The following is a 127588-nucleotide window of genomic DNA, read 5'->3' on the forward strand; positions in this document are numbered from 1 at the left end:
GGGTGTTAGCATAATTACAGTAATTAGCATGATTATAGGAGATTTGTGTAGCATAATTATAGCAATTATTATTCTTGTCCAAATTAGTTCATCTTCTCATGTATAAATAGATGTAATATTTCTATAAATGAGACACAGACAAATACACAATCCTTTCCTTCATTACTTATATTCTTTCTTCTAACAATATGTATAGCTATAAGTGATTCCAGAGGAAATTAGTTTATTTTTAGTCTCTCTCTCTGTATATATATATATATTGTTTGATTGAAATAGAAAGATTAAAATGATTTAATACTAAATTTTTATTATTAATATGTACAGCTAAATGTGGTTCTTCAAGATATTAAATAAATGGTAGCTTGATCAATAGTAAGTAGTAATGTTAGGACCATATAAGATGAATGAATGATAATTTCATTATGAGAGATATAAAATTCATATTTATATATTAAGTAATACAAATGCAAAATACTTGCAATCAAATTCAGAAAATTTATAGCTTTAGAATATAGATATGAGATCCAATCTTATATTTAAATAATAATGCAAGTTTACAGGTGCATTAATTAAAACTCAACTCAACTCAATTAAGCTTTTATCCCAAAAATTTGGGGTTGACTATATGGATTCGCTTTCCACTCAACAATTTTGGGTTAAATACTTAGAAATGTGGGTTCGTGTCCCATCAAGGTGCTGCACAACCAGATGTAAAAATTTCACACACTCTATGATATAGGTGCAGTAATTAAAAAAAAAAAAAAAAAAAAAACCTCCACCACTCCATAGTTTGCCAGCTCATCCTCTGCCACCAAAAAAATTGCATCAGAACTCAGACTCAACAATAATACTAGAAGCCGATGCGAATAATAAAATGATCTAGGAAAAATTATGATCGAAATATGTCAATGTGAAATAATAAAATTGTTTTACAGACATATTAAAATAAAGCCAAAGTACACATTGAAATAATAAAATTGTTTTACAGACATTTTTTTTTCTTTAAGAATTAGGAGATTGGAATAACAAGTTGAAAATAAAAAACAATTACCTATGAAAACCAAGCAAATGTTAAAATCCATAGTGACCATGATAAGGCACGAAGCGCGGTAGAAAGGTAGTTTTAGCAGAATCATCGTCCCATTCAACATCTTTCCACCATTGTTCCTCTACTTCAATCTCAACTTTGCCTCCATTTGCGCTGCTCGAGTTTAATGGCAGCTTCTTAAGCTGTCGGCATTTATATACTTCAATTTTTTGTAGAGAGGGAAAGGACAAGGCTTCGGGATGTATGCTTTTTAGTTTTGGTAATGTAGACAAGGTGAGAAATTAGAGTTTTACAAATGGGTTAAAATTTTCATCCCCAACTGGAACATCATCTAACTTTTCAACACTTATTATCTCTTCTATATACTGGTTAGTGGCCACATACAAACGCGTCAAATTTAGAGCTAGAATAATCCATGTCAGATCCCTCAATCTGAGGTTTCTCCCTAAATGCAATGTATGAAGGCTCTTAAAGCATGTCTCCCTTGAGATCACTGAGTTGCCTAGACCTCCACCTGCATCATCTGTGTAACACCCCCATTTGCATAGCCTGGTAGATTTCACTGTTCCGGTGACCGGTGTCGGTCCGGACAATTAAGGGGATTAGGACCACACTTAAGACAACTTAAGAAGCCATAAACACAAATAATTAGCAATGTTTAATTAGTTGACTATAAATAAGAAAAACATAACATAAGAAGTTATACGAGCCGAGAGTCACAGTGATGAGTGACCTCCTCGGGAATGACTGCGAAGTCATTTTAAACTCAAATTTCGAACCGTAAAAAGTGACGCTGCGGTCCTTAGGACCCTTATGAACACAGTGGAAAAGAGAAAATCACGAAAAAGAACTGTTAAGTCAATCAAATAATTAGGTCAGTGATCCGAAAGAAATATTGGATTATTTACAAACCTGGATTAAACGGCGAGGTGCAAATTGGTCAATTTACCCCGAGAGTCGACTCTGACCTAATCACAAATAAAATGGGAGAAAAAAAAATTTTGAAATCGAGAATTAAATTAAAGAATTAATAGAAAAAAAAAAAAAAGAGAAAAAGATATGAAAATGAAAAAAAGTCAAAAGTTATGACATCATGCATGATGTCATAACTAAATTAATAAATTGAATTAATTAATTTGGATTTAGGGGTCTTCCATAAGCAAAAAAACGTGTAAAGGAAAACAAAAGGAAAAAAATTAGGATTTTCTTCTTCTTCTTCCATCAAGTGCCGCCCCACCTTCCTCCATAAATTCTCCATGAAAGTTTTTCCCTTAAGCTTACACTAAGCTTAATTTCTCCTTACCCAACCTTAATAAACCTCATAAAAACTTCATTAGAGCTTGATATTGTAACTTGGGAAGAAGACTACAAGAAGAAAGAAGGGCTAAGAGAGAGGTTTGAAGCTTTAAGTTGAGGTTAGTATGTTAAACTCCTTATTCTTCCATTTAAATGCATGTGTGATAATTGAAATGAGCTTAGAAATTATGAAATGAAATAAAAACATGGGAGAAGGACCAAACTGAAATTCGGGCAGCTTGAGAAGAGTATGATTTACATGAATTTGATGCATTAGAATAAGTTTAAAAGCTTTGATTAGTTGAATGGTTAAGGTTAAGTGCACTAGTTGTGATTTAATGCATGAGATGGAAGAGCTAGGGTTTGAATGTTAGGGTTTTGAGGCAAAAATTTGGAGAAATGCATAAATGGCATGTTTGACCTATTGTGAAGTGAAATAATGGTCAATTATGACCAAATGGATTGTGTGGGAATGGTAGGAAATCAAACCAAATTCGTAGGTTAATGGTCATGCTGCTGGCAGCATGACCAAACCCACTTTGAAGGACCAAAACTCAAATTTTACAAGTCCAATTGATATGCCACCAATTGGAGATGAAAATAGACATAAAAGAGCACAATTTTCATTAAGGAACCATGGCCAAAAACTGACCAAAACTTGGTGAAACAATTGACCAAAGTGAATTGATTGCAGGCTGCCACTGCACTAAACTGACCAAATGAACAGTAACTGTTCATTTGGTCATAACTCGAGTTAGACAGGTCAGATTGACCTGAAATTTGGCCAGGGGTTAGAGGGCATATAGATCTAAAACTTTCATGAAGAACATCACCCCAAATTATACCATTAACCCATTCAAATTATTGAGCAAAGTTAGGTTACCAAACCTGCAACTCTGCGGAATTTTCAGTGAGCAGCAATGTTTGGATGGCTATAATTCCCTCTAGAAAACTCGGATTTAGGCGATTCTTGAACCGATGGAAACCTAAGACATAGTAGAACATTTCATATGAAGAAAGTTAGACCAAATTATGAACTTAACTTAATCAAATTACTGACCAAAGTTGGATCAAAAATCTGCCAGACCCAAAATACCAGTATGAACAGTGCACGTGAACAGTAAACTTATTTTGGCTATAACTTGAGCTACAAAACTCCGATTGAGGTGATCCAAAAATGAGAATACACTTAAGACAATAAGGAACATTTTCTATGAAGGAAGTTTTGTTAAATTCCAACAGTAGGTCGACCAATGGAATAGTGCAACTTCGGAGAACCAAAACCGAAAATTTGCAATTTTGCCAAAATGACCTAAGCTTTAAACAAATGACCAAAACCAACAAGTTTGGTGGCCAAAATGTGGTATGTGAGTGAAGTTGGAGTTCCCATACCTATTAAGCCTTAGAAAGTCAATAATTTGACTTGAATAGTGTAGTGAATAGTAACCCGAAACACAAAATTTTGAGAACGTCGAATTTAACACGTTAGAGCTAGGTAAATGTGAAGTTAAGTTTATTTTGGATTTATTTTAAGTTTTAGTACTGAAACATTGGAAAATTTCATGTTTCAGTGGAAAAGAATATCGACAGAATGAGGAACCGAGTCGAGGCTAAGGGACGACTCGTTTGAGGTTTGTGCACAACATATACTTTTATAATCATCTTTTGCATATCGTTTTGAATAATATGAAATATCGGATTATGGCATTCTTATGATGTTTGATCTAAATTGTTGAAAGTTATTATGTATATTTGAAAAGACAATGTTTAGCAAATTGTTAAGGTAAGTTTTGAAACCACAGTGTCATGACCACATATTTGAACACCTCACTAGCACGACTAGTGGGGGTAATTAGTTTTGAATTTTGATTCCTTCTCCGAGAAGTGTTGAGGTGTGCCAAGAAGAGGATGTGAATGGATATCCATATATTTGAGCTAGCTAGCCTTGTGATATGATTTCTCTTTAGCCTCTGGCTATTGAGATTCTATTTGTTTCGAATGGCGTGATCTAACTGTGGGTTTTATGAAATGTGTTTTGATACTTTGAAATGAACTTGGTTTACATGTAAAATCTCACAATGCATGATTGTATTTAATTTTCATGTTTAGCCAAATTTTTGAATGAATGTGCTTTAAGCTTTGCATAAAGATTATTTTAGTATATTGTGCACCACTGAGTCCTAGTACTCAGCGATAGCATTTATTGCTGTCGCAGATACAGAGACTAGAGGAGCAGATCGAGTCTTGAAGTGTGTGAAGTCATCACTTGAAGCCTTGGGTATAATTTATACCCTAATCAGAATACTTCTTTTGATGTATATATTGCACATAAATGTATGGACATGTAAAAATGGTTCTTGAGCAGCTTGTACACAAATTTGTATGAAGTTTGTAATAAAGTTTAGTTTATGTTTCTTTTGATATAAATTTGTAAGGTTGCGTATAAATTATTTTGTTTTTAATGAATATGAATGATATTGATTGACAGTATTTTGAGAACTATTGAACTTGTGAATTTTGAGAAATTGACTGAGTTTGATTGTGAAATCGAAGTAGTGGTTGAGAAAAACTTTTAGAAGTGCTTTTTACAGGTATTTGAAGAACGGTTTTCTCAAAATACAGAGGAAACTCTGTCAAAATTTTTATAGAATTTGCGGAAAACTAAAATGGACCAAAATATTAACTAGTTTTAATTTCAACTAAATGTTTTAAGTACTTACTAGAAAATGCTCACCACTTGTCAAAAAATAAGAAAATTGTTTTAAAATCCCTTGTAGGGTACTTAATGAGTTATCGGTAGGTGAAGTTCGGTAGTTCATTAGGTATTCTACGGGATCATGTTATGCCTTACAGAGGGGTAAGGTGTGACAATCTGTTTCTATCTCTTCCATTACAACATCGACACCCAACTTTTTTGAATTACTGCTACTAGCACCCAACACTTTTAAATCACTTCTAACACTAGCCATATCTATAACTTCTAGATTCTTCATATTTGTTAACCACCAAATGTTGAGAGACTGTGGATCCGGAAACAATTCAAGGCTTAGAGCTCGAGTACAGTTAAGTAATGTGTGGGTGTTGCCATAACTCTGGAGACCTGAGACACTTGTTATTAGGCTGGTCAATTTATTCAAGTGTTCTAAATATTTTAGCTCCTCTATTAGCATATTATCTTCCCTCAATATATTATCTTCCCCTTGTTGGACCTCAAAAATACCAACACTGTACATTTTCAAAACTTGCAATGATGATAAACTAGATATGACTCCCATTGGAATCTTCTGTAGATTCAAATTATACTCCAAGTTCAGATATTTTAGATTTACCAACATTTTCAACTCAACTGACAATTGTAATATCCACGTCCTTGACAGATTAAGATATTGCAATGAGTTCAATTTTGATATTCCCACCGGCAATTCCCTTATACCAGTGCGTGAGAGGTCCAAAACATTTAGTGTATCCATAAACTGAAAGAAACCATCACTGAACTCCCTCAAAAGACGATTATCTCCGAGAAATAAAGTTAAAAGATTGGGACATATGGGAACTTCATGGATTCTCTCAAAGGAGTTTGCCATCAGGGACATTCGTTTTGATCCTTCCCATTTTCCAACCTCTCTTACTTGAGTTAATTGGACACTCGCTTCCACAAAAAACTTGTCTTTTCGTGTTCATATTTACGTGCAATCCACAGAGCCATGTCACGAATCACATCGTGCATTTTCACATGTTCGCCTTTCTCTTCCAATAGACAGGCCCCAACAAGAGAACCGATTATAAAATATGCCTCATTTCGAGCACAAAAATTCTCATAAATCCAATAATGTACCAAGTCATCTTTCTCAATTTCGAAGTCTTCCGGAAACAAGGAACAATGCAAGAAACAAAATTTAACTTTATCACTAAGCAGACTATCATAACTAAACTTCAATCTTACAAATACCTCAACCTCCATATCATGAAATACCTCATCCTCCATGACCGGTAAGCTTGATGTAGAGCCTCTTAGTACCTCCAGAGCATGCTTCCATTCTTCCTTTGTATTTCTGCTAGCCATGGCTCTACCAATGGTAATGAGTGCAATTGGCAACCCTCTACACTCTTTAGCTACATCTTGAGCCAAAGGAACAATATCAAGATCAATATCCCCAACCTTCTTCTAAAACAATGCCCAAGCTTCTTCCCAATCCAAAGGTTTCACTTTTATCATCTTTTCAGCGTCCATTTGCCCGCCTACTCTGTAAGAGCGTGTTGTGAATACTATCTTGCATCTATTTTGTCTAGTAGGTAGAGGAACCCCAATTTCTTCGAGGTCAACTCGCTGCCATATGTCATCAAACAATAATACAAATTTCTTTCTGCTCAATACATGGAATACGTCATCCGCTTTCTCACGGAGGCTTTTTTTTTTCCCATTTCTCATCAAAAAAGCCAATTTTTTTCCAAATCTGCTCTTGAATCTTGTCAGGTTTGAAATCTTTAGAAACCACAGCCCAAATCACAACATCAAAATGATCAAATATAGTGGCAAATCTGTTGTTGATTTGAGTAAGGAGAGTAGTTTTACCGACTCCCCCTATACCGTATATGCCAACAATTCCCACCTTATCTCCCATGATGAAGCTCCATGCCTCGTCTAAGGTAGTTTCAGTGCCCACTGTTGGATTAACGTTTCTTACTACCGCTAGTTCTGGAAGTGTCCTCTCAACACTTCCTTAAAATCTCCTTTGGCTTTTAACGCAATCACATCTTCTAATTTTTTGGCGACCCTTCCCACGAACATGCACCAAAGGTTGTCAAGAAAGAAATGGTCGGATTTTTAGACAAAGCAACAAGGATCTTCTCATGTGATGGAAAGAAAATGAAGTATAGATTCATTGAAGCACCTATTGGAAACAGAGGCAATAAATTCCAATTTCAGCCACCATGAAACATGAAAAGAGTCCAGCTAAGGACTATAAATTAGCCCTCTTGGGAGGCACCCCAAGTTCTTTTATTTTGCTTTTGTTGATTTACTTTTATTTGCATTGCTTTTGTTTTTATCTTAAATCTCCCCAAATTCAAATTTTTGACATTGTTGAATCTTGTCCTTTGTAGATGTATTTCAATGGAGAAAGGCTGGTGAACTGATGGGGAGTGACCCTTAACTGATATTTTATCCTTCAATTCTCCCAAAATTGATTGATTTTTGCTGCATAACATGTGCAGGTTTGCTACCTGGTTTATGCAGAGAAAAAAAAAAAATAAATTCTGCAAAGAAAGGAGGGTGCATAGCGGATGACTTATGTTCTTGGTGAGGTTGGGTGTGTAACTTTTAAGTATTTGTGCTTTTAATGTTAATATGGTGGTAAGTGGGTCATCTTTATAGTTTTGAGCTTATTTGGGTTGTGGGATTCAAGGTGGACATATTGCATTTTCTTGGCATAACTTGGAGAGTTCATTTCTCATTTGTGGATAATGCAACTTTATGCAGATTTTATTAAGCTTTAATGTGTTAAATGTTGATTTGCAGAATTTGAGTCAAAATGGCATGGTTCACAAAGGCCTTTTATGCAGGATTCATTTTTACAAGCTTGTGTGATACAATTTTGATGGACTTTGTATATATTGATGTGTTTTTGGTGAAAATTTCTCATGGTTTATGCTTCATGGAATTATATTTCTTCATTCTAGGGTATTTTTCACACTTGCAAATCATTTTCAGTTGTTCTCTCAATCTTGTTGAATTGTGCATAAGTAACTACATAGCTTATGCAATCCTGCATAACCACAATTCCTGCCATTTTCATCTCTGTTGCAAACTGCATAAGGAGGTGCACAGCTTATGCAACTCTGCATAGCCACATTTTTGTCAAAATTCATATCTGTCAAAACTTGCATAAGTTAGTGCATGACTTATGCACTACTGCATGACTTCAAATACTGCATTTTCTCTATCCACAGAGACCTGCATAATGACAGTGAATAGCTTATGCACTTCCGCATGATCGAACTCCCCAAAAATCAAAACCTGCCGAGAGGTGCATAAGCAGAGTGCATAACTTATGCACAACTGCATGACCACAAATTCTGAATTTCAAAACCTGCCGAGAGGTGCATAAGCAAAGTGCATAGCTTATGCACTTCCGCATAACCACAAACTCTAAATTCCAAAACTTGCCGAGAGGTGCATAAGGACAGTGCATGACTTATGCACTTCCGCATGACCTATTTCTCTGAATTCCAAAACAAGCCGAAACTTGCATAAGTTAGTGCATAAGCTATGCACTCTTGCATAATCAGTTTTTCACACTTTTTATCACCCACCGAAACCTGCATAAGAGAGTGCATAAGTTATGCACACCCACTTTTCCCCTTATGCAGCCTTAACACATGTCCTGTTCAAATCAAAATTTGTTTTCGGCACCCATTTTCCCACCTCCACCTCCATCACCTCCTCCAAAACCATCACTTCGATAGCAAGCAGCTCCAACCAGTCCTTTAGCAGCATCTTTGGACAAGGGCAAAATAATAGAATTAGATTAGTTTACTTTTTTTGTTCAAACTTGTAGGAGTTTTTCTTTGTAGATATGTTGAAACAATTTTAGTTTGTTTTGAATTCTGTTTTTTTTTTGAAGTTTTATTGGATAGCTATTACATTAGTTTTTCATTGATTTTCATTTCCTTTACTGCCCTTTTGTGCATATTTGTCCATACTCTGTATATATTTGCATGCTTCTACTGGTGGTTGCACATTTTCCCTTGCTCATCATCATGCAGCAGCTTTTGAATATACTGCATAGGCTATGAATACCCTTATGCAAATATTTTGCATAGCCTGTGCAGTCCTCTATGACACTCATGCAGAACTGCATAGGCTGTGAATCCCCTCATGCAAATATTTTGCATAGCATGTGCAGTCCATATTGCCACCTATGCAGAACCCGCATAGCTTATACACCCTACTTATGCACTTGTTCTGGACAGCACTTTATTCTGTATAACCTGTGCAGCTTCTTATGCATCCCCATTAATTCTTGACTTCTCATCTGCTCCATACCAGGTAACTCTTTCTTTTTGCTCTTAAATCTCACAATTCCTGGTAATTCCTGTTTACTTTGAGTTTTTATAATACACTGCTTGAGACATTGAGGACAATGTCTAATTTTGAGTTTGGGGGTGCACATTTTGATTTTTTATTTCTACTTCATTTTTCACATTTTGAGTATAGGAGCATCTCATCCCATTCCATTTACATATATTGTAAATATTTTACATATACATCCTTACACACACACATCATAATACATTTACACACACATTATACATCACTTAGAAATTGTATACATTGCACACAAATAGACTTCCTCCATTTAGTTAATGCATTACTCATTTTTAGGAATCATGCATCATGCATTAAAAATCTTTTGCCAAATCCCTTGAGTATTGAAAAGCTACCTATGAGAGTGATTTGACTTACCTTTAGTTGGGTTTGTGGATTGAAAGTTTCCTAAGAGGTGCAAGGTTTTGAAGTGTTTATCTCTAGCCTATATCTTCTTAGCCAAAAAGCCACCCAACTAGTCCTTTAGAGATTGGAATGTTTAGGGGGAATTATTGGATATAAGGTTGTCAAATGATGTCTCACCAATCCTAGAACAAAAGTTCTAGACCTTTCAAGGCGAAATACCAGCTTGTACTTGAAAAGAGAGATGATTAGGCATTCTTTGATTTAAACCTTCTCATTTTAAACCTTTGGCCCTTTTCCTAATTAAAATTGACCCTTGCAAGCCCCTTTGAGCCTTTTTATCCCTAATTTTTCTTGAAATCCTTATTGTTACCTAGCCAATGAACCAAACACTCCAACCCTTTTCATGAGAATAATTATTTATAACATTAGGTACATAAAAAAATAATAAAAAAAAGAGAAAAAAATAAAAAATAAATAAAAAAAATACAATAAAAGGGAGAAGAAATGCTTGTCACCTTGTAAAAGTGCTAGTATATGTGCTTTTCACTATTGTCATTCAAAATGAAAAAAAAATCCACCCAAAGTATTAAAAGAAATGAGTTTGGGGGTGGCAATTTTAGGGACAATCTTCAAAAGGAAATGCAAGATACAAGTTTAAAGAATTAAAATGTCCCTCCATTTTTATGTGTTTTGTAAATTATGCTAGCACTTGACAATCCTCATTGTGTATTTCTCTCTCCCATATAAATATATATATAAAAAAAAGAAAAAAAGAAAAAAATAGTAATAAAATAAGAAGTGTACCTTATGTTTCAAAATTGAAAATATTCTCATGCTTTGAACCCTTTTTACCCATTTTTCTTCTTAGCCTCATTTTGAACCCCATAGCCCCATTACATCCCTAAAAAGACCTTTGATCTCTTGATAGTACTTGCTACATTAGTGGAGATAGGAGTAGGGAATTTGCCTATGGGATTGGAAAACTATTCATTCATTCATTCAATTTCATCATTCCATATAGAGACACTTTGACTATTGATTGTTCTAGAACTCCTTTTGAGCATGACTCTCTCTTTTGATTGGTTGGTTTGGGGATTTTGAATGATAATTGACTTGATGGCTAAGCGGTGAAAGCTTGGATAAGCATTAGATTCTTTGCATTTTGAAGGATGGGTATATGGATTGTTGGTATGGCTAAAGGTGTGTTAAGTTACTTTAATAGGTGATTTTCATAGCTCTTTGGATAAGGCACCCCTAAAGAATTTTGCATCACATTTTAAAGTTTGCTTGAGGACAAGCAAAAGCTTGAGTTTGGGGGTATTTGATGCATACATTTTGCATAATCATTTAGGTTTAATTTCATAGCCATTTTATTTGATTATTAGTCACTTTTAGTTAATTTTATTATTTATTTAGTTAGTTTTTCATATTTGTCAATCTTGGAATAATTTGTAAATTTTACTTTGTTTTGTAGGAAAAATGGTGTTTTTGAAGGATTAAAAAAGAAATTTTGCCATTGAGGAGTGATCTCTACAGCTAAAGATGCCAAAAACAAGTTTCAAAGTTGAAATATGCATTGGCCAAATTGCGCATAACTTGCCACATAAGCCATGCAGATCTGCATAAGGAGAAAAATCACTGTTCCAATACCTGCCGAATTGTGCATAAGGAGAGTGCATGGCTTATGCAGATTCACGACCCCTTATGCAATCTCACGGAATTGTGCATAACCTATGCACCTGGTCATGCAGTTTCGCATAAGTGAGCCAGAACCAGCCGAAAACTGCATAAGGGACTGCATGACTTATGCAGTCCACTTATGCAGTCCCACAAAGAGTTCATTAATGAGCTGGCAGAAGATTCCCTCAGAAAATTCCTCCTAAAACACACCATTTTAGGGCTCCATGTCAGAAAATTTCTATAAATAGCCTTATTTCCCATTTTAGAAGGGGAGAAAGGAGCAGAAAAGGAAAGGAAGAGGAAAGGCAGCAGCTGAAGGGTCACATTCACCTTCCACACCATTTCCAATCAGATTTGGAGATTTCTTTCTTACATTTTCCCTACATTTCTAGTGTTGAGCTTTTTGTTTCTTAGCTTAGATTAAAGCTTTATTTCCATTTAAACTTAGAATATCTTGTAAGCATTATGGGTAGTGAGTAGTTTATTTTGATTCCGGAGTAAGGGTTGTAATATTTGAGATATTTTGTGGATTTTGATTGGCTAATCCATATTTTGTGGTCTTAATGAGTTTTATTCATTTCTTGTGTGCTTAATGACATGCTTAGTGTAGGATCCCATTAAGTGATGTTCTTAATCCATGGTTGAGGCACCGAAAGGAGAAGGCCTTGTGATAGATAATCAAGAAATTGGACTTAATCAACTTAGATCTAGAAATAGACTAAGGATTAAGAGGATTCACATATTAATTAAAGAACCTAATGGGTCTTAATTAACTCTAACTCTACGAAAGTAGGATTAGATTGATTAAGACACTCTTTGTTTCGAAAGGGTATTCAAAGGATTTAAGAATTAATCTCCTTAAAACCTGTAAGTTCCGCAATATTGGATAACCAATTTAAAATCCCAAAATAGCTCGAATATTAAATCCCGAACTCCGGAATCGCCTTTTTATAATTGTTAATTTCAAATCAAATTTAATTGCTTGCCATTTTAAATTTTGCCATATTTCAACTTGCTTATTTCAAATTGAAGCAATTTTAGTTTAATTAATACATTGTTGGATAGATTATTAATTTTGCACATATAGATTTCATACTCAAATACCCATCAATTTATTTCTTTAATTTCAAAAATAGTTCAATTTAGTCAACTTTTATATTAAAAATTCAATCATTAACACAACTCCTCTTTGTAACGATATCTTTCCTATATTACTTGTACCACCCGTGCACTTGCGGTTTCATGTGTCCCAACCGCACGTGCACGGGTCGTTCAAGTAGTATAGAAAAAAATATCGTTCCACAGGAGTTGTGTTAATGATTGAATTTTTGATATAAAATAAAATATGTTAAAATTGTATTTTAATCAAATTAATAAAAGAAATTTAGGAATTTGAAGCATAAGGTATGAAAATGCAAAACTAAATTCAAACAATGACTAATTTAATAATTCGCAAAATAAAGAAATTGATAATAATGAAAATTAATAAAATGAGATTAAACTAAACACTCAAAAGTAAAATTCCAAGCAATAATTGATGAAAGACGATTCAAGATTTCAAGTGAAGAAGGTTAATTTCTCAAACCAGAGGCAAAGGTTATAATAAGCTTTTGATTATAGAAAAATAAAGAGCACAAATATACATGGAATATATGTATCTAAGGACCCATCCCTAAAATGATATGCAAAATTCAGACCAAACATAAAATGAGCTTATACTAAGCAAACTCAACTTTAATTTCAGGTAGAAGGCATTGACTGGGCACAAACTCGAAGAAAACATCTCAAAATAAAATCAAAGCAAAAAAGCTACGCATGCAGTAACAGAAAATGCGCAAGAATTGTAGTCCTGATACTTGAGTACCAAAATCACTCCATTTGGCTGTAACACATCCACCAATACAGCATCCAAAGCCAAATGCAGCATTTGCTCTCACAGCACCATTCCATAGTTTGCCAGCTCATCCCCTGCCAAAAAAAAAAATTGCATTAGAAATCACTGTCAACAATAATTTTGAAAGCCTTTAAGCGTTTGATGCAAGATATAATATGATCAAAATATGTCAATACGAAATAATACAAAGTTGAAAATGAAAACCAATTACCAAAGGGAGCGAGCATGCACAAAGCACGGTAGAAAGGTAGTTTTAGTAGAATCATCCTCCCATTCAACATCTTTCCACCATTGTTCCTCTGCTTTAATCTCAACTTTGCCTCCATTTGCGCTGCTCGAGTTTAATGGCAGCTTCTTAAGCTGTGGGCATTCATATACTTCGATTTTTTCTAGAGAGGGAAAGGACAAGGCTTTGGGATATATGCTTTTCAGTTGTGGTAAAGCAAGCAACCTGAGCACTTGGAGTTTAAAAAATGGGTTAAAATTTTCATCCCCAACTTGAACATCATCTAACTTTTCAACACTTATTATCTCTTCTATATGCTTGTTCACGTCCACAGTCAAACACGTCAAATTTGGAGCTAGAATAACCCATGTCAGATCCCTCAATCTGAGGCTTCCTCCTAAAGTCAATGTATGAAGGCTATTAAAGTATGTCTTCCTTGAGATCATTGAGTTGCCCAGACCTCCACCTGCATCATGTGCTTCTATCTCTTCCATTACAACATTAACACCCAACTCTTCTGAATTTCTTCCACCAATTATAACCATATCTTCTAGATTCTTCATATTTGCCAACCACCAAATGTTGAGAGATTGTTTACTTGGAAACAAATTAAGCCATAGAGCTCGAGTACAGTTGACTAATGTGTGGGTGTTGACATAACTCTGGAGATCTGAGACACTTCTTATTGTACTGCTCAATTCATTCAAGTGTTCCAAACATTGTAGCTCCTCTATTAGCTTGTTCTCTTCCCTCAATATATTATCTTCCAATTCTTCGACCCAAAGAAAACCAACGTTGTACATTTTCAAAACTTGCAATGATGATAAACTGGATATGACTCCCCTTGGAATCATATTTAGCTTGAAATTACACACCAAGTTCAGATATTTCAGATTTACCAACATTTTCAATTCAATTGGCAATTGACTTATCAACGTCCATGACAGATTAAGATATTGCAATGAGTTCAATTTTGATATTCCTACCGGCAATTTTTTGATATTAGTACTTAATAGGTCTAAAACGGTTAGTGTACCCATAAACTGAAAGAAACAATCACTGATCTCACTCAAATTACGATTATCGCTGAGAAATAAAGTCAAAAGATCAGGATATCTAGGAACTTCTTGGATTCTCTCGAAGGAGTTTGCCATCAAGGACATCCGCTTTGATACTTCCCATTTTCCAACCTCTGGTACTCGAGTTAATTGGGCACCCGCTTCCACAAAAAACTTATGTTTTTCTTTTTCATATTTACATGCTATCAACAGAGCCATATCACGAATCACATCATGCATTTTCACATGTCGGCCTTTCTCTTCCAATAAACATGCCCCAACAAGAGTGCCAATTATAGAATATGCCTCATTGCGAGCACAAAAATTCTCATAAATCCAATAATGTACTAAGTCATCTTTCTCAATTTCAAACTCTTCCGGAAATAAGGAACAATATAAGAAACAAAATTTAACTTTATCACTAAGCAAACCGTCATAACTAAACTTCAATCATACAAATACCTCAACCTCCATGTCTGGAATTACCTCATCCTCCATGCCTGGTAAGCTTGAGGCAGGGCTTCTAAGTACCTCAAGAGCATGCTCCCATTCTTCCTTTGTAATTTTACTGGCCATGGCTCTACCAATGGTAATGAGTGCGATTGGCAACCCACTACACTCTTTAGCAACATCTTGAGCCAGAGGAACAATATCAAAATCAATATCCCCAACCTTCTTCTGAAACAACGCCCAAGCTTCTTCCCAAGCCAAAGGTTCTACTTTTATCATCTTTTCAGCTTCCATTTGCCCGCCTACTCTGCAAGAGCGTGTTGTGAATACTATCTTGCATCTGTTTTGTCTAGTAGGTAGAGGAACCCCAATCTCTTCAAGGTCAACTCGCCGCCATATGTCATCTAATAATAATACAAATTTCTTTCTACTCAGTACACGAAATATGTCTTCCGCTTTCTCACGGAGGCTTTTCTTTTTCCATTTCTTATCCAAAAAGCCAATTCTTTTCCAAATCTGCTCTTGAATCTTCTCAGGTTTCAAATCTTTAGAAACCACAGCCGAAATCACAACATCAAAATTATTAGATATAGTGGCAAATCTGTTGTTGATTTTAGTAAGAAGAGTAGTTTTACCGACTCCCCCCATACCGTATATGCCAACAATTCTCACCGCATCTCCCGTGATGTAGCTCCATGCCTCGTCTAAGGTAGTTTCAGTGCCCAATGTTGGATTAACATTTCCTACAACCACTGGTTCTGGAAGTGTCCTCTCAACCACTTCCTTAAAATCTCCTTCACTCATCAAACCAACCACATGTTTGAGGCTTCTGGAAACGCTTTTCCCAAACATGTAGGTGGACTTACAGTTCTTGGAGCAACAGCCTGCGAGACACAATTTCTGTCTTTCTCGCGTAGCTCTGTTGAGGAGAGAATCAACTTCAGTAATGGTAGCGTCTACCCTTGAAAGCCATCCTCCAAATCGATCCAGCTGCACTGTTTGTGGAGTTTCCTCACTGTTGACCCACCGCATCACATCATTGCTCAGCTCTCTTAATTTATCTCTTGCAGTCTCAAGTTCTAGAAGATTGTCTTCAAGCTGACATACATAAAGAGCTTGTCCAGCAACGCAATCCCAGCAACGACCGGTCAAGGCATCACCGCATTGAATTGAAAAGACGTGACCCATAGCTTATGAAGAATTGGACAGAAGCGTAAAAAAATGAACAGAAGCTAAGTTATTACAAGAAATCTAAGGGATGAAAAATGAACTCTTTGTTTGAAAAAATGATAAGAAAGAAAGGGAGAGGAGAGAAATTGAGAGTGGAGAGAATGATGGAAATGAAATTACTTTTCTCTCTCTTGATTGAAAAGTGAAGAGAGAAAATAAAGTGAAGTGAAAAATGAGAGGCAAAAAGATGAAGAATAATGGTATTGATCCCTTTAAGTCTTTGCAGTTTGCATAATAATGGATTCTATGGCTTTTTGATAACGATGCATGAATCGTTTTATTCCTTGCTTCATTGTGGAGTCTATGGCTTTTGAGGAAAGATAGCGGCCTTAATAATGCTATTTTAAAAATGAAATAAAAATACTTTTTTATTAAATTATCATAAAGGGAATTTCTTTTCTTAATAATGTTAGTGGTCAATACACTAACGATAAATTAATTATCTTTTTAACCGAAGAACTAATTTATTGAACGGAATTGAAATTTAAAGACTCAATTATTAGCTAAATTTTAAACAAGAATTAATATATGAATTTTACCAAATCTTATAAACTTAGTTATAAATTATTCTAATTATTAATAGTGAAATATTTAGAGGTAAAAGAAGATTCCTTTCATACAAGGGCAATTTTGCCATTATAAAATAATTTTTTCAGACGATAAATTGGAAGGAAAGGATCAATTTGTTTAATAAAATTGAAATTCAAGAATTCAATCTTTACTTAAACTTTAAATAACAATTAATATGCGAGTTTTATTAAATTTTAAGGACTTAGATATAAATTAATAATTTATTCCAAGGAAGAAAGGAAATGAAATTACTTTTTTATCTCTCTTGTTTGGAGAGTAAAGAGAATAAAGTAAAGAAAAAAAAAAGAGAAAAAAGGAAATAACAATTTTTTTATTTTTTAAATTATTAGGTTGACTTTAACTTTTTTATAAAAAATTAATTATAAAACTAAAAATTATAAAGATAGATCAATTTTTTTTCTAAACTATACACGATTCGTATGAATCAAACCAAACTGATAAAGTCAGTCTTGATATTTCATTTTTACATTAAGTGAATTGAGTTCAATTTAAACTATTTTTATTTTTTTAATATTTTCAAATTTTTATAATGCAACTCTTATTAAACCTTTTATATATATATATATATATATATATATACTACCTCTTAAAATTCTAAATAAAATGATAAAAAACATCATACCAGTGGCCAGAGCAGCTAGTCACGAGTTTCTGCGGGAAATCAAGTGTGTATGTTGCCTCATACAACTCATTGGAGGACTTGCAAAGCGTATTCACTTTGACGTTGAAAAAATATATAAATATTTCTCTCTCATCCCGCAAAATATTTTCAGAGTATAACGGAGCCTGTTGGGGTTTCTGACCATTAACACTTTGGAAAAGATTACCTTTTTACATGACTGGAAATTTGTTTAACATCTATTTGACAGATTGCTTCTCAAAGTATGAGTTCAATGAACTGAGCAATTAAGTAGAAAATACCAAATAGGCAAATACAGATTAAAAACAGTAACTTCAAAAAACTATTGTGATTCATTTGCTGAAATTGAAATACACATTCAGCCAATTAAATAAATAAAAAAAAACTAAAAGGAAAATTTAAAAAATACGAATAAGCTGTTGTAACTTGATAAATCAAAAGATAAACAAAAATTATCTAGATTATACATTTCTTTCATGCCATTTATTCCTTACAACATCTTGACATCAATTAAGGAAAATATATTAGAGGAGAAAAAAGAGACTAAATCAGGTCAGCTGACAAGAAGCATACTATTAGCAGGTAACAAATTTCTTTGCACCATCAAATGCTCCCCATCTGAAATATCAATCGTACGACGTAGATTTGTCAATGTTGCTTCATCTTCCCAACGCAAAGGCCCCGAAGCATACAAATTCTCAACAATATGTAGATAATTCTGACCTGTAGAATTCTACTCCCAATCGCTCATCTAAAGAAAGTGGACATCCTTCAGTCGCATAATCCACTCTAGAAGATGATTCAGCATCACTACAGCAATCCTCTATATTGTTACTGTGTGGTGTAGAAAACCTAAAGGGAAAATTTTGATAATCATCGCCCATAGCACTACAACTACCAACAGAGGATCTACAACTATCAGTATGCACAGATATTGAGGACTCTACAAGAAAACTATCACTTCCCCTACTTTCATCCACTCTAGAAAACTCAGCTGTTGAAACATTAAAAGAAAAAAGAACATGATTTCTACCCAATGATGCATCGGGATAAACGTGATTTCTTGTTGAAACCATATGAGGCTTTTGAATTTCAATACTTTTATGCACACAGGGCAGTAATCATCTACAGCATATTGATTTATCCGTGTCTTTTACCCATAGGCATGCCACAAATCTCCAAACCCTGTTTCAAACGCCCAAGAGAGAAATGATAATTAGTATCAAACTGATACATAAACAAGAATCACCAATTTAACCATTGAGATGAATTGAATAAACAGAGAAAAATAAAGAGCTTACTAACCTTGTCTGCAGCATTTTTCAGTTCTTATGCTTGAAATTAGGTTTGTTCAGAATCTGAGTTTGATTTGAGTGAGTGAAGTGATCAGGAGGTTTTTGAGTCGAATTTAAGTCAAGCATTTACGACGATCGGTCGCTTATCTAGTGGTGTCTGTGGAGCACTTGAACTAATAAAACCGACTGTAAGAAGTAATCTACTCCTATTGGTGTTTAAGCTTAGATTTGTAATTAAAGTTTAGCCCACACACATATATATAATTGAAGTTATAAATTTATTTAGGACTTAATTTGTGATTTTAAATTTAATCCTAATGAATTTAGGATTTGTATTTAATTTCTAAAATATTTACTAATTAATTTAATCTTTTAAATAAAATGTAGAGTTATTACTTATACCACGTGAATAAAGTTGATTTATATAATAAAAAGAGATAGATGTAAAGATTCAAACTCGAAATTTTCATATTTTATATATTTATTATGATATAGAAAAATCAACTGAATTACACTTTCATTGGCAATACTTGTATTACTTTAATTTATTAATAAACATAATTGTGTATATAGTTTAATTCTAGCTCTTTTTATTGTAAAAAATTCACAATTAATCTACTAATTTCATCAGATATATTATGAATATTTATTAAATAAATTAGGTTTAATAATTTTATCATTATAGTAAAACAAAAAATAAGAAATATAATTAAGAAATTTAAATCTTAAGGCTATAGTATAAGAAATATATAAACTATTTATCTAAACCCCTTTGAGCTGTGGCCCCAGATGTTGAGTAATTCCACAGAAATTTTATACTGCGCAGTCGTTTGAAGGCTTATTTCCTAAGGACTGATCTGTCAACTCTTAATTTTGAGCACCTAAAACAAAATTTGAAGCTGTCTTATTTAACAATGTTTAATAAGGATTATTCTTAGATACACCAAAGGGTGCATTCAATAATTTATTAATTTAATTAATTAAAAATTAAGAAAATATGTTGTGTCATTATTTTAATGACACGTCAATTTTGAATAGGATTGTTTAATCGTGTATATAGTTTAATTCTAGTTCTTTTTATCGTATAAAATTCACAATTAATCTACTAATTGCATTAGATCTATTATGAATATTTATTAAATAAATTAGGTTTAATATTTTTATCATTAGAGTAAAATAAAAAAAAAGAAATATAATTAAGAAATTTAAATCTTAAAGCTATAGTGTAAGAAATATATAAACTATTTATTTTAACCCCCGATATGTCGAGTAATTCTATAGAAATCTAATAATACGCAGTCGTTTAAAAGCTTATTTCCTAACGACTAATCTGTCAACTCCTAATTTTGAGCACCTAAACCAAAATTTAAAGCCGTGTTATTTGACAATGTTTAAGAAGGATTATTCTTAGATACACCAAAGTGAACTCAATAATTTATTAATTCAACTAATTAAAAATTATAAAAATATGTTTTTGTAATGAAATTCGTAAGACTTATCATTATTTCAGTGACATGTCAATTTTGAATTAAATGGTTGTATAATAAGCAATCATTTAATAGACTAATCATTACATTGGTGTATATAAAATTTTGAATTTAGATTAATTTTTAAGCACTTCATAATTTTCAAAACAATTTTTCACTAATTTCATAGATCTCACACAACAGAAACTCTTAGCATTATGTCTTGTACTAAACTTTGAAGGTCAAAATGTGTCTAAACTGTGTTTTTTATTTCCGTTAAGCAAAATTATAGAGAGAGAAAATAAGCTTCAAAGTTAAAATTTTATTTTCAACATTTTTCTGAAATTTTATAGATTATTTTGAATATCTTTAATTTTTGGATTATTCTCTAATGAGTTATGAGTTACGTATTAATTTTTATGAATATTAAAATTAATTAGCATGATTTTAAATCTTTAATAATTAGCATAGTTTTAAATTTTTAATTTTATTTAAAAGTTTTATTGAAGTTTAGTATATTTAAAAATATACTCTCGGGTGCTTGAGTGGAGAAATATATAAATAGGAATTTATATATATATATATATATAGATTTGTTTTTCATTATTGTTAGTATTATTATTTGTGAAGAACTAATTTATATGAAAAATATATTATACTATTTTATATATTATTTTTGGACCATAATTGATTGAAATAGAAAGATTGAATACTAAATTTTTAATTATTAATAATATGTATATCTATATGTGATTGTTGAAGATATTAAAAAAGTGCTAGCATGATCAGTAGTAGTAAAGTTTATGGCTGTCTGATCATATAAAATGAATTATTGATAATTTTATCATTAACAGTCACAACAAATTAAACGCAGGATGAATTTACCTGAAATTTTATTGTTCTCTCCTACAAAAAGCAAATTCGAGCAAAACAAATCAACTCATGAAACACAAAACAAGTTCAAGATGAGACAGAAAGTTACAAAATTGAAGAAAACATCTCAAAAAGCTACACATGCAGTAATAGGAAATGCGCAAGAATTGCAGTCCTGATACTTGAGAATGCGCAATATCAACAAAATACTCCACCAGCACAGCTTCGAAAGCTAAATGCAGCATTTGGCCAACAACACCACTCCATAGTTTGCCAGCTCATCCTCTGCCGCCTAAAAAATTTCATCGGAAGTCAGACTCAACAATAAAACCGAAAGCCTTCAAGCATTTGATCCAGGAAATAATATGATCAAAATATGTCAATGCAAAATGCTAAAATTGTTTTGCAGACATGCTAAAATAAAGCCAGAGTATATATTAATATGCAAGGTGGCAAAATAAAGAACTGAATTGGGCTTTTTTTTGTCGGAAGAATTAGAAGGAGATTGAAATAACAAGTTGAAAATAAAAACCAATTACCTATGGAAACCAAGCAAATGTGAAAATCAATACCAACGGCGAGAAGGCACAAAGCACGGTAGAAAGGTAGTTTTAGTAGAATCATCCTCCCATTCAACATCTTTCCACCATCGTTCCTCTGCTTCAATCTTAACTTTGCCTCCATTTGCGCTGCTCGAGTTTAATGGCAGCTTCTTAAGCTGTGGGCATTCATATACATCGATTTGTTTTAGAGAGGGAAAGGACAAGGCTTTGGGATAAATGCGTTTCAATTCTGGTAAATTTTCCAAGTTGAGATATTCTAGTTTAAAAAATGGATTGAAATTTTCATCCCCAACTTGAACATCATCTAACTTTTCAGCACTTATTATCTCTTCTATATGATTGTTGTTGCCCACATGCAAGTCCGTCAAATTTGGAGCTAGAATAATCCATGTCAGATCCTTCAATCTGAGGCTTCCCATTAAATTCAATGTATTAAGGCTGTTAAAGCATGTCTCCCTTGAGATCATTGAGTTGCCTAGACCTCCACCTGCATCATCATGTGTTTCTATCTCTTCCATTACAACATCGACATCCAAATCTTCTGAATTCCCTCCACCAACTATAACTAAAACTTCTAGATTCTTCATATTTGTTAACCACCAAATGTTGAGAGATTGTGGACCTGGAAACAATTCAAGCCTTAGAGATCGAGTACAGTTGAGTAATGTGAGGGTGTTGATATAACTCTGGAGACCTGAGACACTTTTTATTGTGCTGCTTAATACATTCAAGTGTTCCAAACATTGTAGCTCCTCTATTATCTTATCTTCCCTCAATATATTATCTTCCCCTTCTTGGACCGCAAAAACACCAACGTCGACCATTTCCAAAACTTGCAATGATGATAAACTAGATATGACTCCCCTTGGAATCATATTTAGATCGAGGGCATCCTCCAAGTTCAGATATTTCAGATTTACCAACATTTTCAACTCAACTGGCAATTGCCTTATCAGCGTCCCTGACAGATTAAGATATTGCAATGAGTTCAATTTTGATATTCCCATCGGCAATTCCCTTATACAAGTGCCTGAGAGGTCCAGAACATTTAGCATATCCATAAATTGAAAGAAACCATCACCGATCTCCCTTAAAAGACGATTATCGCTGAGAAATAAAGTCAAGAGATCAGGACATCTAGGAACTTCATGGATTCTTTCAAAGGAGTTTGCCATCAGGGACATCCGTTTTGATCCTTCCCATGTTCCAACCTCTGATACTTGAGTTAATTGGGCACCCGCTTTCACAAAAAACTTGTGCTTTTCTTTTTCATATTTACATGCTATCCACAGAGCCATGTCACGAATCACATCATGCATTTTCACATGTTGGCCTTGCTCTTCCAATAAACATGCCCCAACAAGTGAACAGATTATAGAATATGACTCATTGCGATCACCAAAATTCTCACAAATCCAATAATTTACCAATCCACGTTTGTGAATTTCAAAGTCTTCCGGAAATAAGGAACAATATAAGAAACAAGATTTAACTTTATCACTACTCAGACTATCATAACTAAATTTCAATCGTACAAATACCTCAACCTCCATATCTTGAAATACCTCATCCTCCATGACTGGTAAGCTTGAGGCAGAACTTCTTAGTACCTTAAGAGCATGCTTCCATTCTTCCCTTGTAATTCTACTGGCCATGGCTCTACCAATGGTAATGAGAGCGATTGGCAATCCTCTACACTCTTTAGCAACATCTTGAGCCAGAGGAACAATATCAAGATCAATATCCCCAACCTTCTTCTGAAACAATGCCCAAGCTTCTTCCCAATCCAAAGGTTTCACTTTTATCATCTTTTCAGCTTCCATTTGCCTGCCTACTCTGTAAGAGCGTGTTGTGAATACTATCTTGCATCTGTTTTGTCTTGTAGGCAGAGGAACCCCAATTTCTTCAAGGTCAACTCGTTGCCATATGTCATCTAACAATAATACAAATTTCTTTCTACTCAATGCATGGAATATGTCATCTGCTTTCTCACGGAGGCTTTTCTTTTCCCATTTGTCATCCAAAAAGCCAATTTTTTTCCAAATCTGCTCTTGAATCTTCTCAAGTTTCAAATCTTTAGAAACCACAGCCCAAATCAAAACATCAAAATTATTAGATATAGTGGCAAATCTATTGTTGATTTGAGTAAGGAGAGTAGTTTTACCGACTCCCCCCATACCGTATATGCCAAAAATTCCCACCTGATCTCCCGTGATGAAGCTCCATGCCTCGTCTAAGGTACTTTCAGTGCCCACTGTTGGATTAACATTTCTTACTACCACTGGTTCTGGAAGTGTCCTCTCAACCACTTCCTTAAAATCTCCTTTGGCTTTTAACGCAATCACATCTTCTAATTTTTTGGCGACCCTTCCCACGAACATGTAATTGGAAATATCTCCAGCTAGCAATTTCTGAACTTGTTGTGGACCATCTCTTTCGAGCTCCTCTGCTTCGGTTATCATCGCTTCCGCCATCGAAAGCCACAATAGAACTTGTTGCAGCGCCTTCTTTTGTTGTCCTTCCTCTAAGTCAACCTTCCGCTTCACATCCTGCTTTGAAGCCCATAATTCTCGTCTTGCAGTCCTTAAAGCTTCGAGATTAGCTTGAAGTTGGACAGCAGGGGCACTGATAACCACTTCTTTGAATTCACCTTCGCTCATCAAACCAACCACATGTTTGAGGCTTCTGGAAACGCTTTTCCCAAACATGTAGGTGGACTTACAGTTCTTGGAGCAACAGCCTGCGAGACACAATTTCTGTCTTTCTCGCGTAGCTCTGTTGAGGAGAGAATTAACTTCAGTAATGGTAGCGTCTACCCTTGAAAGCCATCCTCCAACTCGATCCAGCTGCACTGTTTGTGGAGCTTCCTCACTGATGACCATCCGCATCACATCATTGCTCAGCTCTCTTAATTTATCTCTTGCAGTCTCAAGTTCTTGAAGATTGTCTTCAAGCTGACATACATAAAGAGCTTGTCCAGCAACGCAATCCCAGCAACGACCGATCAAGGCATCACCGCATTGAATTGAAAAGACGTTACCCATAGCTTATGAAGAATTTGACACAAGTTTAAAAGAATAAACGGAAGCTAAGTTATAGAGAGATGCAGGGGATGGAAAATGAACTCTTTGCATGAAAAAATGATTGGAAAGAAAGTGTGAGGAGAGAAAAGGAGAGTGGAGAGAATGATGGAAATGAAATTACTTTTCTCTCTTGTTGGAAAGTGAAGAGAGAATAAAAAATTGAGTTGGCAAAAAGGGAAATAAATTTTTTTTATTCATTTAATTTAATATGTTGTCTTTAATTTTTTTTTATGCGAAAATTAACTATAAAAATAAAATGATATATTAAAAAATTTTCACAATTTATGGGCCTCCCATCTAATTTTTCCGTCTCCCACCTAACATTTTTCACTTTAAGGAAACTATTTAGGAAGAAAGATTATTTTTTTATCAAATTTATCCAATATTTTTTAATTTTATTAATTTTAGCATAAATTATTAACCTGAGTCTAATTAAAATAATCATCCAAATATTTGCTTTTTTTTTGCATTTTAAGAAAAATTTTGTTCTTCTTCTTCCTCTCTCTATTTCTTTTTTTTTTTTCCTTTCTTTTGTTTGTTTAGATTTTATTTGGATTTTTACCAATTTCTGCAAGAAATTTGTACCTTCTTTTATCCATTCTCCTCTAGCCTCCTGCGGTATTTATACTTAGAAAGAAAAGAAAAATCAAATCATACAATGTTTAGACCGATTTATTTGGCATACAATCAAGTCCATTAGTTAGCAAATGGTCTAAGAAACTCAGTCACAAATTTGATTTATTTTGTTCTTTAAACTTTTATAAATATTGAGTGTATTAAGAGTGCTAAGAATCAATTTATTTAGAGTTCAGAATATGCTTGTGTTAGATTTCTAGTCTTATATTTTTTATTTTTGGTTGAATTGAATGAATTTCATTTTTTGATAAAATTAAAAAAAAAATTGTAGGAAAGAAAAGTTGCAAAACAGGGGTAATAAAATAATAATTAATTTTATAAATTTATTTAATTTAATGTCTACCATGTAATCTACCTACATGGCACTCAAAGTTTATATAATTGAATTAAAGGTATCATTTCATTACATATGATGAATTGAAACTCATGAATATCAAATTAAAAAGTTAATTTTAAATTGATCGCATGGAGTTGATAGCTGTGTACCTCTTTGAAATACTAACAGATAAAATCGGGGTAATGATTGCTCTTCCCATTCTCATCTCGTCGAAATCGGGCTTGGAATGAAAACTTTTTGTGCAGGGAGTGAGGCCGGACAGATATTCTGTGGGAATTTTCTTTTTTTTTTTTATTTTAATTTATCATTGAACAACAAAATTTATTTATTAAAAATTAAATTATAAGTTAGAAATACAAATCAGCAATATAATCTTAATAGTAAAATTTTAATGTTTAAGTACTTGAGTATATTAAAATAAAAAAATAAATTTTTAATAAAAAATAATAATATATTATAGTGTGCGTTGGTTTCAAAGATTCGGAATAGAAATATCTTATCTTGTCCCCCCTCGCTCTGCACAATATAAAAAATAAGATGAGATTACAAAAAATTAATGGAGTGTCAAGCGAGTTGGATTGAAATCAAAAGCATCCATAGTATGTATTATCTTAAAACCAATTCATATTGATGAATTGTCTTTATTTTTCAATTTGATTTTCGATTATGTTTAGTAAAATGTAATGTAATGCATTGTGATTAACTATTTAATGCATTAAAAGTTGTAACGTGCGGTAAAGTAATTGTCACTGTATTTCTATATTTAGTTATAAAATAAAAATATAAGCAGTGCAATATAATGATAATTTTAATTTTAATATTTAGTTTATGTATAATATTAATAATAAGTGATAACGATTACGGTAATTAGTAATTAAGTGGTAGTAATGTCTAAATCGTTGTTGTATTAGCAACAGTGGTGGTTAGATATTAGCAGTGCCAAGGTGAGGTAGTGATAGTGGTTAAATGGTGGTAGAGGTGGCAATAGCTAAGTAGTGATAACAATAATTAAGTGGTGATGATGGTGATAACGATGATAGTAACAGAATGGTAGTGGTGGTGCGACAAGGTAGGAATAGTGATAGTGGCAATGGTAGTGGTAGCAATGCTAACCAAGTGATGGTTATGTTCATAATAAATGAAAAAAAAATAATTATGATTATATCTATTTTTATATATAACGATGATTAGTTACTTTAAATATAATTGATTACATTTAGATAATTGATGTTCTGTTTCATAACATCAAATATTTTCGTGTTAATAAATGTAATTAAATATATAATATAATTGCAATATAAAGGCATCTAAGAATATATATATATAAAACTTGGTTTTGAAAACAAGTTAATTTAGCTGCGCATAGTTTCACTAGGGTTGCTTTATTATATACTAGTTATAACATATGGTTTGAGACTTCAAGCTCTCTATATAATACTCTAATTCTAATGTTACATCAAATTTTTTCATTTAACATTTTAGGTCTTAGGAGTATGTTAAGAGGTCTATTGATTTGAGTTTAGTTAATCTTTGTTAAGTTTTTTTTTATTATTTTAATAAATAAATAAATAATTAAAAAAATTAATTAATATATCACATAAATTAAGAACAGCTATCTGCCACCGACTCGGGGCCAATATTACGCATCCTCCACATGGCCATCCTTTTCTAAGGTCAATCATGCATCTCTTGAATTTATGCATGATCACTTTTAATTGTCACTTAATTTTTCTTTGAATAAGTAAAATTTTGAATTTATGATATGTTTTGAATAAAATTGTTATTTTATATATTAGTTATAAGAGAAAAAAAATAAAATTAGTGAATTTTATTGTTCGTCTATAATTTTTTGATTTATAGAGATTGGAGAGGAAAGAGAAGAACATGAGAATAATTATAATATTTAATATTATTGGTTAGATTTTATCTTTTTTTTTTAATAAAATTAGGCATTTTATTAGGCTTTGCATAGGCTTAAATTTGTTATGGAATTTGGGAAATTATGCCAAGCCAAATTTTATTGTCGATCAAGATCCGGTAGCTAGTTTGAGTTGGGATATCAATAATAAATTGCCAGTCTAACCAAACGTCAATGCACACTTCGTGGAGGGCATGGCTTTATTTTCGGATCACTCAGCTCATCCTCTGCCTCTAACTCACATAAAAAATTGGCACAATCATAAGAGTTCTTCAATCCAACAATGGCTTGTCGATGGAACATGTGGAGGTCATCTTTTCAAAAGGATAACAAACTTTATCGAACCAATTAGACTACAAAGGCAAGCGCATGCTCACAGAAAATGCAAAGAAGACAAGTTGCACGACAGAGAGAGTGTCTTTTACTGATTCCACTTACTTAGATATAATCTATAATTATATAAATTGTAGAAATCAATAATTGATCACATCCGCTTGATGTTGATAAATTTATTTCATCCAATACCTATTATGTGATCTACCTAACGTGGCATTCAAAACTCATTTCAATTTTTAATGGGTTAAATACTATTGAAGGTCAAGTACTGCAAATATGTGAGTCTTCTTAAGTTTTGCTTAAATCATCTTCCTCACTTTTAATTACTTTTTTTTTATATAAATAGAGTTTATTAATTTTTTCTTTAGTTTTTTTTTATTATCAGTCCTTAGATTAAAAAAAATTAATGTTGCTTTAACTTCTTATAAAAAAAAAAATTATAAGTCCAAAAGCAAAAAATAAGTCAATAAAGGAGGCAGCATGATTTTGTCCGGTGGTGCGACAGGTCGCGCTGCTAGTGAGTGACAAGGGTGACCCACCTGCAATGTCGATCCACATCCACTCCATCAAGAGCCTTTCTGAAGCGTTTGAAACAGTGTCTTCCGGTCCTTAACCAACTGGCTTCGTTCCACCCCTGGCGCTGCGCTCCTTTGAGCTCGGCCAGCGTTGTGGGCGAGCCTGTTGTGCTTCGCAAACTGCTCAAGCCGATCTCCCTAAGCTTGGCTTGGTGCTGAGTTTAATAGGTCGGAGAAAATGTTTGTTAAATTATAAATTAATTTATTTTAATTTAAATTTATATAAATTATTATATAATCTTACATATTAAAATAAATAATTAATTTAATATTATAATTTAATTATTTATATTTTTTTATTTTATATTTTTTCAATATCAAATTTCGACACCGTCTCCAACTCACATAAAAGATCAGCACAATCAAAAGTGTTCTTCAATCCAACAATGGCTCGTCGGTGGAACATGGGGAGTTGTCTTTTCAAAAGGATAATAAACCTAATCAATCCAATTGGAAGACAAAGCCACATCCACGTTGGCAGAAAATGCAGAGAAGACGAGTTGCATTATACAAACAATAATTGATATTGAATTGAGTTGATCATAATTACTATTGAATAATAATTGATTATTATATATATATATATATATATATATATATATATTGTGACACCCCTTACTCGTGTACAGTGTAGCCGAGCAAAATATGCTACACAGTGTGCCGGAGCACCAAATTATATTTTAATTCAATTTACCCTTTTTACTTATTTATTTACAATTTTGATTAATCTGAATTTTTTCACAAATTTTATAGAAAATCCGTCAGAGTGCTTGCTCTAAATTGGAAAAATAGTTCTTCTGAATCTGTTAAAAACACTTTCAATAAAATCATCAAATCATTTTCAGTCAACCACCAATATATTTTCAAAAATTTCTCAAATCACTTCAGTATCTCAAAATTCAATTCATTTCATATCACACTCAATTCAATGAGAAATGCTCACATTTATTACTGAACATAGTTCATAGATAATTACATCAAAAGCACAATTACATGAGTTTATAATATTCATTATAGAAGTTTACAAAATACCAAAATACCAAAAGTGGCCTAATGTCCTGCCTAATGTCCTACCAAATGCACTGCAAATGTGAGGTGACTTTGGACTCCATGTGCAGATCTGAAAGCTCACCCTGTATGAGGTCTGCTGGACTCTCTAGCTATGTCTCCAGTACTTGCACGTGGCAAAAACAACGCGCTAAGCAATTCTGCTTAGTAGTGACAATATAAAATAAAATAACTAAAATAAAGTAAATATGCAGAATGTATGTTTATATTTTTTGTAGACTTAATTTATGATATTTATTGTAGTATTATTCGATTAAAATTTGGTAAGATTTATTATCATTGCCCGAGTAACCCATACTAGTCGACTGGACTGGATAAACGGGTAAACTGGCACTAGGTACTAAGTATCTCAAACCATCATACCATCGGTCACATTGTGTCTCCTGGTGTGCAACAGAATAGCTAATAAGCTGTAATAATTATCAGGGGTAAAACCCGAATATAACAACTCAACCAACATAGCCAAAGGCTATTATGTCACAGAATAACACGTGAGGCCATAAAACACAAAATGGCATGAAGCCATATGCAGTACTGCTAACAGAACCCTATTGGCATGCCAACCTATTCTCTGAAATTCAAGTTTTGGTGTTATTATTCAATTCATTAGTCAACAAAATGTTTACTTTTACATGGACAATAGGTACATTGGGTTTAATACTCCCAACATACCACATTTGACATTCTAAAATTGTTAGTATTGGTTGCCAATACCATTTCTAAGCTTAATGTTAATTGTTCAAAATTGTCAGATTTCAAGCTTTGTGTTTACTGTTTCATTAGTTATTTTTGCAGTGGGATTTGACAAAATGGTCAACATAAAAATTGTTCCTTATTTTGTCTAGTTACATTTCCTTTTTTGAATCACTCTATTTGGAGTTTTGTAGCTCAAGTTATGGCCTAAAAACCACAACTGGCCGAATTAAAAATTTTCCAGATTTTCTGGACTGACCAAGTCTATAGTATTTTGAACAGTGACTACAGGTCACTTTTTGAATATGTTATGGTCATAATTTGGGTTAGGTTTCCCCATGAAAGTTTTAGGTCTATATCTCAGCTTGTTGCTGGTAAAATTTCAGGTCAATTGGACCTTTCTACACTGAGTTATGGCCAAATGACTAAATACTGTTCATTTGGTCATTTGCCCAGGCAGAATGCAGGTAACCCGGATTAGGGTAATCTTTAGGTCAACTTGGTTTAATTTTCTGGGCATGGTTTCTTCACCAAAGTTGTGCCATTATGTGTCTAGTTTCATGTCCAATTGGCCTTGCACCAATTGAACCTCTACAACTCCAGTTATTGCTGTTCAAACCTGCTGGACTTATGCCCAGTCTTGCAGGTCACCAAGGGCAGCCACACTAACCTCAATTCCCACTATACCAACCACTTCATTTCTTGTTTACACATAACCAAATGGTTAATAATTGACCATTAAAATTCATTTTCACCATTACAAGATCAAGGTCTCCATTTTATACCCAAACCCTAACCCTAACATCTCAAATCATGCATTTAACTTGCATTTCATCATTTCACTTAAAAGATTAATACTAAGGGCAGCCATACTACCATTTTAGCTCCATGAAAATCATCAAAACCTTACCACATCTAAGGCTGCTAAAAATATGGAATGGGCATACACATGGTATTTATTAAATTTCTTTGTAATTTTGCACTCAATCATACTCCTTCAACATGAATTTAAAGAGAAAATCAAGTTTAAGTCACTAACCTCTAATGGAGTCACCTTTCAAGCTAGTAAGAACTCTTCCACTTTACTTCTTTTTATTCCCAAAAGCTTCACTAAGATAAAAGAGTAAGGTTTTGTGTTGGGCACTTAGGGTTTAGTTGAAAGAAACTAAGGGAATTAAGCTTGATAACCATGAAAATGGAGGAGAGAGGTGAGGGATGAATTTCGGCCAAAAGAAGAAGAAGGTGGCTGCTAGCTTTTTCTAAAGTTTTGATTTCTTTTCTTTCCTTTTAATGTATTATAAGTGGTTTTATTACATTTGATTGGCCCATAAATTTTAAATGACCTCATGCTTACCTCATTAAATCAATATTATCTCTTTTCTCTTTTTTTTTTTTTTCTTTACTACACACTTTTAATTTCATTTTTAGCAATGTTTATTCATATTTGATATCATAAAATTTATGTACTTAATTGGACAAGTTGGTCAAAAATCATTTCTAAAGACGAAATGATCAAAATGTCCTCCGTTTGGCTTAACGAGCCAAAATTATGTGTACTGATTGATTAAAATTTCCTTGTGTTTTTTTAATATTTTATTATCATTGGAACCCCAATAATCCTTCTCGGAGGTCCCAAAAATTATTTCATGAAGTTTTCCCCGGGTCTAGGGTTGCTAATGGCCTTCACCGTCGCTTCCCCTTCGGGTTACTCATTCATGGGGTTTCGACTCGTTTAACCTTAGTGTATTTGGTTTTTAAAAATTTTTCCTTGATTTTTATGAGCATTATTTAGTTTCTTTATAACTCCTCACTCTAGTCTATTTATAATTTCAAATATTCTAGCTGCCCAGACTGACATTGGTCACCTGAACAGTAGACTGTACGGACTAGCTAAAGTGAGGATGTTATATATATATATATATATATATATATATATATATATGTTATTTTATTTTATTATTATTTGATATTTTTCTTTAATATTTTGGGTGTGTAAGAGATTTGAATATTCAATCAGTCAATTGAAATTGTCTCTTTTCTATTGAAAATAACTATTGTCTTTGAGGTTCCAGGTGAGTGGTAATTATAGTACATGGCACCGTTTTAATCCCTTTTAAAATTTCTTAGCATTAAGTTTGTTATTAAATGAAATTTTAAATCAATATTTTAACAATTATTTTATATGTAATTTTCAAGAGTTTTATTTTATTATTGAATTTTATTTCAATTTTGATTAAATAATTAATTTTCTCAACTATCTCTGCATTAGACCCATTAGGATTCCGGGAACAGGCCTTTAATGTATTTATATTGATTGATATTTGACTATAAAATTTATCGATGTGTTACACTGAATTGATTTGAGATTATTGACTCTCTGAAACTATTGAAATACACTATTAGAATTGCACTATCAGTTATTATTTGCTATCTGAAATTTTTATTGATTTTGATTGATTTGTACAAATTGATTTTCTGTTGTGAATTGGTAGCTGTGCCCAGTATCTGTTTCTGTTATCTAGCCCCGCCGTGTGGACTATCACGGTATTAGGTTGCATTGTCAAGTCATGCATCATTGCAGTTTAGGTTTGCATTAGTATCATATGCATTGATATCTGTGAAGGAGGAGAAAGGTATCTAATATCTAGTAGCGCGCTTACCATCTGGCCTTTGGAGATGTGGGGTATCATCACCCTAGTGCACCGTACCATAAAATTTTTATTGAATGAATTTCTTTTTTATATATGTTTTATGAAATTATTTTATTAATGATTTTGACAGCATGAGCATGATTTTATTGAATAAAAATTTTATTGTGAAATTAATCAAGCGTCTGCCTGTTCCTATTCCTATTCCGTTGTGTGCTATAATTATCATTCACTGAGCATTTAGCTCAAACAACGTTTTTTCTGTCTGTTATCTATTTCAGATCAGTAGAATTCTGCAGCTGATCCAAATATTCAGTCCATTTTCTGGAGCTGATCCAAAGGCATAGAGTAAAATTGTAAAAATTATAAGAAGTTAAAGATTTTTCCTAATTACAAAGATGAAGAGTAGAGGTATTGATCTTTGTAATTCTTATTGATCTCTTTAGTTCCTTGCATCATAATGGATTTCATGTCTTTTTGATAAATGATGCTTGAATCTCTTTATTCCTTGCTTCATTGTGGAGTCTAGGGGCTTGCGATTATGATTCAATTCAAGATATGTCTAAGAACAGAAATTAAAGTGAAATTTTGGTATAATTTTAGTTTGATTCTTTATTGTTTAGATTATGATTCGGTACGATTATATATTTTTCAGTTTAATACTATTCTTAATTCTTCAGTTTTGATTCAATTCTCGATTTTTAAAATAATTTTTTATAATATTTCTATAAAAAATCATACTTAATTTGTATTTTTAAAGTAGGTTGTTAGTACATAATATATCATATAAAATATCTTTTAGCTATTTATTAATTATGTAATCTTTAACTATAAGATATAAAATTGATATAATAATATAATTATAATTAAGAATTATTATATATATAACTAAAAATATTAAGAAAATATAGAGAAATGAAATATAATATTAGCTATATTTAATCCATAATTATACACATATATATATAATTATATTAAAAGCGTATCATATATCTAAAAAATTTATAAAAAAAACATATATATAAATTTAATTTTTTATTTAGTTATAATTTAATATAATTTTAGTTCAATTTTAATACAATTTCAATATAATTTTTAGTAAAAAATAAAATAAAATTAAAATATAAAATAAATTCAGTTTAATACAATAAAATTCCACAACCCTAATTATGCAAGTTTAAAAATGAAATAAAAATATTTCTTGAATTCGCTTACCATTAAATTAAACCAACCAAATGCGGGCCAATACAGAAAAAGTATGTTAATGACCACTTATCTTAATCAAATTATTATTATTATAGAGACTATTGCTTTAAACTTTCATTTTTTATTTGTTTATTTCACTAAACCAAACGTTCTTATACAATAAACAAAAAAAATCAATTTATCGTTATTCAATTATTAACTCTGAAAAAAGCTTTTATAATAGCAAAATTACCCTTCTATGGCAAGAAATTGTAGAAATTATAAAAAATCGTACCATTATAAAATTTTTTTAAGAGTTAACAATTAACTAATGATAAATTGATTTTCTTTAGTAAAAGGATTAATTTGTTTAACAAAAATAAAATTTAAAAATTTAATAATTACTCAAATCGTTAAATAGAGATTTTTTTTTTTGAAAAAAATCTTTCAAAAGAGATTAATCTGCAAATTTTATATTTTACTAAATTTTAAATATTTGGATATAAATTATCTGGAAATAACGGGAGAGGAGAGAAATGAGTGGTCAAGAGCATGATGGAAATGAAATTACTTTTTTCTCTCTCGTTTGGAAAGTGATGATTGATGAGAGAAAATAAAGTTAAAAAAGAGGGGCAGAAAAGGTAAATTATAATTTTTTATTTTTAAATTATAATGTTGGCTTTAACTTCTTATAAAAAAAAAAATTATACAAGTCCAAAAGCAAAAAATAAGTCAATAAAGGAAGGCAGCATGATTTTGTCCAAATCAACTTTTTGTTTAAATATTTGAATTTCAACTCTAAAAATCTTATAGTACACTAAAAGATAATTTTTTTAATTAAATTTTTAATTAGATTAGAAAAAAGATTAATTAATTAATTTTTTTAGAACATAAAAGATAAAACTTTCATTGAATTGAGATGAAATATAAATACGAGGTATATAATTTTTTATTATTTTAATTTTACATAAGAAAATTTAAGATAAATTAACGTAAAAAATAATTGTAATTATCTTAATTTAAAGGAATTGATTATATTGATATGGTATTTGAATTGGCCCATCGATAAAAAACATACTTCACTTATTGATAATCTAATATTGTTTGACTCCATAGTCTTTTCATGAATCCAATATGAAATTTATCAAATTTTAATATTCTCAAAATGAAAAATATGTACTATCATTGCACTATAATCAAAATAATAAAGTAAAACGCTTAATAATTCCATGATAAAAAAAAATTGGAACAAAGTCTTGCCAATACACAAATATCGAATCCTCATAGAAGGGCGGAAAATAAATTTTTCATGACAAAACTTATATCCATCAATAAAAATAAATTAAAAACAAAATAACTATATTTAAAAAAACACAGATACGAACGATTATTAAAAAAATATAAAATTAATATAAAAAAAAAAGTAACCACCAGTTAAAATACTCAGCAATGAGCAATTCAAAAAGCTCCAAAGAAAGTTATTCTTATGGTTACACTGGTATGTATAAAATTTGATTTTAGATTAATTTTTAAATACTTCAAAATTTTCAAAATAATATTTTATCAAAATCTCATGTAACGGAAACTCTTATCATTTAACGAAGTTTTCGAGGGCCATCTGTATGTGACCGAATTAGCTCTTAGCTACTAAAAATTAAAGTTTAATGAATTTTAAAATATAATATTATATTAGGCGTTTGATGCGGAGAAATATAGAAATAGGAATTTCTTTTTAATTGGTGAATTTTTATGGATTTTTTTTTTATTTGTGAAGAACTAGTTTATATTAAAAATGTGTTTTTAGAGGAAATTAGTTTATTTTGAGTCAAAAATATTCTTATTTATATATTATAATTGAACTATTATTGATTGAAATAGAAAGATGGAATTGAAATGATTCCATACTAAATTATTATTATTATTATTATTATTATTATTATTATTATTATTATTATAAATGCTAGCTTGATCAATAGTAAGCAGTAATGTTAGTGGTTGTATGATTATATAAAATAAATTATTGATAAATTTATTATTAGATATATAAAATTCATATTTACATATTAATTACAAATGAAAATTCTTTCATATATTACGTGATACAAACACAAAAAGTTTGCAATCAATTAAATTCAGAAAATTCATAGTTTTAAAATATAAATATAAGATCCAATCTTATATTTAAATAATAGCTAGACTTATCAGATTAGTGATTATTAATTTTAGAGTTTTAGATTGAGCTAAGGCTATCCCAGATTAAACAGTGCATCTAAAAAATATAATATAATATAATATAATATAATATAATATAATATAATCATGTGGATTTGTATGTAAATTTTCAAGATTTCAAGTGAAGAAGGTTAATTTCTCAAACCAGAGGCAAAGGTTATAATAAGCTTTTGATTATAGAAAAATAAAGAGCACAAATATACATGGAATATATGTATCTAAGGACCCATCCCTAAAATGATATGCAAAATTCAGACCAAACATAAAATGAGCTTATACTAAGCAAACTCAACTTTAATTTCAGGTAGAAGGCATTGACTGGGCACAAACTCGAAGAAAACATCTCAAAATAAAATCAAAGCAAAAAAGCTACGCATGCAGTAAACAGAAAATGCGCAAGAATTGCAGTCCTGATACTTGAGTACCAAAATCACTCCATTTGGCTGTAACACATCCACCAACACAGCATCCAAAGCCAAATGCAGCATTTGCTCTCACAGCACCATTCAATAGTTTGCCAGCTCATCCCCTGCCAAAAAAAAAAAAAATTGCATTAGAAATCACAGTCAACAATAATTTTGAAAGCCTTTAAGCGTTTGATCCAAGATATAATATGATCAAAATATGTCAATACGAAATAATACAAAGTTGAAAATGAAAACCAATTACCAAAGGGAGCGAGAATGCACAAAGCACGGTAGAAAGGTAGTTTTAGTAGAATCATCCTCCCATTCAACATCTTTCCACCATTGTTCCTCTGCTTTAATCTCAACTTTGCCTCCATTTGCGCTGCTCGAGTTTAATGCAGCTTCTTAAGCTGTGGGCATTCATTTACTTCGATTTTTTCTAGAGAGGGAAAGGACTAGCATTGGGATATATGCTTTTCAGTTGTGGTAAAAAAAGCAACCTGAGCTCTTGGAGTTTAAAAAATGGGGTTAAAATTTTCATCCCCAACTTGAACATCATCTAACTTTTCAACACTTATTATCTCTTCTATATGCTCGTTCACTTGCACATTCAAACACGTCAAATTTGGAGCTAGAATAACCCATGTCAGATCCCTCAATCTGAGGCTTCCCCCTAAAGTCAATGTGTGAAGGCTATTAAAGTATGTCTTCCTTGAGATCATTGAGTTGCCCAGACCTCCACCTGCATCATGTGCTTCTATCTCTTCCATTACAACATTAACACCCAACTCTTCTGAATTTCTTCCACCAATTATAACCATATCTTCTAGATTCTTCATATTTGCCAACCACCAAATGTTGAGAGATTGTTTACTTGGAAACAAATTAAGCCATAGAGCTCGAGTACAGTTGACTAATGTGTGGGTGTTGACATAACTCTGGAGATCTGAGACACTTCTTATTGTACTGCTCAATTCATTCAAGTGTTCCAAGCATTGTAGCTCCTCTATTAGCAAGTTCTCTTCCCTCAATATATTATCTTCCAATTTTTCGACCCAAATAAAACCAACATTGTACATTTTCAAAACTTGCAATGATGATAAACTGGATATGACTCCCCTTGGAATCATATTTAGCTCGAAATTACCCACCAAGTTCAGATATTTCAGATTTACCAACATTTTCAATTCAATTGGCAATTGACTTATCAACGTCCATGACAGATTAAGATATTGCAATGAGTTCAATTTTGATATTCCTACCGGCAATTTTTTGATATTAGTACTTGATAGGTCTAATACGGTTAGTGTACCCATAAACTGAAAGAAACCATCACTGATCTCACTCAAAATTACGATTATCGCTGAGAAATAAAGTCAAAAGATCAAGACATCTAAGAACTTCATGGATTCTCTCGAAGGAGTTTGCCATCAAGGACATCCGCTTTGATACTTCCCATTTTCCAATCTCTGGTACTCGAGTTAATTGGGCACCCGCTTCCACAAAAAACTTATGTTTTTCTTTTTCATATTTACATACTATCAACAGAGCCATATCACGAATCACATCATGCATTTTCACATGTTGGCCTTTCTCTTCCAATAAACATGCCCTAACAAGAGTGCCAATTATAGAACATGCCTCATTGCGAGCACAAAAATTCTCATAAATCCAATAATGTACCAAGTCATCTTTCTCAATTTCAAACTCTTCCGGAAATAAGGAACAATATAAGAAACAAAATTTAACTTTATCACTAGGCAAACCGTCATAACTAAACTTCAATCTTACAAATACCTCAACCTCCATGTCTTGAATTACCTCATCCTCCATGCCTGGTAAGCTTGAGGCAGGGCTTCTAAGTACCTCAAGAGCACGCTCCCATTCTTCCTTTGTAATTTTACTGGCCATGGCTCTACCAATGGTAATGAGTGCGATTGGCAACCCACTACACTCTTTAGCAACATCTTGAGCCAGAGGAACAATATCAAAATCAATATGCCCAACCTTCTCTTGAAACAACGCCCAAGCTTCTTCCCAAGCCAAAGGTTCTACTTTTATCATCTTTTCAGCTTTCATTTGCCGCCTACTCTGCAAGAGCGTGTTGTGAATACTATCTTGCATCTGTTTTGTCTAGTAGGTAGAGGAACCCCAATCTCTACAAGGTCAACTCGCCGCCATATGTCATCTAATAATAATACAAATTTCTTTCTACTCAGTACATGAAATATGTCTTCCGCTTTATCTCGGAGGCTTTTCTATTTCCATTTCTTATCCAAAAAGCCAATTCTTTTCCAAATCTGCTCTTGAATCTTCTCAGGTTTCAAATCTTTAGAAACCACAGCCGAAATCACAACATCAAAATTATTAGATATAGTGGCAAATCTGTTGTTGATTTTAGTAAGAAGAGTAGTTTTACCGACTCCCCCCATACCGTATATGCCAACAATTCTCACCTCATCTCCCGTGATGTAGCTCCATGCCTCGTCTAAGGTAGTTTCAGTGCCCAATGTTGGATTAACATTTCCTACTACCACTGGTTCTGGAAGTGTCCTCTCAACCACTTCCTTAAAATCTCCTTCGCTCATCAAACCAACCACATGTTTGAGGCTTCTGGAAACGCTTTTCCCAAACATGTAGGTGGCCTTACAGTTCTTGGAGCAACAGCCTGCGAGACACAATTTCTGTCTTTCTAGCGTAGCTCTGTTGAGGAGAGAATCAACTTCAGTAATGGTAGCGTCTACCCTTGAAAGCCATCCTCCAATTCGATCCAGCTGCACTGTTTGTGGAGTTTCCTCACTTTTGACCCTCCGCATCACATCATTGCTCAGCTCTCTTAATTTATCTCTTGCAGTCTCAAGTTCTTGAAGATTGTCTTCAAGCTGACATACATAAAGAGCTTGTCCAGCAACGCAATCCCAGCAACGACCGATCAAGGCATCACCGCATTGAATTGAAACGACGTTACCCATAGCTTATGAAGAATTGGACAGAAGCGTAAAAAAATGAACGGAAGCTAAGTTATTACAAGAAATCTAAGGGATGAAAAATGAACTCTTTGTTTGAAAAAATGATAAGAAAGAAAGGGAGAGGAGAGAAATTGAGAGTGGAGAGAATGATGGAAATGAAATTACTTTTCTCTCTCTCGATTGAAATGTGAAGAAAGAAAATAAAGTGAAGTGAAGTGAAAAATGAGAGGCAAAAAGATGAAGAATAATGGTATTGATCCCTTTAAGTCTTTGCAGTTTGCATAATAATGGATTCTATGGCTTTTTGATAACGATGCATGAATCGTTTTATTCCTTGCTTCATTGTGGAGTCCATGGCTTTTGAGGAAAGACAGTGGTCTCAATAATGCTAGTTTAAAAATGAAATAAAAATATTTTTTGATTAAATTATTATAAATGGTATTGCTTTAAAATTTCATTTTTAATTACTTTCTGACCTAATAATAAAAAGAGGGCCAATAATTTTTTTTTTCAGAGTCAATACACTAACGGCAAATTAATTATTTTTTTAACCCAAGAACTAATTTATTTAACGGAACTGAAATTTAAGGACTCAATTATTAGCTAAATTTTAAACAAGGATTAATATATGAATTTTACCAAATCTTATAAACTTAGTTATAAATTATTCTAATTATTAATAGTGAAATATTTAGAGGTAAAAGAAGATTTCTTTCATACAAGGGCAATTTTGCCATTATAAAATAGTTTTTTAAGACGATAAATTGGAAAGAAAGGATCAATTTGTTTAATAAAATTGAAATTCACGAATTCAATCTTTACTCAAACTTTAAATAACAGTTAATATGCGGGTTTTATTAAATTTTAAGGACTTAGACATAAATTAATAAATTATTCCAAGGAAGAAAGGGAGTGGAGAGAATTATAGGAAATGAAATTACTTTTTTTCTCTCTTGTTTGGAAAGTAAAGAGAATAAAGTAAAGGAAAAAAAAAGGAAAAAAAAAAGGAAATAATAATTTTTTTATTTATGTAAAGTATTATGTTGGCTTTAACTTTTTTTATAAAAGATTAATTATAAAACTAAAAATTATAAATGTAGATAAATTTCTTTTTTAAACTGTACATGATTCGTTTGGATCAAACTAAACCGATAAAATCTGTTTTGATGGTATTCAAATTAAAACAAACAAATTAAATTTCAAAATAGAATATGTTCCATTTTCACATTAAACAAGTTGAGTTTAATTTAAATGATTTTTATTTTTTTAATATTTTTAAATTTTTATAACTCAATTCTTATTAAATCTTGCGTTATATATATATATAATAGGTATTAAAATTCTAAATAAAATGATAAAAAATATCATACCAATGGCCAGAGCAGCTAGTCACGAGTTTATGTAGGAAATCAAGTGTGGATGTTGCCCCAAAGTCTAAACCCAGCATGAGGGCAACTCGATGAATCATCCATCATCTTGAGGCCTCTAGAAACAACCAAGCCTCCAATGTTGGCCATGATATGCGATGGACAACGTTGAAGCATCAGCATATTCATCACCTTAAACTCCATACTGCTAGACATTATACATTACAGGATATGAAAAAAGTTTGATGGAACATCTAATAGAATGATCGTGTCAAAAGCCAAAAAACAAGAAATGTGGCAACTCCTGGCAATTCAAGTTCTTGAATATAAAAGACAACAGATGCAATACAATTCACAAATGTTTAACCTCATACAACGCATTGGAGGACTTGCAAAGGGCATTCACTTTGACGTTGAAAAAATATATAAATATTTCTCTCTCATCCCGCAAAATATTTTCAGAGTATAACGGAGCCTGTTGGGGTTTCTGACCATTAACACTTTGGAAAAGATTACCTTTTTACATGACTGGAAATTTGTTTAACATCTATTTGACAGATTGCTTCTCAAAGTACAAGTTCAATAAACTGAGCAAGTAGAAAATACCAAATAGGCAAATACAGATTAAAAACAGTAACTTCAAAAAACTATTGTGATTCATTTGCTGAAATTGAAATACACATTCAGCCAATTAAATAAAAAAAAAACTAAAAAGAAAATTTTAAAAGTAGGAATAAGCTGTGTTAACTTGATAAATCAAAAGATAAACAAATAAAATCTAGATTATACATTTCTTTCATGCCATTCATTCCTTACAACATCTTGACATCAATTAAGGAAAATATATTAGAAGAGAAAAAAGAGACTAAATCAGGTCAGCTGACAAGAAGCATACTATTAGCAGGTAACAAATTTCTTTGCACCATCAAATGCTCCCCATCTGAAATATGAACCGTACGACGTAGATTTGTCAATGTTGCTTCATCTTCCCAACGCAAAGGCCCCGAAGCATACAAATTCTCAACAATATGTAGATAATTCTGACCTGTAGAATTCTACTCCCAATCGCTCATCTAAAGAAAGTGGACATCCTTCAGTCGCATAATCCACTCTAGAAGATGATTCAGCATCACTACAGCAATCCTCTATATTGTTACTGTGTGGTGTAGAAAACCTAAAGGGAAAATTTTGATAATCATCGCCCATAGCACTACAACTACCAACAGAGGATCTACAACTATCAGTATGCACAGATATTGAGGACTCTACAAGAAAACTATCACTTCCCCTACTTTCATCCACTCTAGAAAACTCAGCTGTTGAAACATTAAAAGAAAAAAGAACATGATTTCTACCCAATGATGCATCTGGATAAACAACTATATCTACCTTTTCAAGAGTTGGAGATGGATGCATTGAACAAATTCGATGATGGCTACCATCTTTTTCTATCAGTCCCTTCTTTTGAGCAGTTACTGGATGAGCTTCAAGGCCATACATGCCAAGTGGTGATCCTCTCTTCAATGTTCTTGTTGAAACCATATGAGGGGCAGTAATCATCTACAGCATATTGATTTATCCGTGTATTTGGCCGTCATTTACCCATAGGCATGCCACAAATCTCCAAACCCTGTTTCAAACGCCCAACAGATCAGAAATGATAATTAGTATCAAACTGATACATAAACAAGAATCACCAATTTAACCATTGAGATGAATTGAATAAACAGAGAAAAATAAAGAGCTTACTAACCTTGTCTGCAGCATTTTTCAGTTCTTGTGCTTGAAATTAGGTTTGTTCAGAATCTGAGTTTGATTTGAGTGAGTGAAGTGATCATGAGGTTTTTGAGTCGAATTTAAGTCAAGCATTTACGACGATCGGTCGCTTATCTAGTGGTTTCTGTGGAGCACTTGAACTAATAAAACCGACTATAAGAAGTTATAAATTATTTAGGACTTAATTTGTGATTTCAAATTTAATCCTAATGAATTTAGGATTTGTATTTCATTTCTAAAATATTTACAAATTAATTTAATCTTTTAAATAAAATGTAGAGTTACCCACATGAATAAAGTTGATTCATATAATAAAAAGAGATAAATGTAAAAATTCAAACTCAAAATTTTCCTATTTTATATATTTATTAAGATATAAAAAAACCAACTAAATTACACTTTCATTGGCAATACTTGTATTACTTTAATTTATTAATAAACATAATCGTGTATATAGTTTAATTCTAGCTCTTTTTATTGTAAAAAATTCACAATTAATCTACTAATTTCATTAGATCTATTATGAATATTTATTAAATAAATTAGGTTTAATATTTTTATCATTAGAGTAAAATAAAAAAAATAAGAAATATAATTAAGAAATTTAAATCTTAAAGTTATAGTGTAAGAAATATATAAACTATTTATTTTAAGTCTCGAGATGTCGAGTAATTCTATAGAAATCTAATAATACGCAGTCGTTTAAAAGCTTATTTCCTAACGACTAATCTGTCAACTCCTAATTTTGAGCACCTTAACCAAAATTTAAAGTTGTGTTATTTGACAATGTTTAAGAAGGATTATTCTTAGATACACCAAAGTGAACTCAGTAATTTATTAATTCAACTAATTAAAAATTATAAAAATATGTTTTTGTAATGAAATTCGTAAGACTTATCATTATTTCAGTGACATTTCTATTTTGAATTGAATGGTTGTATAATAAGCAATCATTTAATAGACTAATCATTTCCTATCATTACATTGGTGTATATAAAATTTTGAATTTAGATTAATTTTTAAACACTTCATAATTTTCAAAACAATTTTTCACTAATTTCATAGATCTCACACAACAGAAACTCTTAGCATTATGTCTTGTACTAAACTTTGAAGGTCAAAATGTGTCTAACCAACCACATGTTTGAGGCTTCTGGAAACGCTTTTCCCGAACATGTAGGTGGACTTACAGTTCTTGGAGCAACAGCCTGCGAGACACAATTTCTGTCTTTCTCGCGTAGCTCTGTTGAGGAGAGAATTAACTTCAGTAATGGTAGCGTCTACCCTTGAAAGCCATCCTCCAACTCGATCCAGCTGCACTGTTTGTGGAGTTTCCTCACTGATGACCATCCGCATCACATCATTGCTCAGCTCTCTTAATTTATCTCTTGCAGTCTCAAGTTCTTGAAGATTGTCTTCAAGCTGACATACATAAAGAGCTTGTCCAGCAACGCAATCCCAGCAACGACCGATCAAGGCATCACCGCATTGAATTGAAAAGACGTTACCCATAGCTTATGAAGAATTTGACACAAGTTTAAAAGAATAAACGGAAGCTAAGTTATAGAGAGATGCAGGGGATGGAAAATGAACTCTTTGCATGAAAAAATGATTGGAAAGAAAGTGTGAGGAGAGAAAAGGAGAGTGGAGAGAATGATGGAAATGAAATTACTTTTCTCTCTTGTTGGAAAGTGAAGAGAGAATAAAAAATTGAGTTGGCAAAAAGGGAAATAAATTTTTTTTATTCATTTAATTTAATATGTTGTCTTTAATTTTTTTATGCGAAAATTAACTATAAAAATAAAATGATATATTAAAAAATTTTCACAATTTATGGGCCTCCCATCTAATTTTTCCGTCTCCCACCTAACATTTTTCACTTTAAGGAAACTATTTAGGAAGAGGGATTATTTTTTTATCAAATTTATCCAATATTTTTTAATTTTATTAATTTTAGCATAAATTATTAACCTGAGTCTAATTACAATAATCATCCAAATATTTGCTTTTTTTTTTTTGCATTTTAAGAAAAAAAATTTTCTTCTTCTTCCTCTCTCTATTTCTTTTTTTTTTTTTCCTTTCTTTTGTTTGTTTAGATTTTATTTGGATTTTTACCAATTTCTGCAAGAAATTTGTACCTTCTTTTATCCATTCTCCTCTAGCCTCCTGCGGTATTTATACTTAGAAAGAAAAGAAAAATCAAATCATACAATGTTTAGACCGATTTATTTGGCATACAATCAAGTCCATTAGTTAGCAAATGGTCTAAGAAACTCAGTCACAAATTTGATTTATTTTGTTCTTTAAACTTTTATAAATATTGAGTGTATTAAGAGTGCTAAGAATCAATTTATTTAGAGTTCAGAATATGCTTGTGTTAGATTTCTAGTCTTATATTTTTTATTTTTGGTTGAATTGAATGAAGTTAATTTTTTGATAAAATTAAAAAAAAAAATTGTAGAAAAGAAAAGTTGTAAAACAGGGGTAATAAAATAATAATTAGTTTCATAAATTTATTTAATTTAATGCCTACCATGTAATCTACCTACATGGCACTCAAAGTTTATATAATTGAATTAAAGGTATCATTTCATTACATATGATGAATTGAAACTCATGAATATCAAATTAAAAAGTTAATTTTAAATTGATCGCATGGAGTTGATAGCTGTGTACCTCTTTGAAATACTAACAGATAAAATCGGGGTGATGATTGCTCTTCCCATTCTCATCTCGTTGAGATCGGGCGATGATTGCTCTTCCCATTCTCATCTATAATTATATAAACTATAATTTTTTGATTTATAGAGATTGGAAAGGAAAAAGAAGAACATGAGAATGATTATAATATTTAATATTATTGGTTAGATTTTATCTTTTTTTAATAAAATTAGGCATTTTATTAGGCTTTGCATAGGCTTAAATTTGTTATGGAAATTGGGAAATTATGCCAAGCCAAATTTTATTGTCGATCAAGATCCGGTAGCTAGTTTGAGTTGGGATATCAATAATACATTACCAACCTAACCAAGCGTCTATGCACACTTCGTAGAGGGCATGGCTTTATTTTCGGATCACTAAACTCATCACTGCCTCTAACTCACATAAAAAATTGGCACAATCATAAGAGATCTTCAATCCAACAATGGCTTGTCGGTGGAACATGTGGAGGTCGTCTTTTCAAAAGGATAACAAACTTTATCAAACCAATTAGACTACAAAGGCACGCGCATGCTCACAGAAAATGCAAAGAAGACAAGTTGCACGACAGAGAGAGTGTGTCTTTTACTGATTCAACTTACTTAGGTATAATCTATAATTATATAAATTGTAGAAATCAATAATTGAGCACATCCGCTTGATGTTGATAAATTTATTTCATCCAATACCTATTATGTGATATACCTAACGTGGCATTCAAAACTCATTTCAATTTTTAATGGGTTAAATACTATTGAAGGTCAAGTACTGCAAATATGTGAGTCTTCTTAAGTTTTGCTTAAATCATCTTCCTCACTTTTAATTACTTTTTTTATATATATATATAAATGGAGTCATGTTTATTTATTAACTTTTTCTTTAGTTTTTTCTGATTATCAGTCTTTTGATTAAAAAATATTAATGTTGCTCATGCGACGCGATATAATTAATTCTTTAAAAAAGGCATAGAGTAAAATTGTAAAAATTATAAGAAGTTAAAGATTTTTCCTAATTACAAAGATGAAGAGTAGAGGTATTGATCTCTGTGATTGTTATTGATCTCTTTAGTTCCTTGCATCATAATGGATTTCATGTCTTTTTGATAAATGATGCTTGAATCTCTTTATTCCTTGCTTCATTGTGGAGTCTAGGGGCTTGCGATTAAGATATGTCTAAGAACAGAAATTAAAGTGAAATTTTGGTATAATTTTAGTTTGATTCTTTATTATTTAGATTCTGATTCAGTACGATTATATGTTTTTCAGTTCAATACTATTCTTAATTCTTCGGTTTTGATTCAATTCTCGATTTTTAAAATAATTTTTTATAATATTTTTATAAAAAATCATACTTAATTAGTATTTTTAAAGTAGGTTGTTAATACATAATATATCATATAAAATATCTTTTAGCTATTTATTAATTATATAATATTTAACTATAAGATACAAAATTGATATATTAATATAATTATAATTAAAAATTATTATATATATAACTAAAACTATTAAGAAAATATAGAGAAATGAAATATAATATTAGCTATATTTAATCCATAATTATACACGTATATATAATTATATTAAAAGTGTATAATACATCTAAAAAATTTTAAAAAAAAAGCATATATATAAATTTAATTTTTTATTTAGTTCTAATTTAGTATAATTTTAATTCAATTTTAATACAATTTCGATATAATTTTTAGTAAAAAATAAAATTAAATCAAAGTATAAAATAAATTCAGTGTAATACAATACAATTGCACAACCCTAATTATGCAAATTTAAAAGTGAAATAAAAATATTTCTTAAATTCGCTTACCATTAAATTAAACCAACCTAATGCGGGCCAATACAGAAAAAGTATGTTAATGGCCACTTATCTTAATCAAATAATTATTATTATAGAGACTATTGCTTTAAACTTTAATCAAATTATTTTTTTTTTTTTGGATGAAAAGACCAACTCATTAATAAATTCAAATTATAAAAATTTCTCGAGATACATGGAACTTCGCTCGAAAAAAGAAATATATAAAACAACTCATTAATTATATCAAATTACATTAAAAAATTGTAATTGACTCTTTATTTTTCTCTTAAAGAATGTGGATATCTATTTATTATTGTCATTGTCATTATTAAATATCAAAGATAGTAGGGATTAAAATGTAATTCACCTTTTATTGAATCTCCTTGCAATTGAAAAAGTGATCTAAAATTTGTATTGTCTTGGGTTTCAAAAATCAACAATAGACCTGGAAAATTATGGAAGAAAATTACATGGCAGACCAATTTTGCAAAGCAAGATGATAAAACTTCATTCTTTTTAATTAGCTTTTAGGTTTGTTAGATTCGGTCACTTTTTTAAGATAGGTCACATGTCTTTTCACCAATAATTTTAACATTAAATATTTAAATAATTTTATTATTATCAACCATATATCTGCACTACAAATCAAGATTTGATTGAAGAGGTTCCTTTCTACTCTTAGCTAGTTTGACCGGTAAGTTGGGAGGAACGAAGTAGGTTTGCTTGTCCTGTTCTTTATTTTTTATTTTATTAAATTCAAATCCCAATTAGAGTCAATTATATCAAATAAAATTATAAATTTCAATGTTGATTAATATATAAATCACTAAAAACAATTTGTGTAAACTTTTAATAACCTACTCTAAAATATTGAAGAACTATATTGAATAACTTATTTGGTATAATTATATTATATTTACAGTAGATGCATCATCAAGTAATAAGTTGAATGTTTAACAGAATACTATAGAGACTAAAAGGGTCGTGACTCCTAAAATAATGACAGTGATTACATGTTTTTGAAATAAAAAGATTTCGAGAGTTGAAATTTCTAACAAAATTTGAGTGTATGAACCTTACTAAGAAATAACGACTTCTCTTGTAATCTCTTCTGTTTCTAACAACTACATTTGTGTTTTTTTCTTCTTTTTTCTCATTGAAGGTACACTTTTACTATTAGACTTTAGTGTTATTAGAAATTTCAATGTAATATCTCTATTTCAATCAGATTGAATATTATTTCTTTTAATATTAACAAATTAATTCATAATATCAATTGATCTAAATTAAAAAAAATAATCAATATTTTTTTTCATGAGGATAAAAACTCCAAGCTAAACAATAAATTAAATTATAAAAATAAAATATATTATGTAGATTCCATATGTCCTTAAGTATAAGATTTCCCAATTGATCAACTAATTGGCAGAGAAATTAGTTTTGAGGAACTTCTAGTTTCGTTAACTGATTGATTAGCTATAACACATATAATGCATGTAAAAGAAGAAATTAAATGCTTTATTTTCCTTTCTCTAAAAATTGTGGAGTGCGAGGATGTGATTTTTCTTGCAAAGAAGAGTAATCCGGTGGACTAAACCAAAGCACTCAAGCTTTCACAATTAGATAGGGCAATGGGGTTCTGCTAACCTATTCTGATGTCAAACTTTCTCATTAATCTCCTTCTTTATATTTTAATTATTATTTAATTTATTGTAATTTAACCAACAAACACGAGAGTAGTATCGCAAAGACTATACCAAAAATGAGCTAAAGAATTTATATATAGCCCAAATCCAATTACTAAAATAATTTAGGTTATTGATTTATTTGAATCAATTGGAGCTGACGTACTGTTACAATTAATGATTAAATTTTATATTTCTAATTTTTTTCTCTCCAAAATTGTAGAACGCAAGTTTGAGATTTTCTTCCCAAAATAACAGTGCAATCAATATTCTTCACTGCATGCTAGGAAGTGGGATAATTTGAATATTCTCACTCTGCCAAAACTTCTTACAACCGTTTGAATATTCTCTCTCAACTTTGCTTTTCAATAGAAGTGGGATTCGCACATTAAATAATTAATTCATCAACACATTTACATAAAACTTATTTTTATTAATAAATTTTTTTGTTTAGCAACGATAGAGTCCTTTCAACTTAACTTAGAAGGTGCAGATAAACATCTCTTTAAGCTCAAAATCGTCATGCTCTAATCAAGTGAGAAACACGGGCCAAATAAAATAAATATTTAAATATGTTTTATTTACAATCTTTTTAGAAATATAACATAATTTTAATATGATTAAAATTTAAACACGCAATACATATGTTATATTTATAATAATAAACTATATGCACTATAATATATAAACAACTATGAATGAATTGAAGGACCAGTTTTTTTATAGATATTTTTATTTATATATATATATATATAATTAAAATGACATTAAAATTAATATTTTAATTTAAATAATTAAATATAATATTTATAATAGTATGATAATATTATATAATATATATAAAATTAATAGTAAATTATATATAAAAAAATAAATTATAATTTTTTATAACAAATATAATAATGTATATGTAAAAAAAAATAGTTAATAAATAATAGTGAATTGATTTAATTTATTGGTCAAAATCTGTCAAATAAAAGTGGGTTCCGCACCTTGAATATGAAAATTAATTCAAGACTTTTCCAAATCCTTTGAATCAAATAAAAATCTTGAGTCTCCGATTGCACTGCTTTAGGTCAGTAGCTTCAACGCCCGTGCTTTGATGACCGATAAGATATGCCACCAGGATTTTGATTGAAAATGTTTGCAGAAATTTCTGCGCAATTTAACTGAGTGCATGAATCTTATTAATTATAAAACAACGATTTTCTTTTTATTACAAATTTTTTTTTTTATTTTCTAACTTCTACACTTGTCTGAGGTAAAAAAAAAAAAAAACCTTCTACACTTATCTTCTAGTGAATTATAATTTTTTTTTTCCTATCATTTGAGTACTTATAGTAATTAATAATTAAATTTTTATATTTTAAAATTAGTATTTTTTATATTAATTTCACTATCCATGACATAATACTATATTTAAATATTATGATATTTTTTTAGAATGTTTTTAATATCCTTGAATGCAGAAAATAAAAGGCAAAAGCTCACATTTTTGTCTTTATATTCTTAAAATTGAATTATTAGTGTTTAATATTTAATTGTTTAATAGTTTAGTGCCTTCATTAGTCAAAATAATTAAAAATTTAAAACATTATACATAATCAATGATGGATCTAATATATGAAAAATCCTCTGATCTCCTCGTTTTGTTTAAATTTTGGACGAGAATCAGGTAAGAACTCTTCCCCCAATCTCTTAAAATATTTGGTTTAAAGATTTTTAGTGAAGGAACTCGAATAAGAACTCTCCTCCGATCTCCTCGTTTTGTTTAAATTTTGGACGAGAATCAGGTAAGAACTCTCCCCCCGATCTCTTAAAATATTTATTACGATCGAATATCGTAAGAACCTTAGGTTAAGGATTCTGGCGCCTGAAGATGCTAGAACCCGAGCGAGGCTTCTCTTAACCCATTGATGCCTTATAACTAGGGAGGGGATACCAGACTGAGTTTTTGCCGATCCCCTTTATGATCGCCTTACCAATACTCTTTGGTAGGCAATGTTCGATCTCTTTCGTTTACTAGTCTGGGATCCGATCTTATATTGATCCCCACTATACCAGGTTATCTCCTGAGCTCGTTTAGTGGTTTGACTTCATAACTTTTTCTTTCGATTTATTATTCAAACTTTTATTATTTTTATTTGTTTAAAGAAACTCTTGTGTTAAGATACAGCTACCAACATTTTATTAGACTACCTACACGCTACCCGTAACCAGAACACCTATATTTGAAGGTAATAAGAACTAAGAACAAATAAATAACATGAACTGATGAATAAAAGGTAAACTCAAGAGAATAACTATCTAAGTGGGGCTCTTTAGCATAACTGAACTTAATGAAAATTACGAGCATAAGAACAAACAAAATAAAATGCGAGCATTTGATAAAGCAACGGTCTAGACACTTACCTGTGGGGGATTGAGTCTATTGAACTAACTGTGGAGCCACAAATATTGTAGAGCTGCGAGCTAATAGTCTGGGGACTAATGCTTACTTTGAAATAACAAGTACCAAGTTAGAATGCAGTTGAGCCGAAGTGACAGTGACCGGGTTGGAATGAGATTAAGCTTGGAGAATAAAATGTTGATATTAAGATGATGAAGACGAAACTGAACTGAGAAATGGTATCGCAGAGTAGTGAACAAACTGAAAATGAAGAGTTTCAGGGTCCAATACTCCTTCAATGGAGATACTTGAGAAAACTGATTTCTGAAGTTTCTCTATTTCGAAAGCTTAAAATAGCAAAGTAGCAAGACTGAATCAAATTTCAGAGCTTCTCCACTATAATTACCACCTTTTTTCGTCCGTCCCTCAACAGTATTGCATGCAGGTATTTATAGGGAACGGGTGCTCCTAATAAAGGGTCAGGATCTCTTCTGGGGAGATGGAAGGTTTGGATTTAAAAGGACATGATCTGATGCCTGAGAATTGAAGAGAATCAGAATGGACGGCTGAGATCTTATTCAGAACATTTGTCCTTTCTCTTTTCCAATCCAACAGCTCAGGATCTTCCTGTCAAGATGGATCTGAAGGCCGGGAACAAAAGGCGCCAGTCTTGTCGTCTACTTTTTGATCCAAAAGCTCCGGGTTTGTCCTTACGAGTAAGATCAACGGTGGAGATTCAAAAGCACAGGACTGTCATAACTTTCCTGGCGTTTGTCAGCATTATGGGCGATTCTGCAAATGAAGCGTGCGGTGAAGATTTGATCTTGCCTGCAACGCTTTAACTACCTTGGCTCTGATTATGAAGAGGGTTATTGGAAATTGTTTCATCCTCTCCTTGCTTTCCGATCTCCCATTCCTTCCGATCTCTCTATTATGACCCTTTTTTGATCTCTCATACCGGGCCCCTCTTCCGATCTCTCCCATTCCAGAATCAGTCAAAGCATTTAATCCTTTGGTTACCAATGCATCCGCTTAGATTTCCGCTAGTAATAAATGCTCAGACCCCTTATATATATGCCTCAGCGGGGAATTTCTCCCACATTCCATTTCTCCTCCTTCCATTTCTCTCTCCTTCTGTTCTAGTTTCTCCGGTAACATTCTGGCCATGGTGACCACTTTTGATCTTTTTCCGACTATTCTCTTTGCTCCCCGACTGAAAATTTACGACCCCGGTGATCAGAAAACCACATCTGATGACAGTGAGAGAACCGGACTAATTTACCGATCAAGATCGAAAATATTGATCGTACCGATCTCGGGTCGATCTACCGATATAATTGGTGAATCGATTTTGGGCGAGAAGACTGCTAATTTTCCTCTTAACATCGGTGACTGCCTTTTGAAGTTCATTTGGCTCCTCACCACATCGGGCGTCCCGACTGCGGCTCGGTTCTGGTCAATGACATCGACGATGACTTCTCTCACTATCATGAGAGTCATAGTCACTCCATCTGAGCTGTACATTTATCCGATGCCTATGGCTGGTTTTCTGATCAAACACATCTTTTGATTCAGCCACGAGACTAGGCTTTGACATAGGTCTTTACTAGGTAGGATGTAATGTCGATCTTTAGAGATCGCCCAAATGATGTAATCTGACCCTTAAAGGTTCTTAATGATGTAATCCGATCTCTTGAGATCGCCCAAATGATGTAATCTGACCTTTTGGAAATGAAATGAAATTTTATTAGACAGTTATCATTTAATTATTGCATTGGTTATTTTCCGATCTCTAATGTGCATATCTGATCTGGTTCCAAACTGAATCACCCTTAGCCGATCTGTAACTCTGAACATCCGCCTTAATCCGATGATCTTGGCCAGTCGATCTCCTCTTATTTTATTTATTGTGTTTCTGGAACCTTCCCGCGATGCGTCAGAAAAGCGAGCAAATTACACCTACCGATGCACCGCTTGGGGCTCTGTGAGCATTGAATGCTCACACGGGTATAAATAGGGGGAGGTTCTCTCAGTTGCCCCCCCCCCCCTATGCCATTTTCAGCATTCTGCTCGCAATTTCGACTTTCTCTCATTTCTTCAAGTTTTTCGGCATCGATCACACTCCGGTAAGGACTTTAATCTTTCTCTTACTTAAGCCTTTTTATTTCTTTGAAAATGAGAGGCGCCGAGGGTCAGAGAGCGGTGAGCCCCCCTTCCGTCCATGTCTCGTGGTCATCGGATGAGGCTGAAGTGGTCAGACCAGGTGGGCGATCTGAGCCTCCTACGACTTTCGCTTTAGTTCGTGGTCGAGCAGTTCAATCAAGACAGACATCTTCCTCTGGTAGAGAAAATCTCCCGGTGGATGAGTTGCCGTCGATCCTCTAGGAAATCGATCTGCAATCCATTAGTTAAGAATACAACCTTAGAACCGACTCCTTCGAGCTTATCAGATGCCATGGTGATCTCAGAGCTGATCACTTTTTCGATGAAAATGATGCGATCATGGTATACGAAGAGCAATTAAAAGCCGGGCTTCGGTTTCCCCTTGATGACTTCTTCAAGGATGTCCTCAAATTTCACCATGTCTCGATAGCCCAAGTATATCCAAACTCGTGGTGAATTCTGGTAGCTTTCAGAGGTTTATGCCAGGCTAAGAAGCTTGATCCTACCGCGAAGGTTTTTGTCGAGCTGCATAGGCTTACTCGCCGAAAGGACGACGAGTATTGGTTCTTCCAGGCAAAATCGCACTGTGGGCTTTTTATCGATCTCCCCTCTTCACTGAGGAATTGGAAAAATTGCTTCTTCATGCTGTGGAGCAAGATTCCGAATGGTTTCGAGGGTTTCCCCCGTAGCTGGCAATATCTAGTCCCGCCACTTCCGAAGCACATCGCCCTGAGTAGGGATGAGGGTGCCATGGTAATGGAACTTAAGGATCTGGCTGCTACCCAGAAGTTCTCTTGCTTATATGCAGTGATGGCCGAGCTGAAACATTGGATGATGCGGCTGATCACCGATGAAGGATACGAGCTCCAGCTCTCTGACCTCGGCCCTGGTACCTTCCCCATCTCTGATTCTGAGCCTTAGCGAACTCACTGACTTTTCTTTGTGCAGGTATGGCGGGCGGCGAGGCTTCCAAGGAGAGCCATAAGCGGAAGAGGGAGATCTCCAGAAAGGTGTGGGAAATGAAGATTGCCGCGGTATCACAGACGCCGAGGCGAGATTCAGAAGAAGTGCCGGGAGACTTGTCTCGACCTTCAGGACAACCGATCCCGAAAGTAGAAGTAGCTCCTTCTCCCCCTCGGCAAGAAGGGCCACCGCCTCCACCAGTTCCCGCAAGTGCGGAAGGGGGACCTTCCCAACCTACTACGAGGACCCTTTCCCGTGGTACCCAGGTCTCATTCACTCTCTAGAGAAGAACCGATCTGTTCGGGAGAATCCAGGCTTGGCCAAGGTTCTGGGCGCTACCATATGCCTTCAGGAGGATCGAAATAGGCTGACCCCGGGTAGCATCGATGATCTCCTGGCCCAGATGATGAGTTTGAGCGTAGAGAGCTTGGTGAACCAACATATAATCAGGGAAAAAGCTCATCTTCTGAGGCCGAAAATTCTAAAAGCGGTCAAGGACGCATCATCTGCCCAAGCTCAGCTTTCATCCGCCCAAGATTATATTGCCGAACTCGAAGGTCGGATGAAGTCCTACGAGGATAAATTGGCTGAACAGGCTCATGAACTCGAAGAGTCTCGGGCGCTCCGAACTGCTGACGTCGCTCACCTCATTGAAGAACTCCGAGTGAAAGAAGAAGAGCTTGTGACGAGGGAAGCTGGTGCTTACGTGAACGCCCACAGCGACCTTTTGGCTGAGCTCAGGAGGCGTTATCCTGAGGAAGACTTCTCTTGGATGGTGGATCTGGCTCCTCAAGACGAAGAGGGGAGCGAGGAGGAAACAGAAGGAGAGAGAGAGACTGAGCGAAATGTAGAACAGGCTGGGAGTGATCCTCCAGCCGAATGACTTGTATTTTATTTTGATATGAAATGAAATCCCTTTTGTTCAATTTCTTGATGAGCTCGGAAAGCATCTAAATTGTACAAGTGCTTGATTGTTTGAACATGTTAGAACATCAAACTTAAAAGCGATTACTAATCTAAGTATGAGAGATCGGAGAAACATTGTAAGCATAAGATCGTCCTAAGGCGGAACCAAACACCGGGTAGAACTTTAGATCATTAGAATTGGAAACTTGATTTAACTTCCTCAGATCGGAAACACCATTAAGCCGGACTGAAACCTTAACTTTAATAACTGGTTTTACACAATATTTATAAAGGTGAGATCGAAAATAAGACTGGATGGCAAAGAGACCTGATATTGGTTTGAGAGATCGAAACTGAGGTTGAACTACATGGAGAGTTGACATTGGTTTGATCTCTTTGATGAGAGGTCGGAAATGAATCGAATGACATGGAGACTAGTGTTGATTCAACCTCCTTTGACGAGAGATCGAAAATGGGATCGATTGGATGGGGGATCGGTTTATTTTCTGATCGAGTCATCTGCAATCGAAGAATGTCGGGTAGGGATTGATTCCAAAGTCCATTGACTTCGGTGATCGGCCAAAATATGGTGTCGACATAGATCATCCATATCTTCCAAAAACTTTTGTTTACTCTCACTATCTAGTCCTATTTATGGGGCATAAGCACTAGCTACATTTATTGTTTCTCTTTCTAGTACTAGTTTTACTAGTATAATTCTATCTCCTACTCTTTTCACAGCTATTACAGCATCTTTCAATGTCCTGTCTATGATTATGCCCACTCCGTTCTTATTCCTCTCCTTTCCGGTAAACCACAGTTTATACCCTGAGTTACCCACTTCCTTGCTTTTCTCTCCTACCCATTTAGTTTCCTGAATGCAAGCGATATTCACCTTTCTCCTTTCCAAGGCATCCATTAGCTCCATTAATTTTCCTGTAAGTGATCCAACATTCCAAATACCAACCCTGATTCTCTTCCTATCCTGTTCTTTCCTAATTGATCTCCTTCTATGATATCTTCTATTGTTCTCTATGCCTATCTTGTGTTCTGTTCCACTATCTATTCTACTATCTGTCCTATGAACTAACTTCTTTACCCATACCTGTCCTTGATTTGGGAACCCTTGCTCATTTAACACCACACCCGGGCGTCGGTATGTCGCGTCGCTTTCGGTAAACGCCCTACACCCTTGCATATTTCTCACTACACTCGAGCTCCGATGTAGAGGGTCGTAAGTAGAGGACGTCCCAATGTTTATATCATTTGAATCCATATCATGAGATATGACGAAATTTTTACCCTGATTGTCACCTACTGCAACCCTCCTCCTTTATTCGAGCTTGGGACCGGCTAAGTACAAACTACTTAGACGGAGTTAGTCAGTAATATTCATATTAATTTTTTTTTTGAATTTCTAATTATGAATAAAATTCTACTTATAAAAAATTATAGTAAAATATTATTCATTAATGACTACAAAATTAACGGTCAATTCAATATTATGTATTACTTATCTCGAAATTGACTTATATATTTTAGCTTGATACGATCATTTTAAATTTTATTCTAAAAAATAAATAAAATTATTTTTTTGAAAAAATTAATATTTACCTAAAATGACTTGCAACCTACAAATTGATAATTAATTTGATCTGACCCATAAAAATATAGACAACCCAAATTACTCCAAAATTTACCACTCCTAACCCTAATTTTGGTTAGGCAAATTTTACTAGAAATTAAACCAACTAATCCAATTTATCATTTTGCATGTGAAAGTGATACATCAACAGCCACTTGTTATCATCAGCTATGATTGGCATTTTTTTTTATGGCAAAGGGTTAAATTTCGCCTTACACTTATTAAAGATGTTCATTTAGCAATTTTTAATTTTTATTTAAATAAATTTAAAATTTTAATTTTAATTTAATAGTTAAAAATAAAAATTTATGAGCTAAATTTAAGATTTTAATTTAAATTTAATTTAGTTAAAAAAATAAAAATTTATGAATTAAATTTCTTAATTTTTTGATTTATAATAAAAGTAAAAAATCTAATTTATTAATTTTAGAGTAAAATTTATTGATTGGTTGATTTAAACTTAAAAATCAAAAAGCTCAATTTCTTAATTTTCTTTATTTTTTTAATTAAATTGAGTTTAAATTAAAATTTTTAATTAATTTATTTAAAAATTAAAAATAAATTAAATTAAACTTTCTCTATAAATACAAGGCTAAAGTTCAGCGCATATATATATATATATATATATATATATATATATATATATATATATATATATATATATTTTTTTTTTTTCTTAGTTATCACCATAGCTTACCATTTTTTTGTCTAATTTTTTATTCAACTACAAAATAAATAAATTTGGAAATTCTATAACTTTAAACATTTTTCACATTTTTATTAAATGAATTATTTTTAGTGCACTTTGAGAAACAAATTTTTTAATTAAACTTTTAATTATATTAATTTGATATTCAAATTTTGAAATTGATATCAATTTTAGTAATTAAGTTATTTATACGCAAAATTGTTTAAGTTGGATTAAATCTTTTCATTCATAAAAATATTTTTAATGAGGAACATAAAATCTAATTAATAGAATATAAATTTATTGTCCTAATTATTAAATAATTTGATTACAAAAAATTATAATAAATGGCAAATATTAAAAATCAAGGAAATTAAAAGTTTTAGATAAAATTAAAAATTTTTTAAAATGAATATTTTAATAATTTAATTAAATATAAAAATTTATATTGATTATATATATATATATATATATAGAACTAAATACTATTTTAGTCTCAAAAATTATATATAAGAGACCACTGTTATATTTCCCTCTTGTACATTTGCCTGGTTTTAAGCAGTCAAGCTACTATAAAAAAATAATCAATTTTGCAAGTGATTTTTACAATCGACTGAAACTAGTTGTAGTAGTAATTTTTGTAGTAGAATAATATATTTTAAATTAATTTTGTAGTAGTAATTTTTCATTAATAAATTATTATTTTAATATTTTTTAGAATAATTTTCTATGAATAAATTATTATTTTTATAATTTTTTAAATAATTAATTTATTAGAATTTTTATTTATTATTTAGAAATTTATTTTTTTAAAGTTTTTTTTTTAATTAGCAACCGACAATTAATCCGTTACTAAATCAATTGCAAATAGCAACCAACTTATAAAGCGGTAGCAAATTTGCCAAACTAAAGACACTAATTTTTTTCAACCGATTACGTATTAATTTCAGTTGTTAAATTAGTTGTTAGTAATAACCAATCATTTTTAATAAAAAATTTTACTTTTTTTTTAAATTTGATTATTTTAGCAATTGATTCGATTTTCAGCTGCTATTTATAGTAAATTTTCAATTACTTTATTAGTTGGTTGTTAATCAATTAGCAACTAATTTCACTGTAAGTGACTGAATCGATTGTTAAATCGATTAGCAACCGATTTTAATAGTCGATTGTTAATTCCATTTTAATAGTCGATTGCTAAATCGATTTTTGATTGCTTTATTAATCGATTGCTAATTGATTGCAAGCAACTAAATCAATTGTCAAATCGATTAGTAATTAATTTTAATAGTCAGTTGCTAATTTCATTTTTTTTTATAGAATATGACTAAGTTTAGAAAATAATTTATATATAAAAAATTCTTTATTAAAAAATATTTTTCATGAAAATATTTTTATTATTTAGTTGCAATTTTAAGTTAATAATATGCATCTGTATTAAATATATATAAATATTTTTATATTTTAATAAAATTATTAAAATTTAAAAAATAAAAATAAAATTACTTTATTTTTTTATAAAAAAATTGGTTGATTCAGTTTTCCAAAAAATAAACTGAGCCTTAATTTTTTTTTTTTTTCAATTTTAGAAGTGGCACGATACTGCTACAGCTATAATTGATCGGCTCAAACAACCCAATAAATTGACAACCTTGATTTAGTTAGATTTTATTTCATAAAGTATTCTTTACAATATTTCATTCACAAATCAAGAAGATTAAGGAAAGTGTTTGCTCGATATGATCACGAAAGGATCCTTATTATTTGGGTTATTTGCGTAAGAGATATCTTATTATAATATAGAAGGATTTCCTATTTTGGTAATAGTCTATCATTGATAGTTGCAAAGATTAAAAAATCTAAATTGCGCTTTTCAAAAAATTTCATTGCAATATTTCATAAAGAATTCTTTACAATATATCATTGCAAATTTCCTTTTAGTATTATAATCAATTTATTCACAAATCAAGAAGATTAAGGAAAGTGGTTACTCGATGTGATCACGAAAGGATCTTTTTTATTTGGGTTATTTGCGTAAGAGATATCTTATTATAATATAGAAGGATTCCCTATTTGGTAATTGTCTATCGTTGATAGTTGCAAAGATTAAATAAAAAATCTAAATTGCGCTATCCAAAAAATTTCCAAATCTAGCATACATCAACTTATATATAAAGAATTCAAAATTTTTTTATTATATTAAATTTTAATTATATAGTTGAAAGCTTCAAATTTTTAATATGTAATTTAAAATGTTTAGTAAAAATCCAAATCGAGCATACACCAACTTGTTTTAAGTGGATAATTCGAAATTAAAAATTACAATAATAATGATCAAATTGCGCTTATTTAACATATGAGCTCCTATGATGCACAGACGCAACACAGGCAATACAAACACATGTACACAATAGAGTTGGATTAAATGAGGCTAAAAAAAATAAAAAAAATCAAATGCACTTTTGGTTACAGAAGTCAGTAGAGAATATGCCTACTATTAAGCTTAAAGGTCATATTTACAACTCCCAAGCTGGCTTGGAAAGGATAATATTATTCATGTACAACTTATAGTATCATTGCTTAATCTGCACAAGTTGGGTAATACTAATATGGGTTTTGTTTATCCTGCCTAATGCATAACAAAACAAATCTATGCTACAAATAATAATGAGCTAACAATGTTTAATAATGTCTCTCTTCTTCATTCTGTATTTTCCTTCCACTCTTTTTAACTTCGTTTTGAGTAACAAATTGTTGCAATTTCGCCCAGCTTCGAGTTCAATAATGAAATCATACCTGAAACTCTTGTATTAGACGATAGATTATCCATGGGCCAGACAAAAAATAGATGAGCATGCGAGTCGAGTTTATTGAAAATTGACCTGAGCATTTTCTGTTCTATATTTTTGGAGTTCGTCTTGAGCACATACTAGCCTATATATTAAAAAACAAGACATGATTAGATTTGATAGAGGATTAAATAGCATGTGAATGTATAGTGTGTGAGTATGAGTACATCGAGCATTTATGCATCTGCAAAATACAACAAATACCTCCACTGCAACTCCGTTATTTCATGAAGTAACTCTTTCTCCCTGTCATGTGCAGCTTCTAGCTGCAAATTTCGCACAAAAATCATTATCTCAAATTTAAAATAAAACTTCGTTGAGATTTTTCATGTCAGCTTTGGGTCACAGGCGCTATAGGGAATTAACAACATAAAAATTGAATAAATTTAGTTTGCCATTACACAACTCAGTAAATGCAGAGAACAAACTCAATTTGTGCAAAAATGAGTAATGCCTTATGGTTGGAAAAGCTCCCAAATAAACCACTACTCTTACAAATCATCTGAAGAGACAAAAGCAATGGTGTAAAATAGAATGCCTAGCGTAAGCATACGATAGAATTTATAAGCTCTGCAAGCCTAAGAACTCCAACATTAAACCCCTCAAAGAAAATGAAAGAAAGAAGTATATCCCTTCCATAAGAGTTTTCAGCTTAAAGCTAAAATTTTTTGACAAACTACAAAACTTCTGTCATTTATCAGTCATCTTTTATGTGGATGTGTTAAATCCAGGCAAATGTATCCAGCAAGTAATTATGAGATCACCAAGGCAGGAATTTTTTAATGAATGCACATAGTAGGAATGCTAACAATCCAAGAAAACAAGAAAATTGTAAAGGACATATGTCACAAAGCCAACCTATAAAGACTTAGAATTTAGAGAAGTGGTAGAATACACTTAACAAGATTAAAGTAATCCAAAAGAAAGAAAGGAGAGAGAGAAACAAGATGTGTGGTATGGGGAATTAGCCCATTTGATTGCAATAGCTATGGTAACTAAACCATTTAGCTTCTAAAGCAAGAATAATTCCAGCCTTGGCTGATTCTACACCTTATGATGGAACTCTGAAAAAAAAAAGTTTAAGAATGAATAAAATAAAATAATAATGTGGAAGTTTTACCATCCAAATCGAAGAACCATAATAGCTAAGCATTAATATTGCCCCTACCCACTTAAAATATTTCACACATGTTTTTATTTCTCAGTTGTTACCTAATTCTAGAACCCATTAACTTATCATGAAAGTGTATGATCAGGTTATATTCTTTAGTTTTCTTTGCAGCTCTTCCTAGTTACCCAAAGCTGATTACAACACAAGCATGTGATCTATTTCTTTCATTAATAAAGCCCTATTTACAAATAATAATAATAATAATAATGTCATTATTCTTAAATTCATTCATAGAAAGAGTATTCTAGCACTTCTTATGGCAGCAAATGTTATCAAATAGCAAACTTCTAGAGTTGCCCAAAGCTGATTACAACATATGCATGTGATCTCTTTCTTTTCAGTAATAAAGCCCTAATTTACAAATAATAGTAATAATGTCATTATTCTTAAATTCATTCGTAGAAAGAATATTCTAGCACTTCTTATAGCAGAAAATTTTATCAAATAGCAAACTTCTAGAGTTGCATGATTTTTTTGCTGTAAATTTCCTGCACAGTATAAAAAGCTAAAGCTTACATACCAAAGATCTCTCTGTGGAACCTAATTGTGCCAGTGTGGATCCTCCATCAGTGGCGCGGTTGGCTACAAAAGACATAGAAAACATCAAGGTAAGATCCCTAGTTTTAATCCCAGGGGAAGGGGAAAAAAAGAGCAAGGGCTCAATTGCTTGCACCTGAATTGTCGCAACCACAAACTTGCTTCATTAGAGTAAGAATAGTATCCTGTTGAAAGGGAATAAGGCCAAGTAGCATAAGCTGCTGAGGAAAAAGCAATAGTAATATTTAAAGAACCAACATGTCAAAGTATACTGGATGCTACATACCCTCTGAAGAATATTTGTCTGCAAAACTGAATTCAACAGTGGAAACAGAGAATGACCAGAAAGAGTTGATGACACAGCATCAGAAGATGATGGTACAGACATTATAGGATGTTGGTGAAGCACCTAGATAAGCCATAGCATTGCCATTAGAAAAGAAGAAAATAAGGTCTGGATGCAATTTTTTTCCAGCATCTGTGCATGTATGTGTATTGGGCAAAGGAAGGTTTCACTTTAAAATTTAATATCTCCCCAAACTAAAGGCAGTGTTCTTTGGAAAAATCTGATTATATGTATTAAGCTGGAAAACTTAAACAACCATCCTCATAATTTTGACAGATAGGCCACTTCTTTCTCCCAAAGCATCCAATATATTTTAGCATTTTGCTTAAAATTTTAATAAGTCATGCTCTTTTAAACTATGAAACTTTCAAATTACAGTCCTCAGCTATTAACATAGCTTAACCGCCCCACTCCTCCTGATGTATAACAGCTAGGAACAAAGAACAAAACAAGGACCAATTCTTGAAAAAGAGAACTAATTCTCTAAAATATTATTGATCTTATAAAATTATCATAACAAAGCTTGTCTAATAATAATAGAAACCCTAAGTCTTATTTATAGAATTAGGAATCCCAATCACATTAGAATTTTAGAACTCTAATTCAATCTTAATTAGAAAATACTAAATTAAACCGCAAAAAACTAGGAAATCATAAAATTCCTAAATAATAAATCTAATAAGAATAAAATTCCTAAAGAATAAAATTCTTAAATTTCCTAATTTTATATAGTTCCAAATTTTATATGGAATATAATTTCTAAATTGCATTAGGAATATCATCTTCCTATTAAGCATTATTCTCCCTTGGTTGGAAAAAACTCATCTTTAAGTCTTAAAGTGCAAGAGAATCAGAAACTGTATTAAAAGGACAATCAACTCTTCATTCTTGTGTGGTAGCAACAAGTTTAAAATCAAGTACTTCATGCTTTCCTTTGCATCTCTAAAAGGATCTGGACAAATAAAATCAAGCTTCTTAACAGTTGAAACGCTCTTCAAATTATTAGAAATAACTTGATTTTATTCAATCTTTGTTGAAGTTTTCATAGAGTGATCTTCTTTGTTCTGCAATTTTTCCTCCTCAAGTTTTGCTTGTGCATTTTTTTCAACTTCTTGCTCTAGAATATGTTCTTCAACATGTGAATGCTCAAGACTCAAATCTTCAGGTTCTTCGATCTTAGGTTCTTCAGTTTGCTCATTTTCAATTTCATCTTCAACGTCAAGTAGCTATTCAAATTCAAGCTTCTCTTGTTGTTGGCTTGCTTTTCAAGAACTTTTGCCTTTATATTTTCAATACTTTTCACTGTATCAACTGTTCTCTCAATTGGAATAAATGTGCTTCTTTCCATGCTTCAAATTCTTCAAGTTCTTTATCCTTAACTTATTGATGAGTCTGTTGATCATGATATTCATTCTTACATTCTTCAAATATTTTCTCCCTATATTGCAAGATTAGTTGAATATCTCAATACTCATCAAGTAACCACAAGGAGCATAGTTAGGACCTCCATACAAATCAATCAAATAACATACTTCATCAAGTTGTTCATAATAATCATCAATTTATCTTGTATTCTTTGAATTGCATCCCATAACTCATCTTGAATCTTATAATCATCAATATCATCCTATACTCTTTCTGTCCACATTATGATTTCAAATTAAGAAAGCATACTTCATTGAAGAAAACTGAAATTTTAGCAAATTAGGAGTCAATTTCATTGGATAAAAAAATCCAATAGATTCCTTGACTTGACCCAATGGATTTTGCAGCTAGGAAGTCAGACAACAGTTCCGACAACAGAGATTGGCAGATTAGCGATTGGATAGGGTTGGGAAGGGTCAGTTGCTAGAGAAATCTAGAAAACTTGTAGGTCTAGATTCGGGTCAAGATCTGACCCAGTCAGATCTTCTTTTTCTAGAAAGGTGCAAGTGATAGGAAAGGCACCTGAAGGGTTGCTTGATGTTGCTGGTGGATTGGCCGTGGTGGTGCTTGGGTTTGATGGTCGGATGGTGGGGTATGGTGAGGGGTGGGGTGCATGCTAGGTTGCCCTATTTCTCAAAGCTTTCTATTTTCTATTTGGCTTTTTTTTTTTTTTTATAGTAAACAAGACATAAAATTTTGGACAAAAAGTAAAGGGAATTTTTGAGGGCATTGTGGAAGGACTAAAAGTTTGTGGAAGCTTATGGAAATTCAGATTAAATTTAGGCTCTAATTCTCTAAAATATTATTGATCGCATAAAATTTTCATAATAAAACTTGTCTAATAACAATAAAAACACGACGTGTCATTTATAGAATTAGGAATCCCAATCACATTAGGATTTTAGAATTCTAATTCAATCCTAATTAGGAAATACTAAATTAAACCGAAATAAAGTAGGAAATCATAAAATTCCTAAATAATAAACTTAATAAGAATAAAATTCCTAAACAATAGAACTCTTAAATTTCCTAATTTTACATAGAATATAATTCCTAAATTGTATTAGGAATATCATCTTCCTATTCAGCATTATCCTCTCCCTCTAAAAAAAAATCAGTAATGATTTAAAACTTACAAATATGGAAGAACTCGAACACCCCTTACTCCCATCAACTTCATACTATTCATAATTTTTTTTTCTTTTTATAAAGAAAAGGAAGGTCAGACAATGCTACAATCATCCACATAATTCTATAATCACATATTCAAATGGAACTCTTTAGTGCTACGGGTCAGAGGAATTCAGTCTTGAGCTGAGTCAAAATCCTCTAAACCGAAAAATGAGGCATATCTTAGACAATCCATATGCTTCTCACATAAGATGGGAAATGTTCTGAATTTATGCACCAATAACACTAATGAAACAGGTACTCAGAGAGTAATGCTGAGATGTATGTTGGACATTACACTGAAACACAAAACTCAAGAGTTCTTAAAACGCTTAATAGGTTATAGTTACACTTGCACCATAAAAGAGTAATCATACCTTGATTTCAAAGCTAGAATCTAATTTTTGGAAATGCTTAACAAACAAAATTGCCACTGAACCAATTGAGAAAAATCTATCACAATTCACACCCATGACCACCTTTTTCGACCTATTGAACCCTTATAATATTTCCTATTTTTCACCCTCATGCTTTATTTTTATAAGTAATAAACATGAGAAAATCTCATACTTAAACTCACCTTGGCCATAGTAAAAAATGTTCTCAAGACTTGCAAAAACAAAATCTCTTTGCCTTAAACTGTACAAAATTGAAGAACTAAAAAAAAAAAAAAAAAGGTTATAGGGTACTGATAGGCATAAAAGTTTCATTGCTTTTGGTAGTAGGGGTGAGCATTTAGTTCAAACCAAACCGAACCGAATCAAAGCATGAAAACCGAATTATAAATTTTAGAAATTGAACCGAATTGAAATAGATGAAAAACTGAATTAAACCAAACTGCTCTATTTCGGTTTGGTTCGGTTCTGTTCTGTTCAAACCGATCAGTTTTGATTTTTTATTGATTTTTTAATTTAGACTTGATTTTCAAGTTATTTGGTCTAACTTTGACATTGGTTTGAACCTAATAACCGTTAATCAATGAAATCAAATAATTTATATATAAAAAATTATATATAATTCATAAATTCTCTATAAAAATAAATCAATTCAAAACTAATAAACCTATTCAGTTCGGTTCGTTTTAACCGATTTTTTTTCTCTTTAAAACCTAGCCGAATCAAAATAACCGAAATTTTTATAATGTAAAATCGAAAGTCCTGCTTCAGAGACACTCACTGGTAGAGGTTAGATTAAGAGAGCTGTATAGGGGATTAGCTCCCATATATGTACTGTTTGAATAGTGTTGGATGTGTGAGTGCTCCAAATTACCTTTTTACTGCTATGATGTGATTTGTATGAAATTTATGATGATGTTGCAATCCATTTCTTAGGATGCATTAGCTTTAGTTAGCTATAGAAATTATAGTTGAAATTAGTATTTTACTTTCTGAGTCGAACGCTCACTCCTGTTCATCTATTTTTTTTCTAAGCTACAGGAAGATTACTTATTGTGACTAACCTGCTCTTCTTCTTCGCAGGCCAATTAGTAGTATTTAGTGTATTTTGTACAATTGAGTTAAATTTTAGACTCCGCATGTGTTAGGAGCATTTTATTTAATTTGGGTCTGTAATATAATACTGTGTTGAATTTGTAAGAATATTAATTGCATGCGTGACTGGATTGGCTGAGGGAGCTGAGCTCCCATTGGATTTTATAATATGATGAGTATGTGGAGGGTGAGCTGAGCTCCCCAAATGATTATATATTGTGTTTACAGGTCGGGTGAGTCAAGAATTCTCCATTATATGGTCCATTTTATAGCCGGACTCTGTTTGGTTAAATTCTTGAAATTGGGCCCAAATGGGCCTTAGGATTGGGTTGAGGAATAGTTAGGCTTACTACGAGCCTCGGGGGCTTTAAACTAGCCCAGGTCCTAGTATCGGTCTGGCCCATAGGTTGGGTCGTGACATGCCTAGACCTCTACCTGCATCATCATGTGTTTCCATCTCTTCCATGACAACATCAACATCCAGCTCTCCTATATCACTTCGACCAACTATATATATAAATCCTAGATTCTTCGTATTTGCTAACCACCAAATGTTGAGAGATTGTGGACCAGGAAACAATTGAAGGCTTAGAGCTCGAGTACAGTTGAGTAATGTGTGGGTGTTGACATAACTCTAGAGACCTGAGACGCTTGTTATTGTGCTGCTCAGTTCATTCAAGTGTTCCAAACATTGTAACTCCTCTACTAGCATATTATCTTCCCTTTTTTAGACCTCACAAAAACCAATGTTGTACATTTCCAAAACTTGCAATGATGATAAACTAGATATGACTCCCCTTGGAATCATATTTATATCGATGTTATTCTCCAAGTTCAGATATTTCAGATTTACCAACATTTTCAACTCAACTGGCAATTGCCTTATCAATGTCTTTGACAGATTAAGATATTGCAATGAGTTCAATTTTGATATTTCCATCGGCAATTCCCTTATTCCAGTGCTTGAGAGGTCTAGAACATTTAGTATATCCATAAATCGAAAGAAACCATCACCGATCTCCCTTAAGATGATTATCGCTTAGAAATAAAGTCAAGAGATCAGGACATCTAGGAACTTCATGGATTCTTTCAAAGGAGTTTGCCATCAAGGACATCCGTTTTGATCCTTCCCATTTTCCAACCTCTGATACTGAGTTAATTGGGCATCCGCTTCCACAAAAAACTTGTGCTTTTCTTTTCACATTTACATGCTATCCATAGAGCCATGTCATGAATCACATCATGCATTTTCACACGTTAGCCTTGCTCTTCCAATAAACATGCCCCAACAAGTGAACCGATTATAGAATATGATTCATTGCAATCACCATAATTCTCACAAATCCAATAATCTAGCAATTCACGTTTGGGAATTTCAAAGTCTTTCGGAAACAAGGAACAATATAAGAAACAAGATTTAACTTTATCACTACTCAGACTATCATAATTAAATTTCAATCGTACAAATACCTCAACCTCCATATCTTGAAATACCTCATCCTCCATTACTAGTAGGCGTGAGGCAGAACTTCTTAGTGCCTTAAGAGCATGCTTCCATTCTTCCCTTGTAATTCTACTGGCCATGGCTCTACCAATGGTAATGAGAGCGATTGGCAATCCTCTACACTCTTTGGCAACATCTTGAGCCAGAGGAACAATATCAAGATCAATATCCCCAACCTTCTTTTGAAACAATGCCCAAGCTTCTTCCCAATCCAAAGGTTTCACTTCTATAATCTTTTCAGATTTCATTTGGCTGCCTACTTTGTAAGAGCGTGTTGTGAATACTATCTTGCATCTGTTTTGTCTTGTAGGAAAAGGAACCCCAATTTCTTCAAGGTCAACACGCTGCCATATGTCATCTAACAATAATACAAATTTCTTTCTACTCAGTACATGGAATATGTCATCCGCTTTCTCACGGAAGCTTTTCTTTTTCCATTTCTCATCAGAAATGCCAATTTTTCCCCAAATCTGCTCTTGAATCGTCTCGAGTTTCAAATCTTTAGAAGCCACAGCCCAAATCACAACATCAAAATTATTAGATATAGTGGCATATCTGTTGTTGATTGAGTAAGGAGAGTAGTTTACCGACTCCCCCCATACCGTATATGCCAACAATTCCCACCTCATCTCCCGTGATGAAGCTCCATGCCTCGTCTAAGGCAGTTTCAGTGCCCACTGTTCGGTTAACATTTCTTACTACCACTGGTTCTGGAAGTGTCCTCTCAACCACTTCCTTAAAATCTCCTTTGGCTTTTAACGCAATCACATCTTCTAATTTTTTGACGACCCTTCCCACGAACATGTAATTGGAAATATCTCCACCTAGCAATTTGTGAACTTGTCGTGGACCATCTCTTTCGAGCTCCTCTGCTTCGGTTATCATCGCTTCCACCATCGAAACCCACAATCGAACTTGTTGCAGCGCCTTCCTTTGTTGTCCTTCTTCTAAGTCAACCTTCCGCTTCACATCCTCCTTTGAAGCCCATAATTCTTGTCTTGCAGTCTTCAAAGCTTCGAGAACAGCTTGAAGTTGGACAGCAGGGGCCCTGATAACCACTTCTTTGAATTCACCTTCGCTCATCAAATCAACTACTTGTTTGAGTAAACGCTTTTCCCAAACATGTAGGTGGACTTACAGTTCTTGGAGCAACAGCCTGCGAGACACAATTTTTGTCTGTCTTGTGGAGCTCTGCTGAGGAGTATATTAACTTCAGTAATGGTAGCATCCGCCCTTGAAAGCCATCCTCCAACTCGATCCAGCTGCACTGTTTGTGGCGTTTCCTCACTGACGACCATCCGCATGACATCGTTCCTCAACTCTCTTAATTTATCTCTTGCAGTCTCAAGTTCTTGAAGATTGTCTTCAAGCTGACATACATAAAGAGCTTGTCCAGCAATGCAATCCCAGCAAAGACCGATCAAGGCATCACTGCATTGAATTGAAAAGACGTTACCCATAGCTCATGAAGAATTGGACACAAGTGTAAAAGAATAAACGGAAGCTAAGTTATAGAGAGAAATGTAGGGGATGGAAAATGAACTCTCCGTTTGAAAAAATGATTGGAAAGAAAGTGTTAGGAGAGAAATGGTGAGCGGAGAGAATGATGGAAATGAAATTACTTTTCTCTCTTGTTCGGAAAGCGAAGGGAGAACTAAAAATTGAGAGGCAAAAAGTAAAATAATTTTTTTTTATTCATTTAATTTAATATGTTGTTGCAAAAATTAAATATAAAAATAAAATAATAAATTTAAAAATTTTCAATCAATGAGTTTAATTTTCCCTATATATTTTTCCGTCTTTCACCTAACATTTTGACTTTCTTTTTAAATGGACGTAACATTTTCACTTTTAAGGAAACTATTTAGGAAGAGAGATTATTATTTTTTTTATTAAAATTTCCAATATTTTTTAATTTTATTAATTTTAACATAAATTATTAACCGTTAATGTTCAGCATAATAATAATAATAATACTAATAATAATAATATTTGAATTTTTTACATTTTAATTCAATAATCTTAATTAGAATGCAAAGGCACATACATATTCAAAAAAAAAAATTGTAAGAAAGAATATTTCCTCCTCTTGTTTTTCTTCTCTCTTTTTTTCTGTTTTTAAAGATAAAAATATTATTTATTTAATTAAAAAATTATTATTTAATTCCAAAAATTTAATCTGATTCTTATATTTGAAAAATTAAACTATTAAGTCTTTCACTTATATTTTCTTTCAATTAAAATTAATTGTTATTAAATAAATTAAATTTTTTTATTTTATAAAAGGAATTTAAGAAAAAATTTTAATTAAAATAAAGTTAATAAGAAAAAAAAATAAATTTTAATAAGTTCAACGATAAAATACATTTTTTTAAATTATAATATTTAGTATTTAAGTATATTAAAATAAATTAATTTTTAGTAAAAAAATAATAATAATATATTATTATGTGAAGTAGATTTTGAAGGTTACATCTTCTCTTTATTTCCATCTCACATAATTTCAAAAGTGAGATGAGATTAAAAAAAATTAATTGAATATAAAGTGAATCGAATCAGAGTAGTCAAAAACAATTATCATCCCTAATACCTTTTTTTTTTTTTTTTTCATTTAAGAAACAATTCACATTGGTCAACCGTTTTCTTTTCCAACCTTTTTTTTTTTCCCTGAGTCTTTGTTTTCCAGCTTGATATAAGTAAAGTTAGCGAATATGATATAAGTATTACTGATGTTGTATCAGATACATTAAAAAAAAAAACAAATACAACTTGAAAATATATATAAATATATATATATAAATTCTTGTGTTTATTTATTAATTTTTTTATTTTATTCTAATTTTATATTGCGCATAGGCTATTATTATCAGCACCACATATATATTACATTTTTATAATTAATTATATTAAAATTATATAATATTTCTATTAGAATATACAATGTCATTTTTTAAAATTATTTTCAGTTTTGATTTATTCTTTATTTGTTATCAATATGGTTGGGTATAATATATTTTGTATCTAGTTATTAATTAAAAATCAAAATTATATGAAAAAAATTAGTCCAATACAATTCAGTTTTTACAATATAATTTTTTATTTTCAATTCTTTTCAATTTTTTTGGTTTTTTGGTCTGATTCAAAAGAATAAAAACCAGAGACACTTATACCTTCAATGTTAAAGAGAATAAAAATAGAAAAAACACTAATAAAGGTAATAATTTGCATATCTATCAAATTAATTGATATATTAATATTACTCCTCTATTTATTAATGCTACTCTATTTATTAATACAAAAGATAATGTTTTATAATAAGAAGTCATACTTGAAATTGACATGAAATAATTTTATTTTCTTACAGACTTAATTAAAAAAAACCTGAGCATAAATACTTGGGCTGGGTTAATGGCTTAGCAAAATATTTGCCATCGTATAATTATTTTGTATTTCTAATATGTACTTTTATTTTATTTCTTTATTTTTTTCATTATTTTTGTTAATAATATTTTCTTTTATTTTCAAAATATTATGCAACAATCATTAGTTGAAAACTGTTAGATAAAAATTTTAATATATATATATATATATATATATATATATATATATATATATATATATATATATATATAGGATTTGTCCGCGGATCTCTTGAGGAAGACCGTCATATATATATATATATTTTAATAAAATTATTCTTTTATTATATATTATTTTATTTATTTTAAATACAAAATTTATTTCATTCAAAATAAATTTCACATTTAATATAAAATATATCAAATAAAAAAATCATTTATAAATAAATTTTATTATAAAATAAAATTCATTTTATAAATAAAATAAATTCTATCATATAATTGAACCAAATAAATCTTTTTACCACTTAAATAATAAATACATTTAAAATTATTTTTTTAGTCGTGATAGTTATTGAATCAGCTTGCAGTTGAGTTATTACATAGAGAAGACTGTTGATGACTAGATTACTTAAATTACTTTATATATAATAATTTAATAAATTACTTAAATTAATTTATATTAAAATAATTGAATTTATAAAATAAAATTCAAAATATTTTTATTTTAAAATAATCTCAAACCACTCAATTTAATCCGTTTACTATTTCAAACAAAATATGACGTTTCGTCTGTATTGAATATTATGAGTGTCATGTAATTAATTTTAAAATATGATATTTAATCCGTTGATTACGTCAAATATAACGTTTACTATTTCAAATATGGCTTATCATTTAACGGAGGCTTTGGAGGGCCATTTATATGTGATTGAATTAGCTTTTAATTACTAAGTCTTTTATTTTTATTTTTTATATAAAAAATTAATTTATCATATTAAAATTTTTTATTCAAATATTTTTAAATTTTAATTACTAAAATCTTATTTTATAGTAAAAAAATAATGATTTTTTAACATTTGCAGTTAGATTAAGAAAAAGTGAATTATTTTTTTAATATATATATTATTTATAAAATTTAAAAATTATTTTTAAAAATATTTCTTATATTTAAATTTTAAGAATTTTAATAATGATAATTCCATATGATATATGTGCTTTTTTTTTTAACTTTTTTTTCCTTTTTATTGATATATGATAACTAATTTAGAAAATAATAAAAATAATCTATTAATTAACTTATTTTAAAATTGAAAATTAAATGATGTATTATCAAATACAAAATTATATCTATTATTATTAAAAAAAATTAAATATTAATACTTCAAATAAAATCAACTTTTTGTTTAAATATTTTTGAATTTCAACTCTAAAAATCTTTTATTATACTAAAAGATAATATTTTTTAATTAAATTTTTAATTGGATTAGAAAAAAAAGATTAATTAAATTTTTTTTTTAGAAAATAAAAGATAAAACTTTCATTAAATTGAGGTGAAATATAAATATGAGGTATGCAATTTCTTACTACTCTAATTTTGCATAAGAAAATTTAAGATAAATTAACGCAAAAGATAATTGTAATTATCTTGATTTAAAAGAATTAATTATATTAACACAGTATTTGAGTTGATCAATCGATAAAAAACATACTCCACTTATTGGTAATCTAACATTGTTTGACTCTATAATTTTTTTGCGAGTCCAATATAAAATTTATCAAATTTTAATATCCTCAAAATGAGAAATATGTACTATCATTACACTCTAACCAAAATAATAAAACAAAATGCTTAATAATTCCATGATAAGAAAAAATTATTATTATTATTATTATTATTATTATTATTATTATTATTAACGTACTCATGGAATGAAATTACCTGTTCAGAAAATCATAATGAAGTTATCAACCCACTCTCAAGTAAGTTATGTATATTTATTTTTATGAATTTTTAAAATTGATTGGCATAATTTTAGATTTTTAGTTTTATTTAAAATTGTATTAAAGTTTAATGAATTTTAAAATATAATATTATATTAGGCGTTTGATGCGGAGAAATATAGAAATAGGAATTTCTTTTTAATTGGTGAATTTTTATGGATTTTTTTTTTTTTTTGTAAAGAACTAGTTTATATTAAAAATGTATTTTTAGAGGAAATTAGTTTATTTTGAGTTAATAATTTTTTATTTATATATTATAATTGAACTATTATTGATTGAAATAGAAAGATGGAATTGAAATGATTCCATACTAAATTATTATTATTATTATTATTCAAGATATTAAAAATAAATGCTAGCTTGATCAATAGTAAGCAGTAATGTTAGTGGTTGTATGATTATATAAAATAAATTATTGATAAATTTATTATTAAATATATAAAATTCATGTTTACATATTAATTACAAATGAAAATTCTTTCATGTATGAAGTGATACAAACACAAAATGCTTGCAAACAATTAAATTCAGAAAATTCATAGTTTTAAAATATAAATAGGAGATCCAATCTTATATTTAAATAATAGCTAGACTTATCAGATTAGTGATTATTAATTTTAGAGTTTTAGATTGAGCTAAGGCTATCCCAGATTAAACAGTGCATCTAAAAAATATAATATAATATAATATTATCATGTGGATTTGTATGTAAATTTTCAAGATTTCAAGTGAAGAAGGTTAATTTCTCAAACCAGAGGCAAAGGTTATAATAAGCTTTTGATTATAGAAAAATAAAGAGCACAAATATACATGGAATATATGTATCTAAGGACCCATCCCTAAAATGATATGCAAAATTCAGACCAAACATAAAATGAGCTTATACTAAGCAAACTCAACTTTAATTTCAGGTAGAAGGCATTGACTGGGCACAAACTCGAAGAAAATATCTCAAAATAAAATCAAAGCAAAAAAGCTACGCATGCAGTAACAAAAAATGCGCAAGAATTGCAGTCCTGATACTTGAGTACCAAAATCACTCCATTTGGCTGTAACACATCCACCAACACAGCATCCAAAGCCAAATGCAGCATTTGCTCTCACAGCACCATTCCATAGTTTGCCGGCTCATCCCCTGCCAAAAAGAAAAAATTGCATTAGAAATCACAGTCAACAATAATTTTGAATGCCTTTAAGCGTTTGATGCAAGATAAAATATGATCAAAATATGTCAATACGAAATAATACAAAGTTGAAAATGAAAACCAATTACCAAAGGGAGCGAGAATGCACAAAGCACGGTAGAAAGGTAGTTTTAGTAGAATCATCCTCCCATTCAACATGTTTCCACCATTGTTCCTCTGCTTTAATCTCAACTTTGCCTCCATTTGCGCTGCTCGAGTTTAATGGCAGCTTCTTAAGCTGTGGGCATTCATTTACTTCGATTTTTTCTAGAGAGGGAAAGGACAAGGCTTTGGGATATATGCTTTTCAGTTGTGGTAAAACATGCAACCTGAGCACTTGGAGTTTAAAAAATGGGTTAAAATTTTCATCCCCAACTTGAACATCATCTAACTTTTCAACAATTATTATCTCTTCTATATGCTCGTTCACTTGCACATTCAAACACGTCAAATTTGGAGCTAGAATAACCCATGTCAGATCCCTCAATCTGAGGCTTCCCCCTAAAGTCAATGTATGAAGGCTATTAAAGTATGTCTTCCTTGAGATCATTGAGTTGCCTAGACCTCCACCTGCATCATGTGCTTCTATCTCTTCCATTACAACATTGACACCCAACTCTTCTGAATTACTTCCACCAATTATAACCATATCTTCTAGATTCTTCATATTTGCCAACCACCAAATGTTGAGAGATTGTGGACTTGGAAACAAATTAAGCCATAGAGCTCGAGTACAGTTGACTAATGTGTGGGTGTTGACATAACTCTGGAGGTCTGAGACACTTCTTATTGTACTGCTTAATTCATTCAAGTGTTCCAAACATTGTAGCTCCTCTATTAGCATGTTCTCTTCCCTCAATATATTATCTTCCAATTTTTCGACGCAAATAAAACCAACGTTGTACATTTTCAAAACTTGCAATGATGATAAACTGGATATGACTCCCCTTGGAATCATATTTAGCTCGAAATTACCCACCAAGTTCAGATATTTCAGATTTACCAACATTTTCAACTCAATTGGCAATTGACTTATCAACGTCCATGACAGATTAAGATATTGCAATGAGTTCAATTTTGATATTCCTACCGGCAATTTTTTGATATTAGTACTTGATAGGTCTAAAACGGTTAGTGTACCCATAAACTGAAAGAAACCATCACTGATCTCACTCAAATTATGATTATCGCTGAGAAATAAAGTCAAAAGATCAGGACATCTAGGAACTTCATGGATTCTCTCGAAGGAGTTTGCCATCAAGGACATCCGCTTTGATACTTCCCATTTTCCAACCTCTGGTACTCGAGTTAATTGGGCACCCGCTTCCACAAAAAACTTATGTTTTTCTTTTTCATATTTACATGCTATCAACAGAGCCATATCACGAATCACATCATGCATTTTCACATGTCGGCCTTTCTCTTCCAATAAACATGCCCCAACAAGAGTGCCAATCATAGAATATGCCTCATTGCGAGCACAAAAATTCTCATAAATCCAATAATGTACCAAGTCATCTTTCTCAATTTCAAAGTCTTCCGGAAATAAGGAACAATATAAGAAACAAAATTTAACTTTATCACTAAGCAAACCATCATAACTAAACTTCAATCTTACAAATACATCAACCTCCATGTATTGAAATACATCATCCTCCATGCACAGTAAGCTTGAGGCAGGGCTTCTAAGTACCTCAAGAGCATGCTCCCATTCTTCCTTTGTAATTTTACTGGCCATTGCTCTGCCAATGGTAATGAGTGCGATTGGCAACCCACTACACTCTTTAGCAACATCTTGAGCCAGAGGAACAATATCAAAATCAATATCCCCAACCTTCTTCTGAAACAACGCCCAAGCTTCTTCCCAAGCCAAAGGTTCTACTTTTATCATCTTTTCAGCTTCCATTTGCCCGCCTACTCTGCAAGAGCGTGTTGTGAATACTATCTTGCATCTGTTTTGTCTAGTAGGTAGAGGAACCCCAATCTCTTCAAGGTCAACTCGCCGCCATATGTCATCTAATAATAATACAAATTTCTTTCTACTCAGTACATGAAATATGTCTTTCGCTTTCTCATGGAGGCTTTTCTTTTCCCATTTCTCATCCAAAAAGCCAATTCTTTTCCAAATCTGCTCTTGAATCTTCTCAGGTTTCAAATCTTTAGAAACCACAGCCGAAATCACAACATCAAAATTATTAGATATAGTGACAAATCTGTTGTTGATTTTAGTAAGAAGAGTAGTTTTACCGACTCCCCCCATACCGTATATGCCAACAATTCTCACCTCATCTCCCGTGATGTAGCTCCATGCCTCGTCTAAGGTAGTTTCAGTGCCCAATGTTGGATTAACATTTCCTACTACCACTGGTTCTGGAAGTGTCCTCTCAACCACTTCCTTAAAATCTCCTTCGCTCATCAAACCAACCACATGTTTGAGGCTTCTGGAAACGCTTTTCCCAAACATGTAGGTGGACTTACAGTTCTTGGAGCAACAGCCTGCGAGACACAATTTCTGTCTTTCTCGCGTAGCTCTGTTGAGGAGAGAATTAACTTCAGTAATGGTAGCGTCTACCCTTGAAAGCCATCCTCCAACTCGATCCAGCTGCACTGTTTGTGGAGTTTCCTCACTGTTGACCCTCCGCATCACATCATTGCTCAGCTCTCTTAATTTATCTCTTGCAGTCTCAAGTTCTTGAAGATTGTCTTCAAGCTGACATACTTGATGCTGTGTGTCCGCAAGTGCACGGGTCACAGTAGTATAGTTTTAAAAATTGATATCGATCCCACAGGGAATTGTGCTTAAATTGGAAATAAAAGTATAAGCAAATTAGAATGACAAAAATTAAAAGATATTAAAAATAAAATCTAAAAATTAAAATTAAGACAAAAATTAAAGATGTAAAATGAAATTTGGAATTAAAATTGGTATTTGAGGAATTAAAACTAGATCAATCAATTAACTAAAATTAATTAAACTAGATTACCCAAAAATTAATTTGAAATATCTATTTATGAAATTGAGAGGAATTAAATCTAAATTCAATAAAAATAAAAATAAAGTGATTATAGAAATTGGATTTAAATTGGATTTAAATTTAAATTGCTATTTATGAGGTTTGGAGGATTTATATCTAATTTCAATGAAAAATAAATTGATTCTAGAGATTGGATTTTCAATATTGTTTGCATGTGATTTTTTTCCTAATTTAGCCAAACACATGAGAATTGCAATTTTGAGGGAAATCAATTCTTAAATTTTTGAAACCTTTTTCAAGCATCTCAAAATTGGTTTTCATTAAATCAAACCCTGTTTTCACGGTATTTCAAATCTAACAAAAACCCAATTAATGCTCTAATTGATTTTTGGAAAGTTCCCCTTAATCTTCTTAGCTTATTTCTAACACCAAGAAAATAAAGTTTATTGCAAGATTATCCATCCCCAATATTCACTTTTCAGTCCATCTATTAAGGATTAAAACTTAACTTAATGAGGGCCCATTCATCAAGCAAGGAAATAAGCACACAAGCAATAAATCAAAATATAACAAATCCCATTTAAATGGCTAAATCAGTTCAAAACCACAAAACAAATCAATATTTACAAACCCATCTCTAGAATCTCAATAAACTACTCACAAATCATTGTTTAAACATAAACCCAAATGAAGAAATGAAGAAATAATGGAAATGTAAGCTTAAAGGGGTAGAAAAACCCAGCAAATCTGCAGCAGGATCTCTGCAGAAAAGTGCAGAAACTTGATCCTTGCTGCTGCTGGAAGAAGATGCAGAAAATGCAGAAAATGCTCCTCTTTCTCTCTTTCTCACTTTTACCGAAAATGACTCCCTTGCTCTCTATATGGAAAGAAAGTGATAAAATGGGTCTTTATATAGGCTAAGGGACTGTTCTAGAATGGGTAAAAGGGGGAAGGATCCAGAAAAGGTGAGGTAAAAAGCTGGAGTAACGGAAATGCCACGTCAACAATTTTCCAGTAAAAACGACATAAGCCGAGTCGGTTGTGTCGCGGGTTGTGTCGCTCTCGGCGTGAATATCTGACGATCGACACAACCTGCGACATGAGCTAATTCGGTTGTGCTGCAGGTTGTGTCGCTCTCGGCCATTTTTTTCTCAACTTCAAAATTTTTGCAATTCGATTTTAATCTCCTCCAAATGGCTACTCTGATCAAAATACATCAAATTTCTCCAGATTTAACCTACAAAACAAATAAATTCCAAAAATTAAACTAAGAAACGTGAAAATTGTAAAATTGACTAAATATATACTAATATCTATAATAATAGCTATGAATAAGGGTAAATTATGTGCAAAAATTACTCCTAAATGATGATCTAAAATGCATGCATCAAATTCCCCCATACTCAAACTCTTGCTTGTCCTCAAGCAAAATTTCATTAAAACTCATTTGGAAGGGAATAGAATCAGTCTTTGAAAACACAAAATTCACTAATCCAAACTACCAACTTACCTCTAGCCACCAACATTCCAAATTCCTACCAGCAAAAGCACAAAGAATGAAGCAAGCACTCTCAACTATTACAGAATAGCTAAGAATTAACCAATCAACCCAAGCAACAAATACCAACCAACTACAAGAGTCAATTGTGCCAAAACAAACCTAAATGAAATAGATAGCCAATGTGTCTCAAATAGATGGTGAGTAATGTATGGAAGGTTATATTGCCAAACCCATATGCAAGCATAAAAGATCTAACTCTACTAATGTAACAAGCATCTTTCAAAGAATCATTAGGTCTTTTTAAGGGTTGTAATGGGGTCTAATAGGGTAAGATTGTGGTTAACAAAGAAAGGGAATAAGGTAAACAAAATATGAGAATAATATTAATCATGAAACTCAAAGTGCATCCATTTTTTTTTTTTTTTTTTTTTTTTTTTTAATATCAAGAGGAAAGAAATTCACAATGAATCTCAAGTGCTATCACAATGATTATACAAAGGGACTATTTTTTTTTTTTTTTTATGCTTATTTTATTTTATTTTATTTTGATTTTGTATGTGTCCCTATTTCATGTCACACCCAAAATTACCTTTGGGATATTTTGGTGACCTTTTCAACTTTTGACAATTACTCTAGCACTTCTCAAGATGTTTCAATCCTCCAAGTTTTTTTTTTTTTTTTTTTTTTTTTTTATATCATTATCATTTTTTTATGCACTTAATTGCTAAAATACTATTCTCATAGATAGGTGGTAGTGTTTAGGTTTAATGGCTAGGTAAATGATTTGGGTTCCAAAGAAATTAGGAGATTAAGGTTCAAGGGGGTTTGCAAGGGTTAAAATGAAATTGAGGTAGGTTAAGGCTAAATGTGAGGTTTAAAATATGAAGGAATGCCTAAATCATATTCTTATCAAATGCAAGTTAAAAATTTCGCTTTGAAAGATCTAAGATGCTTGTTCTAGGAATGGTGAGACGACAATGACCATTTTCTTCCTTAAAGGCTTATCCAGACACTCAAAACTCAAAATAACTAATCAGAATCTGCATACCTAGATTGATATATTAATTTTCAGCTATTAAGTAAGAGAAAGAATAATGCTTAAGACTTTGTACCCAGCTGGAACTTTCATTCCACTAACCATCTAAAGGCAAGTTGGTTTGCTTGAATAAGTGGCTTATGGAATTCAAAGACTGGTTTAAAAATCCAAAAATTTTAAATGAAATGCATGAGTGTAAATGTCAAGTCAACCTATATGCAACTAAATATGCGTAACTAAGTATATGAGGCTATATGCAAGTGTATGTATGTGAATATGTACAAGTATGAAGTAATGAGTGTGTCGCTATATGCAAATGAAAAAGAAAAATAATTTTTGCAAGGAAAAATAATTTTTGCAAAAAATTTACCCTCTCCCCCATACTCAGAATGAACATTGTCCTCAATGTTAAAAGAGTGCATGGAATGGGATAATGTGCAAAAAATGGGTAGCTCATATGTGCATAAAAATTATTACCCTGTTGCATAAGCGATAGCACAACTTGTGTTGACAGTGACACAAGCTGAGATGAGAATTGTTACCTCATTGCAGTGCAGCCAATTTAATTAGATAAAATTTGGACAGCTGCTGCACTCATTGCAAAAGAAACAGTGCGATGGAATCCATTAAATCAATTAAACTCAAAAATTTAGAATAGAGAAGTTAAGCTCAGATAATATAATTATCAAATGGAAATTCCAAAGGAGCATATCAAAGCAAGTGAGCAATGTACTAAAAACATAAAAGAAAAATGTATGTTATGAGGAAGTAAAAAAAACTGAGTAAATGGTTAAAATAAAAACAACACAAGCAAAATATTAACAAGTTCAAAATACTAATTAACGAAATTAAAAACATGAAATGTAAATGGAGAATAAAAGCTGGTCAGTCGGGTATGAGAAGTCCTTTGCCCTTGCCATCTTGTGATGGTGGTGGTGCTTGTGGTGGCTGCTGTGGAGAGAGAATATTCAAAATCAGTGCTTGGTTTGTTTCGATCTTCTCCAGCTTAGCTCGCATGACTTTCAATTCATCTTGCATTTCAGCACTTCGATCCAAATATATGTCAGCTAAATCTCGTAGTGTCTGAAAATGGACCTCTGTAATTTGCCGAAAAGAATAGATCTCATCACTGAGATTCTCCATGAATGTCAAAAGAGTTGCTATGGATGGTCCAGAAGCAGTTGATGAAGCAGGTTGAGCGGCTGGTGGAGCTCGGCGTGAAGGTTGTGTGGGAGGCTGCACAAATGGTCGCCGATTCTGAGGAGGAACTAATGGCAGTGGGAGAACCAGGTGGTTTGTCTGTTAGTGCAGGAATCTCATACTGCTTGGTAGCTTCATTTTTGATACAAAATTTTTGGTTGGCAAGATGAGGTCCATCCAAAAATAACAAACCAGTTGGAAGAGCAGGACACTTGTGCATTTGAGGATTAAACCCAAAATAATGTGCAATAGGTGTGACCAAGCCTCCAAAGACAATACTACCAGTACCCCTAGTGGTCTGGCGAATCACATGGCGGCAGAAATAATAACCAGGGGAAGCCTTTCTGCCAGTTTTTGCACACCACAAAAAGAATAGATCATACTGTGACATTGTGCCAACACTGGATCCTCTGCCTAAAATTGTATTTGCAATTAGGCGCTGAAGCAATCTCAAGGCATGGTTCTCAATTTTGGAAGCTTTACTGTGTCCTGGTTTGAAGTCGCCGGCTGAAGGTGCAATGCGCTTCCAAAATTCACACGCATTATAGTCCCATTGGTTAGTAGGTATTTTGAACAGACCATCAGTGGGAAAGCCAAAGATATGGTGAAAATTATCCATAGACAGCACCCTGTCTTGACCAAGGCATCTAAAATGGATCGTCAAGTCATTGTCTAAAGCAATTTTATGCTCATTAGTGGACAGGGAGGCCAGAAATTCCTGCACTAAAATGGGGTAGACCAGTTCCTGTTTATGTGCAAATCGCACCCAACCTAAAGCATCTAACAGAGACTGCATTTCATCATAAATCTTCAAGGTTTTAAGTGTAGACACATCCAAATACCTTGTTTGAATCATTTGTCGGGCTGCAACCCTTGCCTTATTTTTCTTCATTTCGGCAGTGGGTAGTGTCCAATGTGTAGCAGTAGGCAAAGAGGAAGGGAATGCAAGGTTACCTCTAGATGTACCTGGGCGTTTGACCGCAGATTTCGGAATGCCACGTCGTTCAGCAGGCACGGCGGGCATTGGAGGCGGGTTTGGGGGTTGTTGGGCGGCTGGTTCGGGTTGTTTCCGCTTGACGCCGGCCGTCGATTTGTGAGGCTTGATACTTTTCGCCTTTTTCTTTTTGAGTGTGGCGATCGGAGCATTGGCAGAATTGGCCGGCGATGGGTCGGCGTGCATGGGTGGGGTGGTTTGAGGGTTGTTGTGTGGGGAGTGGGGAGGCGAGTTTTCGAATGATAATGGAGAGTCGGCCATGGCGAAATGGAATGTCGTGATCGGAGAAGGAGAAATATGGGAAGAGTTTCGGCCGGTGAAGGCGACGGGAAAAATGGAGGTTACGGTAGGGAGGGTTGTGTCGGGGGCGATGTCGAGAGGAAGATGAAGGTGATGGGTTATCGGGTAGGGTCTTTAGGTTTGGGTTGTGGGCTTGGGTATAGGCTTTTGGGTTTTGCTGCTGGCCCATTCCGGTGAAGGGAATTTTTATCCCAAAAGGCTGCCCAGCAAACACAAGCGGCGACACAAGCAAGACCCGGTTATGTAATCTGCTGCCCAATTTGACCAAATTGCATAGCACCTAAAAAAAATTGAAACAAATTAGATTTCAAATGATTAAACCTTCATAACATGAATTCTAATTGTCCAACTTGTTGCGTTCATCAAATACTCGCACAAAATAATTTTTCAAAGCACCAATTCACACACCCATATTCAAATAATTTTCTTGTTAAACCAAGATGCTAATATTTGGAAAAAATTTTATCTTGAAATTAACCAAAAGGGCAATGAATCCAGCAATATGAACCAGCAAATATTCAACAAAAGAGAGATGAAAATTATAAGTGAACAAATTAAAAACCTAAAATTTAAAGCTAAAATTTAAAGCTAAATAAAATTTTTATTGCTCATTTGCTTGCAATGCATTGCATCCCATCTGCACAAGGAAATTAGAACAATGTTAAACTCTGAATAGGGAGTATAGAAAAGCTTAAAACAAATATGTAAAAGAAATAAAAAAATCAATGAAAAATTATAAGTTATGTACAAAAATGCTAAGTTTAGGTCTTTAGCTTGACCATACTTACTCAAAATTTCATGGAGAATGAGAAAGATAGCAAGTTGCTATTTTCTCAATTGGCTTACCAGCTGAATAATGCCTCAATCTTTGTCCATTTACCTTGAAATTACCAGATTTTTCACCAAAAATTTCCACAGCACCATGAGGTAAAACTTTCATAATTTTAAATGGACCGGACCACCTTGATTTTAATTTTCCTGGAAAAAATTTCAACCTTGAATTGAATAAGAGAACCAAATCTCCTTCTTTAAAGTCCTTTTTCTTGATATGCTTATCATGCCATTTTTTAGTTCTTTCTTTGTAGATCCTAGCATTTTCATAAGCATCAAGTCTCAATTCTTCTAATTCATCAAGTTGCAAAAGTCTTCTGTGTCCAGCAGCTTGTAAATCAAAATTGATTGCTCTTATGGCCCAATAAGCTTTATGTTCTAACTCTACGGGCAAATGGCATGATTTCCCAAAAACTAACCTATAAGGTGTAGTTCCTATGGGGGTTTTAAATGCTGTTCTATATGCCCAAAGAGTGTCATCTAATTTAAGGGACCAATCTTTTCTGGACTTATTGACAGTTTTCTCCAAGATCTGCTTGATTTCTCTATTTGTGATTTCTACTTGGCCATTTGTTTGAGGGTGATATGGTGTGGCAATCCTATGCTTTACCCCATATTTTCTCATCAATTTTTCAAATTGGTGGTTGCAAAAATGGCTACCACCATCACTGATTATGGCACGTGGGGCACCAAACCTGGTCAAAACAAATTTTTTCAGAAATTTCACCACAACTTTTGCATCATTGGTAGGTGTAGCAATAGCTTCTACCCATTTAGATACATAGTCCACCCCTACCAAGATATATTTATTCCCATAAGAAGATGGAAATGGCCCCATGAAATCAATTCCCCATACATCAAACAATTCAACTTCTAATATGGACTGTTGGGGCATCTCATCTCTTTTGGAAATGTTGCCTACCCTTTGGCACCTATCACACTTGCTTACAAAGTCTCTCACATGTTTAAACATATTAGGCCAATAGAAACCTGATGTCAAGACTTTTTCAACAGTTTTTGAGACACTAAAATGACCACCATATTCAGAGGAATGACAATGGTAAATAACATCATGTATTTCTTCCTCTGGTATACATCTTCTAATTATTCCATCATTGCATCTCCTAAACAAAAGAGGTTCTTCCCAAGAATAAAATTTAACATCATGCAAGAATCTTTTCTTTTGCTGCCAAGACAAATCAGGTGGCAAGACACCACAAGACAAGAAATTCACAATATCAGCAAACCATGGAAGTGCAGAATTCAACACATACAACTGCTCATTCATGAAAAACTCATCAATTGGCACAATTTCATCATCTTTATTTTCAGTTTTCATCCTAGAAAGGTGATCAGCCACCACATTCTCAACACCTTTTTTATCTCTTATTTCCAAATCAAATTCTTGAAGTAACAAAATCCATCTAATCAACCTAGATTTAGCTTCTTTCTTGCTCATTAAATACTTTATTGCTGCATGATCAGTGAAAACAATTACCTTTGAGTTGACCAAATAAGAACGAAATTTATTGAGTGCAAATACTACCGCAAGGAACTCCTTTTCAGTTGTGGCGTAATTGACTTGAGCTTCATCAAGGGTTCGGCTTGCATAGTAAATGGCATAAGGTTTTCTATCTTTTCGCTGGCCAAGGACAGCTCCAACAGCAAACTCGCTTGCATCACACATAATTTCGAATGGCAAAGTCCAATCCGGGGGTTGCATGATAGGAGCTGTTGTTAATGCCGTCTTTAACCTGCAAAAAGCAACCATACAATCTTGATTAAAATCAAATTTAACATCATGATTCAAAAGATTTGTTAAGGGTTTAGCAAGTTTAGAAAAATCTGAATAAATCGCGGTAAAACCCAAAGATGTCCAAGGAAACTCCGCACTCCTTTAACAGTGGTTGGAGGGGGTATTTTTTCAATAATTTCTATTTTAGCTCTATCCACTTCAATTCCCCTATTTGAGATCAAATGTCCTAAAACGATCCCCTCTTGGACCATAAAGTGGCATTTCTCCCAATTCAACACCAAATCATTATCAGCACACCTCTGCAAAATTTTAGACAAATTAGTCAAGCATGAATCAAAATTAGTGCCATATACTGAAAAGTCATCCATGAAGACCTCCATAATTTCTTCAATAAAATCAGAAAAAATGGCCATCATGCACCTTTGAAATGTGCCAGGCGCATTACACAATCCGAATGACATCCTTCGATAGGCAAAGGTGCCATAGGGACAGGTAAAGGTAGTTTTCTCTTGGTCATCAGGATGTATTGGAATTTGAAAGAAACCAGAATATCCATCTAAGTAACAAAAGAATGAATGCTTGGCTAATCTCTCTAACATTTGATCCATAAAAGGAAGGGGAAAATGGTCTTTTCTTGTGGCATTGTTCAACTTCCTATAGTCTATGCACATTCTCCAACCTGTAACAGTTCTAGTGGGTATCAATTCATTATTCTCATTTTTAACAACTGTCACCCCACCTTTCTTTGGTACAACATGCACAGGACTAACCCACTCACTGTCAGAAATAGGGTAAATAATTCCAGCAGCTAGTAATTTTAGGATTTCCTTTTTCACAACATCCTTCATTGTAGGATTCAATCTTCTTTGGTGTTCAATGGAAGGTTTACTATTTGGCTCAAGAAAAATCCTATGCATACAAACTGTTGGACTAATTCCCTTTATATCATCAATTGCATAACCCAAAACTCTCCTATATTTTCTCAAAACTCTCAACAATTTGTCAATCTCAATATCAGTCAAACATGCATTAATTATAACAGGATATGTTTCATTTGGTCCAAGAAAAGCATACCTGAGGTTGGAAGGAAGAGGTTTAAGATCTACCTTTGGGGCATCCTCTACCTTTAATGATGGTGGTTTGATCTCCAAATTTTGCACTCCTTCAAGTTGAAAAATTGTGGCTTCAGGATGTGGTGGAGAACTCTCCAAGTGTTGTGCAAAAGCAGCTATGTTGTGATTATCATCATCAATGCTCCCACCATGGACTAAGCAATTTTCAAGTGGGTCTTGTGGATAGCTTTGTGCAAATGCTCTTGAACAATCTCATCAATAATGTCTACCCGCAAACAAGACTCAACTTCTTCATGTTTCCTTTTCATGGCTGGATTGATGTTGAATATCATTTGATCATCTCCCACTCTAAGCGTCAATTGCTCACCCTTTACATCAATTAATGCACCAGCTGTTGCCAAAAAGGGTCTTCCCAATAAGATAGGAACTTTTGTGTCTTCTTCCATATCTAAAATGACAAAATCCACCGGAATGTAGAATTTCCCAACCTTGATAGGCACATTTTCAAGAATGCCTTCCGGATACTTAATTGAACGGTCAGCCAGTGAAAGATACATGTTTGTGGGCTTCAACTCTCCCATATTCAACTTCTCATATATTGAAAGAGGCATTAGGCTGACGCTAGCTCCAAGGTCACATAAAGCATTTGCCACACAATTATCACCAATATGACAAGGGATGGAAAACACACCTGGATCTTTGAGTTTGGGAGGTAACTTTTTCTGAATTATAGCACTGCATTGCTCTCCCAAGTTAATGGTGTCATAATCTTCTAGCCTTCTCTTGTTGGAAAGAATTTCCTTCAAAAACTTGGCATAACTTGGCATTTGGGATAGTGCCTCAGTGAATGGCACATTGATATACAATTTCTTTAGCACTTCAAGGAACTTGCCAAATTGTTTGTCTAGTTTATGCTTGATGAATCTTTGAGGGTAGGGAAGGGTGGGCTTGTAAGGTTCAGGTGGGATGTATGGTTTCTCTCCCTCATCTTGCTCACTTTTGCTTTCTTCTTCCTTTTCATTTTTCTTGCTCTCAACTGAATTTTCTTCTTTTGTGCTCTCTTTTTCTTCTCTCTTGTTTTCACTCTCTTGACCAACTTTCTTACCACTTCTCAAGGTCACCAACTTACATTGTTCATGAGGGTTTTGTGGTTGGCTAGGTAGTTTCCCATAGGAATTGCTTCCTGATGAGCTTGCTTGTTGCGCCAATTGAGTCTCCAACATGCGGTTGTGGACTTGTAATTGATCCATGGTTTGTCTCATGTGTTGCATTTCTTCCTCCAATTTGCTATTCATCTTGCTTTGTTCAGCAAAAAATTTCTCCATCATGTTCTCCAAGGATGGCTTCGGTTCATGAGGTGGAAGGGATTGTTGTGCTCTTGCTTGATATCCAGGTGGTGGTTGTCTTGTGGGCTGAAATTGAGGCTTGTTCTGTTGCATAAACTGCTGGTTATGAGGATAATTTGAGCTTTGGCCTTGTTGAGCAAAAGTTGCTTGTGGTCTCCATGTTGAGTTGTTCATATTAGAATAAGAATTTCCCATAGGTTTTTGTTGATAACCTCCTGCATAAGCAGCTTGCTCTTGCAAATAATCATCACCATAAGAAGAATAATCAACTCCACAACTTTGAGTTCCATTTGTGAAGGCAACTTGTTGCATAGTTGTAGGAGTTGAGGTTGTTGCCTTTGTGCAAAAATCACTAAGAAGCTGAGTCAACTGATCAAATTTTGCATTCATGTAGTTAACTGAGTCAAGTTCATAGATCCCAGCTTTCTTTGGCTCAAGTGCTCTAGGATTTCCCCATAAATGGGTATTATGAGCAATCTTCTCTAATAGATCATAGCATTCTTCACTTGTCATTCTCATGAAATCTCCTCCTGCTTGTGAATCAATTGTGTTTCTTATGGTCGAGTAACTCTGGTGTAGAAATTCTGAACAATCATCCATTTGGGTATTTCATGATGAGGACATTGCCTTTCAAGCTCCTTAAATCTCATCCAGGATTCATACAAAGTTTCATCATCTCTTGGTTTAAAAGCTACCATCAAATTCCTCAAATGAGTAGTTTTCCCAGGTGGGAAAAATTGAGATAGAAAAGCTTGAGATAACTGCTCCCAAGTAGCTATAATAGCTTGTGGGAGTGAGTCATACCACTCCAATGCTGAATCCCGAAGAGAGAATGGAAATAAAGTGAGTCGAATCACTTCATCAGAAACTCCAGGTTGTCTTTGTGTACCACATATCATCAAAAATTTCTTCAAATGAGAATGAGGATTTTCAAGTGGGCTACCTCCAAATTGTGAATTCTGAACCATTTGAATAAGACCAGTTTTTAATTCAAATTGATTAGCTCCAATAATAGGTCTGTTATCTCTCACATCAGTACATCTAGGAAAAGCATAATCTAACATGGATCTTCTTTGAGGATCATTTTGATTAACATTTTGTCCGTTTTGCTCATTTCCTCCATTATCTCCTCCAATAGCTCTATTTTGATTCTCCATATTTTCTATTGTCTCCTCTTGCTCAAATATTTGTTGTTCTTCTTTTTCTGCTTCTTTTCGTCTTTTGTATTCCTTTTTGTTGGCTCGACAGAATTTTTCAATTTGAGATTGAACAACAATTGATGTCACTTGTGCTTTTCGATCGTCTCATAAACAAGAAAAGTACGAAAAAAACACAAGGAACAATAGTAAAAATAAAAGAAAATAAAAATTCTAATTAGCTTAAAACAATTAAAATCCAACTTAAAACAAACAATTCCAAGAACGCGGCGCCAAAACTTGATCTCGTGTGTCCGCAAGTGCACGGTCATGAGTATAGTTTTAAAATTGATATCGATCCACAGGAATTGTGCTTAAATTGGAAATAAAAGTATAAGCAAATTAGAATGACAAAAATTAAAAGATATTAAAAATAAAATCTAAAAATTAAAATTAAGACAAAAATTAAAGATGTAAAATGAAATTTGGAATTAAAATTGGTATTTGAGGAATTAAAACTAGATCAATCAATTAACTAAAATTAATTAAACTAGATTACCCAAAAATTAATTTGAAATATCTATTTATGAAATTGAGAGGAATTAAATCTAAATTCAATAAAAATAAAAATAAAGTGATTATAGAAATTGGATTTAAATTGGATTTAAATTTAAATTGCTATTTATGAGGTTTGGAGGATTTATATCTAATTTCAATGAAAAATAAATTGATTCTAGAGATTGGATTTTCAATATTGTTTGCATGTGATTTTTCCCTAATTTAGCCAAACACATGAGAATTGCAATTTTGAGGGAAATCAATTCTTAAATTTTTGAAACCTTTTTCAAGCATCTCAAAATTGGTTTTCATTAAATCAAACCCTGTTTTCACGGTATTTCAAATCTAACAAAAACCCAATTAATGCTCTAATTGATTTTTGGAAAGTTCCCCTTAATCTTCTTAGCTTATTTCTAACACCAAGAAAATAAAGTTTATTGCAAGATTATCCATCCCCAATATTCACTTTTCAGTCCATCTATTAAGGATTAAAACTTAACTTAATGAGGGCCCATTCATCAAGCAAGGAAATAAGCACACAAGCAATAAATCAAAATATAACAAATCCCATTTAAATGGCTAAATCAGTTCAAAACCACAAAACAAATCAATATTTACAAACCCATCTCTAGAATCTCAATAAACTACTCACAAATCATTGTTTAAACATAAACCCAAATGAAGAAATGAAGAAATAATGGAAATGTAAGCTTAAAGGGGTAGAAAAACCCAGCAAATCTGCAGCAGGATCTCTGCAGAAAAGTGCAGAAACTTGATCCTTGCTGCTGCTGGAAGAAGATGCAGAAAATGCAGAAAATGCTCCTCTTTCTCTCTTTCTCACTTTTACCGAAAATGACTCCCTTGCTCTCTATATGGAAAGAAAGTGATAAAATGGGTCTTTATATAGGCTAAGGGACTGTTCTAGAATGGGTAAAAGGGGGAAGGATCCAGAAAAGGTGAGGTAAAAAGCTGGAGTAACGGAAATGCCACGTCAACAATTTTCCAGTAAAAACGACATAAGCCGAGTCGGTTGTGTCGCGGGTTGTGTCGCTCTCGGCGTGAATATCTGACGATCGACACAACCTGCGACATGAGCTAATTCGGTTGTGCTGCAGGTTGTGTCGCTCTCGGCCATTTTTTTCTCAACTTCAAAATTTTTGCAATTCGATTTTAATCTCCTCCAAATGGCTACTCTGATCAAAATACATCAAATTTCTCCAGATTTAACCTACAAAACAAATAAATTCCAAAAATTAAACTAAGAAATGTGAAAATTGTAAAATTGACTAAATATATACTAATATCTATAATAATAGCTATGAATAAGGGTAAATTATGTGCAAAAATTACTCCTAAATGATGATCTAAAATGCATGCATCAATACATAAAGAGCTTGTCCAGCAACGCAATCCCAGCAACGACCGATCAAGGCATCACCGCATTGAATTGAAAAGACGTGACCCATAGTTTATGAAGAATTGGACGGAAGCGTAAAAAAATGAACTGAAGCTAAGTTATTACAAGAAATATAAGGGATGAAAAATGAACTCTTTGTTTGAAAAAATGATAAGAAAGAAAGGGAGAGGAGAGAAATTGAGAGTGGAGAGAATGATGGAAATGAAATTACTTTTCTCTCTTGATTGAAATGTGAAGAGAGAAAATAAAGTGAAGTGAAAAATGAGAGGCAAAAAGATGAAGAATAATGGTATTGATCCCTTTAAGTCTTTGCAGTTTGCATAATAATGGATTCTATGGCTTTTTGATAACGATGCATGAATCGTTTTATTCCTTGCTTCATTGTGGAGTCTATGGCTTTTGAGGAAAGACAGTGGTCTTAATAATGCTCGTTTAAAAATGAAATAAAAATATTTTTTGATTAAATTATTATAAATGGTATTGCTTTAAACTTTCATTTTTAATTACTTTCTAACCTCATAATAAAAAGAGGGCCAATAATTTTTTTCTTTTCAGAGTCAATATACTAACAGCAAATTAATTATCTTTTTAATCGAAGAACTAATTTATTTAACGGAATTGAAATTTAAGGACTCAATTATTACCTAATTTTAAACAAGGATTAATATATGAATTTTACCGAATCTTATAAACTTAGTTATAAATTATTCTGATTATTAATAGTGAAATATTTAGAGGTAAAAGAAGATTATACAAGGGCAATTTTGCCATTATAAAATGGTTTTTTTAGACGATAAATTGGAAGGAAAGGATCAATTTGTTTAATAAAATTGAAATTCACGAATTCAATCTTTACTCAAACTTTAAATAACAGTTAGTATGCGGGTTTTATTAAATTTTAAGAACTTAGATATAAATTAATAATTTATTCCAAGGAAGAAAGGGAGAGGAGAGAAATGGAGGGTGGAGAGAATCATAGGAAATAAAATTACTTTTTTCTCTCTCTTGTTTGGAAAGTAAAGAGAATAAGGTAAAGAAGAAAAAAAAGAGAAAAAAGGAAATAATAATTTTTTTATTTATTTAAATTATTATGTTGGCTTTAACTTTTTTATAAAAAATTAATTATAAAACCACAAATTATAAAGGTAGGTCAATTTCTTTTCTAAATTATACATGATCCGTTCGAATCAAACCAAACTGATAAAGTCAGTCTTGATAGTATTTAAATCAAAACAAACAAATTAAATTTCAAAATAAAACAAATTTCATTTTTACATTAAGTGAATTGAGTTCAATTTAAACTCAACTCAACTCAACTCAACTAAGTCTTTATCCCAAAAATTTGAGGTTGGCTATATGGATTCGCTTTCTCCACTCTAAACGATAGGGTTAAATCCTCAGAAATATGTAATGCTTCTAGATCATGTTGCACTACTTTCCTCCAAGTCAATTTAAGTCTACCCCTTTTTTTTCTTTTTATCCTTTAACCTAATGTGCTCTATTTGTCTAACTGGAGCCTCCGTATGTTTACGCTTCACATGACCAAACCACCTCAATCTTCCTTCTCTCAACTTATCTTCAATTGGCACCACTCCTACATTTTCTCTAATACTCTCATTACAGACTTTATCTAGTCTAGTATGGCCACTCATCCACCTTAACATTCTCATCTCTGTAACTCTTATCTTAGACGCATACGACTCTTTCAGTGCCCAACACTCACTACCATATAACATAGCCGGTCGTATGGCAGTACGGTAAAATTTTCCTTTCAACTTATTGAGAATCTTACGATCACATAAAACTCCCGTGGCACGTCTCCACTTCATCCATCCGGCTTTAATCCTATGACTAACATCCTCCTCACATCCTCCATCTACTTGAAGGACTGAGCCTAGATATTTAAAGTGATTACTTTGGGACAGTACAACTCCATTCAAACTAACTCCTTCCCTATCATCCATTTGGCCTTCACTGAACTTGCAATGCATATATTCTGTCTTCGTTCTACTTAACTTAAAACCCTTTGACTCTAAAGTATTTCTCCAAAGCTCTAGTTTTCTATTGACTCCTCTCGTGTCTCATCTATCAGAATAATATCATCCGCAAACATCATGCACCAAGGAATACTCTCTTGTATATGTTTCGTCAATTCATCTAAAACTAATGTAAAAAGTTAAGGGCTTATGACTGATCCTTGGTGTAATCCAATTGAGATCGAAAAATCTCTTGTGTCCCTCCCACTGTACGCACAATAGTAGTTGCTCCTTCATACATATCTTTCAACACTTGTATGTACCTAATAGATACCTTCTTTTGTTCTAACACATTCTATAAGACATCTCTTGAAACACTATCTAAGCCTTCTCCAAATCAATAAAAACTATGTGTAGATCTTTCTTCACATCTCTATATTTCTCCATCAAGCTTCTAATGAGAAAGATCGCTTCCATAGTTGAACGACCGGGCATGAAACCAAATTGATTGAGAGAGATAGAAGTATCATGACGCAGTCGATGCTCCACAACTCTCTCCCATAACTTCATAGTATGACTCATGAGTTTAATTGCCCTATAGTTTGAGCAACTTTATATGTCTTCCTTATTTTTAAAAATAGGTACTAAAATACTCATCCTCCATTCATCAAGCATTTTCTTTGAGTTTAGAATCTTATTAAATAATTTAGTTAACCATGCCACTTCTATATCTCCTAAACACTTCCACACTTCAATTGGTATTTCATCGGGTCCACAGGCTTTACTCACTTTCATTCTCTTAAGTGCTTTCTTTACTTCTAAAGATCTAATCCTTCTAGTATAATTCACATTCTTTTCTATTATTCTATAGTCTATATTCACGCTATTACTATTTTGACTATTATTAAAGAGATCATTAAAATAATTTCTCCATCTTTCTTTAATGTCCTCATCTTTTACCAACACTTTTCCTTCTTTATCCTTAATGCACCTAACTTGATTAAGATCTTGACATTTCCTTTCTCTCATTCTTGCTAATCTATAAATATCTTTCTTCCCTTCTTTAGTTCCAAGTTTCTCATATAACTTTTCAAAGACATGTGCTCTTGCTTGACTAACTGCTTTTTTTGCCTCTTTCTTTGCTATCTTGTACTGTTCATATGCCTCATTATTATCACATTTAGGTAATTTCTTATACTATTCCCTTTTTCTCTTCACTGCCTTTTGTACTTCCTCATTCCACCACCATGTCTCTTTTGAGGGTGGTCCATGTCCTTTAGACTCTCCAAGTACTTTTCTAGCTACTTCTCTAATCTTTGATGCCATCTGTATTCACATATCATTGGCCTCCATACCCAGCTTCCATACTTCGGACTCGAGAAGCTCATTTTTGAAATTCACTTGCTTTACTCCTTTGAACTCCCACCACTTTGTTCGAGCTACACTATTTCTTCTGACCTTACTTGAATTGTTCCTAAACTTGACATCCAAGACCACCAACCGATGTTGACTTGTTAAAGCCTCTCTTGGAATGACCTTGCAATCCTTGCATAGAGCTCTATTTGTCTTCCTGGTTAAGAGAAAGTCGATTTGACTTCTATGTTGCCCACTTTTGAAAGTCATTTAATGTGACTCTCTTTTTATAAAGTAGGTATTTGCTAGTATTAGGTTGTATGCCATAGTAAAATCCAGGATGCTTTTTCCCTCCTCATTTCGACTGCCAAAACCAAAACCTCCATGAACATTCTCATAACCTTGTCTATCACTTCCTACATGTCCATTCAAATCTCCACCAATGAAAACATTCTCTTCATTCGGTATGCTTTGCATTAAATCATCCATATCTTCCCAAAACTTTTGTTTACTCTCACTGTCTAGTCCTATTTGTGGGGCATAAGCACTAACTATATTTATTGTTTCTACTTCTAGTACCAGCTTTACTAGTATAATTCTATCTCCTACTCTTTTCACAGCTATTACTGCGTCTTTCAATGTCCTATCTATGATTATGCCCACTCCGTTCTTGTTTCTCTCATTTCCGGTAAACCACAGTTTGTACCCTGAATGACCCACTTCCTTACTTTTCTCTCCTACCCATTTAGTCTCTTGAATGCAAGCAATATTCACCCTTCTCCTTTCTAAGGTATCCACAAGCTCCATTAATTTTCCTGTAAGTAATCCAACATTCCAAGTGCCGACCCTGATCATCCTCCTATCCTGCTCCTTCCTAATTGGTCTCCTTCTATGATATCTTCTGTTGTTTTCTATATCTATCTTGTGCTCTGTTCCACTATCTATTCTACTATCTGTCCTATGGACTAACTTCTTTACCCACACCCGTCCATGATATGGGAACCCTTGCTCACTTAACACCACAGCCGGGCCCCGACATGATGCGTCGCTTTCGGTGAACGCCTTACACCCTTACATATTTCTCACTACACCCGGGCTCCGATGTAGCCCGTCGTTAGTAGAGGACGCCCCAACGTTTATATCATTTGAATCCATATCATAAGGTATGACGAAATTTTTACGCTGGTTGTCACCTACCGCAACCCTCCTCCTTTATCTGGGCTTGGGACTGGCTAAGCGCAAACTACTTAGGCGGAGTTTGAGTTCAATTTAAATTATATTTATTTTTTTAATATTTTTAAATTTTTATAATTTAACTCTTATTAAATCTTATATATATATATATATATATATATATATGTACACACACTACCTATTAAAATTCTAAATAAAATGATAAAAAACATCATACCAATGACCAGAGCAGCTAGTCACGAGTTTCTGCGGGAAATCAAGTGTGGATGTTGCCTCAAAGTCTAAGCCCTGCATGAGGGTAACTCGATGAATCATTCATCATCTTGAGGCCTTGAGGCCTCTAGAAACAAGCAAGCCTCCAATATTGGCCATGATATGTGATGGACAACGTTGAAGCATCAGCATATTCATCACCTTAAACTCCATACTGCTAGACATTATACATTGCAGGATATGGAAAAAGTTTGATGGAACATCTAACAGAATGATCATGTCAAAAGCAAAAAAAAACAAGAAATATGGCAACTCCTGACAATTCAAGTTCTTGAATATAGAAGAGAACAGATGCAATACAATTCACAAATGTTTAACCTCATACAACGCATTGGAGGACTTGCAAAGGGCATTCACTTTGACGTTGAAAAAATATATAAATATTTCTCTCTCATCCCGCAAAATATTTTCAGAGCATAACGGAGCCTGTTGGGGTTTCTGACCATTAACACTTTGGAAAAGATTACCTTTTTACATGACTGGAAATTTGTTTAACATCTATTTGACAGATTGCTTCTCAAAGTATGAGTTCAATGAACTGAGCAATTAAGTAGAAAATACCAAATAGGCAAATACAGATTAAAAACAGTAACTTCAAAAAACTATTGTGATTCATTTGCTGAAATTGAAATACACATTCAGCCAATTAAATAATAAAAAAAAACTAAAAGGAAAATTTTAAAAATACGAATAAGCTGTGGTAACTTGATAAATCAAAAGATAAACAAATAAAATCTAGATTATACATTTCTTTCATGCCATTTATTCCTTACAACATCTTGACATCAATTAAGGAAAATATATTAGAGGAGAAAAAAGAGACTAAATCAGGTCAGTTGACAAGAAGCATAATATTAGCAGGTAACAAATTTCTTTGCACCATCAAATGCTCCCCATCTGAAATATGAACCGTACGACGTAGATTTGTCAATGTTGCTTCATCTTCCCAACGCAAAGGCCCCGAAGCATACAAATCCTCAACAATATGTAGATAATTCTGACCTGTAGAATTCTACTCCCAATCGCTCATCTAAAGAAAGTGGACATCCTTCTGTCGCATAATCCACTCTAGAAGATTATTCAGCATCACTACAGCAATCCTCTATATTGTTACTGTGTGGTGTAGAAAACCTAAAGGGAAAATTTTGATAATCATCGCCCATAGCACTACAACTACCAACAGAGGATCTACAACTATCAGTATGCACAGATATCGAGGACTCTACAAGAAAACTATCACTTCCCCTACTTTCATCCACTCTAGAAAACTCAGCTGTTGAAACATTAAAAGAAAAAAGAACATGATTTCTACCCAATGATGCATCTGGATAAACAACTATATCTACCTTTTCAAGAGTTGGAGATGGATGCATTGAACAAATTCGATGATGGCTACCATCTTTTTCAATCAGTCCCTTCTTTTGAGCAGTTACTGGATGAGCTTCAAGGCCATACATGCCAAGTGGTGATCCTCTCTTCAATGTTCTTGTTGAAACCATATGAGGCTTTTGAATTTCAATACTTTTATGCACAGGGCAGTAATCATCTACAGCATATTGATTTATCCGTGTATTTGGCCGTCTTTTACCCATAGGCATGCCACAAATCTCCAAACCCTGTTTCAAACGCCCAAGAGAGAAATGATAATTAGTATCAAACTGATACATAAACAAGAATCACCAATTTAACCATTGAGATGAATTGAATAAACAGAGAAAAATAAAGAGCTTACTAACCTTGTCTGCAGCATTTTTCAGTTCTTATGCTTGAAATTAGGTTTGTTCAGAATCTGAGTTTGATTTGAGTGAGTGAAGTGATCAGGAGGTTTTTGAGTCGAATTTAAGTCGAGCATTTACGACGATCGGTCGCTTATCTAGTGGTGTCTGTGGAGCACTTGAACTAATAAAACCGACTGTAAGAAGTAATCTACTCCTATTGGTGTTTAAGCTTAGATTTGTAATTAAAGTCTAGCCCACACACATATATATAATTGAAGTTATAAATTTATTTAGGACTTAATTTGTGATTTTAAATTTAATCCTAATGAATTTAGGATTTGTATTTAATTTCTAAAATATTTACTAATTAATTTAATCTTTTAAATAAAATGTAGAGTTACTACTTATACCACATGAATAAAGTTGATTCATATAATAAAAAGAGATAGGTATAAAGATTAAAATTCGAAATTTTCCTATTTTATATATTTATTAAGATATAAAAAAACCAACTAAATTACACTTTCATCGGCAATACTTGTGTTACTTTAATTTATTAATAAACATAATTGTATATATAGTTTAATTCTAGCTCTTTTTATTGTAAAAAATTTACAATTAATCTACTAATTTAATTAGATCTATTATGAATATTTATTAAATAAATTAGGTTTTATAATTTTATCATTATAGTAAAAACAAAAAAAAAAGAAATATAATTAAGAAATTTAAATCTTAAAGCTATAGTATAAGAAATATATAAACTATTTATTTAAACCTCTTTGAGCTGTGGCCCTAGATGTTGAGTAATTCTACAGAAATTTTATACTGCGCAGTCGTTTGAAAGGCTTATTTCCTAAGGACTGATCTGTCAACTCTTAATTTTGAGCACCTAAAACAAAATTTGAAGCTGTCTTATTTAACAATGTTTAATAAGGATTATTCTTAGATACACCAAAGGGTGCATTCAATAATTTATTAATTTAATTAATTAAAAATTAAGAAAATATGTTTTGTCATTATTTTACTGACACGTCAAGTTTGAATTGGATAGTTTAATCGTGTATATAGTTTAATTCTAGTTCTTTTTATCGTATAAAATTCACAATTAATCTACCAATTGCATTAGATCTATTATGAATATTTATCAAATAAATTAGGTTTAATATGTATATCTATATGTGATTGTTGAAGATATTAAAAAAGTGCTAGCATGATCAGTAGTAGTAATGTTTATGGCTGTATGATCATATAAAATGAATTATTGATAATTTTATCATTAACAGTCACAACAAATTAAACGCAGGATGAATTTACCTGAAATTTTATTGTTCTCTCCTACAAAAAGCAAATTCGAGCAAAACAAATCAACTCATGAAACACAAAACAAGTTCAAGATGAGACAGAAAGTTACAAAATTGAAGAAAACATCTCAAAAAGCTACACATGCAGTAATAGGAAATGCGCAAGAATTGCAGTCCTGATACTTGAGAATGCGCAATATCAACAAAATAACTCCACCCACACACCCAGATGGGGGGAAAAAAAAAAAAAAGACTCCACCAGCACAGCTTCGAAAGCTAAATGCAGCATTTGGCCAACTACACCACTCCATAGTTTGCCAGCTCATCCTCTGCCACCTAAAAAATTTCATCGGAAGTCAGACTCAACAATAAAACCGAAAGCCTTCAAGCATTTGATCCAGGAAATAATATGATCAAAATATGTCAATGCAAAATGCTAAGATTGTTTTGCAGACATGCTAAAATAAAGCCCGAGTATATATTAATATGCAAGGTGGCAAAATAAAGAACTGAATTGGGCTTTTTTTTGTCGGAAGAATTAGAAGGAAATTGAAATAACAAGTTGAAAACAAAAACCAATTACCTATGGAAATCAATGAGGCACAAAGCACGGTAGAAAGGTAGTTTTAGTAGAATCATCCTCCCATTCAACATCTTTCCACCATCGTTCCTCTGCATTAATCTCAACTTTGCCTCCATTTGCGCTGCTCGAGTTTAATGGCAGCTTCTTAAGCTGTGGGCATTCATATACTTTGATTTTTTCTAGAGAGGGAAAGGACAAGGCTTTGGAATATATGCTTTTCAGTTGTGGTAAATAATGCAAGCTGAGCACTTGGAGTTTAAAAAATGGGTTAAAATTTTCATCCCCAACTTGAACATCATCTAACTTTTCAACACTTACTATCTCTTCTATATGCTTGTTCTCGCCCACATTCAAGTCCGTCAAATTTGGAGCTAGAATAATCCATGTCAGATCCTTCAATCTGAGGCTTCCCATTAAATTCAATACTTTAAGGCTGTTAAAGCATGTCTCCCTTGAGATCATTGAGTTGCCTAGACGTCCACCTGCATCATCATGTGTTTCTATCTCTTCCATTACAACATCAACATCCGGCTCTCCTATGTCACTTCGACCAGCCATATGTATAATTCCTAGATTCTTCATATTTGCTAACCACCAAATGTTGAGAGATTGTGGACCAGGAAACAATTGAAGGCTTAGAGCTCGAGTACAGTTGAGTAATGTGAGGGTGTTGACATAACTCTGGAGACCTGAGACACTTGTTATTGTGCTGCTCAGTTCATTCAAGTGTTCCAAACATTGTAGCTCCTCTATTAGCAGATTATCTTTCCTCAATATATTATCTTCCCCTTTTTGGACGTCAAAAACACCAGCGTCGTGCATTTCCAAAAATTGCAATGATGATAAACTAGATATGACTCTCCTTGGAATCCTATTTAGCCGCAAAGTACCCTCCAAGTTCAGATATTTCAGATTTACCAACATTTTCAACTCAACTGGCAATTGCCTTATCGGCGTCCCTGACAGATTAAGATATTGCAATGATTTCAATTTTGATATTCCTACTGGCAATTTTTTGATATTAGTACTTGATAGGTCTAAAACGGTTAGTGTATCCATAAATCGAAAGAAATAATCACTGATCTCACTCAAATTATCATTATCGCTGAGAAATAAAGTCAAAAGATCAGGACATCTAGGAACTTCATGGATTCTCTCGAAGGAGTTTGCCATCAGGGACATCCGTTTTGATCGTTCCCATTTTCCAACCTCTGGTACTTGAGTTAATTGGGCACCCGCTTCCACAAAAAACTTGTGCTTTTCTTTTTCATATTTACATGCTATCCACAGAGCCATGTCACGAATCACATCATGCATTTTCACATGTCCGCCTTGCTCTTCCAATAAACATGCCCCAACAAGTGAACCGATTATAGAATATGACTCACTGCGATCAGCAAAATTCTCATAAATCCAATAATCTACCAATCTACGTTTGCAAATTTCAAAGTCTTCCGGAAATAAGGAACAATATAAGAAACAAGATTTAACTTTATCACTACTCAGACTATCATAACTAAATTTCAATCGTACAAATACCTCAACCTCCATATCTTGAAATACCTCATCCTCCATGACTGGTAAGCTTGTGGCAGAACTTCTTAGTACCTTAAGAGCATGCTTCCATTCTTCCCTTGTAATTCTACTGGCCATGGCTCTACCAATGGTAATGAGAGCGATTGGCAATCCTCTACACTCCTTAGCAACATCTTGAGCCAGAGGAACAATTTCTAGATCAATATCCCCAACCTTCTTCTGAAACAATGCCCAAGCTTCTTCCCAATCCAAAGGTTTCACTTTTATCATCTTTTCAGCTTCCATTTGCCTGCCTACTCTGTAAGAGCGTGTTGTGAATACTATCTTGCATCTGTTTTGTCTTGTAGGCAGAGGAACCCCAATTTCTTCAAGGTCAACTCGTTGCCATATGTCATCTAACAATAATACAAATTTCTTTCTACTCAATGCATGGAATATGTCATCTGCTTTCTCACGGAGACTTTTCGTTTCCCATTTGTCATCCAAAAAGCCAATTTTTTTCCAAATCTGCTCTTGAATCTTCTCAAGTTTCAAATCTTTAGAAACCACAGCCCAAATCAAAACATCAAAATTATTAGATATAGTGGCAAATCTATTGTTGATTTGAGTAAGAAGAGTAGTTTTACCGACTCCCCCCATACCGTACATGCCAAAAATTCCCACCTGATCTCCCGTGATGAAGCTCCATGCCTCGTCTAAGGTAGTTTCAGTGCCCACTGTTGGATTAACATTTCTTACTACCACTTGTTCTGGAAGTGTCCTCTCAACCACTTCCTTAAAATCTCCTTTGGCTTTTAGCGCAATCACATCTTCTAATTTTTTGGCGACCCTTCCCACGAACATGTAATTGGAAATATCTCCAGCTAGCAATTTCTGAACTTGTTGCGGACCATCTCTTTCGAGCTCCTCTGCTTCGGTTATCATCGCTTCCGCCATCGAAAGCCACAATAGAACTTGTTGCAGCGCCTTCTTTTGTTGTCCTTCCTCAAAGTCAACCTTCCGCTTCACATCCTGCTTTGAAGCCCATAATTCTCGTCTTGCAGTCCTTAAAGCTTCGAGATTAGCTTGAAGTTGGACAGCAGGGGCCCTGATAACCACTTCTTTGAATTCACCTTCGCTCATCAAACCAACCACATGTTTGAGGCTTCTGGAAACGCTTTTCCCAAACATGTAGGTGGACTTACAGTTCTTGGAGCAACAGCCTGCGAGACACAATTTCTGTCTTTCTCGCGTAGCTCTGTTGAGGAGAGAATTAACTTCAGTAATGGTAGCGTCTACCCTTGAAAGCCATCCTCCAACTCGATCCAGCTGCACTGTTTGTGGAGTTTCCTCACTGATGACCATCCGCATCACATCATTGCTCAGCTCTCTTAATTTATCTCTTGCAGTCTCAAGTTCTTGAAGATTGTCTTCAAGCTGACATACATAAAGAGCTTGTCCAGCAACGCAATCCCAGCAACGACCGATCAAGGCATCACCGCATTGAATTGAAAAGACGTTACCCATAGCTTATGAAGAATTTGAAACAAGCTTAAAAGAATAAACGGAAGCTAAGTTATAGAGAGAAATGCAGGGGATGGAAAATGAACTCTTTGTATGAAAAAATGATGGGAAAGAGTGTGAGGAGACAAATGGAGAGTGGAGAGAATGATGGAGATGAAGTCACTTTTCTCTCTTGTTGGAAAGTGAAGAGAGAATAAAAAATTGAGTTGGCAAAAAGGGAAATAAATTTTTTTTATTCATTTAATTTAATATGTTGTCTTTAATTTTTTTTATGCGAAAATTAACTATAAAAATAAAATGATATATTAAAATTTTCACAATTTATGGGCCTCCCATCTAATTTTTCCGTCTCCCACCTAACATTTTTCACTTTAAGGAAACTATTTAGGAAGAGAGATTATTTTTTTATCAAATTTATCCAATATTTTTTAATTTTAGCATAAATTATTAACCTGAGTCTAATTATAATAATCATCCAAATATTTGCTTTTTTTTTTACATTAAAAAAAAATTTTCTTCTTCTTCCTCCTCCTCTCTCTATTTCTTTTTTTTTTCTTTCTTTCTTTTGTTTGTTTAAATTTTATTTGGATTTTTACCAATTTCTGCAAGAAATTTGTACCTTCTTTTATCCATTCTCCTCTACCCTCCTGCTGTATTTATGCTTAGAAAGAAAAGAAAAATCAAATCATACAATGTTTAGAACGATTTATTTGGCATACAAACAAGCTTCATTATAATAGGCATTTCTTTGTCTTTCAAGAGGTCTAGTCCATTAGTTAGCAAATGGTCTAAGAAACTCAGTCACAAATTTGATTTATTTTGTTTTTTAAACTTTTATAAATATTGAGTGTATTAAGAATGCGAATAATCAATTTATTTAGAGTTCAGAATATGCTTGTGTTAGATTTCTAATCTTATATTTTTTATTTTTGGTTGAATTGAATGAAGTTAATTTTTTGATAAAATTAAAAAAAAAATTGTAGGAAAGAAAAGTTGCAAAACAGGGGTAATAAAATAATAATTAGTTTCATAAATTTATTTAATTTAATGCCTACCATGTAATCTACCTACATGGCACTCAAAGTTTATATAATTGAATTAAAGGTATCATTTCATTACATATGATGAATTGAAACTCATGAATGTCAAATTAAAAAGTTAATTTTAAATTGATCGCATGGAGTTGATAGCTGTGTACCTCTTTGAAATACTAACAGATAAAATCGGGGTGATGATTGCTCTTCCCATTCTCATCTCGTTGAGATTGGGCAATGATTGTCTTTCCATTCTCATCTAAAATTATATAAATTGTAGAAATCAATAATTGAGCACATCCGCTTGATGTTGATAAATTTATTTCATCCAATACCTATTATGTGATATACCTAAGGTGGCATTCAAAACTCATTTCAATTTTAAATGGGTTAAATACTATTGAAGGTCAAGTACTGTCACGGCCCAACCTATGGGCCGGACCGGCACTAGGACCTGGGCCAGCCTAAAGCCCCCGAGGCCCGTAGTAAGCCTAACTGTTCAGTAACCCAACTCTAAGGCCCATTTGGGCCCAATTTCAAGAAAACAAACGGACAGAGTCCGGCCAGAAAATGGACTTACCAACGGGGAGTTTTCGACTCACCCGACCTGTAAACACAATATATAGTCAATTGGGGAGCTCAGCTCACCCTCCACATACTCATCAACATAATAATAAATGGGAGCTCAGCTCCCTCATCCAATCCATCAAACATGCATATCATTATACGTTTACAGGTCCAACATGATAATAATATTACAGACCATAATCAAATAAATACTTCTAACACATGCGGAAATTCTAGGAGTAAATAAAATTACACAAATATTGATAAACAACCTGCGAAGTATAAAAGCAGGTTAACCCAGAATAAAATATCCTCCTGTGGCCTGTAAAAATTTTTGAACAGGAGTGAGCGTTCGACTCAGAGAGTAAAATATCAATTTTAACCATAATCTCTATAACTATCTAAATCTAATGCACCCTGTAGAGTGAAATGCAACATCCACATCATTTTCACATCATATCATCAAAAAGGTAATTTGGAGCACTCACACACCCTGTAGTATCAATCATAACATATGGGAGCTGATCCCCTATACAGCTCTCTTAAATCCAACCTGGTGCCAGCGAATTACTCAAGCTCGGACTTCCACTTAATAACCAAATCGAGGGTCCCAGCGAATTACTCAAGCCGTGACTACCCCTCGAAGGATCGGGTCCCAGCGAATTACTCAAGCCGTGACTGCCCCGTCCTATCCATAGTCCACACCACATCACACGCACGCCAACGCACGCACACTGCTCCAAATTACCACAACAACATCCATGGTACATCAACAGTTATGAATGCAACATAAATCGTGCCTAGAGTTTAACTACATAAATATATGCATATAAGTGATGCATGGGCATGCTGAACATATAATAATATCGAAATTACAATTAAAATTAATATTTTACTCACAGACTTGACGACAATCACTTTGTGGGTGGCGGAGGAAGAAGACTCGCTCACCCGACAATCATATTACATTTATTTAATACAATCGACTCAATACAACCAAAGAAAAGACCAATTACGCCCTAAGTCGTGCGAAAATCCGCAGTCTCCCTATACCTAGGACCTACCCAACCTGCAAAAGGGCTAAAAACGCACTTCTATATTCACAATCCATATATTAACAGTTCAATCATATCACACAGCCCCTCCTGGGCCCATCAAATCAATCATAATTTTCTAAGCTACCACGAATATTTTACGGATTTTTAGTCCTATTTAAGCACTAGAAAATTACGTAAAAACAAGGTTCGGGTTTACCTTTGCCGATTCTGACTTGAACGCTGGGACGTCGACAATGGGGCTAGCCAAAACCTCGGTCCAATTCGGAGACTTTTTCGGTAGCTGGTCTGTCTGGCCGGAAATTCACAGATCCGGACAACTGTCGAATTTTCGCGAATTGAGGATACCTACACGAAGCCCAATAATAATATATAAAAAAATCAGGGGTGTTACATTCTTCCCCCCTTACAGAAAATTCGTCCTCGAATTTTACACAAGGTAGAATAAAATACATGATTACACATTGAACAGATAAGGGTACTTGCTACGCATGTCCCGTTCTAACTCCCAGGTGCACTCTTCCACTGACTGGCTCCTCTACAAAACCTTAACCATAGGGATCTGTTTTGATCTTAGCTGTCTCACTTGGTAGTCCACTATGGCTACAGGTTGCTCCTCAAATGTCAAGTTCTCCTTTAGTTATATTACATCCGATTGTAGTACATGAGAAGGATCGGGAATATATTTCCTGAGCATGGAGATGTGAAACACGGGATGAACGTGAGAAAGGTTGGGTGGTAGCTCTAGCCGGTAGGCAACTGCTCCAACTCTATCAGTAACCTCAAAAGGTCCAATATACCGAGGTGCCAACTTGCCCTTCTTTCCAAATCTCATGACTCCCTTCATTGGAGAAACCTTCAAGAATACATAGTCGCCTACTGACAACTCCACATCCCTTCGTCTGGGGTCTGCATAACTCTTCTGCCTACTGAAAGCTGTTTTCAATCGTTCTCTGATTAAAGGAACTATCTCTGAAGTGTACTGCACTAGGTCTACATCATGCACCTTCGCTTCCCCCATTTCTGTCCAACACAGAGGAGACCTACACCTTCTTCCATATAGTGCCTCATAGGGTGCCATCCCTATGCTGGAATGGTAACTGTTGTTGTAGGCAAACTCCACCAAAGCTAGCTGATCATCCCATTGACCTCCAAAATCCAAGACACTCATGCGAAGCATGTCTTCCAGTGTTTGGATTGTCCTTTCGGACTGTCCGTCTGTCTGAGGGTGGAAAGCCGTACTGAAGTTCAACTGTGTGCCAAGTGCCTCCTGCAACTTTCTCCAAAACCGAAGTGAATCGGGGCCCTCTGTCAAATATTATGGGCGGAACTCCATGCAATCTGACTATTTCTCGAATGTAGAGCCGGTGTACTGTGCCACAGAATATGTAGTCTTCACAGGCAAGAAGTGAGCTGATTTGGTTAGACGGTCTACAATTACCCATATCGAATCATATCCTCGCGTGGTACGAGGCAACCCAGTCACAAAATCCATAGTGATCATTTCCCACTTCCATTCTGGGATAGGGAGCTCTTGCAGCTTCCCTGACGGTCTTTGGTGTTCAAACTTCACCTTCTGACAAGTCAAGCACTTGGACACAAAGTCTGTTATGTCTCTCTTCATGCCATTCCACCAGTAGCTATCTTTCACATCATGGTACATCTTGGTGGAACCTGGGTGGACACTGTACAGGGTGTAGTGTGCCTCTCGCATGATTTCATTCTTAAGGTTGTCTACATCGGGCACACATATCCTAGAACCTTGTACTAGGGCGCCATCATTGGCAAATCCAAACTCACCACCTTCACCTTGCTGTACTCTCTCTATAATCTTCATCAATTGTTGGTCTCTGTGTTGGGAAACTCTAACTCTATCTCGCAAGTCTGGCCTCACTGAAAAATGAGCCAACAAGACCCCCTCATCTGAAAGATCTAGGATTAAACATTGATCCATCAACTCATGTACTTCCTGAATCAACGGTCTCTTCTCTGCTGAAATGTGCGCCAAACTACCAGAAGATTTTCTGCTTAAAGCATATGCTACTACATTGGCCTTCCCATGGTGGTACTGGATGGTGCAATCATAGTTTTCCAGAAGCTCCATCCATCTCCTCTGTCTCAAGTTTAAATCCCTCTGTTGGAAGATGTACTTCAAACTCTTATGGTCGGTGTATATCTCGCACACTTCACCATACAGGTAGTGTCTCCAGATTTTTAGTGCAAAGACTACAGCCGCCATTTCCAAATCATGGGTGTGATAGTTCTGCTCATGCCTCTTCAGCTACCTTGAAGCATAAGCCACTACATTTCCATTCCGCATCAAAACACACCCTAGGCCAACTCTGAAGGCGTCACAGTACACGGTGTATCCTTCACCGCTCATAGGTAGTGTTAACACAGGGGCAGTGGTTAGACACTCCTTATCCTCATCATTATAACTGACTCTATCGAGCTCTCTTCCTGTCCTTTACATCTTATCCACTTCCCTTTTCCTCTTTTTGGTATTGTTGGCATCTTTTCAACCTGCTGTACTTATTCCTTAATTTTAGTCCTATCTCATCCTTACACCTTTTCCTTCAAAGATGTCTATCCCATCATCAACTTTAACTTTCTTTTTATTTCTTAGTCTTATCTTGATTACTAGTTTCATTACTGAGAGAATTCTAACCCTATGATTTACTCCTACCAAAGACATTCTTCACCTTATGTAACACTTATAATTACCCATAGAAAATTTTCTTGTATCCCTTTTTCCAACTTAACTATCGTAACATTATCATTCCCTACCAGCCTTAGTAGGAAATTGCTTATCCTGGATGAATATGAGCCCCATAAACTATAAGTTCCATCTGAACTAACACGGCTGTAGGAAATATGTGTCATGCCTTAATTCCAAACAAGATACTTCACGTGTTCATTCTCCTTAATATAATCATATATACTGCCCATAGCTTTCTAAACTTCAACCTCAAATTACCCATTAGCAACAATTTCATCTATTAAAACTCATCCATAAATAGTACTTCATCTAGCTCATAGTTTAAAACAGTCGCAAGCCTTAGTAGCTAACTCAATTTAACTCCTGTCATTACTCTGATCGTCCTTTCATACTTAACACTAGGTATGCACTTACTGTCATTCTCATATCAGGAAATTGTATATGAATTGGTGCCTATCAAAATCTCAAATAACTAGATCTCCTTGCCTCAGTCTCTGCTCCTTATATAACGCTCTGGAATCAAAAACACGAGCTAAACTTGAAAAGAAAGAAAAATATCCTCTATATTCAACTATGCCCGATTGTCCATATAATAATGTTTAACCTATGTTTCTTAGTCTCTCTTCAAATTTCATCATCTCCTAGCACAATTGTGCTCTACCTATAAGGTATCATCTGCATGAACCCTTTACCGTACCATTGTCCTTCCTGACATAATATTTTATAATTTATTAACTTTACTTATACTCGACCTATGATTCATATCTATTATAGTTTATATTGTGCCCTTAACCCTTGTTGAATCCTGAAAGATTTCTCTCGCTAATAGATTCTTTCAACACTAATTCCACCCTTATCTATGGTCATTAATTTGATCCTTAAACTTTCTAGTGATTTATTACCATCCATACTTGTTACTTTTTATTCTACCCCTACTGTTGCTCTGTTGTTATTGCTTCACTGCAAAGTGATTCTGTTGATCACACTAAAAATGTTTGCCTGACATTCATAACGAACCTCTAACTACCTTCTCACTATCTCAAAAGTCTAACCTAAAACCTATGTGTCATTATCTATCATTCTTTTCCTCTCATCATACCTATTTGATCCCTTAGACTGACTTTTATTCAACTTACTGCTTACTAACTTCTCTTTCTCTACCTATTTAGGTAGTCCGCAATACCATCACACACCTTCTAACATTTACTCATTATTATTGTATTCCATACCTCCATCACTTTTCTCACTAATGTGGTCCCATTTTGGGTTTTCCATCCTTGTCATTCTCCTTGCCAAGAATAACACTTAGCCTATCCTATATCTTAACTTTGTTCCTTTTATTATGCGCTCTTTAGGTTGTCCTTTCATTTATTTCCTTTGTCTTACCCAAAATAGAACTTGACTATTCTATCCTCGGTTCCATTCTTCTTCCTAACATAACAATTGTACTTGCTAACTATATCTTTGAGTCTCTATCGCGTTATCATATGTCCTGTACTACTGATTTGGTCCTTTGACCACTCTAGCGAGAACGCCCACTGGCACTTAGATTATATTGCATGTGTAATCAATTATCCCAATGTTCATTCTACACTTTCTCTGCTCATCGCCTTCGTGATTTACCTTCGCTAATTTATTACTCTTAACACTATTATAATTAGATTATACTCTGTTTGAACAATATGAAGTCGTAAAGGAACTCAGAATTTGCAATCATACCTTTATCATATGATTTCTATTCTTATCCTTTAGCTTACATAATACCCTTACTACCTCGAGAACTGATTCTGCAGTAATTTTATTTATTATTATTTTTATTATTATTATTTTCCATGTTTACTCAATTCCAAAACTTAAGATTTCGGGCACCCAAACCCGTCATCCAATTCAAAGGATTTACATCCATCGTGATCTGATTATATATGATTCCTATAATGGAACTTGTATCCTCTCCAGGATACCCGAGCCAACTACTCTCCACCACACTCTACAATTCCCCATCTGGGGCACTATTTTGTGGGTCACCATTATTAGTAATAACTTTCGATCCCTTCTGAAAAGATAGGACTATACCCTAACTTGCTGCAACAAAGGTACTACATTTACCACCTTGCCCAAAACCATGTCAAACTAATGTCTCTCTTATCATATCATAGCTCTGTAAATCATATATTCATAGTTTCGACCTTCTCTAGGTAGTAGGGTTGTACTTTATTCCATACTGATACACACAAGGTATACTATTCTCACTAAGCTCTAAGCAAAATGTTTGTCATACTGCAAAAACCATCCAAAATTCCATACCGAAGACTAGATGGTTTCACTCTATAGGTGTCACCTTTACTTTGCAACTAGTTCGAAATCTCTGGTCTGATAGCAACTCTTACTGTAACTCTAGCTCATGCTAGGGTAACTGGGTCACTAACTCTAGTTACCACCCAACTGTGACCTTCGATATTCTAGCTCTAGATCCCTAACCAAGAGTTCCCAACTCCTTTGTAGATATAGAACTCTGTTCTGGCATTACTGTACCAAAACAGAGACTGCCTGCAACATCCTCATCATAAGCACTACAGGGAAGTACGCAGCTCTACACAATAATCTCATGTCTGCATCAGAATCTGCAGCTACGTAACAAACATCGAGAATATTGTATAGTTACTACGATACGTCCTGGCAGACTAGGTCTCTTAATCTCTTATCTCTCTTGAATCTTCTATTATCATAAACTTATTCATGCGGGTCATCCACCGATGACCGCCAAAGAATGGTATCCTCATCCTTATCTAGGGCAACTGTACTTTCAAGACTCACTTTTATGTACTCGTGCCTTGCACGAAATGGGCACACCATTTAAACCCATACTGACGAAAATATAGTATTTATTGGAGTACGTGTTTCCAAGGTAGATCTCAATAAGTTTGCTAAATCTATTTCATGTTTCTATGTACTCCACGAAAATCAAGACACTAACTGAGGTAATCTTATATTTCCCGAGGTATAACGTAGAATCTAGAAACAAAGACTTACAGGAAAAGACGAAACAGAATCCTATACTCCGCATGTGACTCCTAGTAGACTCTTCCCAACACTTTAGATGAACATTCCTAAGAACTGGAGCCTAAGCTCGATACCACATTTGTCACGGCCCAACCTATGGGCCGGACCAAGACTAGGACACAGGCCAGCCTAAAGCCCCCGAGGCCCGTAGTAAGCCTAACTGTTCAGTAACCCAACTCTAAGGCCCATTTGGGCCCAATTTCAAGAAAATAAACGGACAGAGTCCGGCCATAAAATGGACTTACCAACGGGGAGTTTTCGACTCACCCGACCTGTAAACACAATATATAGTCAATTGGGGAGCTCAGCTCACCCTCCACATACTCATCAACATAATAATAAATGGGAGCTCAGCTCCCTCATCCAATCCATCAAACATGCATATCATTATACGTTTACAGGTCCAACATGATAATAATATTACAGACCATAATCAAATAAATACTTTTAACACATGCGGAAATTCTAGGAGTAAATAAAATTACACAAATATTGATAAATAACCTGCGAAGTATAAAAGCAGGTTAACCCAGAATAAAATATCCTCCTGTGGCCTGTAAAAATTTTTGAACAGGAGTGAGCGTTCGACTCAGAGAGTAAAATATCAATTTTAACCATAATCTCTATAACTATCTAACTCTAATGCACCCTGTAGAGTGAAATGCAACATCCACATCATTTTCACATCATATCATCAAAAAGGTAATTTGGAGCACTCACACACCCTGTAGTATCAATCATAACATATGGGAGCTGATCCCCTATACAGCTCTCTTAAATCCAACCTGGTGCCAGCGAATTACTCAAGCTCGGACTTCCACTTAATAACCAAATCGAGGGTCCCAAATAATTACTCAAGCCGTGACTACCCCTCGAAGGATCGGTCCCACAATTACTCAAGCCGTGGATCGCCTGGCCCTATCCATAGTCCACACCACATCACACGCACGCCAACGCACGCACACTGCTCCAAATTACCACAACAACATCCATGGCACATCAACAGTTATGAATGCAACATAAATCGTGCCTAGAGTTTAACTACATAAATATATGCATATAAGTGATGCATGGGCATGCTTGAACATATAATAATATCGAAATTACAATTAAAATTAATATTTTACTCACGACTTTGACGACAATCATCAGAGCGGCCGGGCGGAGGAAGAAGGTCATTCCGGCTCACCTGACAATCATATTACATTTATTTAATACAATCTGACTCAATACAACCAAAGAAAAGACCAATTACGTCCTAAGTCGTGCCGAAAATCCGGCAGAGTCTCCCCTATACCTAGGACCTACCCAACCTGCAAAAGGACTAAAAACGCACTTCTATATTCACAATCCATATATCAATAGTTCAATCATATCACACAGCCCCTCCTGGGCCCATCAAATCAATCATAATTTTCTAAGCTACCACGAATATTTTACGGATTTTTAGTCCTATTTAAGCACTAGAAAATTACGTAAAAACAAGGTTCGGGTTTACCTTTGCCGATTCCGACTTCGAACGCGCCGGACGTCTGACAATGGGGGGCTAGCCAAAACCTCGGTCCAATTCGGAGACTTTTTCGGTAGCTGGTCTGTCTGGCCGGAAATTCACAGATCCGGACAACTGTCGAATTTCCGCGAATTGAGGATACCTACACGAAGCCCAATAATAATATATAAAAAAATCAGGGGTGTTACAAGTACTGCAAATATGTGAGTCTTCTTAATTTTTGCTTAAATCATCTTCCTCACTTTTAATTACTTTTTTTTTATATATATAAATGGAGTCATGTTTTTTTATTAATTTTTTCTTTAGTTTTTTCTGATTATCAGTCTTTAGATTAAAAAAAATTAATGTTGCTCATGTGACCGGATATAATTAATTCTTTAAAAAAAGGCATATAGTAAAATTATAAAAATTATAAGAAGTTAAAGATTTTTTCTAATTACAAAGATGAAAAGTAGAGGTATCGATTTCTGTGATTCTTATTGATCTCTTTAATTCCTTGCATCATAATGGATTTCATTTCTTTTTGATAAATGATGCTTGAATCCTTGCTTCATTGTGGAGTCTAGGGGCTTGCGATTAAGATATGTCTAAGAACAAAAATTAAAGTGAAATTTTAGTATAATTTTAGTTTGATTCTTTAGTGTTTAGATTTTGATTCAGTATGATTATATGTTTTTTAGTTTAATACTATTCTTAATTCTTTGATTTTGGTTCAATTCTCAATTTTTAAAATAATTTTTTATAATATTTTTATAAAAAATCATACTTAATTAGTATTTTTAAAATAGGTTGTTAGTACATAATATATCATATAAAATATCTTTTAGTTATTTATTAATTATATAATCTTTAACTATAAGATATAAAATTAATATATTAATATAATTATAATTAAGAATTATTATATATATAACTAAAACTAATTAACAGAAAAAGTATGTTGATGGCCACTTATCTTAATCAAATTATTATTATTATAGAGACTATTTCTTTAAACTTTCATTTTTTATTTGTTTATTTCACTAAACCAAACGTTCTTATACAATAAACAAAAAAAATCAATTTATCGTTATTCAATTATTAACTCTGAAAAAAGCTTTTATAATAGCAAAATTACCCTTCTATGGCAAGAAATTGTAGAAATTATAAAAAATCGAACCATTATAAAATTTTTTTAAGAGTTAACAATTAACTAATGATAAATTGATTTTCTTTAGTAAAAGGATTAATTTGTTTAACAAAAATAAAATTTAGAAATTCAATAATTACTCAAATAGTCAAATAGAGATTTTTTTTTTTGAAAAAAGATCTTTAAAAAGAAATTAATCTGTAAATTTTATATTTTACTAAATTTTAAATATTTGGATATAAATTATCTGGAAATAACGGGAGGGGAGAGAAATGAGTGGTGAAGAGCATGATGGAAATGAAATCACTTTTCTCTCTCTCGTTTGGAAAGTGATGATTGACGAGAGAAAATAAAGTTGACAAAGAGGGCAGAAAAGGTAAATTATAATTTTTTATTTTTAAATTATCATTTCGGCTTTAATTTCTTATAAATATATATATATATATATATATATATATATATATATATATATATATATATATATATATATAAGTCCAAAAGCAAAAAATAAGTCAATAAAGGAGGCAGCATGATTTTGTCCGGTGGTGCGACAGGTCGCGCTGCTAGTGAGTGACAAGGGTGACCCACCTGCAATGTCGATCCACTCCATCAAGAGCCTTTCTGAAGCGTTTGAAACAGTATCTTCCGGTCCTTAACCAACTGGCTTGGTTCCACCCCTGGCGCTGCGTTCCTTTGAGCTCGGCCAGCGTTGTGGGCGAGCCTGTTGTGCTTCGCAAACTGCTCAAGCCGATCTCCCTAAGCTTGGCTTGGTGCTGAGTTTAATAGGTCGGAGAAAATATTTGTTAAATTATAAATTAATTTATTTTAATTTAAATTTATATAAATTATTATATAATTTTACATAAAAAAATAATTAATTAATTTAATATTATGATCTAACTCTTTATATATTTTTTTTATTTTATATTTTTTCAATATCAAATTTCAACACCGTCTCGAACTCACATAAAAGATTAGCACAATCGAAAAGTGTTCTTCAATCCAACAATGGCTTGTCGGTGGAACATGGGGAGTTGTCTTTTCAAAAGGATAATAAACCTTATCGATCCAATTGGAAGACAAAGCCACATCCACGTTGGCAGAAAATGCGGAGAAGACAAGTTGCATTATACAAACAATAATTGAGCACATCCACTTGATGTTAATCCAATTTCTATAATGCGATCCACCTAACATGGCATTCAAACTTATCTCAATTTTTAATAGGTTAAATACTATTAAAGATCAAATACTGCAAATATACGAGTCTTCTTAATTTTTACTCAAATCATCTTGCTCACTTTTAATTATCTTTATATATATATATATAGAGTCATGTTATTAACCTTCTCTTTAGTTTCTTCTGATTATCAATTCTTAGATTACAAAAATCACTGCTGTTCGTATGACAGGATACAATTAATTCATCCTCAAAAGGTTAATATGTAATTGTTAGAAAAAAGTGCAGGATAAAATTATAAAAATCACGAAGAGTTAATTTTTTTTTTTTGTGGAACATTTTCCTTATTACAAAGATGAAGAGTAAAGGTATTAATCTCTTTAATTCTTATTGATCTCTTTAATTCCTTGCATCATAATGGATTCTATGTCTTTTTGATCAATGATGCATGAATCTCTACTTCACTGTGGAGTCTAGGGTTGCACGGCTTACGTTTCGGTCAATCAAAATTTTGATATAATTTTGATTTGATTCTTCCTTGTTTTTATTTAAATTTGATATGATTCTTGATTTTTTTATTTTAGTTTAATTCTCAATTTTTTAAATAATTATGTAATATTTCTATAAAAAGTTACACTTAATTAGCATTAAAGTTTTAAAATGAGTTATTAATAAATTATATAATATATTTTTAAATTATATAATTTTTAATTATAAAGTACATATATAATTAAGGATTAAGCATATTATATAATATAATAGTACAAGTAAATCATATAATATATCTTTAAGTTATATATTAATTATGTAATCTTTAACTATAAGATACAAATATAATTAAGCATATATATAATATAATGATGTACTTATAATTAAAAATTATAAAGTAATTTAATATATATATATATATATATATATATATATATAATTATTAAAAAAATATAAAGAAATGAAATATAATATTAGCTATATTTAGTCTATAACTACACATACATATATAAATATATATAATTATATTAAAAATATATAATACATCTAAAAGATTCATAGAAAAATAAATGTATAAATTTGATTTTTTGTTTGGCTTTAATTTGGTTCAATTTTGATACGATTCCGATATAATTTTTAATGAAGAACTCAAATCGAACCAAAATATTAAAATAAGTTTGATTCAGTACGATTTTTATTAGTGTTGTATAATTTTCTAATTCAATTTGGGATCTGAAAATTGTGCACAACCTAATGGGGTATATAGCTTTTATCGAAAAATAATGATCTTATCGAAAAATACGTACAAAAAAAACACAGCAATACCGTGGGTGCGATGCTTGCGTAAATAAGCTGAATAATGTCACTCATGAAATGTTCATCATATAAAAAACAAGAAGCATGAATTGAAGCACAATCTAAACAATGCCATTTCTTGATACTTGGATATCAGAAACTAAAATTTTATGCAAGCATTCATTACGAGTACAGACTACAGCGCAAACTGTAAGAACATAAGCAGTTATTATGACAACGCAAATAGAACGTTTCTAATTTTCGTGTTTCCATTTTCCTTTACTTAACCCACAAGGATAAAATCTGTTCTATCTTCATTAACATGATATCTTAAATATCCTACTAACGGAATTAAACTTGAAAGATGGCTAGGTATTAAAATTCTAAATAAAATAATAAATCATCATACCATGGCCAGAGCAACCAGTTACGAGTTTCTGTGGGAAATCAAGTATGGATGTCATTCTATGTAGTTTTGGGTTGTCATTCTATGTAGTTTTTACCTACATGGAATAATAGAACAGCAAAGGTACTCTATAATTATAGCTCTGCTCGAGTACCCTGTAGTGCAAGTGATTCTTAATCTTTCTTTGGAAGAAGACGACTCCCTTTTGTGCACCTTTTTTAACCCTGCTCTTTTTGAATCAAAACTTAGGATGCGTGATTTGAATAAGCTTCCTGGGCTTTAAATTGATCTTGGCATTGAACCTGCTCGTGGCCCACTTTCATCTCCTAAAAGCCCAGCCTCTCCTTCAGCCCAAAACCTCTTAGCCTTAATCCCTTTTTCTTCTCCAACGCACTTCGGGCGTGCGAGTTTGTTGCTGAACTAGATTTCTCTTTTTCAATGGCTTCAGAATATTTTATCAAGATTTTTTTTTCCAGTTTTAGCTATTGAACAATCTATCTCGTGATGAGACTGCTGTGTAAGAGCTAAGATCATGGTTAAAGTTTTAAGAGAATGGTTTATCCTCTGGAGAAGAAGTCAATTCTGATGAAATCTTGGTTTGCTTGTTTCTTTATTGGCTCTATTGAATCAAGTAAAAAAAACTGTTCGCTTGTAGAGGAATTTTACTCTGGAATCCTACAACAAAGGTGCTCTCTTTCCTCTTCTCTCTTCCCTTCAGTACATTTTAGATGGCTTGTCATTTGGTTCAGTGTCTGGTCTTTGGCTTACCAAGGATTGTATTGATTTCATGTTTTTATCTATAATCTCCGAACATTATAGTATGAATGCTTTCTCAAACTATTGACATGTCTTCCAATATCGGTCTCCTCGAGTGACTTGAAGGTTATATCCATATCTGCTAAGCTTTGAAGCAAATCAATCAGAGAATCTTCAGACTGGTCAAGATCTTCAAGACGTTGTTTAATCTCTAAAATCTTCTTCTCTTCATCGTCGAACAATCTTGCATATGGATTCAATACATCATTTTCTTCATCTTCATCTCCATGAATCAACCTTGGCATCGTTGACGTCGACCCACTTCCATATCCATCTCCATCTTTCACTTCATGCCTGTTTTTCTCGTTTCATACCCATCACTAATACTGCCCACATTAAAATCGCAATTCCTTCGTCGACGCGTATAGCATTTCAACAATATTCTCTCTCCGCCGCTTCAGTTCAGCTCCAAAATCCAAGGAAGCCTCTAAAATCGCAGAGTTGATAAAAGTCCAGACGTCAATGCCCGAACTCTCCAGAATCGATCCAAAATTCATCTATATCCATTCTATATATATTCTTTATGTATCTTCTTCTGAATTCAACAAAGAACTTGCATGTTTTTGTGGGTATATAAAATCTGTATATAGTGGAAGCTATAGAAATCTGACCCCAAAACTCACTGCTTATGCTTAGATTTATAACTAAAGTTTACTCCCTATATATGATTGAAGTTCTAAATTCAGAAATTCGATAAAATTTGCAGATAGAACCCCTTTGACTCGATCACACATCATAAGGGTGGAACGATTTTCATTTAATTTTTCTACAAAATGGCACACGTGACAATTATTTATTAGTAGCAATCTGCAATAGAACAAAAAATACAAGATGATTATATTTTATGTTTTTTCGAAAAGCAACTATAAATTTCTATTTTGGATAATGCAAGTTTATTACAATTTGTTTGGACAGATAGTAAATTTTGAGGAATAATTGTACACTAAAAATTAAGTAAATTAATTGAATTTAAGGGTGAATTGGCTAGTTGAATAAATATTAAAAGGAGATATATTTTTTTATATACAAGTTAATATATAATTAAATTAATTTACTAAATAAAATATTTATTAATTTAATATTAATATATTGGTATTAATTTATAAAAATTTAATAATTACGCAATATAAAATATAATATTAATTTAATATATTAATATTAAAAAATTAATATATTAATATCAACGTATATATAAAAGATTATTAATTATAATATAAATTTAATATACATTAAATAATATTTAGGATAAATAATGCACCGATTTAACTTCAATTCAATTCTAATTAAATTTTAAATCTTCAATTTTTTTTTTCTTGGATTCCCAAATCGAGCTAAGTTTGAAAACCTTGTAAACCTTATAGGTTTGATAAATAATATTCAAGATTAAAAAGTCTTGCTTTTCTAAAACAACACTTTATAGTTTATTCTTTATTAAACAAACGATGGATTCAGCTTGAAATTAATTAATTAATTAATTAATTTCAAAGTTATTCAAAAGACACAACACACAAAACCCACCCCAAAAGCACACCACATATTTTACAAGTAACTTATTTGAGCCATGCATGAGCACTAGCCAGCCATAAGTACTTGAAATGCCTAAGCCACGTGATTCATAGCCCATATCCAAATCCTGATCCGGATCCATATCCACTATCCTGAACAGACTCTGTTGTCGAAGCCACAGTAGTAGTAGCAGCGGCTTCCGTTTTTGATGTTGTAGTTCCAGAGCTTCCACCATCACCTGACACCAAATCACCAACAGATTCTATAGTGTTGCTGATGGTTGTTTCAGCGCTGCTGACAATGGACTCCGACCCACTAACAACCGTATCCACAAGCCCGTAACCGAAACCGGATCCAGACCCATATCCCGTATCCTGAGTGCCAGTAGGCATGGCCGATGCTCAAGTGTAAGAAAGATTTGAGGTATTTTGGTGGTAAGAGTTGTCTTGATAAGCCTTTGGTAATATGGTGGTTCTGATAACTCTTCTCTCTCTCTCTCTATATATAGAGGCAAGTTTCACCTGTGAGAGTTAGTTGAATTGGTCATATAATTTCAGAGGTAAAATGGTAAGAAGAATGAACCAACCTATTGTCCCTATCCATTAACTCTGTAGTTTCATTTAACATGCGGTTCCCTAGGTTGAGTGTAAAGGATTTATCAGCTGGGTTTGGTCGGTAATACTCAACTCAACTCAGCTCAACTAAGCCTTTATTCCAAAAATTTGGGGTCGGTTATATGGATTCTCTTTCTACACTCTAAACGATTTTGGGTTAAGTCCTTGGAGATGTGTAATGCTTTTAAGTCATGTTGTACTACTCTCCTCTAAGTCAGTTTAGGTTTACCCCTACTTTTCTTTCTATCCTCTAACCTAATGTGCTCTACTTGTTTAACTGGAGCCTCTGTATGTCTGCGCTTCACATGACCAAACCACCTCAATCTCCTTTCTCTCAACTTATCCTCAATTGACACCACTCCTACCTTTTCTCTAATACTCTCATTACGGACTTTATCTAGTCTAGTATGGCCACTCATCTACCTTAAAATTTTCATCTTCACAACTTTTATCTTAGACACATATGACTCCTTCAGTGCCCAATACTCACTACCATATAACATGGCCGGTCGTATGGCTGTGCGGTAAAATTTTTCTTTCAACTTATTGAGAATCTTGCGATCACACAAAACTCCTGTGGCACGTCTACATTTCAACCATCCTGCTTTAATCCTATGACTAACATCCTTCTCACATCCCCCATCTACTTGAAGGATTGAACCGAGATATTTAAAGTGATTACTTTGAGGCAGTACTATTCCATCCAAACTAACTCATTTCCTATCACCAGTTCAGCCTTTATAGAATTTGCAATGCATTTGTTTTGTCTTCATCCTACTTAACTTAAAGCCCTTTGACTCTAGAGTGCTTCTCCAAAGCTCTAGCTTTCTATTGACTCCTTCTCGTGTCTCATCTATCAGGACTATATCATCCGCAAACATCAAGCACCAAGGGATACTCTCTTGTATATATTTTGTCAATTCATCTAAAACTAATGTAAAAAGATAAGGGCTTACAGTTGAACCTTGGTGTAATCCAACTAAGATAGGAAAATCTCTTGTGTCCTCTCCCACTGTGCGCACAATAGTGATTGCTCCTTCATACATATCTTTCAACACTTGTATGTACCTAATAGATACCCTCTTTTGTTTTAACACTCTCTATAAGATATCTCTTGGAACACTATCATAAGCCTTCTCCAAATCAATAAAAACCATGTATAGATGTTTCTTAATATCTCTATATTTCTCTACCAAGCTTATAATGAGAAAGATCGCTTTTATAGTTGAACAACCAGGCATGAAGCCAAATTGATTGGGAGAGATAGAAGTGTCCTGACGTAGTCGATGTTTCACAACTCTCTCCCACAACTTCGTAGTATAGCTCATGAGTTTAATTCTCTTATAGTTTGAGCAACTTTGTATATCTCTCTTATTTTTAAAAATAGGTACTAGAATACTCCTCCTCCATTCATCAGGCATTTTCTTTGAATTTAGAATCTTATTAAATAATTTAGTTAACCATGATACTCCCACATCTTCCAAACACTTTCACACTTCAATTGGTATTTCACTAGGTCCACAGGCTTTACCTATTTTTATTCTCTTAAGTGCTTTCTTTACTTCTAAAGATCTAATCCTTCTAGTATAATTCACATTCTTTTCTATTGCTATATAGTCTATGTTCCCGCTATTACTACTTTGACTATCATTAAAGAGATCATCAAAATAATTTCTTCATCTTTCTTTAATGTCCTCATCTTTCACCAACACTTTTCCTTCTTTATCCTTAATGCACCTAACTTGATTGAGATCTTGACATTTCTTTTCTCTCCTCCTTTCTAATCTATAAATATTTTTTTCCCCTTCTTTAGTTCCAAGTTTCTCATATAACTTTTTAAATGCCTGCGCTCTTGCTTGACTAACTGCCTTTTTTGTCTCTTTCTTTGCTATCTTGTACTGTTCATATGCCTTATTATTATCACACTTAGGTAATTTTTTATACCATTTCCTCTTTCTCTTCACTGCCTTTTATACTTCCTCATTCCACCACCATCTCTCTTTTGAGAGTGGTCCATGTCCTCTAGACTCTCCAAGTACTTTTCTAGCTGCTTCTCTAATCTTTGATGCCATCTGTATCCACATACCATTGGCATCCACATCCAGCTTCCATGCTTCAGACTTGAGAAGCTCATTTTTAAACTTCACTTGCTTTACTCCTTTGAACTCGTACCACTTTGTTCGAGCTATACTATTGCTTCTAATCTTACTTGAATTGTTCTTAAACTTGACATCCAAGACCACTAACCGATGCTGACTTGTTAAAGCATCTCCCGGAATGACCTTGCAATCCTTGCATAGAGCTCTATTTGTCTTCCTAGTTAAGAGGAAGTCAATTTGGCTTCTATGTTATCCACTTTTGAAAGTCACTAAATGTGACTCTTTTTTTAAAAAGTAGGTATTTGCTAGTATTAGGTCGTATGCCATAGCAAAATCCAGGATATTTTTTCCCTCCTCATTTCGGCTACCAAAACCAAAACCTCCATGAACATTCTCATAACATTGCCTATCACTTTCTATATGTCCATTCAAATCTCCACCAATGAAAACACTCTTCATTCGGTATGCTTTGCATTAGATCATCCATATCTTCCCAAAACTTATGTTTACTCTCACTATCTAGTCCTATTTATGGGGCATAAGCACTAGCTATATTTATTGTTTCTCTTTCTAGTATTAGTTTTACTAGTATAATTCTATCTCCTACTCTTTTCACAGCTATTACAGCATCTTTCAATGTCCTGTCTATGATTATGCCCACTCCGTTCTTATTCCTCTCCTTTCCGGTAAACCACAGCTTATACCTTGAGTTACCCACTTCCTTGCTTTTCTCTCCTACTCATTTAGTTTCCTAAATGCAAGCGATATTCACCTTTCTCCTTTCCAAGGCATCTATAAGCTCCATTAATTTTCCTGTAAGTGATCCAACATTCCAAATATCAACCCTGATTCTCTTCCTATCCTGTTCTTTCCTAATTGATCTCCTTCTATGATATCTTCTATTGTTCTCTATGCCTATCTTGTGTTCTGTTCCACTATTTATTCTACTATCTGTCCTATGGACTAACTTCTTTACCCACACCCGTCCTTGATGTGGGAACCCTTGCTCATTTAACACCACACCCGGGCGCCGGTATGGCGCGTCGCTTTCGGTGAACGCCCTACACCCTTGCATATTTCTCACTACACCCAAGCTCCGATGTAGAGGGTCGTAAGTAGAGGACGTCCCAACGTTTATATCATTTGAATCCATATCATGAGATATGATGAAATTTTTACCCTGATTGTCACCTAATGCAACCCTCCTCCTTTATCCGGGCTTGGGATCGACTAAGCACAAACTACTTAGACGGAGTTAGTCAATAATATTCATATTAAATTTTTTTTCTGAATTTCTAATTATGAATAAAATTCTACTTATAAAAAATTACAGTAAAATATTATTCATTAATGACTACAAAATTAACGATCAATTCAATATTATGTATTACTTATCTCGAAATTGACTTATATATTTTAGCTTGATACGATCATTTTAAATTCTATTCTAAAAAATAAATAAAATTATTTTTTTGAAAAAATAAATATTTACCTAAAATGACTTGCAACCTGCAAATTGATAATTAATTTGATCTGACCCATAAAATATAGACAACCCAAATTACTCCAAAATTTACCACTCCTAACCCTAATTTTGGTTAGGCAAATTTTACTAGAAATTAAACCAACTAACCCAATTTATCATTTTGCATGTGAAAGTGATACATCAACAGCAACTTGTTATCATCAGCTATGATTGGCATTTTTTTTATGGCAAAGGGTTAAATTTCGCCTTACACTTATTAAAGATGTTCATTTAGCAATTTTTAATTTTTATTTAAATAAATTTAAAATTTTAATTTTAATTTAATAGTTAAAAATAAAAATTTATGAGCTAAATTTAAGATTTTAATTTAAATTTAATTTAGTTAAAAAATAAAAATTTATGAATTAAATTTCTTAATTTTTTGATTTATAATAAAAGTAAAAAATCTAATTTCTTAATTTTAGAGTAAAATTTATTGATTGGTTGATTTAAACTTAAAAATAAAAAAGCTCAATTTCTTAATTTTCTTTATTTTTTTAATTAAATTGAGTTTAAATTAAAATTTTTAATTAATTTATTTAAAAATTAAAAATAAATTAAATTAAACTTTCTCTATAAATACAAGGCTAAAGTTCAGCATATATATATATATATATATATATATATATATATATATATATATATATTTTTTTTTTTTTCTTAGTTATCACCATAGCTTACCATTTTTTTGTCTAATTTTTTTATTCAACTACAAAATAAATAAATTTGGAAATTCTATAACTTTAAACATTTTTCACATTTTTATTAAATGAATTATTTTTAGTGCACTTTGCGAAACAAATTTTTTAATTAAACTTTTAATTATATTAGTTTGATATTCTAATTTTGAAATTGATATCAATTTTAGTAATTAAGTTATTTATACGCAAAATTGTTTAAGTTGGATTAAATCTTTTCATTCATAAAAATATTTTTAATGAGGAACATAAAATCTAATTAATAGAATATAAATTTATTGTCCTAATTATTAAATAATTTGATTACAAAAAATTATAATAAATGGCAAATATTAAAAATCAAGGAAATTAAAAGTTTTAGATAAAATTAAAAATTTTTTAAAATTAATATTTTAATAATTTAATTAAATATAAAAATTTATATTAATTAGATATATATATATAGAACTAAATACTATTTGTCTCAAAAATTATATATAAGAGACCGCTGTTATATTTCCCTCTTATACATTTGCCTGGTTTAAAGCAGTCAAGCTACTATTTTGTCATGTGCCTGGTTTAAAAAATTAATCAATTTTGCGAGAGATTTTTACAATCGACTGAAACTACTTGTAGTAGTAATTTTTGTATTTGAATACTATATTTTAAATTAATTTTGTAGTCGTAATTTTTCATTAATAAATTATTATTTTAATAAATTTTAGAATAATTTTCTATTAATAAATTATTATTTTTATAATTTTTTAAATAATTTATTTATGAGAATTTTTATTTATTATTTAGAAATTTAATTTTTAAATTTTTTTTTAATTAGCAACCACAATTCGTTACTAAATCAATTGCAAATAGCAACCGACTTATAAAACGGTAGTAAATTTGCCAAACTAAAGACACTAATTTTTTTTAATTGATTATGTACTAATTTCGGTTGTTAAATTGGTTGTTAGTAACAACTAATATTTTTTATTAAAAAGTTTTATTTTTCTTTTTAATTTGATTATTTCAGCAACTAATTTGATTTTCAGCTGCTATTTATAGCAAATTTTTAATTGCTTTATTAGTTGGTTGCTAATCAATTAGCAACTAATTTCATTATAAGCGACTGAATCGATTGCTAAATCGATTAGCAACTGATTTTAATAGTCGGTTGCTAATACCATTTTAATAGTCGGTTGCTAAATCGATTTTTGGTTGCTTTATTAGTCGGTTGCTAATTGATTGCAAGCAATTAAATTAATTGCCAAATCGATTGGCAACTAATTTTAATAGTCAGTTGCTATTTTTTTTTTTTTTTTTACAAAATATGACTCAAGTTTAGAAAATAATTTATATATAAAAAATTTTTCTATAAAAATATTTTTCATGAAAATATTTTTATTATTTAGTTACAATTTTTAGTTAATAATATGCATCTGTATTAAAAAAAAAAAATATATATATATATATATATATATATATATATATATATATATATATATATATATAAGTATTTTTATATTTTAATAAAATAATCAAAATTTAAAAAATAAAATTACTTTATTTAATTTTTTTTTAAAAATTGGTTGATTCAGTTATCCAAAAAATAAAGTGAGCCTTAATTTTTTTTTTTCCAATTTTAAAAGTGGCACGATGCTACTAGAGCTATAATTGATCGGCTCAAACAACCCAATAAATTGACAACCTTGATTTAGTTAGATTTTATTTCATAAAGTATTCTTTACAATATTTCATTCACAAATCAAGAAGATTAAGGAAAGTGTTTGTTCGATATGATCACGAAAGGATCCTTATTATTTGGGTTATTTGCGTAAGAGATATCTTATTATAATATAGAAGGATTTCCTATTTTAGTAATAGTCTATCATTGATAGTTGCAAAGATTAAAAAATCTAAATTGAGCTATTCAAAAAATTTCATTGCAATATTTCATAAAGAATTCTTTACAATATTTCATTGCAAATTTCGTTTTAGTATTATAATCAATTTATTCACAAATCAAGAAGATTAAGGAAAGTGGTTACTCGATGTGATCACGAAAGGATTTTTTTTATTTGGGTTATTTGCGTAAGAGATATCTTATTATAATATAAAAGGATTTCCTATTTTGGTAATATTCCATCATTGATAGTTGCAAAGATTAAAAAATCTAAATTGAGCTATTCAAAAAATTTCATTGCAATAATTCATAAAGAATTCTTTACAATATTTCATTGCAAATTTCCTTTTAGTATTATAATCAATTTATTCACTAATCAATTTATTCACAAATCAAGAAGATTAAGGAAAGTGGTTACTCGATGTGATCACGAAAGGATCCTTTTTATTTGGGTTATTTGCGTAAGAGATATCTTATTATAATATAGAAGGATCCCTATTTGGTAATTGTCTATGATTGATAGTTGCAAAGATTAAATAAAAAATCAAATGCACTTTTGGTTACAGAAGTCAGTAGAGAATATGCCTACTATTAAGCTTAAAGGTCATATTTACAACTCCCAAGCAGGCTTGGAAAGGATAATATTATTCATGTACAACTTACAGTATCATTGCTTAATCTGCACAAGTTGGGTAATACTAATATGGGTTTTGTTTATCCTGCCTAATGCATAACAAAACAAATCTATGCTACAAATAATAATGAGCTAACAATGTTTAATAATGTCTCTCTTCTTCATTCTGTATTTTTCCTTCCACTCTTTTTAACTTCGTTTTGAGTAACAAATTGTTGCAAATTCGTCCAGCTTCGAGTTCAATAATGAAATCATACCAGAAACTCTTATATTAGACGGTAGATTATCCATGGGCCAGACAAAAAATAGATGAGCATGCAAGTCGAGGTTATTGAAAATTGACCTGAGCATTTTCTGTTCTATATTTTTGGAGTTCGTCTTGAGCAGATACTAGCCTATATATTAAAAAACAAGACATTATTAGATTTGATAGAGGATTAAACAGCATGTGAATGAATAGTGTGTGAGTGTGAGTACACCGTGCATTTATGCATCTGCAAAATACAACAAATACCTCCACTGCAACTCCGTTATTTCATGAAATAACTCTTTCTCCCTGTCATGCGCAGCTTCTAGCTGCAAATTTCACACAAAAATCATTATCTCAAATTTAAAATAAAACTTCGTTGAGATTTTTCATGTCAGCTTTGGGTCACAGGCGCTCTAGGGAATTAACAACATAAAAAGTGAATAAATTTAGTTTGCCATTACACAACTCAGTAAATGCAGAGAACAAACTCAATTTGTGCAAAAATGAGTAATGCCGTATGGTTGGAAAAGCTCCCAAATAAACCACTACTCTTACAAATCATCTGAAGAGACAAAAGCAATGGTGTAAAATAGAATGCCTTGCGTAAGCATACGTTAGAATTTATGAGCTCTACAAGCCTAAGAACTCCAACATTAAACCCCTCAAAGAAAATGAAAGAAAGAAGTATACCCCTTCCATAAGAGTTTTCAGCTTAAAGCTAAAATTTTTTGACAAACTACAAAACTTCTGTCATTTATCAGTCATCTTTTATGTGGATGCGTTAAATCCAGGCAAATGTATCCAGCAAGTAATTATGAGATCACCAAGGCAGGAATTTTTTAATGACTGCACATAGTAGGAATGCTAACAATCCAAGAAAACAAGAAAATTGTAAAGGACATATGTCACAAAGCTAACCTATAAAGACTTAGAATTTAGAGAAGTGGTAGAATACACTTAACAAGATTAAAGTAATCCAAAAGAAAGAAAGGAGAGAGAGAAACAAGATGTGTGGCATGGGGAATTAGCCCATTTGATTGCAATAGCTATGGTAACTAAACCATTTAGCTTCTAAAG

General features: G+C 32.7%; 8 protein-coding genes, 1 long non-coding RNA gene, 1 other non-coding gene and 2 pseudogenes across 11 annotated transcripts; 1 reads left to right on the forward strand and 11 right to left on the reverse strand.

Moving 5' to 3' along the window:
* Positions 1 to 13052: 13052 nt before the first annotated feature.
* Positions 13053 to 16627, reverse strand: LOC110634381 (probable disease resistance protein At5g63020). 2 transcript variants are annotated; one of them, XM_021783350.2, is made up of 2 exons: positions 13583 to 16627; positions 13053 to 13445 (listed from the first exon to the last, which is right to left on the reverse strand). In XM_021783350.2, exon 1 carries the CDS (start codon positions 16291 to 16293, stop codon positions 15106 to 15108), a length of 1188 nt encoding a protein of 395 aa, XP_021639042.2. In that variant the 5' UTR covers positions 16294 to 16627; the 3' UTR covers positions 13053 to 13445; positions 13583 to 15105. The 2 variants fall into 2 exon arrangements, with proteins under 2 accessions (XP_021639042.2, XP_058003839.1); XM_058147856.1 differs by having other exon boundaries at positions 13583 to 15072.
* A 1369-nt stretch (positions 16628 to 17996) lies between these two features.
* Positions 17997 to 19095, reverse strand: LOC110665322 (uncharacterized). Its single transcript, XR_009149002.1, has 2 exons — positions 18872 to 19095; positions 17997 to 18751 (listed from the first exon to the last, which is right to left on the reverse strand). It is a non-coding gene; the product is annotated as an uncharacterized LOC110665322 (long non-coding RNA).
* Positions 19096 to 21400: 2305 nt separating this feature from the next.
* Positions 21401 to 24973, reverse strand: LOC131180234 (probable disease resistance protein At5g63020). Its single transcript, XM_058147857.1, has 2 exons — positions 21740 to 24973; positions 21401 to 21492 (listed from the first exon to the last, which is right to left on the reverse strand). Exon 1 carries the CDS (start codon positions 24805 to 24807, stop codon positions 21766 to 21768), a length of 3042 nt encoding a protein of 1013 aa, XP_058003840.1. The 5' UTR covers positions 24808 to 24973; the 3' UTR covers positions 21401 to 21492; positions 21740 to 21765.
* Positions 24974 to 36609: 11636 nt separating this feature from the next.
* On the reverse strand, positions 36610 to 40228 carry LOC131180240 (probable disease resistance protein At5g63020; annotated as a pseudogene).
* Positions 40229 to 42012: 1784 nt separating this feature from the next.
* Positions 42013 to 43268, reverse strand: LOC131179994 (uncharacterized). The gene is made up of 2 exons (XM_058147582.1): positions 42971 to 43268; positions 42013 to 42847 (listed from the first exon to the last, which is right to left on the reverse strand). Exon 2 carries the CDS (start codon positions 42775 to 42777, stop codon positions 42238 to 42240), a length of 540 nt encoding a protein of 179 aa, XP_058003565.1. The 5' UTR covers positions 42778 to 42847; positions 42971 to 43268; the 3' UTR covers positions 42013 to 42237.
* Positions 43269 to 60426: 17158 nt separating this feature from the next.
* Positions 60427 to 63055, reverse strand: LOC131180035 (uncharacterized). Its single transcript, XM_058147642.1, has 6 exons — positions 62791 to 63055; positions 62641 to 62689; positions 62488 to 62549; positions 61001 to 61062; positions 60830 to 60881; positions 60427 to 60743 (listed from the first exon to the last, which is right to left on the reverse strand). Exons 1-6 carry the CDS (start codon positions 62890 to 62892, stop codon positions 60738 to 60740), a joined length of 333 nt encoding a protein of 110 aa, XP_058003625.1. The 5' UTR covers positions 62893 to 63055; the 3' UTR covers positions 60427 to 60737.
* Positions 63056 to 63869: 814 nt separating this feature from the next.
* LOC131183340 (uncharacterized) lies at positions 63870 to 67929 on the reverse strand. The gene is made up of 3 exons (XM_058154118.1): positions 67680 to 67929; positions 67371 to 67475; positions 63870 to 64060 (listed from the first exon to the last, which is right to left on the reverse strand). Exons 1-3 carry the CDS (start codon positions 67927 to 67929, stop codon positions 63870 to 63872), a joined length of 546 nt encoding a protein of 181 aa, XP_058010101.1.
* Positions 67930 to 68192: 263 nt separating this feature from the next.
* LOC131183342 (probable disease resistance protein At1g15890) lies at positions 68193 to 69899 on the reverse strand. The gene is made up of 3 exons (XM_058154127.1): positions 69578 to 69899; positions 69142 to 69512; positions 68193 to 69095 (listed from the first exon to the last, which is right to left on the reverse strand). The coding sequence occupies exons 1-3, from the start codon at positions 69897 to 69899 to the stop codon at positions 68193 to 68195; spliced, it is 1596 nt and encodes a 531-aa protein (XP_058010110.1).
* A 5172-nt stretch (positions 69900 to 75071) lies between these two features.
* LOC131183345 (probable disease resistance protein At5g63020) lies at positions 75072 to 77630 on the reverse strand. Its single transcript, XM_058154130.1, has one exon. The coding sequence runs from the start codon at positions 77628 to 77630 to the stop codon at positions 75072 to 75074; it is 2559 nt and encodes an 852-aa protein (XP_058010113.1).
* A 10974-nt stretch (positions 77631 to 88604) lies between these two features.
* LOC131169763 (small nucleolar RNA R71) lies at positions 88605 to 88711 on the forward strand. The gene has a single exon (XR_009140671.1). It is a non-coding gene; the product is annotated as a small nucleolar RNA R71 (small nucleolar RNA).
* A 10208-nt stretch (positions 88712 to 98919) lies between these two features.
* Positions 98920 to 102761, reverse strand: LOC110665334 (probable disease resistance protein At5g63020). Its single transcript, XM_058147859.1, has 2 exons — positions 99511 to 102761; positions 98920 to 99263 (listed from the first exon to the last, which is right to left on the reverse strand). The coding sequence occupies exon 1, from the start codon at positions 102550 to 102552 to the stop codon at positions 99520 to 99522; it is 3033 nt and encodes a 1010-aa protein (XP_058003842.1). The 5' UTR covers positions 102553 to 102761; the 3' UTR covers positions 98920 to 99263; positions 99511 to 99519.
* Positions 102762 to 116819: 14058 nt separating this feature from the next.
* Positions 116820 to 117806, reverse strand: LOC110651043 (probable mediator of RNA polymerase II transcription subunit 26c; annotated as a pseudogene).
* Between the last annotated feature and the right edge of the window lie 9782 nt (positions 117807 to 127588).

The sequence above is a fragment of the Hevea brasiliensis genome, chromosome 1 (assembly GCF_030052815.1).
Source record: "Hevea brasiliensis isolate MT/VB/25A 57/8 chromosome 1, ASM3005281v1, whole genome shotgun sequence".
Classification (NCBI taxonomy): Eukaryota; Viridiplantae; Streptophyta; class Magnoliopsida; order Malpighiales; family Euphorbiaceae; genus Hevea; species Hevea brasiliensis.

Coding starts and splice junctions, on each gene's coding strand:
- LOC110634381 (XM_058147856.1), bottom strand. CDS start 14,895: ATGCATGATGTGATTCGTGATATGGCTCTGTTGATAGCATGTAAATAT.
- LOC131180234 (XM_058147857.1), bottom strand. CDS start 24,807: ATGGGTAACGTCTTTTCAATTCAATGCGGTGATGCCTTGATCGGTCGT.
- LOC131179994 (XM_058147582.1), bottom strand. CDS start 42,777: ATGATTACTGCCCCTCATATGGTTTCAACAAGAACATTGAAGAGAGGA.
- LOC131180035 (XM_058147642.1), bottom strand. CDS start 62,892: ATGTCTGTACCATCATCTTCTGATGCTGTGTCATCAACTCTTTCTGGT. Junction 61,063..62,487: donor GTTCCACAGAGAGATCTTTG/GTATGTAAGCTT, acceptor CGAAATTTGCAG/CTAGAAGCTGCACATGACAG. Junction 60,882..61,000: donor ATAACGGAGTTGCAGTGGAG/GTATTTGTTGTA, acceptor TTTAATATATAG/GCTAGTATGTGCTCAAGACG.
- LOC131183340 (XM_058154118.1), bottom strand. CDS start 67,929: ATGGATATACTAAATGTTCTAGACCTCTCAAGCACTGGAATAAGGGAA. Junction 67,476..67,679: donor TTTGGAAATGTACAACATTG/GTTTTTGTGAGG, acceptor TTTGGTGGTTAG/CAAATACGAAGAATCTAGGA. Junction 64,061..67,370: donor GGAAACACATGATGATGCAG/GTAGAGGTCTAG, acceptor TTGACGTTGAAG/ATGAAATTGAAAATGAGCAA.
- LOC131183342 (XM_058154127.1), bottom strand. CDS start 69,899: ATGGGTAACGTCTTTTCAATTCAATGCAGTGATGCCTTGATCGGTCTT. Junction 69,513..69,577: donor AGGCTGTTGCTCCAAGAACT/GTAAGTCCACCT, acceptor TGATGAGCGAAG/GTGAATTCAAAGAAGTGGTT. Junction 69,096..69,141: donor GGACACTTCCAGAACCAGTG/GTAGTAAGAAAT, acceptor AAACTGCCTTAG/ACGAGGCATGGAGCTTCATC.
- LOC131183345 (XM_058154130.1), bottom strand. CDS start 77,630: ATGCGGAGGGTCAACAGTGAGGAAACTCCACAAACAGTGCAGCTGGAT.
- LOC110665334 (XM_058147859.1), bottom strand. CDS start 102,552: ATGGGTAACGTCTTTTCAATTCAATGCGGTGATGCCTTGATCGGTCGT.